This window comes from Sturnira hondurensis, unplaced genomic scaffold (assembly GCF_014824575.4).
Source record: "Sturnira hondurensis isolate 20B ecotype Veracruz unplaced genomic scaffold, ASM1482457v3 Scaffold0024230, whole genome shotgun sequence".
Taxonomy (NCBI): Eukaryota; Metazoa; Chordata; class Mammalia; order Chiroptera; family Phyllostomidae; genus Sturnira; species Sturnira hondurensis.
In genome coordinates this window covers 25,262-169,440 of record NW_028096861.1, presented here as the reverse complement: position 1 = coordinate 169,440, position 144,179 = coordinate 25,262, and the positions used below count along the sequence as shown (strand labels likewise).

At 35.7% G+C, this 144,179-nt stretch overlaps 1 protein-coding gene across 1 annotated transcript; it reads left to right on the top strand.

Moving 5' to 3' along the window:
* Positions 1-36,165: 36,165 nt before the first annotated feature.
* HDX (highly divergent homeobox) lies at positions 36,166-134,241 on the top strand. The gene is made up of 10 exons (XM_037038337.1): positions 36,166-36,317; positions 56,497-56,643; positions 62,117-63,226; positions 79,444-79,497; positions 100,508-100,654; positions 117,145-117,352; positions 121,167-121,246; positions 124,472-124,555; positions 129,590-129,712; positions 133,975-134,241. Exons 2-10 carry the CDS (start codon positions 56,497-56,499, stop codon positions 134,098-134,100), a joined length of 2,079 nt encoding a protein of 692 aa, XP_036894232.1. The 5' UTR covers positions 36,166-36,317; the 3' UTR covers positions 134,101-134,241.
* The last annotated feature ends 9,938 nt before the right edge of the window (positions 134,242-144,179 follow it).

Genomic DNA, 144,179 nt, shown 5'->3' with positions numbered 1-144,179 from the left:
AGCTGAGGAATCTCTGGGACAACTTTAAGCTCTCCATCTGAATCATAGGGGTGCCATAAGAAGAAGAGGACAAGCAAGAAATGGAAAACTTATTTGAACAAATAATGAAGGAGAATTTCCCCAGTCTGGCAAAGGAAATAGACTTCCAAGAAGTCCAAGAACCTCGGAGAGTTCCAAGAAAGTTGGACCCAAGGAAGCACACACCAAGGCACATCATAATTTCATTACCCAAGATTAAAGGTAAGGAGAGAATCTTAAAAGCAGCAAGATGAGAGGAGAGAGTTACCTACAAAGGAGTGCCCATAAGACTATCAGCTGAATCTCACAAGAAACCTTGCAGGCAAGTAGGGACTGGAAAGAAGTATTCAAAGTCATGAAAGGCAAGGACCTACATCCAAGATTACTCTATTCAGCAGAGCTATCATTTAAAATGGAAGGGCAGATAAAGTGCTTCCCAGATAAGATCAAGTTGAAGGAGTTCATCATCACGAAGCCCTTATTATATGAAATGTTAAAGGGACTCACCTAAGGAAAAGAAGATCAAAACTATGAAAAGTAAAATGACAACAAACACAACTATCAACAACTGAACCTTAAAAAAAAAAAAGAAAACTAAGCAAACAGCTAGAATAGAATCACAGAAATTGAGATCACAGGGAAGGTTATCAGTAGGGAGGGTGAGCAGGGAGAATGGGGGAAAAGGTACAGGGAATAAAAAGCATAATTGGCAGGTTAAAATAGATAAAGGGAGATTAAGAATAGTTTTGGAAATAGAGAAGTCAAAGAACTTATATGTACAATCCATGACATGAACAAAGTGGGGGGATGCTGAAGGGTAGGGAGTGCATGGTTGTGGAGAGGGGATAAGAGGGAGACAAAAACTGGGACAACTGTAATAGCATAATCAATAAAATATACTTAAAAAGGAATTTTACTGTAGTATTATAAAGTTGAGAATAGGAACTTGTCTAGGGTTATAAATCAAACATTTTTATTGTTGCTCTGCCATTAATCATCCTTGTGATCTTGGAAAAGCATAGTTTCTCTGAGCCGAAAATTTCCTCATCTGCAAAATATGAATAAGTACATTCTAACTTTTTTCTGTTCTTCCATCATTTTTTTCTTTTATGATTATGGGACAACTCTATTTGAATAAAAAATTTAAATTTTTTTAGGAATTACTGATTACATTCAATATTAATTTGTATTGGTTTCAAGTACCTAGCACAGTGATTACACAATCAAATATTTTACAAAGCGAATTGAGAAGTATACATTGGTAATTACAAAATAGTCATGGGATATAAAATACAGCATAAAGAATTTAGTCAATATATTGTAATAACTATGTATGGTGCCAGTTGGGTACTGAAAATATTAGGGAAAGCATTCTACTAGTTTATAAAATGTTGCAAGGAGCACAGAAAATATATGTAAAAGGTCCTATGATATATAATATGTGCTCATAACTAAATTAAGTTCTCTATTGAATCTGAATATATGTGGAAGTGCTTTATAACTAGCAAAAACCTCTGTAATGTAATGATAATACTGAAGATTATTACTACTGAATAACGATATTGTACACACAGCCATATGAAATGATTTGAAGAGACATAATTATAGTATTTCAAGGTATTTAGTGTCAGTCTCCAAGCTTAAGCAATAGGCACAATTGCCAAGAAAAGTCTACACTTAACATCCAGGAAGACCTTGGCAATTCCTATGAACATTGTGCATGTGTCTGAGAATTTTCTATTAATGCTTGAGGAATTCCAATCTAGTCTTTCTACTCAGTTTTGTTTGATATACCCTCTTTTTCTTGGCACTTGATCCTTTGTAAATATAAGAATATTTTGTGTTGCTTCATGGACAGCTATTATAAACAGATTTTATGTGTCTGGCAGAGTTGGACAGGTTATTGTGTCATGTTTTAGTAAAGAATACTCAGTGTTTATTTATTTATTGTTCAAGTACAGTTTTTTGTTTTTAATGCCTAAACAAATGGTAATTCAACACAGTAAACCCTTCTTGTTTTATTGATTTTAGAGGGAGAGAGACAAAGACAACGACAAAGAGATAGAGAGACATTGATTTGTTGTTGCACTTATTCATGCATGAATTGGTTGTAAATGCTTGTTCTTTTATATAACTTAACCTCTTCCTCTTTTCCTTATATTCCCAACACCACTTTGAATGAAATGAGGATAACTGGGCATTGTAATGTTTCAGAGGTATATCTTCAGTTTCTTTCTTCTTCCCTACCTCTTTCCCCTCATCTTTTATACCAAACATGCCCATATATACACATTTCTACCACTAGCAGCACCACATTTAACAACAAAAAGAAAAATGATTTGTATTGTTCTCTGTTTTTTTTGTATATGTATGTTTTTAGTTCAGCCAGAACTTGCTGTTACATACTATATGCAAACTCCTATGTTAGGCTTTATAGGTAATGCACACACACATATATGCACACACATGTGAACTAGAATTGATGAATATCTATTATGTGCTAGACACTCTGCTAGTCATGTTACTAACAAGAGCTCTGTGATATAAATACATTAACTTCATTTTACTGATGAGTAGCCTGAGATCCATGGAAGATAAAAATCTTTCCAAAGTCCCTGCTCTAAAGACATCAGTTGTGTTGGGCTGACAAAGTCTATAAATATAAAAGAGTTTACAAATATGATATACTGTTATGAAGTATTCTGTGATTCTGATTTTAGGAATTCAGAGCCATCAAAGACCCTTTTGAGCATTAATAACAGGAAATGCTTCAAAGAGGAGTTAAAACCTGAGTTGAGTGTTGAAAAAACAGTAGAATTTGTATAGTCATAATAGTAAGAGAATGTATTATAAATGGTGAGAAACTAGTTGTTAATCACACAGTGACACCTCCCACAAGAAAAACAATATAACTAGAGCAGAAGCATCTTCTTAGAAGGGGACACAGTTTGGATTGCTTTAACCTTCTGCTGACAATGGGGAGGGCAGTCAAGGTAGATTTTAATCAGTGGCTTTTGAATACATGTCTCTTGCTTTAGCCTTGTAATCAGGATTGTACAGCAACTGCAGCAACATTTTGCAGTTATGCTCATTTATTCCTGATCCTTACCCCCTTCTCTCTACTTTGCACATTAGTTCAAGAGCACAAATAAGAACATTACATTCACATTCACATATCAGTTTCCTTTTTTAAAGTACCTCTACCAAGTGTCCATGCATAATTGACAACTTAGATTACAACCCACTCTACCTTTTTCATGTGTTTTGGTAACTAGGGTACATCATATACGCGGTAAGGCAAAATGCCATCTGTTGAACAATTATTGTTAATAGCAATCAAGCACCATGCATTTATTGTCCATAATGAAGAAATTAAATTTTCTAGTGTTTACAGGAATATAGTCCTGAGAGCTCATCATGAAAAATAATGTCTTACTTTACTTCTTAGAGAGGCAGCTACATTGTATAGTAGAAGGTAGCTCTGGTACTGAGTTTAGAGATATGAAACCCATATCCTAATCTGCTATTAAAAAGGTATATGGTCTTGGAAAAGACTCTTTTGTACTCAGGAGACAAGTTCTATTATTCCTTCCAGCTATGTTACTTTACAATTTCATGAAAATTATTTCCAAATACTACTTTCAGTTCACTGTGATATATTTGTCTATTTGAGAAGAAAAGACCTTTCTGTGCCACACCCATTAGAGTAGATTTCCATCATTTCTACTATGGCTGCTTTCAAATTTTGGTCCATATGTGCACATAGAATGCTTCTCACTTAATTTCACCAAGTGGGTCACCTAGTTTAATGATTTACCATTCTATTTAATAAGACAGAATTAGGGTGGGGACAGGACCCAGTGGTTTTTTATATACCTATCTTCTACTTGTATGTGAGAACACACTGTTACGTAACAACATGACAACCTTCACAGAAAAACCATTTGTTTGTGACTGGGACCCTTTTTTTCTTTGATATTATATAAAGGTCTGCTAATGGATTTGAAATGACTACTTTTTTTTTGCTTTAAATCTTTTTTTATTGTTGTTCAAGTACACTTGTCCCCATTCCCCCCACCCACCCATTAGTACTTTTAATTCCCCTTGTAAAATCTGTCATTTGGGAAAGAAAAAAGAATAAAATCATTGTAATATGGCAATTTTGTACTTTTGTGGATATAGTATAGCCTCAGTAATATGGAAAACTGATGAATGGTAGTGTGGATGGCAACCTGTTTTCTCAATGCATATTAGTAGTTTATTGCTCAACTTAATATTTAATTCATATTATATGAACCAAATCAGAATGTATTTATAAAAGACGAAGCATTGGGATGATTTTTACATGTTCTGGAGTTCTCAGTAATTATCAACCCTTGATAATTAAAATAATGCTATTGTGCTGAGAAAAGTCCAGCAATCAAAAGACTTCATGGAAAGTGTCAGTGTTTCTTTCCATAGCCCTATGTTTCATTTATTCATGTCCATTCAATAAATATTAACTGAATATATACTGGGGATACGACAGTGGACTAAAAAGACTTAGGAAAATCTCTGCCCTCATGGTATGTACATTGTAAGAGGGAGAAACAGACAATAATAAAATGAGCAAAATTTAAATATAGGTCAAATGATGTTTTACTGCTTTGGATAAAAGTGGTTGTCAAGAAACATTTATAAAGGATCCATGGACAAAACCAAAGGTGAGTAGGATCCAGGGTGGAAGGCAGAGATGGATGGGAGTGGGGGGAGGAATGGAGATAACTGTACTTGAACAACAATAAAAAAATTCATTTAAAAATGTTGGCACACAATGAGATACAAAACGATGTGCCATACAATCCTGTACTTGAAACCTATAACCTTATTAACCATTGTCAGCCCAATAAATTTAATTTTAAAATAAAAAATAAATTACACAGGAATGGAGGACAAAGAATGTTGGAGCTGGGAGGTTATAATTTTAAATAGAGTACTCAAGAAACACCACACTAAAAAAAGTGAATTTGACAAAGCATTGTGAAAATTTGAAGAAAGAACATTCCCTTCGGAGAAAATAGTACTGTACTTTTCAGACCATAAGACACACCTAGATTTTAGAGGAGGAAAATAGGAAAAAAAATTTCGAAGCAAAAAAATGTGGTACAATATTTAATAACATAAATAACACAATATTTCACCAACGTAAATGTAAACAGAACTCAACAGCAGCATTAACAACCATTATTCCTCCTAAATTGGGGGGAAGAGTGTGTCTTATAGTCCAAAAATACAATGATTTAAAAACTTATAATAGGCAGTATTATTCTGGCTGCTATGGTAAGAATTGTGGCCTCTTTGATCTTCCTCAATCTGCTAAGCATTCTTTTTTCATCGGGGATTTTAAGCTTATTTCTTCTCAGGAGTTGTAGATGAAATCACAGAAGAAACAAAAAGCCACATCATATACAACAATGCAGTGGAAGTAATGAGAAGGTTCTAAATTCTGGTTAAATGTTGAATATAGAGCCAGTAGTATTTTCTGACTGATTGGATGTGTGGTATGAGAGAAATAAGAGTTAAAGATGACTCTAAGATTTCTGGCCTAAAAACTAGAAGGTTGGAGTTATCTTTAACTGAAATAAGGAAGCCTGGAGGTGAAGTATGTTAGCAGTGCATTAGGAAAACCTGCGTTTCAGTTTGGGACACATGTTTTCAATATCTATTATACATCATGTTTTACATTTATATATTTAAAAAAGAGGCAGTTCACAACCATCATTGCCCTTTCTCTCCCTTCCCCAGAGCCAAGCCAATTTATTACAGAAGAGAAAACAGCCAATAACAGAAAATTGGCTAGATTTTCTAACCAAAAAATCTAGATTTATAAAAAAATCTATAATCTTTTTTTTCACTAGATTTTCAAACTTTTATTTCTGTAGCTCACTGTTATAAGTAGATGGAGTCTATACATATATTGATGTTAGAAGTGTTCTGCTTTCCTTGTGCTTCATTGTAAGCCTGTCTAAGTCAAAGCAAATGACCCAGCAATTCACTTATCAATACTGGTGTTTTTAAAAAGAGACGGCATGAATTGAAAAGGGAAGTTTGTGAAGACTGGAGCATGAAGTAGAAAAAGTGTGCTGGACTTGGTGTCAGATGACAAGGAAATTAATAGAGTTAAATAAATTTTAATGGAAACAAAGCTAGCGTCAGTTTCCTTATCTATGAAATATTGCTTCATTCTGAAAATCATATTAAAAATTAGGAAGCACCTTGTTACCTAGAAATAATATATGAGATAACATTATTTCTCTATTCGTTTTGGAAAATGAGGGAATACTGATATAGCATCTTTTTGTTTTTCATACAGAAAATTTTAAGTCCTGGTACTTTAAAATTTTTCCTGTTTGGCCATATATTTCTGAACATTTTGTTATTTTATTTTTTAATATTTTTAATTATTTTTGTTTAATTATTAGGTTTAAAAAGCTGTTCCCAACATTTAAAGCACATTCTTTCTTAATCAACCCCATTATTTTAAACATTACTTAATCATAATAAGTGATTCTTATAAGCAAGTTCAAAGCATAGTCTAACCTAGTAATAATTATTGTATGCTGCAAACTCATCCCTGCCAATAGAAATACAGATTAACTTTAAAATTTCTGTTGAGTTTTATGTTTATGGTGACACTTTCACCACAGTAATTATGATAAAAATTGATGTCCATGTAAGATGAGGAAAGCACTGAAATGTATGACATCAGGCAAATTACTGTGGCACCAAACCCACAAGCAGATTTTTCAAGAGGCCAGGACCCTATAGTACAAAAGAGCTGCAGTTAAAAATAGCCTGACAAAAAGGCTACCTATTTCCTGGTGACTAAGAAAGAAAGACAAATGCTCCCTATGACATTAGTTGAGATGAAGATTATATCTACTTTCTTAAAATATCTTCGAGTTAGTACATGTGTTTTTATCTTCATATTACTTTTTCTGTGTACTGGAAATCTCTTTGAGGAACTTATGCAGCTGCTTCTAAGTGCTAAAGAGGTGGCTGTGGGCAACGAAGTATTGCTTATAGAAAGCATCTGTGTTAACATACAACTTAGTGTTTCACTAGGTAATTCTATCTGAGTCAGCCTTTACAATGGTTTGTGAGCTAAGTGGAGGAGATTGTGGGTGGGTAGGTAAGTTTGATGTCAATGTATCAAGCAGCAGAATTCTGAGATAAGCGAGTCAGAAACCAGGAGGTAATCAGACTACATCAAATCCAAAAGCTTCTACACAGCAAAAGAAATCATCAACAAAATGAAAAGGGAACCCACTGCATGGGAGAACGTATTTGCCAATGATACATCTGATAAGAGGTTAATGTCCAAAACATATAAAGAACTTACACAACTCAACACCTGGAAGACAAACAATCCAATTAAATGGCCAAAGAATCTCAATACGCACTTCAAAGAGGACATATGGAAGGCCCATAGACATATGAAAAGATGCTCAAAATCACAAATCATCAGAAAGATGCAAATAAAAACCACAATGAGATATCACTTCACACATGTCAGAATGGTTATCATCCATAAATCAACAAAACAACAAATGCTGGCAACCTGTGGAGAAAAGGGAACCCTAGTGCACTGTTGGTGGGAATGCAGACTGATACAGCTACTGTGGAAAATACCATGGGGTTTCCTCAGAAAACTAAAAATTGAACTGCCTTTTGACCCAGGGATTCCACTTGTGGGAATATATCCTAAGAAACCTGAAACACCAATTCAAATGAGTATATGTATCCCTATGTTCACTGCAGCATTATTTACAATAATGGGCACTTAGGCTGCTTCCATATTTTGTAAATAATTATTTACAAAATATGGAAGCAGCCTAAGTGCCCATCAGTAGATGAGTGAATATAAAAGCTGTGGTTCATTTATATAATGAAATACTACATGGTCATAAAAAAATAAAAAAATCTTACCTTTGCAACAACATGGATGGGCCTGGAGATTATTATGCTAAGTGAAATAATTCAGTTGGTGAAACACAAGTACCATATAATCCCACTTATGTGTGGAATCTAATGAATAAAATAAACTGACAAACAATAGAGAAATAGATGAATGGATACTTCGAACAGACTGACAGCTGTCAGAGGGGAGAGTAGAGGGGGACTGGACCAAAGAAGTTAAATGGATTAGACAAAGTGCATTCATATACGTTTAAGGGAAACAAAGATAGTCTCAGTCTTTATCTATGAAATATTAGACACAGACAACAGTGTGGTGATGGCCAGAGGAAAGAGATGGTGGTGGATGGGTGGAGGCAGGTAAGGGGGGCATGAGTGGAGACATCTGTGATAGTGTCAACAATAAATAATAATTTTTCAAAAGAGTAAGACTTGATAGATGTCTTCTACATATACCTTTCTAGGTGATTGCACATAGTCCCATTGCTTTAAACCATTTATATTCTGATGACTACCAAGTTAATATATCTAGTCTCTATATCTCTTGTGGTCTTCAAAGTCATATCCAACTGTCAGATTTGTATCTCCTCTTGATATATAATAGATATCCAAACTTAACATGGCCAAAATGAAACTCTTAATTTCTTCCTCTCTATCCTGCCCTTTCCTCAATCTTCCCCATCTCAATAAATTGTATCACCACCCACTGTTTTTTATCTGCTTTGAACTTGTCAACCTTATATCATGACTCCATGAAGTTATCTGTTCCCAGTTTTTCATGTGATTGGTACCATGCCAGTGGTGTTTCAGCTGAAACAAAACATTCTCAGAGAGGTCTTCCCTTTCCATCTGCTCTATAGTAGTCCTGTTACTGAACAGCACTTAGGGTCCTGCTGCCTGCTGCCACCCTGTAGGCAAAACTCTGGACACAAAGGCCTGGTGAGAAAGGAAAGGAGTCTTTATTTAAAAGCTTCAAAATTTTGGAATAACAGCTTTCCACACGCATTAGTCACTTAAGCCTATTAAGTAAGACTAAACGCTAACTCTTTAGCTACAGCTTTAATCACTTAAACCTATCAAGGTTAAACTCTTTAACACCTGAGATCTATAATTCCCCCTGTTAGTTTTGAATTATCTTATTTCTTTAGGGTTAGTTTACAAGCTAAAACAACATAAGATACAAAATCTACACAATTTTGGAAGAACAGCAGACTTGTGCCTCAGGGTCCATCCCCTCTAGCACACCCAAAGAAGAATAACCCTGCCACCCTCTTCCAGGCCAGCCTGACCCTGGCTGTGCCCAGAGTTTCTTCCCATCCAAAATACCTTTCCTTCCATTGGAAAATGCACACAGCTGCAACTTCCTCATCCAGGCATCCCCTAGGAAGAGCAGCGAGCCAATGACTCAGTGAAACCAAGCCCAAGAGCCAGTCACTCTCAGACACTCAAGGGCTCTTCTTTTATTTCATATCTTCTGGCCCATAATTCCATGTGCTCTGGAGGCATTCAACTTCTCAGCCAATCCCATCATAGACTGTCTACCATTGCCTCAGGTAACCTCCTCCTATGCTTCTCCTTACTCCTCCCCAGTAATTTGATCAGAGCACTCAGTATCAATTCCCTCCAGTTGCTGTGCAGTATCTAACATTTTTGTCTCTTTTACAATTCCATTCACAACACTTAATCATTTAGCAAAATTATTTTATTCATGTGTTTGCTTGCTCACTTGTGTCTGCATCTACTTGAATGTAATCTCCATAAGCATAGGAATGCTATCTTTCTTATATATCACTATTTCTTTAACACTTAGAATAGTACCTGTCACATAACAGGTAGTCAATAACTAATTATTGACTGATCAATGAAAGAATAAATGTATGAACTAGGAAAATTTGCTATCTCAGCCCTAGGAGCCCCTATTTCTTCCTGTTGCATCTGCTGAAAATCTTCAACAGATACCAAATTAGAGGGCATTTTTCTCATAATGAGATGATGAAGATACCACAATAATTATCTATTCAGAATTTTAGCGGGGTTATCAAGACCAGTGTGTCAAATCCAAAAAATCTTTGAAATCCATCAAGCAGCTACGTTAGCTTTCTGCCCATACCTCAGTTCCAAAATAGGAAGCATTGTGTGAGATTTGTGATCACATGAAGAGTAAATACCATTCCAGTTCCATTTTTAGTTTTTTGAGGAATCTTCATACTGTTTTCCACACTGGCTGTACCAGTATGGATTCCCACCAACAGTGCACCAGAGTTCTCTTTTCTCCATATCCTCACCAGCACTTGTTGTTTATTGGTATGTTAATGATGGCCATTCTGACATGTGTGAGGTGATAGCTCATTGTGGTTTTAATTTGCATGTCTCTGATGATTAGTGTCATTCAATGTCTTTTCATAAGTCTATTGGTGATCTGTATGTATAAAATTGCCTTATGATCAGCAATATATTACCAGAAATTTCACCTCTGGTAATATATCCTAAGAAATCCAAAACACTGATTCAAAAGGATATATGCACCTCTCTGTTCATAATAAGGTTGATTACAATCACCAAGATCTGGAAGCAACCCAAGTGCCCATCAGCAGATTAGTGGATAAAAAAGCTGTGGTACATTTACACAATAAAGTACTACCTGGCTGTAAAAAAAGGAGGAAATTTTACCCTTTGCAATAGCATGGATGGGCCTGGAGATTTTATGCTAAGTGAAATAAGCCAGTCAGAGAAAAACAAGTACCATATATTCTCACTCATATATGGAATCTAATGAGCAAAATAATTTAACAAACAAAACAGAAACAGACTTATAAATAAAGAATAGAGTGACAGCTGTCAGAGGGGAGTGAGTTGCAGGGTCGAGTGAAAAAGGAAGAGGTTAGGCAAAAAAAATAAAATAAAAACTCATAGACACAGACAACAGTGTGGCAATTACCAGAGGGAAAGAGGGTGGGAGCAGATAGAAGAGGGTAAAGGGGGATAAATGGTCAGGAAAGAATACTTGACTTGGGGTGAGGAGCACACAGTGCAATATACAGATGTGTATTATACAATTGTTCAGTTAAACCTATATAATTTTATTAACCAATAAAACCCCAATGAATTCAATAAAAACATTTTACAAAATAAGTCCCATTCTATAATATTTAGGCTAAAAGTCTGAACCTTTCTCTAATGAATTTAGGGTTATAGAAAACATAGAATTTAGAGAGTATTGGTCCAAAAGTCCAGATTTTCTCCATATTTTATAACAGCTATGTTTTGTGATTTTGCTGCACGACTTCAGTTGGGATAAATATAGAAATAACAATTTACTAATTGGTTTTCCTAAGGCTCTAAGGATGAATTAGAGGAAGAATCCGCTGTTACAAAAGTTATAATGGGGGAGTTTACTCAAATCACAGTAAATTGCCATTCTTGTTAAAATCCCGTGAAGTTAAAATATCTGAAAATGTAGAAGAAAATGGATTGTTCTACTGTGATGTTAGGGCAGGAATTGATGTTGAGGACTTTTAAGTAATTTTTTAGGTTATCTTGCTTTATTCGTAAAACAAAAAGTGGTGCTATGATCTCACCTATAAGTGGAATCTAATCAACAAAACAAACGAGCAAGTAAAATAGAACCAGAGACATGGAAATAAAGAACAAACTGACAGTGACCAAAGGGGAAGGAGGAGAGGGATAATGGAGGAAAATAGGGGAAGGGTTGTCAAGGAACATGTATAAAAGACCTATGGACAAAGTCAAAGGGGGTAGATTCAAGGATGGGAGCTGGAAATTGGTGGGGAGGGGTGGAGGAGTGATGGGGGTGGGGAAGGAGACAACTGTACTTCAGAAAAACAATTTTAAAAAGAGGGGATATAAATTTTGTGCCTATTAAATAATGTGCTAAAACTGCTCCTATGACTACAGCCACTTCTTTTTTCTCACTTTTTATTCTTCACAGAAATATTTTAATATATATTTCACTCTTTCTAATTATGGTCAGCATTAACATCGTATATATGATATTACAAAGTAAAAAGGAAGTGGGAGAGTTTGAGGTTTTTTTAAGATGCTGAAAAAAACATTTGACTTTACTAAAATTCATATATATTTGTAATTTTTTATATGTTTGAGCTTATTAATTATTTTCTTGCTTGGTTGCAAGCACTTTTCTTACTTTTAAGAGGTTTTAAAGTTAGCACCCCAGTCTAAGAACTTCAACCCTAAAGCTATTATAATTTATGACTGCTTGATTTCTCCTAGCTTAGTAAAAGGACAGTGGGCCATCAAAAGGTATTATCATTTGGAAATTCTTGAGATTTAGGGAATCTAATTAACATGAAAGTTCTGGCTAAAATCTAAAGATAATTTTATTGATTATGCTAAAGTATCTTTTTATATTGACCAATTTTTTCACACCAATTGACTAGCATATTAATTTCAGGATACAAAATGATAGCAATATTACCTCTAATTGTTTTATTACTTTGAAACTATTTTCAAAATTTCTTTTTTGTTGTGTTACCTTGAAAGAACTATTTATTTTGATACTGGGTGGAAATGAGAAATGTTAACGTTTTTCTCTTTAAAATGGCTATACTGTTTACTCCACTTATTAACAAAGTCTATCGCGATACAATCCATTAGTGCCCTAACCCTGTATAGAAGAGTTAAAACTTTGAAAAGAAAAATAATGTGTCAGATAAATCATTTTGATGGCTCTACCTTTGGGGAATTCTGAATCATTACACTCTACACGAGCCACTTATTTTAAAAGAGCTAAATTTGGAATAGACATAACTTTATGATGGCAGTTAAAGGTTTTTATGCTGTGCACCATTTTTTTAAACCTCCATTTAAGTAGGCCAAATACCAAAAATGAATTCCCCTAGTACCAAATTGTTATATGGACTTTATTAAAACCAAATTAGAAAAACAGATATTCTAAAATTTCAAGACACAGTACCCCACAAATTTGTTTTCAACATCCACACAAATTATTCTATAAAAATTATTTGCCCGTCAGTAAATGAATGGATCAAAAAACTATGGTACATATATACAATGGAATTTTATGCTGCAGAAAGAAAGAAGGAGCTCCTACCTTTTGCAACAACATGGATGGAACTGGAAAGCGTTATGCTGAGTGAAATAAGCCAGGTGTTGAAGGACAAATACCATATGATCTCACCTCTAACAGGAAGCTAAACAACAAAACAAACAAGCAAGCAAAATATAACCAAAGACACTGAAATAGAGAACAGGCTGACAGTGACCAGAGGGGAGAGGGGAGGGAATTTCAGGGGAAATAAGGGAGGGATTTAGAGGAACCTATATAAAAGATACATGGACAACAACTGAGAAGGGTGGAAAAGGGAGGGAGGGGGGAGGATGGGGGGTGGGAAGGGATGGGAGTAATAGACAGAAAACTGTACTTGAAAAATAATTAAATAAAAAAATTGGGAAAAAATTATTTACCATATTCATACTCTAAACACATCAATCATACTATGTTTGCTTTAGTAATTTATGTCTTCAACAAGTAAGCCAAAGGTAGGGCTAATTGTGCAAAACTCCTCTAATGTGATCAACATTTCAAAGGCATTGTTTTATCTCCAATCATCCCTTTTGTACTCTGAGTTTTACTACTAAATCAAGTTATTCTGAAATTATTGAAAGTCCCCACAAGTTTGCAGAGATGTTGTTTACATTGTTTTCTATACTTAGGGAGCATAAACTAGCCATTTCCCATCTTGTCTATAGTCAAAGAATCTCAGTAGAACAATGGCTGTCACATCTCTCCCAAACATTACAGACACATTAATAACTTGTTCATATGGGTCCTTAATAAATGTGTTTTAAAAAGCTTCATTCTAGAATAAACACTTATTGCACATCTATTCAAAATGGGATTGACACTGCTCTAAAGCTACTTTTTCATTATATATATATATATATATATATATATATATATATGCATATGCAGTGGCAAAAGTAGGTTTACAGTTGACAGTATACAAATCAGTTTATTCTTATGTTATTATTTATTAATTATTGTATTATTTCCCATCAAGGATATTACAGTATTTTTATACAAAGAGAGACACTGGAGAAAAATTAAAATACAAAACTATACAGAAGGTATCATTAAGCAGCAAATGAGCAGTATTCCAAATGAGGGCTGCAGCAGCTTATTGGAGGAAGTAATCAATGTAGCTTGAGGTCAGAGAAGACTTTTTGGAGTAAACTAAGACTTCCTGTGTACATTGTGTAGGTGACAAATATGACTTATTTTTCATCAGCCTTAAACAATTTCGTGGCCCTGACTGGTGTAGCTCAGTGGATTGAGCATGGGCTGCAAGCCCCAAAGGGTTGCTGGTTTGATTCCCAGTCAGGGCACATGCCTGGGTTGCATGCCAGGTCCCCAGTAGGGGGCAACTGAGAGGCAACCACACATTGATGTTTCTCTCCCTCTCTTTCTCCCTTCCTTCGCCTGTCTCTAAAAATAAATAAATAAAATCTTTTTAAAAAGAAGGTAAACTAGATTTTTTAGACTGCTAGTACAATACATAGCCTATTTAAAAAAACAATTTTGACTTCAGGCCAAGATGGAAGCGTAGGTAGACACACTGTGCCTCCTTGCACAACCAAAAGAAGAACAACAACAATTGAAAAGCAGAAAAACAACCAATACTGACAGAAAATTGAACTGTATGGAACTCCGATAATGAAGGAGTAAAGAAGAAACATTCATCCAGACCAGTAGGAGGGGCTGAGTCTGGTGGCCGGGTGGAGAAGACTTGCAGCAAAGTGGTGGCTAGCAGCAGCAGGAGAACCCAACAAGGCAGCAGATTGTGAAGGGGTTCAGTGCACAAGGTGGCTGGTGGACAGGGCGGTCCCACAATTGCGCACAGATAAACCAAGCAAAACAGGGGAGGGAGACAGACCGCACAACCCAGGGTTTCAGTGCAGGGAAATAAATCCTCAAAACATTGGTTGAAAACACCTGTGGGGGTTTAGGTGCTGGGAGAAACACCCAGCCTCACAGAAGAATTTGTTGGAGAGTCCCACGGGGTCCTAGAATGTACACAAACCCACCCACCTGGGAATCAGCACTGGAAGGGCCCAGTTTGTTTGGGGGAAGCAGCGGAAGTGACTGAAATCCAGCAGAGAGTGGAGCAAGCACCATTGTTCCCTCTCTGACCACAGTTCCACATACAGTATCACAACCCAGTGACTGGGTTGCCCCACCCTGATGAACACCTAAGGCTCCACCCCTCATATGTAACAGGCAGGACAAAACAAAAAAAAATGGCCAAAAAGGAAGAACAGATCAAAGCTCCTGAAAAAATACAATTAAGTGACCAAGAGCTAGCCAACCTATCAGATGCACAATTCAAAACACTGGTAATCAGGATGCTCACAGAATTGGTTGAATTTAGTCGCAAATTACATGAAAAAATGAAGGCTACACTAAGTGAAATAAAGGAAAATGTACAGGAAACCAATAATGATTGGAAGGTAACTGGGACTCAAATCAATGAAGTGGACCAGAAGGAAGGAAGAAAAACAACCAACCAGAAAAGAAGGAAGAAGCAAGAATTCAAAAAATGAGGAGAGCCTTAGGAACCTCCAGGATATCTTTAAATGTTCCGATATCTGAATTGTAGGGGTACCAGAAGGGGAAGAGGAACAGCCACAAGTGGAAAACTTGTTTGAACAAATAATAAAGAAGAACTTCCCCAATATGGCAAAGAAAATACACTTCCAGGAAGCCCAGGAAGCTCAGAGTCCCAAAGAAGTTGGACCCAAGGAGGAACACACCAATATTACATTACCCAAGATTAAAGATAAGGAGACAATCTTAAGAGCAGCAAGATGAGAGGAGAGAGTTACCTACAAAGGAGTTCCCATAAAGCTATCAGCTGATTTCTCATAAGAGACCTTACAGGCAAGAAGGGGCTGGAAAGAAGTATTCCAAGTCATGAAAGGCAAGGACCTACATTCAAGATGACTCCATCCAGCAAAGCTTTCATTGAGAATGGAAGGGCAGATAAAGTGCTTCTCAGATAAGATCAAATTCAAGGAGTTCTTCATCACCAAGCCATATTATATGAAATGTTAAAGGAACTTATCTAAGAAAAAGAAGATGAAAAATATGAACAGTGAAAGGACAGCAAACTCACAGTTATTAACAACCATACCTAAAACAAAAGCAAACCAAGAGGACAGCTAGATCGCGAGCAGAACCACAGAAATGGAGATCACATGGAGGGTTAGCAACAGGGGAGTGGGAGGAGGAGAAGTGGGGAGAAGGTACAGAGACTAAGTAGCATAGATGGTAGGTAGAAAATAGACAGGGGGAGGGCAAGAATAGTATGGGAAATGTAGAAGCTAAAGAACTTATAAGTATGACACATGAACATCAACTAAAGGATGGGAATGTGGTTGGGAGAGGGTGTGCAGGGTAGAGGGGAGTGAAGGGGTAAAATGGGACAACTGTAATAGCATAATAAATAAAATATGTTAAAAAACAATTTTGTGAGTGTCGCCCTGGCTGGTGTGGCTCAGTGGATTGAGCGAGGGCCTGCAAACCACACGACCACGGTTTGATTCCCAGTCGGGGCACATGCCTGGGTTGCAGGCTGGTTCCCAGCAGGGGACTCACAAGGGGTAACCATACATTGATGTTTCTCTCCTTTCTTTCCCTTCCCCTCTAAAGATAAATAAATAAAATCTTTTTTTAAAAAAGTAAAGGTTTAAAAAAAGGGGGGAAGAATTTCAAAAAAAAACAATTTTGTGAGTATAAACTCAGATTTCATAACCACTATTCTATTTTGCTCAGCTGTTTTAAAAATATAACTCTTGGGGGAGTGGTGGGGGGAAAATGGAGAACATTGTGCTTGAACAACAATAAAAAATGTGAAAAGAATAAAAATACAACTCTTAGGATTTTTTTCAAACTGCTTGTATACCTTTACTCAATATAATTCCTGAAAATTGATGCATTCAATATTACATTGTTTTCCCTTTTTGGTAGATTCCTTCACAGATGTTTTCACATTTCATGTATGTGGTTTGTTATCCAGATGCACCTTCACCCTGAACCAAGACTATAAAATTTCAGTAGTAAGATTTGCTAAACTAGTATCTCTGATTCTTTTTTCTTCCCCTCAACACCAGGTAAGCTTTACAAAAAAAAAAAAAAAAGAATTATATCATGAAAAGTGACATTTTAACTGTGGCTGGTAAATTACACAAAATATGATTTGGAGTGCAATTTTTATTCATATGTGAATCTAAGTTAATTGTATGCATGTCTTGCCCCAGTATATAGCAATTTCCTTGAAATTACAACCATATTTAATTCATGCTTGTATAATCTCTTCCCTGCTATACACATTTTGCATGATGACCACTCAATAAATATTTATTGAACAGATTCCAATGTTAATGGTATCGATATGGGAGAAAGTAATGGCAACATATTTAAGAAATTAACAAATAAGCAATTTTAAATCAGTATCCTATTTGGAAATACTTTTGTCTGCTGGAAGTATTTAGACAATAAATATTCAATATGCTGATCACATTTTTTATTATATCTCCATTTGTATTCTTACTATCTAGTCAGATGATTTGTCATTATATATATATATATATATATATATATATTTGTTACTGTTGTTCAAGTACAGTTGTCTCCATTTTTCCCTCACCACTACCCCCACCCCACGTTTGATCCTACCCCCCTTTGGCCTTGTTCATGTGTCCTTTATATATGTTCCTTGATGACCTTTTTCTGCCATTATCCTCCTTCCCCCACCCCTATGATTACTGTCAGTTTGTTCTTTGTTTCAATGTCTCTGGTTATATTTTGCTTGCTTGTTTGTTTTGTTGATTAAGCTCCACTTATAGGTGAGATCATATGGTATTTGTCTTTCACCACCTGGCTTATTTCACTTAGCATAATATTCTCCAGTTCCATCCATGCTGTCATGAAGGGTAGGAGTTCCTTCTTTCTTTCTGCTGTGTAGTACCCCATTGTGTAAATGTACCACAGTTTTTTGATCCCTCATTTAGTGATGGTCACTTAGGTTGTATACAGCACTTGGCTATTGTAAATTGTGCTGCTGTGAACATTGGTCTGTTAAGGTTCTTTTGAATTGGTGTTTCAGGGTTCTTAGGGTATAATCCCAGCAGTGGAATTGCCTCATAATACCTGATATCAAACTATACTACAAGGCCACTGTAATCAAAACAGTCTGGTACTGGCATAAGAATAGACACATAGACCAATGGAACAGAATAGAGAGCCCAGAAATAAATCCATGACTCTATGGTCAATTAATATTTGACAAAGGGAGAAGAAGTGTAAAACAGATTAAAATAGGCTCTTCAACAAATGGTGTTGGGAGATCTGGACAGCTACAAGCCAAACAATGAAAATTGACCACCCACTTATACCATACATCAAAATAACCTCAAGATGACATTTTTATTATTTTTTAGTATTTTTAATATATTTATTTATTCATTTAAGCTTATTTATTTCTTTTTATTTTATTTTTTATTAAATTTATTGGGTGACATTGGCTAATAAGATTATATAGGTTTTAAGTGTACATTTCTATAACACATGATCTGTATATTGCATTCTGTGCCCACCACCCAAAGTAAAATCATCTTTCATCACCATATATTTGGTCCCTTCACCCTTTCCCTCTGATAACCACCAAATTGTTTTTGTTATGAGTTTCAGTTTTATATCCCACATACGAGTGAAATCATATAGTTCTTAGCTTTTTCTGATCGACCCATTTCTCTTAGCATAATATTCTCAAGTTCCATCCATGTTGTTTCAAATGGCAGTATTTAATCCTTCTCTATGACTGAGTAGTATTCCATAGTATATGTGTACCACATCTTCTGTATCCAGTCATCTGTTGAAGGACACTATGGTTGTTTTCATGTTTTGGCCACCATGAGTATTGCAATGAATATAGGGGTGCTTATATCTTTATAAAACATTTTTTATATTTTCAAGTAGATACCCAGACGAGGGATTGCTTAGTCATATGGTAACTCTATTCCTAATTTTTGAGGAACTGGAGGTGATATTTGCAAACAAGCGCTCCAACAATGGGTTAATGTCCAAAATATATAAAGAACTCATACAACTCAACACCAAACTAGCAAACTATCTAATTAGAAATTGGGCAGAAGTCCTGAACAGACACCTTTCCCAAGAAAACAAACAAATAGCCAACAGATATATAAAATGATGTTCAACTTCATGAGCTAGTAGGGAAATGCAAATCAAAACTATAATGCAATACCTGCTCACACCTGATAGAATGGCTATTATCAACAAAACAAGCAATGACAAGTGTTGGAGAGTGTGTGGAAGAAAGTGTAACATTTTAAATTGTTTATGAAAAATGTGTATCTATACATATATACAATAATAGGACTTTTTAAAAATATATTTGCTTTTCTAATGTTTGCTTATTAGCAACTAAAAGGCTAATTAAAATAGAAATAAATTCTATTTCTCATCATCTTTACTATATTACCTTAGTGAGATGATGCACAAAGAAACTTATTTTTAGAACTTGTCAATGCCTAGTTGCATGAAGGTTCCAAATACTATAGATTTCACTTACTCATTGTATGTGTCCTCTAATATCAGAGTAAATAATAACTTTATTTTCATAGATAATTGTGCAAAAAATCTTTTCTTTGCTGAGTCTCTTCAGTCTGAGATTAATATAACCTTGAACAAACAAAAGTGAAGGAAGAGCTCATAAGAACTTCTAATGTAAATTAATTTCAGGGAAGGTCTAAATACCTCTGCCCTACAATACATAAAGATTTTTAAAAGATACCATTATTATATAAAATCTGCAAGTTAATAAAAAATCAATTTGGGACTTCAAATATACTGCTGGATAGAATAGACCCACATATTCTAGGCTACCATCTGGGTAACATAGGTTGCATGTTTTACAACTCTTATGATCCAAATCTGCTCAAATTCATTTTGGATACCAACATCAATTTTAATACTGATAGTATGAATTCACATAGATTTCATTATTTTATACACCATGCTAGTTATAATTGAGAGGCCAGAATCATGTAGAGGTAAGACTATGTTGTACACCTGGAACTGATATAATATTTATGTAACCATAATTGAAATTAAAAACGTAAAAACTATAAATGAATTTTAGGATAAAAAAATGTTTGTTCAAGTTCAAAGGTGATTTTGGTATGAGTCTACTAATTAGATGACATTTCTTTCCAAATAGTAAAAATAAACTTGCTCATCTCGGTATCTCCAGTCTGTAAAAGAGAAAATAGTTGCACACAGAATGTGATCTTTGACCAATGGCATTCTTCTAAAAGTTGACTGTAATAAAATTTTAAAATAAAATTATAAATGTTTTATAAGTATGTTTATTATTTTATTATTTCAGTACCTTTTCATTATTTGTTGTTTTGGTTTGGCTTGGTTTTGTTTTGTTTTGTTTTTTTTGTAGTAAACTAATGTAGATTGGATCTGATGCCATGTCAATTTTTTTTAGGTCAGTTTTGTAATATAGTTGTTTTTTATTTAATTAAGTATAGTTGGTATACAATATTATATTCCTTTTAGTTATAAAATATAGTGATTCAACATTTATATACCTTATGATGTTATTACCACACTAAGTTTAGTAATCATGTGTCACCATGAGAAGATGACACAATATTATTGACTATGTTCTCTTTTACTTGTTTCAGCCATTTTTCCATCTCCCTTACCTTTGGCAATCATCAGTTTGATCTTTGTTTCTATAACATTATTTTGTTTTGCTTCTTTTGTTTTAAATTCCACATATAATTGAAACCATACAGAATTTGTGTTTCTCTGTCTGACTTAATTTACTCAGCTTAATACCCTCTAAGTCTATCCATGTTGTTGCAAATGGAAATAGAAAAAAATAATTATTTTTTAATTGCTGAATAATAGTCTATTTTATATATGTATAAAATAGTCACCTAGGTTGCTTCTTTTGGCTATTGTAAATAATGTTGCTATGAACATAGGGGTGCACTTATCTTTTCAAATTAGTGTATTGGTTTTGTTTGGATAAGTGCCCAAAAGTGGGATTTCTGGGGTTTTGTGCTATTTTTAGTTTTTTTGAAGAACCTCCATACTGTTTTCCACAGTGGCTATACCAATTTGCAATCCCACCATCAGTGCATGAAGGTTTCCTTTTGTCCCCAACCTCACCAACATATGCTATTTGTTAATTTTTTTGATAATAGCCATTGTGACTGCTGTGATGTGTTAACTAAGTGTTGTTTTGATTTATATTCCCCTGATGATAAGTGACATTGAACATCTTTTCATGTGTTTGTTGGCCCATGTATGTTTTCTTTGGAGAAATGTTTCTTCATGTCCTCTTTGTAATTTTTTATCAGATTCTTTATTTTTTGTTAGTGAGTTCTATTTGTAAATGTATTCTTTAATGTCATACCACAGTTGTTATTAAATCTATGATATGAGATTTAAATATAAAACTCTTGGAATATATATTTGCAGTCTCCTAAATTTCTGGAAAAGCTACCAATTATGCCATCTTTGCTTTGGTGTCCTATTCATAGCAAGGTAAGACATTGAATATAATCTTACCTTCTATCACATATGGAGTAACTTTTTGAAGACTGAGAATTATATTTAGTCACTTGGAATATAGATTTAGAAAATTTTAAAATAATTGCTTACACTCCTTCAATCAATCAAGAACTTTATTGCCCAGTTTGTGTCTTCTAGAAAGGCCATTTCTTCTTTCTCCACCTTGTACTCTTCTACTTACCATTCAGGGCTCAACTCAAATCTCACAACATTCATTCATCCAGTCATTCAATAAATATTTCTTAGATTTCTACTATGTTCCAGGTACTCAGTGCATGGTGATGAAAATTAGAAATAGTCTCTGAAATCATAGAGTTTAAAATTTATCAGAGGAGACAATTAAATTACTACTCATAAAATATAAAATAACTATGGTTAATGCTATTTAAGAAAGTAACATGCCACTATGAGAGCATGGAAATAAGTTAGACTCTTGAGAATTTTGCCTTATTACTTCATAGACAGTATTAGCCAGTACCTTCTCTGTGCTCCACTCACTTTCTTGTTTTTCCATAGTATTTCACATATATTCTATTATAACAGTCATTACATCATAAGCATTCATCATGTGGTTATGTCTTTTATAAAACTGTCAGCCCAGGTTTTGGAGATAGACAGACATGAGTTCAAATTCTGTTTCTACCATTTGGAAACTGTGACCTTTGGAAAATTACTTAAACTTTCTAAACTTCAGTTTACTTTTCTGTAAAATGGGAGAGATGATACCTTCCTTGAAGCATAAAATGAAGTCATATCATGTAAAGCAGCTCGCAGAGTGCTGGGAATAAATTATTTTCCTTAAAGGTCAGGGATATTTTTTTGCATCCATTGTTCCCCTTAAATAATGCCAAATCCATTATAGCTCTCCAATACATGTTGCTGAATGAGTTTTTAGTACAGAAAAGAACATCCTCACTTTAAGGCAAATTACAAACCATACTAAGGCATATTGTAAAGTTCACGCTTCATATGAAATATATCTTGATATTCTACAGCTTCTAACTAACTCTGTTTTAACATTAGAAGATACTGTTGAATGCATAGTAAATTTGTTATTAGAGGCTGACCTTTCTTGAGCAGCCCCAAATAAGAATAAGAATAGTGAAATAAAAATAGTGAGAATAGAATAGTGAAATAAGAATAAGAATAAGAATAGTGAAAACACTGAAAAGGAAGAAAACTATTGGCTATAGTTATTAATCAACAATTATCCAATTTTGTGCCTTGGAAGATAAATGTAAGACATTATTTCTGCAGTTTAAGGAGCTTACAATCTACTTGAGAAAACTGAGTCATGAAACTATTATAACAATTAAGTGCAAAATTGTGTGGTGCTGGTTCTCAGTGTTGTACGAGTCCAGGAAAGAGAGAGAAATCAGCATGAGTTGCAGAATGTCAGGAAAGGCTATTATTAAGGGTTCAGATGAAAGGTGATTTTTTCAGTCTTGGGAATAGCGGAGTGCAGAAATAGAGACATTATTTTTAAGGTTTCGATTGTACCACTGTGTTTTGCTTTACAACCCCATACTTCAAAAAAGAATTTGACTAGTACTTCACACATTTCAACCAAGCCATTTCCTTTTGTAGTTGACATAAAATGCTTCTTCACATGAGGTCCCCTATAAAACATTGCTAATTCATAATATAAAGAAAAATAGTATTATGTGTAATATATAATAAAAATATTCCCTATATGTGTTTCACTACTGCATGGTATTATGAAATTGATATTGGTTACAAGTTTTAAAATCTACTTTCATCCCTGGCTGGTGTGGCTTGGTGGATTGAGCACTGGCCTTCAAACCTAAGGGTCATCAGTTCGATATCCGGTCAGGGAAAATGGCTGGGTTGCAAGCCAGGTCCCCAGTAGGGGGCACACAAGAGAATGTTTCTCTTCCTCTCTTTGTCCTCCCCCTCTCTCTAAAAATAAATAAATAACATATTTTAAAAAAGTAAAAATAAGATCTACCTTCAACTATGATTATGAGATAAACTCCAATCATAACTATTTATGATAAAATAGATGCACATTAAAAATATGAAATTGTACTACCAATTCTGGTTTTATTTTAAGAAAAAAGATTATTTTTATTATAAATCAAACTTTTATTTATGTTTAATTTCTATCATATTCTCACATTTTTCTTAAAACTTTTCTACTTTAACTTTCATCAGTATATTTAAATGGAAACAATAAGCATAGAATGGCCTAAGGATAAATAATTTTTAGAATATTGGTGCTTCCAGTGTATGGCTGTGTATGTATTCATGTGGACAAGAATGAAATGAGCTTAGAGTATGACTAGTTTGTTATTGTTAGAATATTTAGAAGCAACAACTATAATGTTACCAATAATTCTATCATAAGAGACTATGAACATACATCATCTTTCTCCTATTATAAGCCAATAGTCTTTATTATGAGGTTCTCTTTAATATAAAAAAGAGCAAAACAACACACCCACCATACATTGTCTAGAACAGGTAAGAAAAATATTGACACACTTTAGAAAACAGTCATGGAATAAAGAGGAATAGAATATGAATTCCTCCTAAAACTTTGAACTTAATAAAAATTTCAATTGCAAATGAGTAGAGTTACTGTATAAAGCAATAAGAAGATCAAACTATGGATAAATGCTCCAAATCCTTTGGTTTTGTATTAACTTGGATAATGAGAGGGAATGTATTAATGAGCAATACAAAGCACCAAATGATCTAGGCAGCTTTCCAGTTTGGATTAACACCATATTTCTTGTGTTCGCTTCTTTATTGAGTAGATGGGTTATTCAAACATTGATTATGAATACATTCATATTTGTGAAATAATCTGATATTATTTACATTTAATAAGTATTAACTGAATTACTTTCCAAACTAAAAACATTGTTTTTCATAATTCAAGGGGACACAGTTATAAAACAACTTTAAAAAATTTTTATTGTTTACAGTGCCAGGGATGTCCAACCTTTTGGTGTCTCTGGGCCACACTGGAAGAAGAGTTATCATGGGCCAGACATTAAATACACAAACACTAACAAAAACTAAGGAGCAAAAAAAAAGGTTTTAATTCAATGTACAATTTTGTATTGGGCTGTATTCATAGCTATCCTGAGCTGCACATGGCCTACAGGCTGCAGGTTGGACAACCCTGGTTCTTACACTATTAAAGATGTCCCTATTTCCCCCACCTTTCCCTACATCCTTTCTGCCCCCCTTCCCTTTGGCCATCAACACACTGTTGCCTGTATCTATGGATAATACTGTACAATATGAAGAATAATATGGTATCTGATAACATGAAGATACAGTCCCTTCCTAACAGTTTATAAGTTAGTAAAAATAATACATATTCACAAACTATCATACTACCAAGATGTTAACAAGTGCTGTATTTCAGAATGTAAAACCTTTTCATATTTTCTTCTTATACCAGACCCACAATAAAATATTCAAGGTAGTTCTGTAAGGACATTTTAAAGAAATTTTACTACTTTTGTCTGGAAAATTAGCTATTGGGGGTGCTACCTTAGCATAAGAATGTAGTTTATAAATCCTGAAAGACTGAATCTCTAATGTGTCCTTTAGATTATGACAAATATCAAAAGTCTCAAGCAGGATTTAACAGAGACTAGACCGTGATTAATTGTGTCAGTGATCAAAAAGAACTTCTTAAATTACCAAATACCTTTTCAAAAGTATTGTACAATGTGCTATGAGAGCACAAAAAGGAAAGAAACAAAATGTAAGGCAGAGCTTCTGTGATAAAGAAGAGTTTGGGTAAGGCTTCACAAAGAATATGCTATTTGGTTTGGCGTAGGCTATGATGTAGCTTGACTGTAAGATATGTGGCATGTTAGAGAAGAGAACACAGACAAGGGAAACTAGAAGTTAGTTTAGGCAGAAATTATGGAGGACTTTCAGCACGGTTGTATGGACTTTGAACTTTATCTTCTAGGTAATAAAGAACCTTAGATATCAGTGTAATAAAAAATAGAACTACATTTTTAGATATTTTTTAACGCAGGATACGTGAACACTATATTAAAGTGAAAAGAAATTAATGGTATGAAAAATAGTTGTGGCCATTATAATAGTCCAGGTGAAAGATTGTCAGGGCCTAGACTATGATAATATTAGAACTCATTTAAGGAAAGGGAGAGATACAAAAGAAAATTTTTTGACTTCCAGTGAAGACGGGGGCATAGGTAGATATACTTTTCCTCCTCACACAACTAAAAGAAGGACAACAACAAATTTAAAAACAAAAAATAAGCAGACTTGCCAGAAAATTGAACTGTATGGAAGTCCAACAACCAAGGGGTTAAAGAAGAAACATTCAAAGGGGGATTTCTGGCCAAGATGGAGGCGTAGGTAGACACACTGTGCCTCCTCACACAATCAAAAGAAGGACAACAACAATGGAAGAAAACAGAACTGACAGAAAACTGAACTGTATGGAAGTCCAACAACCAAAGAGTTAAAGAAGACACATTCAAATGACTGGATCAAAAAGCTATGGTACATTTACACAATGGAATTCTATGCTGCAGAAAGGAAGAAGGAGCCCCTACCCTTTGCAACATCATGGATGGAACTGGAAAGCATTATGCTGAGTAAAATAAGCCAGGGGGTGAAAGACAAATACCATATGATATCACCATTAACAGGAATCTAAACAACAAAACAAACAAGCAAGCCAAATATGACCAATAACACTCAAATATGGAACAGGCTGACAGGGTCCAGAGGGGATAGGGGAGAGAATCATAGGGGAAAAGTGGATGGACTAACATGAACAAGTATAAAGGGCACATGGACAATAACTAAGGTGGGAGGTGGAAATGGGAGGGAGGTGGGAGCAATGGGGGGACGGGCAGGGCTGGGAATATAAGACAGACAAATGTACTTGAACAAGAATTAAATAAAAATTAAAATTTAAAAAAATGAAAATAGGAGAAAACAATGTATTAACAATAGAAACACATTTATAAATGCATACAACTAAATGTATTAACATAGATGCCCATCGGTCAATGACTGGATCAAAAAACTATGGTACATTTACACAATGGAATTCTATGCTGCAGAAAGGAAGAAGGAACTACTACCCTTTGCAACATCATGGATGGAACTGGAAAGCATTATGCTGAGTGAAATAAGCCAGGCGGTGAAAGACAAATACCATATGATATCACCGTTAACAGGGATCTAAACAAAACAAACAAGCAAGCAAAATATGACCAAAGACACTGAAATAGGGAACAGGCTGACAGGGTCCAGAGGGGAGAGGGGAGAGAATCATAGGGGAAAAGGGGATGGACTCACATGAACAAGTATAAAGGCCACATGGACAATAACTAAGGGTGGGGGGTGGAAATGGGAGGGAGGCGGGGAGCATGGGGCGGGGAGCAGGCAGGGTTGGGAATATAAGACAGAAAGCTGTATTTTAACAAGAATTAAATAAAAAATATTTAAAATTTTTTAAAAAATTAAAAAAATAAATGTATTAATAAATTACTTACATTTATTATATTATTAAACTTATGGATAAATGAAATGAAATACAAATTAGAATCACAAAAAAAGAAGACACATTCATCTAGACCGGTAGGAGGGTCAGAGTAGGGCCAGGGAGAGAGGACTTGCTGCAAGGTGGTGGAGGGAGGACTGGGGTGGGTGAGGTGGCAGCTGGCGGACCCAGTGAGGCAGCAGATAGTGAAGTGGGGTGCACAAGGCTGCAGCTGGCCAGCAAGGCGGCAGTGGGAGGACTGGCCAGGTGGCAGATTGCAGACCAGGTGGTCCCACATTTGCATGGAGATAAACCCGGAGAAACAACTGGGGAGTGAAACAGACTGTGCAACCTAGGGCTATTGCACAGGGAAATAGAGCTTCAAACCACTGATTGAGAACACCTGTGGGGGGTGAGGTGTCAGGAAAAACTCCCAGCCTCATAGGAGAGTTCATTGGAGAGAAGCACAGGGTCCTAGAATGTCCACAAGCCAACCCTCCCAGGGAACCAGCACCACAAAGGCCCACTTTGCTTGTGGGCAGCAGGAAAAATTACTGAAATCCAGCAGAGAGTGGAGCAAGCACCACTGTTCCCTCTTGACTCCTTCCCCACATACAATGTCACAAAGCAGCAACATGGGTTACCCCACCCCAGTGAACACCTAAAGCTATGCCCCTTACCTATACAGAGCAGGCACACCAAGACAAAAAAAAAGGCCCAAATGAGAGAACAGATCAAAGCTCTTGAAAAAATACAACTAAGCGACGAAGAGATAGCCAACCTATCAGATGCACAGTTCAAAAGACTGGTAACCAGCATGCTTACAGAAATGGTTCAACATGGTCGGAAAATAGAGTAAAAGTGAATTCTATAAAAGTGAAATAAAGGAAAATGCACATGGAACCAACAGTGATGGGAAGGAAATCAGGACTCAAATCAATGGTTTGGAGCAGAAGGAAGAAACATTCAACCAGAACAGAATGAAGATAAAAGAATTTTTAAAAAATGAGGAGAGGCTTAGGAACCTCTGGGATGACTTTAAATGTTCCAACATCTGAATTATAGGGATGCTAGAAGAAGAGGAAGATCAAGAAATGAAAAACTTATTTGAAAAAATAATGAAGGAGAATTTCCCCAATCTGACAAAGGAAATAGACTTCTAAGAAGTCTAGGAAGCTCAGAGAGTCCCAAAGAAATTGGATCCAAGGAGGAACACACCAAAGCACATCATTATTACATTACCCAAGATTAAAGATAAGGAGAGAATCTTAAGAGCATCAAGATGAGAGGAGAGAGTTACCTACAAAAAAGTTCCCATAAAGCTATCAGCTGAATTCTCAAAAGGGACCTTACAGGAAAGAATGGGCTGGAAAGAAGTATTCCAAGTCATGAAAGGCAAGGACCTACATCCAAGATGACTATCCAGAAAAGCTATTATTTAGAATGAAAGAGCAGATAAAGTGCTTCCCAGATAAGGTCAACTTAAAGGAGTTCATCATCACCAAGTCCTTATTATATAAAATGTTAAGGGGACTTATGTAAGAAAAAGAAGATGATCAAAAATATGAAGAATAAAATGACAACAAACTCATGACTATCAACAACCAAACCTAAAAAAATGAAAACCAAGCAAACAACTAGAACAGGAACAGAATCACAGAAATTGAGATCACATGGAGGGTTATCAGTGACAAGGAGGAGCAGGGAGAATGGGGCGAAAAGGTACAGGGAATAAGAATCATAAATGGTAGGTACAAAATAGATAGGAGGATGTTAGGAGTAGTATTAGAAAGTAGAAACCAAAGAACTTATACGTAGGACACATGGGCATAAACTAAGTAGGGGGGAATGCAGGTGGGGGGGTGCAGGGCAAAGGGGAATAAAGGGGGAAAATGGGACAACTGTAATAGCATAATCACAAAATATATTCTTTAAAAAGAAAATTTTCAAAGCAAAATCAAGTTGACAATTATTTAGATGTGAGGAAGGAAGTGAATCAAGAGTATATGATGACTAGATTTTTATGAAGATGGCATTGCCTCTAATAGAGTTTGGGTGAAAGAAACAAGACTTTTGATCAATTATTACCAAAAATAATTATAATTAGAGATTATTATTTTTAAAAATGACACTTTCCTCAGTGGACATTACCTTTAGAGTAAGTCTAGGAGACTGAAGGAGAGTAGGGCTAATTGTATTTAGTAACATTATTGCCTCTGTGCTGCTGAAGTAAAGTACACTATTTCTAAGATAGCTTTAGGCTTTTATACTATTCATCAGTCGTCAGTCATGTATGAAGAACAAAATATTTGTAATACTATAAGCAATTATCTAATTCTAGCTTTAAGCCATGGCGTTCATCTAAACTGAAATTGCAAGTGTCCAGCGTTAAAATGGAACCCTTGGAGAGAGCTTAATTTTAAATTGCTGGCAGAATTATGCTGGTGGTAGTGGGTGTAATGAAACACTTCTTTGGCTTTTGAGGGAGTAGAGGAATTAGTAAAGAAAGGTGTGAGTAACTGAGAAAAACTTTGGTCTCTTTTATATAGGAGGTTAAGTCTGAATCTGTTGCCTCCATGTACAAGTGAGAACATAAGAAAAAGTGTCATGCTGCTATGAGGACAGGAAGAAATTGCAAATTGAATTTTCTTTTGCAGACCTTTGCTCTGCAATGACTAGTGCAATAAGTTCTCTGATGATAGAAATCTTATTATGACCTAGCCCAGAAAAATCATTACTGCAAAGTTGGGGCTACATGATCTCAGACCCCTTCTCTAGGCATCTAAGTAAAAAAAATGTAATTTCCCAGAATTAATAATGTTTTGTTTGAAGACCCAGTTTTTATGAACTGTGCATTATATATAAAGTCCAAAACTACAAAATGACTAAGAGTAATTTCAGATGACGTTGGGCTACATAATATAGAATCAAGTGATAGCTTTTTCTAGCATAATCTAAAAAGCAGAGGTTATTTAAATGTGTAAATATGAGAGATTGGAAAGCATGCTGGTAGATGGCATATCACTTCATTACATATACAATAAAAGTACTTAGTACTTTTCTAAAAGGCAAAATTGGGAAAAAGTTCTGAAGTTAAAAACATACCTTTAAAACTGAGAGTTCTATGTTAAGATTGTGTGATATTTTGTTAGTATATACTGAGCCAACTAAAAATAAAAAATGAAATCTGTACAAGTTAGGTTTGATTTGAATAAAATCTATTGCAGTGACATTGGTTAATAAGATTATAGAGATTTTAAGTGTACAATTCTAGGATATGTAATCTGTGTATTGAATATTATGAGCTAAGATCATAATTAAGCATTTCAGAAAAGAACAATTTTCTAAAGTATAGTAATCTAAGACATGCAAGATAAAATGAAGTGTCTTTTTTCTCTTATAAACTTGGCAATTTATGTTAATAATATCCAGAGTCAGTCAGAAGGCCTACTGCTGGTGATACTGTAATTTGGTAAAAATCTTTCTGAAGAGATATTTGGCAATATGGACTCAAAGCCTTAAAAATATGCATGAAATATGACCCAGCAATTTGAAGAATTTATGCATAAAGGTACACATTGCAGAATTGCAATAGCACAAAATTGAAGACAACCAGCATATTCAGTAATGAGGTTTGATTAAATCATTGTAGGCTGTAAAATTTAAGAAAGTCATAGTGTAAGAACGGCTGGGAATATAAGACAGAAAACTGTACTTGAACGAGAATTAAATTAAAATAAATAAATAAATAAATAAATTCTATGAAGCTCAAAAAAAAGAAAAGGTTTACTTTATATTGAGTGACAAATTATAAAATAGAGTTTCAATATAATTCAAATTTGGTTATATGCAAATAAGCAGAGAATTGAATCAGTGGTTTGGAAGACAAGGTAGGAAAAAATACCCATGCAGAGCAGCAAAAAAAGAAAAAAGAAAAAAGAATTGAAAAGAATGAGGAGAGTTTAAGAAACCTTTAGGACAACACGAAGTATAACAACATCTGCATTAAGGGAATGCCAGGAAAAGAAGAGAGTAAGCAAGAGATCGAAAACCTATTTGAAGAAATATTCACCGAGCTCTGGCTGGCATGACTCAGTGAAATGAGTACCAGCCTTCGAACCAAAGGGTCACCAGTTCAATTCCCAGTTGGGGTACATGCCTGGGTTGTGAGCCAGGTCCCCAGTAGGGGGCACTTGAGAGGCAACCACACATTGGTGTTTCTCTTCCCCTCTTTCTCCCTCCCTTCCCCTCTCTAAGAATGAGTCAATAAAACCTTAAAAAATAAATTATAAAAAAAATAATGACCGAAAGCTTCCATAGTCTGGTGAAAGAAAAAGACACACAAATCCAGGAAGCACAGAGAATCCCAAACAAGATGGACCCAAACAGGCCTATACCAAAACACATTATAATTAAAATGGCAAAAATTAAAGACAAGGAGAGAATCCTAAAAGCCACAAGAGAAAAGCAGGTAGTTACCTACAAGTGAGCACCAACTAGACTGACATCTGATTACTCATCAGAAACATTTAAGGCCAGAAGGAAATGGCATGAAATATTCAAGGTGTCAAAAAGCAAGGACATAAAACTGAGACTGATGTACCCAGCAAGGCTATCATTTAAAACTGAAGGAGAAACAAAAGCTTCCCAGAGAAGAAAAATTTTAAAGACTATGTTAATGAGAAATCAGTACTGCAGTAAATGTTAGAGAGCTTGCTTTGAAGAAGCAGAGGAGAAGGAGGAGGGGGAGGGGGAGGAGGAGGAGGGAAGAAGAAGAAGAAGAAGAAGAAGAAGAGGAGGAGGAGGAAGAAAGAAGAAGAAGAAGAAATAGTTTAAAAATAAAATGCCCTGGCTGGCATAGCTCAGTGGATTGAGCATGGGCCTGGGAACCTGAGGATCTCGGTTCGATTCCCAGTCAGGGCACATGCCTGGGTTGCAGGCAAGTTCTTCCCTTCCCCTCTAAAGATAAATAAATAAAATCTTTTAAAAAATCAGTTACTTTAAAATAAAACAAAATAAAATGACAATAAATATGCATCTATCAGAAATACCTTAAATGTAAATGGCTTAAATGCTACAACCAAAAGACATAGGGTAGCTGAATGCATCAGAAAACAAAATCTATATATATATGGTGTGTCTGGAAAAAGTCCAGCCTTTGTGAATATAGCAAGGATGGTTTGCACAACATTAATGTAACCTGGCAGCCAAGAATAGTAGACTGGTTTTGCATACATGAATGAAGACAGCTTCACTGTACTAGTCAGTGGGGGTGGTAGACACCATTGAGTGAGCATGTGTACTGTGTGGTTGATACTTTCAAAATGAGAGAGTAGAGCAATGAATCTGCATCCAATTTCGCATTAAGCTTGAACATTCCTCCCTGGAAAATATTTGGGTGCTTCAAAAGGCCACAGTATGGGCAAATGGTGATTGGCAGCTTCATCATGACAATGCACCCACTCATGCATCACATGTCACGAAGAGACTTTTGTGAAACATCAAATCACCCGGGTTACTCAGCCCCCCTACAACCTGGATTTGGTGCCCTTGCAACCTGTGGCTTTTCCCAAAATTAAAATCACCTTTGAAAGGAAAGAGACTTCATACCATTGATGAGATTCAGGAAAATGTGATGGGGCATCTGATGGTGTTTGGGAGAACTATGTAAGGTTCCAAGATGCCTGCTTTGAAAAGGACTAAGGTGTCATTGTCCTATGGACAATGTTCCCTGTATCTTATATCTTCTTCAGTAAATGTCTCTATTTTTCATAGTACATGGCTGGATACTTTCTGAACAGGTCTTGCATGCTATCTTCAAAATACCCAACTCAGAATCAAAAGATACACACAGACTAAAACTAAAGGATGGAAAAGGATATTTCATGCAAATAGAAGAGAAAAAGAGCTTGGGTAGCAATACTTTTATCTGACAAAATAGACTAAAACCAAGACTATAGTAAGAGACACAGAAGGACACTACATAATGAAAAAGGAAACAATCCAACAAGAGGATATAGCCCTAGTAAACATGTATGCACCTAACACAGGAGCACCTAAATATGTAAAGCAAACTTTGATGGACATAAAAGGAGAGATCAACAGAAATACAGTGATAGTGGGGATTTCAACACCCCTTTACTTCATTGGGTAGATCTTTCAGACAGAAAAATCTAACAAGGAGACAGAGGACTTAAATGACACACTAGATCAAATGAATTTAATAGATATCTTCAGATAATTTCATGCCAAAGTAGCAGAATATAGATATATTTAATAGGCACATGGAATGTTTCCTAGGATAGACCACACGTTAGGACACAAAACAAGTCTCAATAAATTTAAAAAGATTGAAATGATATCAAGCATTTTCTCTGACCACAATGCTATGAAACTAGAAATCAATCACCAGACACTGAAAAATACGCAAAGACATGGAAGCTAAATAACATGTTATTAAACAATAAATGGGTCAACAATAAGATAAAGGATGGAAAAAGATGCCTCGAAACAAATGAAACTGAGAGCACAGTGATCCAAAATCTGTGGGATACAGGGAAACCAATCCTAAAAGGGAAATTCATACTATTACAGGCCTATTTAGAAAGAGAGAGAGACAGAGAGACAGAGAGAGAGAGAGAGAGAGAGAGAAAGGAAGGAAAAGAAGGAAGGGAGGAAGGAAGGGAGGAAGGAAGCGCTCAAATAAACAATCTAACTTTACACTTCAAGTAACTTGAAAAAGAACAACAAACAAAGCCTAAAGTGAGTAGAAGGAAGGAAATAATCAAGATCAGAGCAGGATTAAATGAAATAGAGAATAAAAGAACAATTCAAAGGATCAATAAATCCAGGAGCTTGTTCTTCAAAAAGATAAACAAAATTGACAAGCCATGAACCAGACTCATCAAGAAAAAAAGAGAGAGGACCCAAATAAATAATATCAAAAATGAAAGAGAAGAAATTACAATTGATGCCACAGAACTACAAAGGATTGTAAGAAATTTCTAAGAACAACTACATGCCAAGACATTTGAAAACTTGGATGAAATGGACAAATTTCCAGAAACATATAATCTTCCAAAACTAAGTCAAGAAGAAGCAGAAAGTCTGAATAGATTGATATCAGCTAGTGAAATTGAAATAAATAATCAAAAACTCCCAGCACACAAAAGCCCTGGACAGGATGGCTTCACAGGAGAATTTTACAAAACAATTAAGGAAGAGCTAACCCCTATCCTTCTCAGACTATTCCAAAAATCCAAGAAGAGGGAAGACTCCCAAACTCTTTTAACAAAGCCAGCTTATCCAAATTCCAAAACCAGATAAAGACACAACAAAGAAAGAAAACTACAGGCCAATATTGCTGATGAACACAGGCGCTAAAATCCTCAACAAAATACTGGCAAACTGCATCAGCAATGCATGAAAAAAGATCATACACCATGATCAAGTGAGGTTCACCCCAGGGATGCAAGGATGGTACAATATTTGCAAATCAATAAACATAAAATGGTTACTTTTAAAGAAGTTACATAACCTCTTTAAAATTAACATGTAAATGTTTTTAAATATAACAATTTTTAAAAGGTTATATTTGACCAGAAATTTGAGTCAAGTGTGAGAATTAGTCATTTGAAGACGGAGCAACAGTGAAAGGGCTCTGACGTGATCATGAGCTTAATTTGTTTGAGAAGTGGAGAGAAGACCAGTATAATTGATTGGAAAGTGAGTGAATGGTAGAAGGTGAGGCCAGAAAGATGGTAAAAGTCAGATCATTCAGGACCTTATGGCTATGGTAAGAAGTTTGCATTTTACAGTATATATGAGTGGAAGACACTAGATATTCTGGACCTGGGTATGATGTAACTTTTCATTTTAAAAAATCATGCAAACTGTTCTGATCATCTGACAATAGAGGGTTGAGGAACCCTGCTTTTAGGACCTTTGGCAATTTTTACTAACATCAAAGTTCCTTGCCTACTTTAAAGGCTTTTATTATCAACCTAGCGTATTCCCCACTAGTCCTCAACATATACCGTCTATCGGTCAGGCTGATTTCTTCATGGACCTCCTCACATCATACATATCTGTACTTTTTAATGTTTCCCTATTCCTTCCCCTTTATGACAATGTGTTTTTCATCCTCTCTTAACCACCGCTCAAGACCATTTCAAGTTTCAACTGTAGCATAGAATGCTTCTCCAGCTATCATCACCTCACTAATGTTTTCAGTCATTAAACGATGTAGCACTTGTCCGTGGTTCATGACTGAGCACATTATCATGTAGTTTATTTTATTGTTATGAATGTTTAATGTAGACTTATCTTTATCTGCCAAATGATGTAAGTTGTATAATAACAGAGGACCAATAATTTCTACATTTCTCATGGCATCCAACAAATTTTGGGAGTATACTAAGTGATTGTTAAATGATGTAACATATGGCTTGACGATTGTTCTGTAATTGTGTAATGCTGATCACTCAAGTAACTTCTGGAACAGAGATTGAGGTTAGATGACCAGAACCCATAATTTTAATTTCGTGCCTCAGTAGTCATCGCTAACAGGTCACATAAAACTGTACACTGTCTCTTATTGACAAATTCAAAGGCTCGCGATGAACACGTTCTTGACTTGAGTAACACTGTCAATTGAACACTGACCACACCAGACTGTATTTCTGTATGTGATCATTTGATTCTAGCAGCTTTCTACAATTCTGCGGAAAGTGAATCCCAAGTTGGAAGACAAGGCAACACCTGCTCATATGACTGGCGTATAATTACTACAGGGATGCTGAGCGTTTACAGCCATTCAAGAACAGAGAGATACGGAGAGGCCAGGCCTTGAACGCAGCTCAGACATGTGGGGAAGAGGCAGCCCCAATGCAGGCAGTTAACTCCCCTTCCCCTCCCCCTCCCTTACTCTTGTGTTCTGGGCTGAGGCCAGGGACTGTCCAGAGCTGATCTCGGGCTCCCATTGGCCGCTGTCTTTCGTGACGTCACGATCATGATGAGAATTGATGATCGGACACGCTGATTTCATTGTCTGAGGAGGCAGTGGAGACCCAGGAAAAATCTTGCTGAATTCGCCGGGCCCAACAGTGGCTTGATCTGGGATCCTCTGATCCCTCCCGTGACCTCGCCACACCCGAGGTAAGCACCCAGACAGGGTGGGTGTGAAGGGCGAAGGAAGGCGAGAAAGGGACCTAGTTAATGTTCTGCCCAGTGGGCACCCCGTAGCTTCAGAGGCCTAAAGAGGCTGCCAACAAACTGGTGCAGCTTTGGGGGAGCCAACTGCCTCTACCCCCGCGAAGGCTGGCAGCAGCCTGAGGTTAGAAATTAGCTGAGGATAGCGATACAGTGAGCATTGCCAGAAATCGAAGGACCTTGCTCTAAGATAAGGCGACTTTAGGGACGCGCTTCTGGCCCCGGAATAGGAGGAAGTGGCGCCTCTGCCTCCGAAGAAAGGAGTGCTGGGAGGGGGGGATGAATTCCACCACTTCTAGATTTCACTGGACAGTAGATTTCTCACAACCCTGCTCAAACGCACTGAGGGTGCTGCGCCTGCGCATTCATAACTTGGAGGGGGCAGTTCTTGGCCAGGAAAATAGGCGTGGAATATGCGCAGGCGCTTCTTCCATCTCGTTGGAGGGGGTGGGGTTGAGCTCTGTCTGGGAAGAATCTGGGAAGAATCTGGGAAGGGTTAAGGGTTTGCCCTGTGATGTTTCAAGTTCCAGTTGATGAGGAGTGATCTGTCAGTTCCTTTTGAATCTGACCTACTGAGCATATCCAGACCCAAAATGGGCCTGATGAGTTTAAGAAGGAAAATTCTTAATCGACAGATATCAGGTTTGGAATAATTAAAAGAACTCAAGAGAAGTATTTGTGGAATAGAAATTACTGAGATGAGAAACCATCTGGAAAACAAAAAGGCACTAATTTAAGTAAATCACACGTTTAGTCATCGAGGAACTCTGATGTGGGTTGCCAGTCACTGATTGTGAAACTTAAACTCTTTGGAGATACTCAGAGTGAGGTCCATTGTGGAGATCCAAAGTAAGACATTTTTTCTTGTCTTTTTTTTTTTCCTTTTTAGAACAGTCTTTTACAAAGCCTTGGTCTCTGTTTCAGGTTTGCTGCTAAGTCTCTCTTTCTTCTTCCTTTGTGTCTCTGGTAGAACCACAAAAATCAAATCCTATTTTGAGACACCTTCTCCAGCTCTCCTTCATTGAGAGGGGCTACAAAACTTACCAACTCTGAGAAACAACCTGCTTGTCATTGGTGTACAAATTGTATGGTAGTGTTATTAATTGTCCTCCACTGCCTGGTCATGAAGTCTTGACTATTTCACAGCAAAAACTGGATTTTTCTCCATTTCTCATCATAATTAAGGGCTTATCAAGTCCTGGTAGATTTTCCTTTGAAACCCCTCTCCTACCATTTTTCTCTCTTTTTTTAAAATAGTTTCTTAAAAAAGACTTTATGTATTTATTTTTAGAGAGGATTGGGGAGAGAGAATAGAGGGAAAGTGTGTTGCCTTTTGAGGGCCCCCTACTAGGGAACTTGCCTGCAACCCAGGCGTGTGCCTTGATGGGGAATCCAACCTGAGAGAGACCCTTTGGTTTGCAGGCCTACACTCAATCCACTGAGCCATATCAGCCAGGGCTTCCTTCTCTCACCATGTTTCTCTTATGCTGCAACTAAAATCTCATCACCACCCATCCAGTCACTCCACAAGCTTCTTAGTCCGCCTCCCTTTGTGCCCCAAATCCCTAATTCATCCTGTCAGGCTGATGATCCGTGAACACTGTTTTCATCAAGTCATTTTTCTTCACCAAAATATTCTTGGCTCTCTATAATCTATTGTTCCAAGTCCAGTTACACTTGGAGTGCAAATGGCTTCATAATCTGGTTTTATTGTACCAGAGGTTCTCTATTTTTCTTTATTCTTCACTGCATGACTGTTCTTAATGTCCCCTGAACAATCTATCTCCAGAACTCTGCTATTTACATCAATACCACTTCTCTCACCTAAGTTGTCCTCTCTTCTGCGTATTCGTATTTTACTCACCTTGGAAGCTTAACTCAAGTTACACCTTTCCATAAGTGCCTTCCAAGCCTAACCCAATCCTTGTTAAGCTCAACATTCCTAGAACTCTTACATCAGTTGTTATATTTCTCATTTTCTTATAGCTTGCCTTATATTGTTCTTATGTGCATGTTGGATGTGGTTTTTTAATTTAAATTATTTTACTGTTGTTCAATTACAGTTGTCTGTACTTTCTCCCCACCCTTCCCCCCAACCCCCTCCAAACCCCATAATGGTTTCATGAACACCATACTATTTCTACAGAAATCAGTCATTTTTAATCTTGACCAAATGTTGTATATTTACATTTCTTCTTAGGTATTTTATTAAAACACACTCTATCAGTCTTGGTTTAAAAAATGGCATGGGAAATTATATATACAAATGTGTTTTAAAATATTATTTAATAATGCTTTTAAAATAGTATTGTATTTCCAGAGGCAATTATATTTTTGTGTCATGTTACTCTCCAACAAGTTAAAAATATTTGAGTTGTTAATTTTGATTTTGCAGTGGAGCCATTTATCTAAATATGAAATCAAGTATGTGTTAATATACTTCCACTGAATACATTATATCTAGGCATACTGGTTTGGAAGTAAATAGGAGAAATTTTAGAGGGATATATTCTACGTAAGAAGGGAGTTGGTAAGGTTAAATAAATTCAGAAGCTGTCACTTACAACCTGAGATCTTTCCAAACTGAAACCTGTCTTTGCAAATAAATGCTGTCATCCTTATGCCAACTAGTAGCAAAACTGTCTGGATTAACCAGAGATCTAGGTACATGGCAAATGAATAAATAAGATTATACTGTATACTTCACATCTGTAAAGAAATCTACAAGAGCATCTGTCATACCTTCTTGGTCTCCTGTTGTTTTAGAACTATACTTATGTCAAATGGGTTGATCCTTAGAATCTTTAAACATATTATTTGTCAGAGAGGCAAAATTTTCAGAAAACATTTTCTTAATTTCATTTTCTTTGGAGTTGGGGGCAATTTTTTAAAGGTTTTTATCACCAGCCATGCAAACATATTACGTATATGACCTGGGCAGGCACTTTTCTCATGTAGACAACCATTTGTTCATGGTGCTTGCTCAAGGTCACACAAGCAGTGAGTGGCAGATGCAAGGCTTTAAAGCAGAGTTTGCACTCTTAACTATTAGGTTATAGGTTGTAGAGCTAGAATGAGGCCCCTCTGAATAGTCTTTAAAAAGTGTGTGTCTGTTTCTCCCTAACTTCTCTCTGAGTCTCTGATGCCTATGACATTTTCTTTTTTCTCTCAGTGAAGAGAAATTTTTAATAGAAAAGCTGTCATTTAGGAGAAAGGTATCATTGCATTTGACCTCCTCTGGCTTCACTGGCAGAAGGCATGCAGACAGACCCATACGCTATTCATTTCTATTGTCAAGTGTCAAGTAATGGTGGAAGTGTTTCTGGATGGTTTTGTGAACAAATAAATTATGAGATAAGTTTTCTACCACACTAATATATTGTTTTAATGTGTTTCTTTATATATTATACTATGTTTTCAGGATGAAATAGCTATGCCATTTGTGAAAGTAATTATCTGACACCTATTCTCCAAATAGCTTTGCCCTTCATAGACTAGGCATATGTTGTGTTGGAATCTCCTCACAGTTGATTCATCTCCACTATTCTAAGAAAACATGAATACTTCTTTTCAGCCCCTTCTTGCCTGTAAGGTCTCTTTTGAGAAATAAGCTGACAGTCTGATGGGCACTCCTTTGTAGGTAACTGTCTCCTTATCTCTTGCTGCTTCTAGGATTCTCTCCTTCATTTTTATTTTGGCTAATGTACTTATGATGTGCCTTGGTGAGTTCCTCCTTGGGTCCAACTTCTTTGGGACCCTCTGACATTCCTGGACTTTCTGGAAGTCTATTTCCTTTGCCAGACTGGGGAAGTTCTCCTTTATTATTTGTTCAAATAAGTTTTCCACTTGTTGCTCTTCCTCTTTCCCTTCTGGCACCTCTATTTGGATGTTGGAACATTTAAAGATGTCCTGGAAGTTCTAAAACCTCTCCTCATTTTAAAAAATTCTTGTTTCTTCATTCTGTTCTGGTCAAAAAACAAGGACCTACATCCAAGATTGCTCTATCCAGCAAAGCTTTCATTTAGAATGGAAGGACAGATAAAGTGCTTCTCAGATAAGGTCAAGTTCAAGAAGTTCATCATCACCAAGCCCTTATTATATGAAATGTTAAAGGGATTTATCTAATAAAAAGAAGATAAAGAACATGTATAGTAAAATGACAGCAAACTCACACTTATTAATGATCAAACCTAAAACAAAAACAAAGGAAACAACTAGAACAGGAACAGAACCACAGAAATGGAGATCACATGGAGGGTTAGCAATAGGGGAGTGGGAGGAGGAGAGAGGGGGGAAAGATACAGAGAATAAGTAGCATAGATGGTAGGTAGAAAATAGACAGGAGGGCAAGAATAGTATGTGAAATGTAGAAGCTAAAGAACTTAAGACACATGTACATGAAATAAAGGGGGGGAATGTGGGAGGAGAGGGTCTGCAGGGTGGAGAGGAATGAAGGGGGGAATGGAACAACTGTAATAGCATAATCAATAAAGTATACTTTTAAAAATTCCAATAATTAAAAAAAGAAAACATGAAGTTATTTAATATGTATGTAAATTAATAAACTTAATAGTCAAAAATTTTATTTAGAATCTATAGGCTCACTTTTATCATCAATGAATGCTTAAAAGATGCTAAATGTCAATTTGTTTTTTTTCTTTTCCAAGCTAGTACTACTTAATGTAAAGAAAAATGTTTTCTTTTTCTTTTTTCTCTATTGTTCAAGTAAACTTCTCTCCGTTTTTCCCCCACCACTCCCCCAACCTTCCCACCCCCACCCTCAATCCTACCCCTCTATAGCTTTGTCCATATGTCTTTTATACATGTTCCTGAAAACTCTTCCCCCTTTCCCCCCCATTATCCTTTCCCCCATCCCCTCTGGTCACTGAACCTCTTTGTTCTTTATTTCAAAGTCTCTGGTTCTATTTGCTTGCTGGTTTGTTTTGTTCATTAGGTTCACTTATAGGTGAGATCACATGGTATTTGTATTTTACCACCTGGCTTATTTCACTTAGCATAATGCTCTCAGTTCCATCCATGCTGTTGCAAAGTGTAGGAGCTCCTTCTTTCTTTCTGATGCATAGAATTCCATGTAAATGTACCACAGTTTTTTGATCCACTCATTTACTGATGGGCACTTAGGTTGCTTCCAGCAGCACTTAGCCATTGTAAATTGTGCTGCTGTGAACAATGGCATGGATAGAGTCTTTTGAATTGGTGCTTCAGGATTCTTAGGGTATAATCCCAGCGGTGAAATTACCAGATCAAAAGGCAGTTCCCTTTTTAGTTTTCTGAGGAAATTCCATACTGTTTTCCACAGTGGTTGCACTAGTCTGCATCCCCACCAACAGTGTACTAGGGTTTTCTTTTATCCACAACCTCTCCAGCACTTGTTGTTTGTTGATTTGTTTTTGATGGCCATTCTGACCGATGTGAAGTGGTATCTCATTGTGGTTTTAATTTTAATCTCTCTTGTGGCTAGTGACGCTGGGCATCCTTTCATATGTCTCTGGGCCCTCTGCCTGTCCTCCTTGAAGAAGTGTATGTTCAAGTCTTGCCCATTTTTTATTTGGATTGTCTTCCTGGAGTGGAGTCATATGAGTTCTTTATATATTTTGGAGATCAAACCTGTGTCTGAGGTATTATTGGCAAGTATTTTCCATACAGTTGGTTCCCTTTTCATTTTGCTGATGTTTTCTTTGGCCATGCAGAAGTTTTTTTTATTTTGATGAGTCCCATTGTTTATTTTTTCCGTTATGTCCTTTGCTGTAGGGACACATTGGTGAAAATATTGCTGTGTGGAATATCTGAGATTTCCTGCTGTGTTCTTCTTTAGGACTTCTATGATGTTGCAACTTATATTTAAGTTTTTAAAAAGATTGTATTTATTTATGTTTAGAGAGAGGGGAGAGGAGGGAGAAAGACAGGGAGAGAAACATCAATGTGTGGTTGCCTCTCACACACCCTACAGTGGGGACCTGGTCCTCAACCCAGACATGTGCCTTGACTATGAATTGAACCAGCAACCCTTTGTTTTGCAGGCTGGCACTCAATCCACTGAGCTATAGCACCCAGGGCTTTATTTAAGTCTTTTATCTATCTTGAGTTTATTTTTGTGTATAGTGTACACTGGTGGTCAAGTTTCATTGTTTTGCATTTAGCTGTCCAGATCTCTCAACACCATTTATTGAAGTGGCTACTTCTACTCCACTTTGTGCTTCTGCCCCCTTTTTTGAACTTAGCATTGATTATGTGTAAAGTACCAATTTAGTTTGACTCCTTGTACAACTTCAACTTTTAAGAGCTGGCAGTCAAAGAAAAGAACCTCTGAATTTCCTCTTGTCAATTTTTACATGTATAAAGAAGTAAGTAACAAAGTATTACATGGCTAATATATACCAGTGTTGCTCCATTCTGGAGTCAACATTATATAATTGATAGCTACAGCTATGTGATGAGGAAAATCATTAAAAGTGTGAGTGAATCCACTTATTTTGGTGATAGTAATTGCCTTACCATTAAAATTATATTTATTCTATTTCACTTGCCAACAGAGTCTTAAAGAAGAGCATATATGGATTGACCTCACTGTCACTAACATCTTTAAGAGGAGCTATATTAGTTTTCTATTTGTTGCTATAACAAATTAGCACAAACATAGTAGGTTGATACAATTCGTGTATTATCTTATAGTTCTGGTTGTTAGAGGTCTGAAATAGGTGTGATTGGGCTAAAATCAAAATGTCAGTAAGGCTTCCCTTTGTTGAAGCTCTAGGAAAGAATCTATTTCTTTACATTTTCCAGCATCTAGAAGCTATCCACATTCCTTGGCTTGCAGCTGCCTTCCACCTTCAAAGCTAGCAATGGCTGATCAAATATTTTCCACATCATACCCATTCTCACACTTAATCTTCTGCCTCTATCTTCCACATTTAAGGTTCCTAATGATAACATGGGTACACACTCAAATAATCTAGGATTATTTCTTTATTTCAAGGTTAACTAGTTAGCAACCTTAATTCCTCTTGCACACTTAATTCACTTTTTCCATGAAAACTAAAATATTTGCAGGTTCTGGGAATTAGAATATCATGGGGTGGGGAGTTTGGGAGAGGGAGCACAGGAACTGATGGCCTTTTTGCTAATAAAGTCAGTCTATAATCTTGTTACTGGAATAAGCAATTAGTCAGTGTTATGAGTTGAATTGTACTCCCCAAATTAATTTGTTGAAGTCCAAACCCCCAGTATCTTAGAAAGTAACCTTATTTTCAAATAGGGTCATTGTAGATGTCATTAGTTAAATTAAGATAGGTCATACTGGAGTAGAGTAGGCTCCTAATCCAATATGTCTAGTGTCTTATTAAAAGAGGAAATTTGGATACAGACACACATATAAGGATAATGCTATCTGACCATGAAGGTAGCCATTTACAAGCCAAGAAAAGAGGCCTAGAACAAATCTTTCCCTCACTGCCCTCAGAAAGAACCAACCCTATCAACCCTATCACCTTGAGTCCAGACTTCTTTAGAATTGTGAGAGAATAAATTTCTGTTTAAGCCATCCAGTTGGTACTTTGTTACAGCAGCCCATCAAAGGAATATAGTCAGGATTGTCCTTTACTTGATATCTAAATATCATCATTTTCCAAAGCACTTATTTAGTAAGTTTGTGTTCTATAATATATTAGGTGTTGGACAAAGTGAATTAGACATATAAGAGCTTACTGTATAAACATTAGACATTTTTCATAAAACAACTTCTGAAAGACTTCAGTTCTCTGGCCCACAGTTTATTCAACTGTGAAATAAGTGCACAATCTTTATAATTTCTAAGGATATGTTGACTTTAAAATTCTGATTCTATTTAAAATTTATAATAAGTTATTAAATCATTCATTAATAAAATGAGGGTCAATAGAGGTGAAAGGATTTAGAAGTACCAATTGGTAGTCACAAAATAGTCATGGGAATGTAGAGAACAGCATGGGGAATAAAGGAGATAATATTATAATGACTATGGATGGTGCCAGGTAGGTACTTGAAATATCAGGGATGGAGCACCAGTTTGTAAAGTGCATGATTGTTTAACCACTATGCTCTACACCTGAAACCAATACAAAATCATATTGAATGTGAACTTTAATTGAAAAATAAAAAGGTACTAAGTGCAAGTAAAGCTGTCAAAATTGTATTAAGCTCTTTTTCAAGAAGCTGTATCATAACTACTGTCCCTGCCATTCATTGTCCACTTTTTCACCTTTAATTTTAAAGCCAAGTCATAAAGATATTATTGAGAAACACCTTTGTTCTTTTGACTCTCTTTGACCCCTTTGAAACTGGTTTAAGACTTATGTTCAGAACATCGTGTATTAATGATGCTATGAATGTGATATATGCTTAATATATAAATTTAAATGAGTAAGTTGTCAAAATATCTGTGGTGATACATCTATGTATTGGCAGCTTTTGAAACCCATGACTTGGAAAGAAAAGGATTACTTAGCAAAATACTTTTCTCTGATTTCTCACTACTGTAAAGTATATTGGAGCAATATATGTTCTCACAATTCCCTGGTGAATCTGTAGCATCCCAGTAGCTTTGAGAATGTTTTTGCAAACGCTCATTAGGTTACTTGATTTAAACAGTAGCAGTAAAATAGTAACAGTTGCTGAATATGGCCATGATTAAACTCTGGATAATATACCCTGTGTGCTCAAATCTGGTTTGTTTAACACCAAGAAATGTTATTGTGATGAAATACTCAGGAACATGTTAGTTGACTAAGAATGTCTCCCTTTGTGTCTCATATCCACATGAGAAATATGAAAAGGCAGGAGAAATATAGTGATAATAAAAGCATTGGGTGTCAATATTAACCTGACTTTTCAAATAAACATGTATATGATTTGGCAATAACATGTGTTTTCTATGTTAATGTCATAAGCATAACATAACATAGGCCAGTGTCTCTAACACTGAGGTCTGCAGACCCCTAGGTTTCCAAAGACAGAGCTTTTCCAGAAGATATGAAGACAATACATCTCTCTCTTTAAAAAAAACTATTAAAGTATAGTTGGTTAAGGACATATTACGGAATTAACTGAGTACCCTAAGGCAGAGTTCATCAAACAGAGACCTAAAAAAAGTTTTATTGGTTGTATAGGAATGATTTTGTTTCTGGTTTCTTCCTTCAAGGGAAGAAAAAAGAAGGGGCTTTACTGTGGCTATCATATTTGGGTTGTGCTTGACTTTTAAGTCTTCACGGAGTTTCTTAGTCTGTTAAAAGTATTTATGGGGATAAATTTATGCTTCGACTACTTCATTTGTATATTGATTGTTTCAACACTAAATATGTGTGTACATTTGGATACTATTACCTACTTATCACTAGTGGTGTGCTTTGTGGAATCTTGCTCTAACCCCCAAAGAGTGGGATGTATACTTTTCCCCCTAAGTTTTGTAGGCTTTCGAAGTAACAGCAGGAGTGGAAAGAATAAAAGAAAGGAATATTCCACCTCTTTGCTTCTAGGTAAAACTACCCTTAAGTATAATATATACAATGTAAATCTGATATACAAAACACTAAAATAATATCTAGCCTAATTGAAGAAATAGGGTTTTAACTATTTTAGAATTAAAATTTTTGAAGTTAAGTTTATTGGGGTAAGATTGGTTAATAAGATTATATGTTGCAAGTGTACAATTCTGAAGTACATTATCTGTATATTGCATTGTGGGCTCAACACCCAAAGTTTAGTTTCTTTCCATCACTATATATATGATCCCTTCTACCTTCTTCAACCTCCCTGTACCCCATACACTTCCCCTTAGTGGCTATCATACTGTTAACAAAAAATTTAATTACCAATCAAAATTCTTGCTGGGAAGCAAAATATGACCAAAGACACTGAAATACGGAACAGGCTGACAGGGACCAGAGGGGAAAGGGGAGAGAATCACAGGGGAAAAGGGGAAGGACTCACATGAACAAGTATAAAGGACACATGGACAATAACTAAGGTAGGGGGCGGAAATGGGAGGGGGGTGGGGAGCACTGGGGGGCAGGGCTGGGAATATAAGACAGAAAACTGTACTTGAACAAGAATAAAATAAAATAAAAAAAATCTTGCTGGGAGTAGAGTGAGAGAAGATGTAGAATAGGGTAAAATGGAATTATGTGAATGATGAAAAAAGGTTAAGAGAACTAATAAGGATAAATTCACAGTACAGTGAAATCCGAGACATATAATTTTGATATAATGAATAACTTACTAACAATATCTTTCAGTGTGTGGCTATAATGAATTTTGCAGAGCTTTCTTCAATAGTAAATTAAAATGCAGCCTATATTTGAAAGGTATTAACTTAGGATATGAATTGCACAATGTTAGTGGTAAATGCTTGTGGCAATGGAAACATTTTCATTATCTTGTTAAAGGTAGAAGTAATTTACTGGCACAATTTGCTTAGGGCTAGAAACATTAAAAGCTACACAATTTATTCAACAGATGTGTACGGATCAAGGTACTATTTAGCTTATCAGGAGATGCTATGTGTCACTGGTCATTAGTTGTCACATATTCTGTATCCATGTATGAAAGAGCTAAGACAACAGGAACTCAATTATCCATTTGACAGTCTGTTTATGCTTCTATTGTTCAGCTGATTATCTGTTTGAAATTGATATTTAATAAATTTGTTATAACCTGAATCTTGGTATCTGAGTGTATGATAAGGTAGTTATAATTTAAAGGTATTGTATTATTTTAAAATATTACCACTTTGTGATAAAAGCATCAATAAAGTTAATAAATTATAGTTGAAGTAATTATAGATCTAGTATATTTACTTGATAATGCTCTTAATTTTTTAGAGTTGTTGATAATGCTTTTTTAAACACTGATCCTTTTTGAATTTATACATTAAACATGTAGTGGAGATATCATCCCTGTAGCTGTATATCTTTTCATATATTTACATGAAGAATGTATACATAAAATTGTCTTGCAGTTTTTGCCCATCTCACTATGAATATATACATATATGTAGCTTTTATGTGCTGGAAAATATTAATACTAATTGCATAGAATTTTAAGAGTTTTTTTATGAGGTCAGTGTACAATATCTTTGTGTCCTGAGAAACTCATATGATAGGTTGTCAAAATTTCTTGGTTCATATTTCCACCTAAGTGATAGAGGCATATTATATATCAAAAATGGAAGATAAGAGATGTAGGCAATGCATTTCAGTAATTATAGCCCAATAAATAAACAGTGAATATCTTTTCATAGTATTACAATAGACATTACGTCTGTTACTTGAACTTCATGTTTAGAGGATGCTAAAGTATATATTTTTTCAATATCAGCAAATGATGACAAGTTAATTATAAAAGAAGATAAATACAACTGTTTTATTAAAGATAATGTTAATTAAATGTAAATGACAGATTAAAGTGACAGCTACAGATTTACTGTAGCAATTCTTTCACACATGTTAAAATTTCATTAATTTCAAAGTGCCTGTTGCTTCACAAATTTGGCTGGACCTTTCCAGGTATAATCTGAAACTGCTCCTCTACTAATACACAGAAAGCAAGGAGAGACCAAAATAAGAAAAAAAGAGGCAGGCGATTTCAGATTGGAAGGTGGTAGGTTTAATAAACAAGGAACTTACTAGGCTTTTTTAGGGTGATTATAAGATGACTACATTTCTGCACCTGCCTTCCAGAATTTTAGGTTAATATATAGGAGGCCTTAAAAGACTTCACTCATGTACCCAGTTCAGATAGTCTCAATATCACATTTCCCTCTTAAGGCTGTATCCTGGAAGCAGCTTCTGGGAGCACAGTGGCAAGCAAAATGTACATTCCAAGGATAGAGGAATGGATTAGGATCCTCTAATTGCCAGGGTCCAATTCAAGAGTGGTGTCACTCACATTTTTGATGGCCTCCCCCAATGTTTGATCCCTTGTAACTAACTTACACATGCACCCCTCTTCTGCAATATGTCCTGTGGGATAAGCAAGAGGTTTTATTAGCATGGAAGTGGCTCAGATATTTGGTGAATATCTGGCTGCATTGGAAGAAGATACCATACTGACAATACAGGCACATACAGGAGAAAACACAGGTTAAAACAATAACTTCTGAAATCAGTGACAACTTTTCCCATTAAGGCCTCCATTATTTGAACCATTGACTTGCTAAGTTCCTTAAAATAGGAGTCAATCACTGACGGCATCTACTTGTATCTTTATGTGATTTCATGAAGATGACACATTAACAGACTCATCAGATATGAACATAAAACATTCAATAATGTCCAAGGCTATTCCATTTTTGTAAGATAGGCTTTTTATTAGAAACATTTTAGTGATGAGTAAGGATAGCTTTTGTTAGCTATCATTCAAGGCTTCATGGGTAAATTTAACAAGAATGTGCTATAATGTCCTCCAGGCCAGTGAAGGGAACAAAGACTAAAGCCAAAAGATCATAAAAATTGGAAGCAGAATGTACCTGCCTAGTTTTGAGGGATGAAGGTGGCTGGCAGCTTCAGGAGCTTGACCTGTTGTACATACCATACCTGTTGGCTGGGGGAGGCAGCACTGTCAGGCATAAGGCGATGGACTGGGGGTGGGCTATGTCAGACTAGAACCCTCACCTTCTCCTCTCTTTCAATAGTTCATGTTCCATTCCAGATATAGACAGTGCATTTCAATAGGACCAGCTTGCACTGGGACAATGGGATCCCAGTAGAGATTGCATAGTTCCCCCTTACCCAGGTATATGAAGTAATTCACCCAACCCAGTGGAATGTCTCATTGTAAATTGCAGTGGATAATTCCTTTCCCAGGTGTGATGGGGCTTGCGGTTCTCAGCAGCATAGCAGATTGATTCATGGTAACAGTTGTGGCACTGACTCTTTCTAGTAATTTCTATACCTTTATGACACTGGGTGGCTCAACAGTGGTTTCCTGTTTTGATACAAGGGGCCACAGGTCCTACTGGTTGATCATTCAAATACATTAAAATCTGGGACACTACCTTAGTCCACCCAGCCAATGTAGTTTTACTTGTTAGTAACTTAACCTGCTGCCTTCATATTCTTTGTTTCCTTTTTACCAACCTGGCTGCTTGTGAGTTACATGACAGATGAAATCTCCATTCAAAGTCATTTTTTTTGCCTGCTCTTGCATATATTACAACCTTTGAAATGTAGTCCCAAATCATTATCTATTTGAGGAGAGTATGCATACATGGTATTCAACTGCTCCAATCCCTTAATGGTGGTAGCTGGTTTGGGCATAGCAACAAGGGAAAGCTTAGGTTAGGCAAGACACAGTGTTCACACAAGCCAAGGCATATTTAGAACTGTCATTCACAGGGAGTGGGAACAATATAATAAATTAGGCAATCCTTCACCAGTTGAGAACTCTGGTGGACAGTCTCAGACTCCTTGGGCAGTAGCTTGGATATTGTTTAGAATAACATCATGGATGCTGTTACTACATAAATCAAGTTGTATGTTAAGAGGAAATTAGCATTCTTGGCAATATGAAATCCCATCCATACTGGTACTGGGGTGGACACTCTTTCTATGCACGCAATCTGCTATATCTGTTCAAAGGTTCATTGATACGGCTCATATCTGAACTGGGACATCAGCTTCCTTATTGCCAGGGGGTGTCATTGCCGTATAAGCCAGGACATGGACTACCTCACATTCTTGCAAAAGGACCCAAATGTCTTTCCACATATTCTGACCCAACAAAGCTCAGTCATGGTCATCCATCCCTGGGCTTGTCATCGTTCAAGTCATGGGTTAATCTATTTAGAACAGCCTACTCTCAGTGCAAAGGGATAAAGAACAGGGCTCATGAGTGATCACTAACCTAATAGCTCTGATTTTATCACATTGGCTGCTGTGGTTCATTCTGTTCTAAGACTCTCCCCCTGGAGGAGTGCTGTGTACACTGCTGGTACCTATTCCTCCATGGGAGGTGGGGGTATATTGGGTTTTTGCCCCCTTCCATAACTAGAGCCATAATTCATGGGGCATTTTCCCCTTCTTTTACCTCTGTAACAGCACCTGACCCATACCTTTTGGAATCTCAGACACATCTAACTCAAAGGGTAACCATGCTTGGGAGATGCTTAGACCTTTAATCTGCTTCACTAGTATTTTTACCTTCTCAAAGGTGGCTTGTTGCTCTGATCTCCAGTCCATATGTGCCCCTCACCTTTTTAATAAAGTGTCACAAAGGGACAAAGATACTATCAAGTTGGGAATAAGAATCTTCCACAACTCCAAATTCACTACAAAGTCTTACGGGTTAGGTAAGTTTGCACTTTATTCAACAGAATTTATGGGGAAACACATATAGTGCCTAATCAAGGGAATCCAAAAACTTCAGGGTGGTGCTTGGGCCTTGAATTTTTTGTGGATTCACCACCAAGTTTTTACCTCACAGATGTTCTAGCACAGCCTTCAGTGTCCTGCAGCAGAGACAAGTCTTCACAGTCTTTAAATTTTTTTAAAAATTTGTATTGTTCAAGTATTGTTGTCTCCATTTTTTACCCCTCCTTGGCCCCCCACTCCACCCATACCTAATAGCCCATACCTGCCTCCCACCCTCAAATCCACCCCCTTTATCTTTGTCCATGTGTCCTTTACACATGTTCCTTGATGGACCTTCCCCTATTTTCCCCGTTATCCCTCTCTCCCCTACTTTCTGGTCACATGTCAACATTATATAATCAATGTAATGGTCCAGTGTTACTAATACAGGGCAGGAGAACAAGGACACGTATGAGGGACTCTTCAGGGACTAAAAAAAACTTTTTAAAATACAAACTGCTGTCGCCAACACTGATATATAAAAGAGCCATATCTCATGACGTATTGGGCTGTGCAGTTAGTCTTGAGAAAAACTTGAAAGATTCATTATTGTCCCTTCCACATGAAGGTAAATTGATCTTAGTTATCAGAAATCTGTACTTGTCAGAGTCTTTCCATCAACCTCCTGCAAGTTGAAGCATCTTTGTAGGAACACTTTTTCTGAAAGCATCAATGTAAAATAATAACTGTCTGCAAATGACAAAAGACTTAAAAATCATCATGGTTAAATATCTGATGAGAGTTCACTTACACAAAAGAAAATGATGAAATTGATAAAGAAATCTGATTATGATTGGTAACTTTATATCAGGACATAACCATTTTTAAGGAATTTCATATAAATACACCCAATAGAAAACTTAAGACCACTTTTTATTTGATGTTGATTTCCACAAAATTTAACATATTCAAAGAGTTACATAGTTGTAAAAAAACTTAGCTCTTTTAACAGAGAACACTCAGTTTTCTTAAGTAATCGAAGACCTACTGGAGACAAAACACAGGCTCTTTGTTTTTAGCAGTTTTCATTAAAGATAAACTTTGTTTACAATTTCTTTTTAGGAGGAGACCAAAAATCTAAGAAATTCTTGTCTTTTTAACAGAGAGAAAACCCAATTCTTATTTTGTGTCAGTGTGCTTTTGATATCAAAGTTCACCTTTTTTATCTTTTTAACGAAAATGAACCCATTTTAATCTTAGCTTGACCTCACGTAAAATTCCGTTTTAAGAGACCCTTTCTACAAATTGTCTGCAACTTGTCAAATATAATAGGATATGTTCTATCTTTTTCTTTTCTCATTCTGGAACAATCTTTTTATTTTAAGACTAAATTGCTTTCTCTTTTTTCCTCCTGTGGAAATGCCTCTTCATTTCTCATATCTTCTTCTACCAAAAACACACATCCTACTTTTCATATACGGTCACTTTCTTTTAGCCTTATTATTTCTAATAGTTTTATAAAAACAAAAACAAACAAAAAACTTTAGCGCTTTTATATATCAGTGTTGGTCACAACAGTTTGTATTTTTATAAAGACTTTTTTCCCCATCAGTCTCTGTGGGCAATGTTTTGTCTGCTGGGGTGTTTACATTTTAAAAACATGATAAGATTTTCAGCTTCAAGGGACAGAATAATAATAAAAGTTTTGTTCTGAGCAGTTTGGGGGTAGTTGTTATTTAAAAACTTCCTTTGTATTAAGGATCTGATGACATGGGGTGGTTTATCCCTTTACTCATCAATCATTATACCATCCTCCTCTTCATCTTTATCACTTTCCCAGAGTTCCCCTCTCTTAGATTCTACCTCTTAATTCTAATCACGCTCTCTTCACAACTTTGTGTATCTTAATCTATAGCATTTTGTGTCCTCATACTTTTGTGAAACAGCACTTTAAGGTCTCAAACTTATTATCTTGCTTTCCCACCTTGTCTGCCAGCCCTGAAGCTAGCAGAGCAGTTGATAACTACATGTCCTCCAATCTCAGCTTTCAACTTTCTAAGTTGAGTTTTAGCTTCTAGATGATCTGAACTGTCCACAATAGAGGCTAGCCCACTGTGGCAAGCTTCGTTTTCCTTCTCTGCCGCAATGTTTGTTCCTCACATTTTTGAGGTGTCCCCATAGTGACACGGCAGTCCACAAGTATCTGATATCTTGGCCATCCCTCTCCACATAGAGAACAATAGCCAATGTGGGATACCCCTCCACAGATGCCTCTATCCCAAGCCCATGTCTTTGAGAGTCTATTTCTCCTGGCTGGCTCACCAATTATTCCTTCACGGACCTGGTTAGGATCTCCTCAGGTGTAATCTGTAACTGGCTCCTGTATGCAGATGGCCGGGAAGGCAGAAGAAAGAGGCAGACCCTATAGATTTGAAGGTAGCAGGCTTCACAAACAAAGGGATTTATTTACTAAGCAAGCAAAATGCACATTCCAGGGACATATTTGGAGATGAAGAGCCTCTTATTCCCCGGGGTCCAGTTCCCGGGTCAGCTGATAGCCATGCCTTCTGATGACTTCCCCTAATAGTGTTGGTTTACTACTCTATACTTAATCAACCTTGGATAAATAAAACTCTGTTAAATAACTTAATTTTTAATAGAAGAATTAATCTACTTTAACATGGAATTAAAAAGTTATGAGGAGGCATCTGCATACATGAACACAATACTCTTTGGTGTTGTGCCTAATTTTTGCACTCTCCAAAATCTTAAAGGATCAAACTCTTATCACATAGAAGGCAGTTATAGGATTAGTCTTTTTTCATGATAATATAATGTATATATTCTTCATTTGAGGGTATTCTTTATCATATTTTTCCCATTACTATTTAGTCCCCTTACACTCCCTCATCCCAGCAATCACCACACTGTTTTCTATGTCTGAGTCCTTTTCTTTTTTGCTCAATCCCTCCACCCCCTAACTTCCCCCATGCCAACAGCTGTTATCCTGGCCTTCATCTGTGAGACTGTATGTTTTGCTTGTTAGTTCAGTTTGTTCATTAGATTCCACATATGAGTGAGATCATATGGTATTTGTCTCTGACTGGCTTATTTCACTTAGCATAATGTTCTCCAGTTCCATCCACACTGTCACAAAGGATAAAATTTTCCTCTTTTTTTATAGATATGTAGTATTCCATTGTGACAAATATCTTGTTTATGAGTGTTTATCTTGTTATTGTGGTAAAGAATGAGCTTGGCATAATTTGCAAGAAAATTAGTAGATTTCTTGAGCAAAGTGCCCTCCCTTCTCTCTCTTTTTGTTGTTGTTCTATTACCATTGTCCCCATATTTCCCCCATTACTCTCCCCTGCCTTCCCCACCTCCCCCTCCCACATTCAATCCTCCCCCTTTTGTCTTTGTCCATGGGTCCTTTATACAGGTGCCTTGATAACCCTTCCTCCTCTTTCCCCTGTTATCCCCCTCTCCCCCACCCCAGTTACTGTCAGTTTGTTTCTACTGAATTTAAGGGTAGAGATGAAATGTTCACAGCACTGTTGACTCTAGAAATCTGTTTAGTACTCATTACCTATATTTGGCTATTGGTATCAGTGAGAAATGACCTTCAGTGGGGTTTGTCTGTTTGTTTTTGCAACCCCGCTTAAGGTTGATTTATTCACATTTTTCTATTGGAAAGGACTACAGCATGTAGTAATCATACAGAAGATCAGTTATTATTAAGTGAAAGACTGTTGACCTCTGATATTATTGGAGCCAAGTGGATTTAGTCCAGCTCTTTTAGGTATTTTGTTCTTTGGCTCATAGTAACTGGTGCTTTGTTCCAACACTTGTTAAGAGCAATTTTTTAAAATTCTTAATCTCTTCCTTTCAGATACCCAAATATTTTATCAGTCATTTGAATGTCGGCATAAACAGAATCCTCAATTGTTTGAATCTGTTACAGGGTACAGCTAACCCTCTTTCACAGATTACAATCTATCCTCCAACCAGTCAGTATGTGTGTGGGGACCCCCAATATATGGACCTGCTGTGTTTTTAAAGGTTCATATATTTGTATAGGTGTAATGGTTGTAGCCAGTCAATAATAAAACATTCCTGTATTAGTAGGGCAGGTATCATCACACTTGGGATCACCCATATCTTGCACCCTATGCTTTTTGTAGAGGTTACAGTCCTGCAGAAAAGGATCAGAGCCATTATCTTGACTATGCATTAGTGAATTAAAGTTTATTCCCCTCCTCAAAACTTATTCCAACATTCCTTGCTTCTAAAATCCATACCAGATGAAGTTTTTCAGGTATTTGATCATCATCTTTTGACTTATCTTGTGACTATAGCTAAACTGTTATTGAAAAGGAACCCCAAATTGCTCTGAAACCTGGTAGCCATAATACTAAATATTGCCATGATGGATACTGTCCTCTGGCCCCAACATCTTTCAAAACTGGTCAGATTGAAAATAAGAGCTTTATATTTGTACATCAGTGTACTTGAATGATATCCCCTTCAGAAAGTTAGGGGATTTACTTGTATCTGAAAGTTCCAGGAAGAAACTTTACTCTCATCCTTTTTGTGCCCTGTTCAGCACTTGATTTTCCTTAATCAGCTCTTTTAATATTAGATAAGATGATGTTTGTATGAGCAAGAAAGAAAATCAGGTGTATAAATGCAAATGATGGATCTATGACTTTTTAATTTCTTTATGAGAATGCTTGGTTATTTAAAGCAAATATTCAGTGAAAAGGAAATTAAATTTTATTTTTATATCATTGTACTTGGTTGTTATATACTAGAATGAATGATTTCTGTTTGGTTGGCTTATAGTGTTTTTTGTTCTTGCTCTTTTCCTAATTTTGAAGAGACACTTTCCTCTGGAAGGGCTTTTTCTTTCTGTCTGCCAACTTTTAGCAATAACACTTTCAGTGTGATAGCTTTTAACAAGGACCTGCAATTGTCTTAATCTAGTTATATTTTTACCTGCCTTTTATTTGTGAGATTAACAGTGTTGTTTTCCCTTAATATTGAACATGTTGCCTATTGATAGGAAGGATAAAGTGTTTTTTAAATTTGTCCTCCTCAATTATGATGGTGTTAATTTAATTACAAGGTTCATAGTTTTTTCCATGAGTTCTTTTTAGTCAAACATATATGATTTTGAATTTTGGTTTGTATACTTTAGTTATTAAAAGTAATTATTTTGGTTAGTATTGCTTAAAGCAATTTTCGCAGTCACTAAACCTTCTTGTTTATTTTTAAACTTTAAAAAGAGGTTTTGTTTTAATATATAAAAAGACCCCCTTATCCCAGAAAAAAAATAAATGCACCCTTTTGTTCCAGAGCACAGCTTCTGGCTATAAGACATATGCCAGATGCCTTGCTTGACAAAGAACAGTGAATGTCTCTGTTGATAATTGACCACTTATGGCTACCACCATCTCTGTCTTTACTAGCCATAAATATTTATTTCACTGAAAGAGCCTTTATTTTCCCCCGTGTACTGACACTACACAGATAAGGGCTTTCATTTTTTGCCTTTAAAGTTGTTACCTTTTCTGAGCAAATTCAATGTGTTTGCATTATGCACAATTTTCAGTAAGAACCTGTTTCCCTGTAGCACATAAATTATTGCCCATTACTGGGGATTAACTGATTTAAAAATAATCTTGCAGCTTTGAAGCACTGAAATTGTTTTTTAAAGCGTGCAAATTCTACACATACCCAATTTTTATTCCAATTTTCAGAGTATCTTCTTTTATTTTTAGATGAATCTACGTTCTGTATTTACTGTAGAGCAACAAAGGATTTTGCAGCGTTATTATGAAAATGGAATGACAAATCAAAGTAAAAATTGCTTTCAGCTCATATTACAGTGTGCACAGGAGACTAAGCTGGACTTCAGTGTAGTCAGGGTAAGTACTGAGGTCTTACACTCTCGAATTTATAGCTCTTCATTACAAGTAATAATTGCTTAACATGAGAAAAATTGTCAGGGCATGAAGTCACTAATTTTATAAACAGCTTTATTTCTCTAATATAAAAATATTAATTTTAAGTACATAGACCTAATTAACTAGTATATATTTACTTCTGTGAATACTTGGAAAAGGCTAAACATTTTTGCATTGTAAACATATCTTTAAACTCCCAGTCCTTTGAATTAATGAGTACCTTTAAAATGAGTTGTTGATCTTATGCTTTCTTTACACCTAGAATTAATATAGATACAACCCTACAAAATTATATCAATAAAACAGGCATTTACCAGGGGATTATTGTGTGTCTAGCATATTTTCTTGTTGTATTTGAATTTTTCATGTTATTATGACTTTAGTATTTTTGTTGCGTTTTTTTTTTAGGAAAATCTAGGCTTTCTTATGAATACTTCTTCTGCCTTTTAAATAAAATGCATGCATTTTAATGAGGTAGTGAATAATGGACAAGAAATCACCAGGGAGGAAATTTTCCTTTATGACTATCATAGTTATTCATCTGTAAAAATCAGAGCTGCCAAACGTTTGTGAAGGCAATGAGAAGGTGATAGAGAGGAGGCAAGAGATAATTTTAACAGAACTAGTCACAAATTTCACTGAGTGCATAGGTCCTTTCATGTTTGTCTGGACATGCTATCAATCCTCCTGGCATGAAACTTTAGGGGTTTAAATATTACCAACTTTCCTACCCTTGTCATTCATTAGATAATTTGGTAAAAAAAGAAAGAGTGTCTCTTTTTGAAGGGTTTTTTACCTTTTGGAGGAATTTTAAAAGGCCCTAAAGATTAAAAAACTTGATAAGTAGAATTGTTTGGGAAATCTATTTTCCTTTTTTTTTTTAAATTCTCAGTGGAGGATATGTTTACTGTTTTGAGAGAGAGAGAAAGGAAGTCAGGGGGGAGGGAGAGAGAGACAGAGACAGAGACAGATTGGTTGTCTCCTGTACACGTCCCACCAGGGATTGAACCCACAACCTAGGTATGTGCCTTGACCAAGAATCGAACCCACAACCTTTTGGTGCAGAGGACAATGCTCAACCAACTAAGCCACTGAGCCAGGGTAGAAACCTGTTTCTTAAAGACTAAATTATATATTCATTTTCTCATAGAGAATTGTGCCACTGATTCTAGGGGGGTGGGAATATCCATGATATATGTTGCTTATTGGCTGAGATGAACCATCATATTCAGGTTTATGTAAGAACTAAAAATAGTTTCTGTTGATAGCTTTAAATTTACTATTTGAAATATCTTTAGTAAAACTCAGAGAAAAATGTTTAGTTGCCTTGGGAAAAGTAATATAAAATGTGTGATATTTCAAGTTGATGTGATTTCATTTTATAAGTACAAACTCATTCCTCCCGTACCTATGATAACTTCTTTCTGTCTTTCTCCTTTTTTCATTTTATTTTACCATTACTTTAAAGTGAAATGCCTTCTTAGCTGCTTTGTAGACTGTGACCATTCATGTTTCTAAGTTGTTATTGCAATCTTCCCTAATAACTTACTTGATTGTTCTTGAATATTGAGACTATTGAAAGACACAGGTTTATATTTATGCTCCAACTGGTGTGAAATCTCAATGAGAATAAAAGAAATAAATTCATAGAATGTAAGTTTCCAATTAAAATGTTATGTAAATTTATAAGGGATTGTGTAAAACATTAATTCTCTGTTATAGGAGAAGTGTAAATTATAAAGAAATTTGGTCTTTCTAATCTGAATTCCAACACAGTTTTGGTGGCTTTTCTAGTCAGATGAGAAGGGAGTTGTTTATAAACTCATCATCATTCCACAATCTCCCGTGCCCCCAGTATTTTGTTTGGTCTGTATGTTCTATTTGAAAGAGACCTTTTATTGTTTTTAATATAATATCTATTGTATCGTACCTCAAAAAAACACTTAAATCTCTTTTACTAAACCTGATCCTAATGTAAACAGAACTTAAAGGGTTAAAATATCCATGCAAAAATAAATACAGTATTGTAATGGAACAGGACAACAAAAAGGAAGGTATAAAAAAGGAAAAGAAGTTTGGAGAAAATGGTTTTCTAAGAGAGAACTGAGCCTGGCTGGTGTAACTCAGTGGATTGAGTGTGGGCTGTGAACCAAAGGGTCACCAGTTTGATTCCCAGTCAGGACACATGCCTATGTTGTGGGCCAGGGTGAATGAGAGGCAACCACACACTGATGTTTCTGTCTCTCTTTCTCCCTCCCTTCCCCTCTATCTAAAAATAAAAATAAATAAAATCTTTTAAAAAAAGAGAGAGAACTGAAATGAATTTTATGGACACTGAGGATTGATGACTCAATATGCAGTATCACTTTGTTAATTCAAAACCTGAATTATCATATCAGTTTTATTTGACCCATTTTTCTCCTTTATCAATGAGGCATTTGTAAAGTGAAATCTTTTATATCCTATGAGCATTAGTAAATTTTGGATTCTGTAACTAAATGCCTTTTCAGAAAATTTTATTCACTTATTTGCTAACCTCAAACAATGAATTTTCTTTATTTTAGACATTTTAATTGGAAAATATTTCTCAGTACATACTTTACTACTTTACTTCAATAGAGAATATTTTAAATAATTAAACCCTTATGTTTTGACTCAGAGTTTTATTATGGAAATCAATTATTATATTGTGCTCACATAATAATACTTACAACATGATAAGGTATATGAGGTGATTTCATCCTTTACTAAAGAACACCGAACTAATTATTTCTTACATCAGTTCTCTTGTGTTTTTTTTCCTTTTCTTCTCTTATTTAGTGAGCAATATATATTTAGTAAACATTCTTAGTTTGGTGATAACAAGGTGCCTCCAAAAGCAATCTCAATCACCAAGGCCCCCTCATATTTGTTATTTCTAATTTGTTATAGATTAGGATACTGGCTTTGGTAAAATTATGCATAGAACAAAATAAAATGGGTTGTAAGGTCAGGGGTTGTGCTTTTAGTAAAACACATGATTCTTGTGACATCTGTATCGGCTGCCCTCTGTGGTTAGATGCTGTGTTTCCTATGCACATGATGTTGTACTAAATTTTACTTTGTGATGGGTACATAATATAAATACCTAGTGAATTATCTAAGTAAATATTTGCATTATAGAAGTAAGCCATCAATTAGCAATGTACTAAGATTACTCTTAAACTTCCTGTATTAAGGTAGGTATGCTGGTATTCTGATGAGAACATGATAGACTGGGGGGTTTTGTTTGTTTGCTTGTTTGTTAATTTGTTTAGAAATATTGCAAAGCTACCCTTGAGATACTGTAGCTCTTGAGTTCAAATTTTGCCAGTTCACTATGCTTTTCTATTTAAAGTTTTTAAATATAATGCTTATATATTTCTATAAAATTATGCCTAATTCCTTTGTAATTTTTCATATCTGAAAAGTGATATCAAAGTAACTTATTTGTAATGCGTGTAAATTTTACCTATTTGAACCATACATTGAAATTATATTTATCCAAAAGCATTTATTTTTACTCATTTCTCTTGAGTATATACTTTACAACATTTTAGATTTTCTCCCCTGCTTCCTTCTGTGACATTTATATTCACTTGTCTCTCTGCTTATAATTCTCACTTCTACTATTTAGTAAGATTAAATGAGAGTTAATTTAAACTTTCTATCTCCTCATGTGAAGCAAAATGGAGCCATCTCAGTTTCTGTAACATTTTCTTTATTACAGACATGTTAATATAAAATGGCCAACAGACATGACCATTTCAGAAACTTCTCACTATAGTGGAAGGAGAATATGCTTTGAGATCAAGGAAAATTGAGTTTGAATCCTTGTGGCAGGTATCCACAAGCCACTTAATATTTCTAAATCTCAGTTTCTTCACTTATTCAATTTGAAAAATAGCACCTAGCAAAGAAGCTGATATATATGTAAACATATAATGGATAAATCTACACATGATAGATTTTATTTATAGTATTACATCAACATTAATATTGTTTATAGTATAAGTAAACATTGAAAATTGGATAATTTTTGTGGTCTTCAAAAACATATTACATAAAAGTTAACCAAATACACCTTGCAGCATGTCTGCACAAAGCTAGTTCACTTAATATTTTTACTTATTTATTTTTAATAATTATTAATAGATTAACATGTTGATAGTTTATAATATGGTGTACATTTTAAAATAATTATAAAGTTTACTAATCACATTATGGAGTATAATATTTCTTATTGCACATTTTAAGAAGAATCATGGTACAACATAATAAGATTATTATAATATATTTTTTGTATAAAAGTACATATTTTGTAATCAAATCCTAAATGCTAACCACTGCTGTTATTTTTTACTAATAATATATTTTCTGTTTATAAAAGCAATACATATTCATGGCATAAAATTTGGTAAGGAAAGAAAAGTGTAAAGAAGAAAATAACTACCATAAATTAAAGACACTGGGAAAAATATTTCTAACTTATGACAAAGTGTTGCTATCTCTTGTAGAAAATTGCTCTTATAAATTAATTTAAAAAACAAATACCCAATATAAAAATGAGTAAAGGAAATGGATAAGCAGTTCCATCAAAGTAATATAGTAACCATAGACATTCTAATTAAAACAGCAATTATATATCCTTTATTAACTCTTTGGCTACAAGACTACAAAAATATAATGCAAAGTATTGGTAAGGGTATGGAGAAACCAAAACTCTTATACATACATTGCAAGGTACTTTGAAAATATAAAAAAATCACATCAATTTTCTTTGTAGAATTACATTCTAACAGACCAATAGCACAATGATTCATGTACAATGATGTATATCACAATATATTTTATAATAATGAATATTTCTAAAAATAATCTAAATATCTAGCAATATTAAATTAACCAAGTTATCAAATATTAATAGAACATTGTTAAACCTGAAGATTTTAAGTATATAAATATATTTATTTAACACTATTGTAAATATTTTTCAGTCATTAACTACCTTTAGTATGCTTCCAATTTTCACCATTAGATGGAAATATATGATGAACATTATTGCATATAAACTCTGTATATATCTATTATCATTTTTAGAATACATTCACAGAAGGAAATTCACTATATCAAAGGATAAAAACATTTTTAAGGTTCTTGCTACAGATTGGATGGGTTTTGAGGACAGGAGCAACAATACAATTCTTTTATGAAAGTTCCTAAATATTTATTAATTGCAAGTCTTTGATCATCTCTGATCTTGTACTTTAGTTATTTTTAACTTTATTATATCTTTTAAAAAATTTATATAGGCTTTGGTCCCCTGACAAATAATAATATAATTTATCACATAAAAATTGTTTTATCTGCTTTTTGTGTTAAGAAATTTTCCATAATCATTTTTTTATTCTTCCAGACGTGGGTTGGCAATAAGAGAAGAAAAATGAGCAGTAAAAGTTCTGAATCAGGAGCAGCAACAACAGGAACTGTTTCTAGTACCCCGTTGGCAGCTCCAGACATTACAGTAAGAAATGTGGTTAATATTGCTCGACCCTCAAGCCAACAGTCTTCCTGGTCATCTGCCAATAATGATGTCATTGTAACTGGAATATACAGTCCAACCAGTTCATTAAGTAAGCAAGGGACAACCAAACATACAAATACACAAATTACAGAAGCACATAAAATCCCCATCCAGAAAACAGCCAGTAAAAATGATGCTGAGTTTCAGCTGCACATTCCTGTTCAAAGACAAGTAGCACACTGTAAAAATGCCTCTCTGCTCTTAGGTGAAAAAACAATTATTTTGTCAAGACAGACAAGTGTTCTAAATGCTGGAAACTCAGTATACACCAAGAAAAACTATGGAAGCTCTTCAGTGCAAGGCCCTGAGATTACGGTACCTCAAAAGCCATCTGTGTGCCACCGACCTTGCAAAATTGAACCAGCTGGAATTCAAAGGCCATATAAGCCTGAACACACAAATCTAGCATCACATAACTTAAGTGGGCAAAAGCCACCTATTAGAGATCCTTACTGTAGAACGCAAAACTTGGAAATCCGTGAAGTATTTTCTTTGGCAGTCAGTGATTACCCCCAGAGAATTCTTGGAGGAAATACACCACAGAAGTCTAGTTCAGCAGAGGGAACTTGTTTGTCCATTGCAATGGAGACTGGAGATGCTGATGATGAGTATGCCAGAGAGGAAGAGTTGGCACTGATGGGAGCACAGGTACCAGGCTACTCAAGATTTTATGAAAGTTGCAGTTCCCTTCGAGGTGAGAACCAAAGTACAGCTTTGCCAGGACCAGGAAGAAACATGCCAAATTCACAAATGGTGAATATTAGAGACTTCTCAGACAATGTACTGTATCAAAACAGAGACTACCATTTGATACCACGGACCTCATTACATACAGCATCTACTACAATTTACAGTAATACAAATCCATCACGGAGTAATTTTTCTTCACATTTTGCATCATCAAACCAATTGAGGTTATCACAAAACCAAAATAATTATCAGGTAATGTGTAAGTTTATTTATAAAGTTTTTAAAATCATTGCTTGGTATAAAACATGGTGTTGGTATCCAGTTATACCTGGGACCTGGGTCTCTTAACTCATATTTTGAAGTCATTTGAGATTTTTTTTGCTCCAACATGGTGGTTTGGGGTCATTTCCTTGAAGAAGCTTATGCTTTGTTTGTTTGTTTTTTAATAGTGGCAAGTTTTTCTTTGTGGAAGATAATCATTTTTTATATGGCAGCTTTCTCCTGATATTTAACACAATTTTGATCAGGAAATAGTAGCCTATGGGAAGCAAAACATTTGCCACCACTGAAATAGAATTAAATTGGCTAGGTTTATCCCCTTGAACATAGATTATTCCTGTAATAATTTTTACTTGCCATGGGAAGAGATGTCACTAGATGAATGCTGTTTTCCCTGGGTACATTGCCAGGGAAGTCAATCATTTCTCTAGGTGATGATGGCTGAGAAGTCAGAGCACACAGTAACTCAGCCAACTCCTTTTTTATAAAAGGAAAAAGCTTACTATTAAAAAAAGGACATGTTTTGCTCAAACATTAAATAGAACAATTAGCCCTGGCTGGTGTAGCTCAGTGGATTGAGCATGGGCCTGTGAACCAGAGGATCACGGTTCGATTCCCAGTCAGGGCACATGCCTGGGTTGCAGGCCAGTTCCTAGCAGGGGACCAATGAGAGGCAACCATACATTGATATTTCTCTCCTTCTCTCCTTCCCTTCCCCTCTAAAAATACATAAACAAATTTAATAATAAATAGAACAATTAATCAAATAGTCTTTTTAAAAACGTGTGTAGGAAAAAGACACATTCAGAGTAAAAAAATTAAAGCAATTTCAAATCTGTGCAAAAATGTGTCATTTCTTTACTGTTTAACATATTCAATTATTTACATATGCTTCAAATATTCTCCAGAGTGATGCATAAGCCTACCTTAAGACATCTTTTAAGGTTATAGATCTTCCCTGAAAAATTTGATTCAGAAAATTTGAATAGCAGAGCATGGATATTCACCATTTTTCTTGCTGGACTCTTTAATTTGTTCAAACACAGTATTTAAGTTTTATCTGGGTTTAAGATGCTTGCAGGCTATTCTCAATTACAATAAGAAATAACCTTACCTTTACTCTTTCCATCTTATAACTCCTTACTTCAAAATGATAAGCAATAACAGATTATGGAAAGTAACCCTCTAGCACTTAGTCCTAACCAAAAAGGACTCCATCATCATAATTAGTATCATTTCTCATTGAGAGTCTAATGATTTTCATGTATTTGCTGTTTCCTAAAGCATGCTTAAACTAAAATGGAATCACAGCATAAATATCCTCCCAACACCCCTTTTCTTTTTTTTTAATATAATTTTTATTTAATTCTTGTTCAAGTACAGGTTTCTGTCTTATATTCCCAACCCTGCCCGCCCCCCACCCCATGCTCCCCGCCTCCCTCCCCTTTCCACCCCCCATCCTTAGTTATTGTCCATGTGTCTTTTATACTTGTTCATGTGAGTCCATTCCCTTTTCCCCTATGATTCTCTCCCCTCTCCCCTCTGGGCCCTGACAGCCTGTTCCATATTTGAGTGTCATTGGTTGTATTATGCTTGCTTGTTTGGTTTGTTTAGATTCCTGTTAATGGTGAGATCATATGATATTTGTCTTTCACCGCCTGGCTTATTTCGCTCAGCATAATGCTTTCCAGTTCCATCCATGATGTTGCAAAGGGTAGTAGTTCCTTCTTCCTTTCTGCAGCATAGAATTCCATTGTGTAAATGTACCATAGTTTTTTGATCCAGTCATTTACTGATGGGCATCTAGGCTGCTTCCAACTCTTGGCTATCGTAAATTGTGCTGCTATGAACATCGGGGTGCATAGGTTCTTTTGGATTGGTGTTTCAGGGTTCTTAGGATATACTCCCAAGAGTGGAATTGCTGGGTCAAAAGGTACGTTCATTTTTAGTTTTCTTAGAAAATTCCATACATTTTTCCATAGTGGTTGTACCAGTCTGCAATCCCACCAACAGTGAACTAGAGTCCCCTTTTCCCCACAACCTCTCCAGCACTTGTTGTTTGTTTCTTTGTTTATGATAGCCATTCTGACTGGTGTAAAGTGGTATCTCATTGCGGTTTTAATTTGCGTCTCTCTGATAGCTAGTGATATCGAGCATCTTTTCATGTGTCTCTGGATTCTCTGTATGTCCTCCTTGGAGAAATGTCTGTTCAAGTCCTCTGCCCAACACCCCTTTTCATTCCCTAGTTTTTTTGTATTTTTATGCCTGCAGTGTTGTTTTAAATAATAGTAATAACAATCACATTTAGCATTTGTTGAAGGTTTTACACATACCAGGTACCACCAGTCACTTTCTATACCTGATCTCACTTAATTTCCATATGATCTAGACATACAGGCATTTAATCCATGTTTCAATAACTTGTTCAGAAGGCTCACATAGGCAGTATGTGGCAGAACCAAGATGCAACTCAGAAACATTGTTTCGCCTTTACCATACACCCTAAAAATGTCAACTGTATTAAAGTATTTGGAGGTCTGAGCGTGTAACATTTAATTTTTAATTTTTCAGAAGCTGACTGCTCCTCTAAGGATAATTTAACCTAAAGTTATGCCTTTTTATAGTCTCCATATTTTCCTGACAGAACTTTTAAAGGGACTCAAGTTGTTTTATATAAAAGAACTTTTTAAATGGAATAAAATTTAGCAAGGTTTTTTTGAATGGTAATCATTTTAAAGAAAGAAAGTTTGACATAACAATTTAGAGCATGGGCTTATTTAATCTAGACTCTGCCACTTTCTACTTATGTGATCTCAAGCAAGTGATGTAACCTCTCTGTGTGACAGTTTTCTCATTTGCATAATATAGTTAATGATACCTACTTTTCAGAAATACTATATGATGAAATGGCACAATCTGTGTGAGGCTCCTTGTATGTTCCCTGGTATATAAATTTTCTTGTACTTACATTCTCTTGGTTATAAACTTAATAAAATTATGCTAGTCTAGGTCTTCTTTACATTCCATTTCAAGTAAAATATCTTAGAGCCTACAATATCACAGGGTAGTTGAGGAAAAATTCCTTTATATTATACCAGACCTCCAGCAACTTCACTTGAGACAATATGGTAGAGATTGTTTGCAGAGAACCCTTGGGGCATCATTTGCCCTTTCTTTCAATTAATCTTTGAAGAAAGCAAGGCAGCCCAGGGAACTGTACTCCATGAGGATTAGCATCTTAGTGTATTTGGGTTACTATAACAAAAATACCATAGACTGAGTAGCTTAAACAACAAACATTATTTCTCGCAGTTATGGAGGCTGAGAAGTTTGAGATCAAGGGGCTGGCAGATTGTGTCTGGTGAGATTCTGCTTCCTAATGCACAGAAGGCCATCTTTTCACTGTGTCCTTATATGGCAGGAGTAAGGGGGCCTCTCTTACAATAGCACCAATCCCATTCATGAAGGCTCTGTTCTTATGACATAAGCATCTCCTACAAGTCCAACCTCAAAATACCATCACATTGGGGATTAGCTTTCAATATATGAATATGGCTGGGATACAAGCATTCAGTTTATGTTAGTTATCCTCCAAGATTTTAATGACACTCATTACCAAGTTGTATAACTGTAACATCAGAACTTAAAAAAATGGAACCTATGGTCGTCTTGGGAGCTTTCTAGCTCTGAAACTGGAAGCAAACAAGCAATTCTATTTAGTTTCTGACCCTGGGACTATGTAACACAGATATCTGCCTCTTCGTTCTGTTACACCTGGTAACTTCAAACTATTCCTGGAGGAGAGTCTAGTTTCAAGCTAAGTGAATGAGTCCAAACTCAGGGAATCCTAAGGGATACTAAAAGGTTGAAATCAGCTCTGTTTTGCAGCCACTTGGGAATATAATGTTGTAATAAGGGTTATTATTACTGCTGTAATGAAACTGTCAGGAGGCGACTATCAAAATACCATAGCTCAGTTCTTTTTCAAAAACTCCAGGCTAACCTCACTCCTTTGAGGGTAAATTGCAACCATATTGGTCTCCAAAGTGCTGTTCCACTCTTCATAACGTTGGTGTCAGTGCACTATCATAGTGTTTTCATGATTAAAGATAATGATGATAATCATCTATGTGAAGATATAAGAATACTTTAAAGATAAGTGCTGCAAGATTTTTTTGTTGCAGTTATTATGTGGCTTAAAAATTAATTGCATTCCCATCTTTCATGAACGTCATAGAGATTTAGGAGTTAATAAAAACAGAGCACTTTGAGCTTTCTTTAAAAGATACTTTATAACTACAATGTGTGTATCTCTATTAGTGAAAGTGCTTTGGTAGTGCCTTCCAACTTCCATCAGTATTTGTGAAAGTTTAAGATGTATAGAAACTTATCTGCCTCGCAGCCGGCACTTTGCGAACTCCTTGCCTGCCCCCAGTGGCCACAGCTCCACACTCTCCCAGCCCCAGTGCTTCCGTGGGGCAGCAGGGTACCACAATGCACAGTGATGGAGGTGTGCAGACGCCAGGGGTGACTGCAGGCGGAGGTGGGAGCTGAGGCAGAGCCAGGAGGTGAGACAGAGCCACGCCGGCCTGTTCCAGCCATCAGCTGAACTCCTTGCTGCACGCAGGGACTGAACCTACTGTGCAGCCATGGCCGCCCCACCACCACCTCCAACGCTGCCATGCTTCCTGCTCACTTGAGGCCCCACTGGCCACCAGGCGGGGAGGCAAGTCGGCCTAGTACTTGCAAGAGCTGAACCAGATCCTCGCAGTACAGCAAGAGCTGCTGGCTCGCTGGGGGCAGCGTATCCAGGAGCTGGAGCTCCAGTGGCCCAGCTGAGCCATGAGAGCGGTAGCCTTCTAGAGCTGCACCTGGGGCACCTGGGCGCGTGCACCCTGCTCCCTTACCGGAACCCGGGTCCTCAGCCTCTCAGCACCAGCCCAGAGGTCAGTGGGCTCCGCCACAAGCAACTTTAGCTAAGGATTTACCTGTTTAAGAAAATAATTTTGCCAAGACCTCCGGCCAAGATGGAGGTGTAGGTGGAAATACTGTACCTTCTTGGACAACCAAATTTAAGGACAACAAAGATTTAGGAACAAAAACACATCCAGAACAGACAGAAAATTGAATTGTACCAAAGTCCAACGACAACCAACCATTCATCCCGACTGGTAAGAGGGGCAGGGTCAGAGGCCGGTAGAGAGGGGTCCTGGCAGGAAAAGGTAGTGGTTAGTGGACACGGGCGGGCATGGGACAAAATGAGCAAACCCAGAAAGGTGCACAAGGTGGCTGGCTGACCACAGACACACATTTTTGCGCCAATAAGCCAGGCAAAAAAAAAAAAAAGGGCAGTGAGACAGACCGTGCAACCCAGGGCCCCAACACAGGGAAATGAAGCCTAAAAGCACTGATTGGAAAAACTTTCCAGGGTTGAGGTGCTGGGAGAGGGTCCCAGCCACCCAGGAGAGCTCACTGGAGGGACCCACAGGGTCCTAGAATGTACACAAGCCCACCCACCTGGGAACCAGCACCAGAAGGGCCCAGTTTGCTTGGGGGAAGTGGCAGAGGGGACCGAAATCCGAGAGCGGAACAAATGCCAACAATCCTTCTCTGACCCCATCCCCAGTTGCAACCCAGCGACTGGGTTGCCCCACCCTGGTGAACACCTAAGCCTCCACCCCTCATATGTAACAGGCGCAACCAGACCAAAACATTATGGCTGAAGCAGAAGAACAGCTCAAAGCCCCAGAGCCAGTACTTCTAAGTGACAAAGAGATAGCCAACCTATCAGAGGCAAAGTTCAAAACACTGGTGATCAGGATGCTCATAGAACTCATTGATGTTAGTCACAAATTAGATGAAAAAAAATGAAGGCTTCACTAAGTGAAATGAAGCAAAATGCACAGGGAACCAATAGTGATGGAAATGAATCTGGGACTCAAATCAATGGAGTGGACCAGAAGGAAGAAAGAAACATCCAACCAGAAAAGAAGGAAGAAGCAAGAATTCAAAAAAATGAAGAGAGGCTTACAAACCTCCAGGACATCTTTATATGTTCCGACATCTGAATTGTAGGGGTACTGGAAGGAGAAGAGGAAGAACAACAAGTGGAAAACTTATTTGAACAAGTAATAACGAAGAACTTCCCCAATCTGGCAAAGGAAATAGACTTCCAGGAAGTCCAGGAAGCTCAGAGTCCCAAAGAAGTTGGATCCAAGGAGGAACACACCATAAGGCACATCATATCTACATACCTGAGATTAAAAATGCAGGAGAGAATTCTAGAAGAAGCAAGAGATAAGGGGACAGTCACCTACAAAGGAGTTCCCATCAGACTGTCAGCTGATTTCTCCAAAGAGACCTTACAGGCAAGAAGGGGCTGGAAAGAAGTATTCCAAGTCATGAAATCCAAAGACCTACATCCAACATTGCTCTATCCAGCAAAGCTTTCATTTAGAGTGGAAGGGCAGCTAAAGAGCTTCTCAGATAAGGTCAAGTTCAAGGAGCTCATCATCACCAAGCCCTTATTATGTGAAATGTTAAAGGGACTTATCTAAGAAAAAGAAGGTAAAAATATGAACAGTGAAAGGACAGCAAAGTTACAGTCATTAACAACCACACCTAAAACAAAAGCAAACTAGCTAGATCAGGAGGGAAGCCACAGAAATGGTGATCGCATGGAAGGTTAGCAATAGGGGAGTGTGAGGAGGAGAAGGGAGGAGAAGGTACAGAGAATAGGTAGCATAGACAGTAGGTAGAATATAGACGGGGAGGACAAGAGTAGTATGGGAAATGTAGAAGCTAAAGAACTTGTGTCACATGGACATGAACTAAAGGGGGCGAATATGGAGGAAGGGGGTGTGCAGGGTGGAGGGGAATGAAGGGGGGAAATGTGGCAACTGTAATGGCATTATCAATAAAATATATTTAAAAAAGATTTATAGAAACTTTAAACATCATGGCATTCTAAACTAATACAAATGCTATTTTGATTTGAGGAAAGTGAGGGTCAGTAACATTCAATAACTCTCAGGCAAAAATTAAACTTCAAAAAAGTTAACAGTAATCTCTGTTGAATGGCTTTAGTTAGCAGAGATGATTTTTACACAACTTTATTGAGATATAATTCACATAGTACAGAATTCACATATTAGAAGTGTATAATTAGTTTTTTTAAATACATCCACAGAGTTGTTCAAACAGCACCAACCTAATTTTAGAACAATCATCTCAAAAATGCACTACATACCCATTAGCACACCAAAGGCCCATCCCAGCACTAGACAACCACTAATATGTTTTCTATTTCTGTGGATGTACCTATTTTAGATATTATTATAAATGGAATTGTATATATAAAATATGGTCTTTTGTAACCAGCTTATTTCAATTAGCATAATGTTTCCAAGATTTGTCCAGGATGTGGTAAGTGTCAGCATTTCATTTTATGGCTCTTTGATGTTACTTTTTATGTATATACTGTATTTTGTCATGTTTAATGCACACTTTTTGCTCAAATTTTTGAGGAAAAATTAAGAATGCTCATTATACATGGGTAACATTATTACATAGCATGGGTATAATAATCCCAGGTGTAATGCACACAAAAACTATGGATGTGCATTATATACAGCAAAATACAGTAGCTATTCATTAGTTGCTGGATATTTGAGTTGTTTCTACATTTGTCTATTGTGAATAATGCTGTAAACATTCATATACAAATTTCTGTAGGGGCATATGTTTTCAAATCTTTGGGGTATATATCTAGTTCATACTGTAAGTCCGTGCTTAAAATTTTGAGGAACTGCCAGAATTTTTCCTAAAGTGATTATATCACTCTCTCTCCCACCTCAATGTATAAGGGAACCAGTTCTTTCATATCCTTACAAGCACTTGTTATGCCAGTTAATTTGATTATGGATTCTGTCCAGGATGTGAAATATTTCACCCATGAGATATTCCAAGAGGAATATCTGAGGGTTTGATTTGAATTCTCCTGATAGCTAACAGTGTTAACCCTCTTTTCATGTGCTTATCAGCCATATAAATATCTTATTTGGAGAAGTGTTTATTCACATAATTTGTCCATTTTTTAAATTAGTTGTTTTTTCCTCTTTGAGTTTTAAGTGTTCAACTCTCTATACTAGTCCTCATTATATATATATATCCAAATATTATCTCCCATTTCATATGCTGTCTTTTCACTTCCTTGAGGTTACTGCTTATACAAAAATGTTTTTAATTTTGATGAAGTACAATTTACCTTTTTTCTATTGTCATATGCCATTGGTATTGTATCTAAGACAAAGTAGTGAAGACAGACTTTCATGTCACCTTCTAAAAATTTTATACTTGTATATCTAACATATAGGCTTTTCATCTGTTTTGAGATATTTTTGATGTATGGTATGAGGTAGACATTCACTTTGACTCTTTTGCACATGTATATTCAGTTGTCACAATATTATTTGATGAAATAGTATATATTCCCATTGAATGTTCTTTTGATCATATGTAACAGTTTATTTCTGGACTCTCAATTCCATTATATATATATACACACATACATACATATATACCGCATTTACATATATTTATATATGTCTATTTTATGCTAATACCACATTTCTTCAATTAGTATAACTTTGTTGTAAGTTTTGAAATTGAGAAGTGAGTCTTCTAGCTGAATTCCTTTTCAAATTTATTTTGTCTATTTTGGGTACCATGCATTTGCATATTAATTTTGGATCACCTTGTTAATCTCTACAAAAAACACCTGGACTATTGGTAAAGGCTGTGTTTCATTATAGATCAATTTGTGAATATTAACATATTAATAATATTGTGTCTTCTGATTCATGTATGCCTTTCTATTTATTACATCTTCTTTAACTTTTTAATAATGTGTTTTAATTTTATGTAGGTAATTCTTGCATTCATTTTTCAAAACTTATTCCAAAGTATGTAACTATTTTGGATGTTATTTTAGATGAAATTTGTCTTAATTTAACTGTTGGGTTGTTCATTGATTTTTGTATATCAAACTTGTATTCTCAAAACAAGTACATTACTTACAGTAGTAACTAGTGGATTCCATACACAAGTGCAGATAAGAAAACACTCAGTCACTCACAATTAAATATGATGTTACCTGTTAGTTTTTGTGTATGCCTTTTGTCAGGATAAGGAGGTTCTCTTTTATTCCTGACTCGTTTAGTGATTTAATCATGAAAAGTTATTTATTTTTGTCAAATTGCTATTTATGTATCTAATGAGAAATTCATGTGCAGTTTTATTCTATTAATATGAAGTATTATATATTTTTGTCTTTATTTTTTCAGTAACCATTTTTATATATTTTTCAACTTCATTAAGATAAAACTGACATATAGTACTACATAACTTTAAGTTGTACAGCATAAATAATCTCAGTTACTTATATTGTAGAATTGCCACAGTATGTTTAGTTAACATCCATCATCATATACACAAAACAAAAAGAAAAAGAAAAGGAAAGGAAAACAGTGTTTTTCTCTTTGTGATGAAAACTCTTGGGGGCTACTCTCTTAACAACTTTGAAATATATCATACAGCAGTGTTAACTATTGTTACTGTATTATATATTACATTCCTAGTACTTATTTATCTTATAATTGAAAGTTTGTATGTTTTAGACACCTTCATCCAGTCCCCCTCAACCTCTGGTAACCGCAAATCTGATCTGTTTTTTATGAGTTTTTTTTACATTCCATGTATATGTAAGTTCATACAGTATTTACCTTTCTCTGTATGATATGTTTTAATTAGCATAATGGCCCCATGACCCATCCATCTTGTCACCTATGGCATGATTTCCTTGTTTTTACATCTGAATATTTTCCCTAGCTATATACACATATGTCGTTTTTCCTATACATATATAATCATAGTAGCATTATTTACAATAGGCAATATATGGAATAGCCTGTATGCATTTAACTGTCAATTGACACAAGCTATTTCCATATATTGGCTATTGTAATTAATGCTGCAATGATCATGGGAGCAGATACATCTCTTTGATAGAGTGCCTTCACTGAATTTGAACACATTTCTAAAAGTGGAATTGCTGGATCATGTAATGGTTCTATTTTTAATGTTTTGAGAAACTTATCCATAGTGGCTGCACCACTTTACAGTCCCTTCAGCAATGCACAAGGATTGCTTTTATTCACATTCTTGCCAGCAGTTTTTATCTCTATTTTTTTAAAGATGTTATTTATTTATTTATCTTTAGAGGGGAAGGAGAGAAGGAGAGAAACGTCAATGTATGGTTGCCTTTCGTGCGTCCCCTCCTGGGAATTGGCCTTCAGGGAACTGGCCTGCAACCCAGGCATGTGCCCTGACTGGGAATCAAACTGCGATCCTCTGGTTCGCAGGTCTGTGCTCAATCCACTGAGCTACACCAGCCAGGGCTCTATTTCTTTTTTTTTATGAGAGCTATCATAACAGGCCTAAGGTGATGTCGTATGTGGTTTTGCCTTGTATTTTCCTTTTAATTTGTGATATTCAGCACTTTTTCAAGTACTTGTTAGCTATTCCTACATTTTCTTTGGTAAAATGTCTACTGAGTTTCTTTGTCCAATTATTAATTGACTTATTAGATATTGAGTTGAATGAGTCCTTTATGTATTTTGGATATTAAGCCCTTATCAGAGATATGACTTGCAAATATTTTCTCATTCCTTAGATTGTCTTTATATTTTGTTGATTGTTCTTTTGATGTGCAGAATTTTTTAGTTTGATATAGCCCCATATGTTTATTTATTGATTCATTTATTTTTTGCTTTGTTGCTTGTACTGTAGGTATCACATACGAAAAAAATATTTGCCAAAACTCATGTCAAGGAGATTTTTCCTATGATTTATTTAAGAAGTTTTATGGTTTTTGGCTTTATATTTAAGTCTGTACTCTATTTTGAGTTAATTTTTTTGAATAGTGCAAATATTTATGATTGTTATATCTTCTTGGTAAATTGACCCCCTTATCATTACATAATGTTTTTTTCTTACTATTTTTAGGTTAAAATCTATTTTCTCTAATGTAAGTATAGTTACTCCTGCTTTTTTGGTCACCATCAACAACAAAAAAAGTCTTTTACCTTATGTCATATGTAAAATTAGCCCAAATGGAACAAAAGCCTAAACATGAAGGTTAAAACTATAAAATTATTTTTAAATGACAGAAAAATAGCTTCATGAAATTGGATTTGTCAATGATTTCTAAAATATGACACCAAAAGCATAGCATGAAGGAAAAATATATAAAATACATCGAAATTAAAAACTTTTGTGCATTAAAAGATACTATCAGTGGAATAAAAAGCAACTCATGGAAAGGCAGAAAAATTGTGTTATAAATTGTATATCTAATAAGGGGCTAATATACGTTAAAATAATTGCTGATAGTGAAGTATTTACTATTGCCATTATGTTGTTACTTTTTGTATGCCTTCTGTTTTTGTGCTTCATTTCCTCCATTAATACCTTCCTTTCTGTTTGATTTCTTTTAAATGGCTGCCTGTGTTTTGGTTAAACAAGGAGCCATGTGCAAAATAAAGGCATGAAACCGTAATTCATGTTAAGAGCACAAGTCCAGCTCAGCAAGGATCATAGCTTGACAAGAGCAATAAATCTTTTGCTATTTAGGGAGCTGATCTCTGAATACACATGTAATAAAACATTTCACTTCAGTTGTATACTTAGAACTTTAACTGTTGACGATTTATTTTCTAAAGTTAGTAAATAATTTGTATATGTCTTCGAATGTCTGTCTTTTTTACACGGGTAGAATTAAGGTAATATTTCATGTTAAAACTATAATTTCAGGAAATCCAGATTTGTATTTGTATACCTAGGGTCTTTGGGTCAGAACGTAATCATATTATGTATTAGCTTATATTATTTTACTTATGTGTTTCTATGTTTTTAACAGCTAGAATTTTTAGTATCAATATGGTGAAATCAGGTTTGTTATGTTGAGTACTTTCTATAATTTGCTTGAAACATCTTGGAATTCCAGTTTTTCTAATCTTAAATCTCTTGTGTTTTGCAAAATTTTAATTACTAAAATCATGTAGGAAAAACTTTCAATTAGCATTTTGTTATAAACTACAAGAACTTTTAAGGCTACTAAAATGTTCTAAACTCTGGTTTCATATTACTTAACAGAAGAAAATTCATGTGCTTAAAAAATGTTAGATGTTTGGCAAAAAGTTGTGTTATTGAATTTTCAACTTATAAGGCTTATGTAACTTCTGAAAGCCTTTTCAGACTTGGTAGAGAAAAGAAGAAGGGAATATTTTTAAATAAGCCACTACATCTCTTCTACTTTGCTCCTGAACACATTGTTTTCAACCTGAAGCAACTTACTCCCCTCCTCCTACTGCATACTCCATGTAATTATCTCTTGTATATTTGCACTCTTGGCCTTTTGTTAAATTTCAGCAAGTGAAGCTGGTACATAATGAAGGCCCAAGTGAATTCAATCAATCAATCAGCCTATATTTATTGATTGTCTACCACATGCCTAGCAGTGTCCTCTTTAAGCTATACCTCGTAATTGAAAAACATCTAGGAAACACTGCTTACTAAAACAGAATAATTGATAGGTTTGAATACTCAACTGATACTGAAACAGCTGATGGAAAGCTAGAACACTGATTTACAAATTTCTTACTGCTGAACTTTGCTGAAGGACATAGTTATTGTCTGACTGTTTCAGTTAATCAAATTTCAAGTAATGACATGCTAATTAATAATACACTGTATTTTTCTGACTCACATAAAATATATTTCACATAGTAACTTTACTAAACCCATAAACTGTTCTGAAATTTTTTTAATAGAATAGCCCACATATGTGTAGAATTTTCCTTGTAACAGATTTTTGAAATCAAATAAATGCATTCTTGTGTATATTCCATATGTCCATATAAAAGTAATTATACTAATTGTTTTAAGCACAATAGCTTGCTATTAATAAGCTCACAGCCTACCAGAAATACTACAGCAGAATTATATTTAGGGCTTAATGATATAAAATGAAATATAGTAAAAACTTATTTAAAATTTATGAAATCATCAAAGTGACATGTATATAATATATAATTGATATTCTGACATATGGTATCTATTTTAAGTATAACTTATGCTTTTCCATGAGAAATATAAGCATATAATAGTTGGATTCACAAACCTTAACTATCCACATGATGTGACTCTAGTTTACATGCAACTAATGTATCTGTTCTTAGTAAAGAGCAGCAGATCTTCGACATTAGTCACTTCCTGGTATTTATTATTTTCTTCACCTGAGGATATATTTATTAATTTAAGAGAAAGAAGGCAGGGGGAGAGAGAGAGAGAGAGAGAAACAAACATGGGTGGATTGGTTGCCTCCCATATCTGTCGCTACCGGGGATCGAACCCACAAGTCAGACATGTGCCCCAACTGGGCATCAAACCCACAACACTTTGGTGTACTGGACAATGCTCCAGCCAGCTGAGACACTTGGCCATGGAAGCACTTCCTTGCATTTACATTCAAAGTTCTGATTCTCCACCTCTCCATTAGTTTGAGCCTGACAACCATGGGTAGAGCCACTCCAATAATCTCCACACTGTCTAGTTCTCTTCTATCTCATGCACAAGACTTTTCCTCAGAAATAACTATGTTTTATATTTCTCTTCTCAATTCCCACCTCCCCTAATGTAGTTCCAAGTCTGGATTACTACCTCTTGACAAAACTATTATTAAAGTTTTTATACTTATTCAATTCATTATAAACCTTTAGTCAAAGTAATCATACAAATGGATAAAAACACAATTGTGACCTTACAACCCATTTGCTTAAAAACCTGTGACAGCTCCCCATTTTGTACAGAATTAGATACAAATATACCTTGTCACTCATGACCTCCACAAAGTGACCTCAATTTCCTTTCTAGTTCTAGTCGAATTGACAATTCCCAATGATACTCTACCCATTTACTCCACTGTGCTCATGCCACTCTTTTCCCCCAAAATGCTCTTTTTTATTTCTGTCTATCAAAATTCTGCTCATCTTTTAAGGTTTGGCTGAGATATCAATCCTCAAATTTGGTGTAATTTTGGCATATCTTGAATTCCTATAGCACTTCATTTATTGCACTGCCCTTATAACACTATCGTAAGCTTTCTTCATATTAAAGTCATTTATGTACCTGTCTTATCTGTCCCTCTCAGATCATAGTTCTTGCCCTTTTTTATTTCTTCTAGAACCTAAAACAGCACCTCATATAGAAAAGATGCCTGATAAATATTTGAAGAGAATTCAAATAAGCTACCTCGGAAAGTTATCTATACTTATTTTAATAATGTTCAATTTGTCAGAAAGTTTTTGAAGTCCTTTACAATTGTTTCAAGGGCCCGTAGGATTCTTTTAAAGGCTTTCAGGGATGACAAATCTTTGTCATTTGAGGGTATATTTGATAAATGGAATTTATTCTTAGTCATACTTAGTGAATAATATGGATGTTCAATCTGGGCTGCTATATTTTCAGTTATTGTAAAAGTAATGTGAGATAATGAGACAGAATTTCTGGGTGAGTCATGAACTGACAACTCCAAAAGAAAAGTTCCCAAAAATGCTTTCAACAATGGCAATATCAGTGTAATAACTTTACAACTTCCTAAGTTTTCTACTTGGAAACATGCAGCACTCGTTTAGATGTGTAAATTCTAATGTTTGTTGAATCAGTCTTGGCTCCTTGTAGATTCATTTTGCAGTTTTCCAAGTCACAGTATTGAAAAATGTGTTTGGAATTTAAATATTCTTTAAACAAGAAGTATATTACCTTGCTGATTTGAAATACTACATTTCATAGTTTCTGGTGGGGAAGACACTTTGTCATCGTTATTGCACCAAAAAATTTTTCCAAATTGGAGGGAAATATATTTATAAAGTACTATGATTCAACAAAGCCTACAATGCCTGGCTGTTCTGAGTTTTACCAGACACAGGGAACTGAAAAATAGATTTAAAGCAACTAAACAATGATGGGTAATTGAATATAGCATCACATTGGGAACATTTTACCATAGTGGAATTTTAACTTGAGTAAATATATTTTTACAACTTTTTCTTAAAAGTATTATTTGCAGTTTATATCAGTTGTAGCCTGTCCTTAGCATATTGATTTAGTGAACTCAAAGTAAAATGGTAGGTCTAATGGCCAGGGACAGTAATAATCTACCTGGATTTTGAATATTTTCAAAGTATTTTGACTATATTACTTTATAATTTACATTGATTAATCATCATGCCTTGTTAATAGGCATAATAGTAATTCATAGGCCATGCTTGAATATGATATATCAAATACAATAAATGCTTAATTGAATACCACATTCCCACCACCACCACTTAGCAAAACTGATTTGCCTTATCAGTCTCTGAGGAGGTATGTGTTTGGGAGGGAAAGAGAGGACAAGATTTTGGAGTACTCCGAATCTTTATATGTGTCCCCAGAAAAAGTATGGTGAATTACAGGCTGACTCACAACTCAGAGGACCACCTTGGTCTCTATAGACACTCCCCAGAAACCAACTGGAATAGCATTTATGTCCTTGTGTGGTAATGCTGATGTAATAAGCCATTGCTGGCTATTTGTCTTAGTAGTTTCTACTTAAAAAGAAGCTTATAGTTATGTATGATGAATAAGTCTCAAGAGCTAATATACAGCATAATGACTATAGTTAATAATTTAATTATTGTTACTCCACAAAGCACTGCATTTTTATTTTTTTAATTTATTTATTTAATTTTTGTTCAAGTACAGTTTTCTGTTTTTTACTCCCATCCCAGCACTGCATTTTTATTATGAAAAAATTTTCCCATAGATTTCTAAACTCTGCTTCCAGGCCCCAGAAAGTCCTAGAATTTTTCTTGAATTTCCAGGGGAACTTTACACCACTTCTGAAATTTCCCACTAAGGAAGGCCCTTTTAATTGATTGTGTTCAGTAAGGAAAGTGGATTGTCTATGGGGGGAATGTGCTTTGAGTGGAAACCTATCTTGAAGTCTTATATGAATTTTTTGGTGTTGATCAGCATTCCAAGTAGTGCTAATGTATACCTTACTGGGATTCCATTTGTTGTTTCCACAGATTTCAGGAAACCTTACTGTGCCTTGGATTACAGGGTGTTCTAGAAAAAGAGCAGTAAGTAATCTTTCATTTGAAGTAGCAAATGGGTTTTCCCTGGCTTTGTTAGTAGGAATGCGTTTGAGAAAACTGTAATGATATTTGTAAAGTTGGCAAAACCGAACCTCAGTAAGCCTGCATTATCTCAAACGATATATTTTATGATCATATTAATTAAATATACAACAAAAGTAACCTTAAATAAGATGCAGTAATAAGCACTCTGAATAATCTTTGAGAAGGTATTTGCAGTTTTAAAAAGCATTCAGAGATTAAAAAATGTACTTTTTCTACATCTAATTAACCCAGTTAATTTGATCATATAATTGAATCATTATTGATATAAACATGGCAGTCAAAGTTAAATAATTTACATTAGTATTAGAACATTTTGGTATTTAGCAATGATGAATAACTAATATTTTAATAATATTATTTTGTTTTTATGCTAAAACTGTTGTGATGTTTATAATGTTAATATAACAGAACTTCATTAAAATTACGCTCTCTCAACAAATCCCATTCAGTTGGTCTGTGTAGAACCCATATATCTGCATTTTAACAAGTATCTCAGTAGATTTTGATATAACTGGTCCATAGATAGGAAAAGGATTTTAATCATAAAAGGGACTAGTACAGTTTGGGGAATGTAACTCAAGTTACTGTATGTTAGATAGGTTTGAGGTTAATAAAACAGAAGCTAGGACTGTAGTACTAGATAGGATTATGTAGACTGCTTTTTCTTTCTTTTCCCCACAAACTAAAACTATATACTGTGAAGGTCATATAGGAGGCCACCAAAGGAGAACTCTGAAGGATGGAAAGAAAGCAACTGGTTAGAGACTCCAAGACTTGGAGGAACTACATGGTATTTTGCCCCCACGGAACAGCAGAAGGTGACACAAGTTAGGCATCCCATAACCCCCAATCTAACATGAGAAGACAACTGGTGTAGGCTCATTCCTCCCATTAATGAGATTGAAGTCCCACAGACATGAAGTAAGCTTGGTTACTTCAGCCCAAGGAGATCAACTGGAAACCTCAGTGGCAATAAGTGACCAGGAGAAGAACTTTTTTTTCCATGCTGGGTCTGAACTTCTCCTCACTTACTTGGAGACACCGGGGAGCAACCAACAAAATGCACCCTGGCTTGGGAAGCTTCTTTGGTTCTGTAGGTCAGAGAATTCCCTTTCCTACTCATATAATCAGGTGGCTTAATTAGTACTAGCAATAGTGATCAGGACACCATAACTGCTCAGCCCAGGAAGTGTGTTATTCATCCCTGAAGGATGAAGAATCTAATGGAGAATTTATTTTTCCACTTAGAAACACTGATCTGTAGGGTGACAACAATAAGCAGTATCTCTCCACAATAACCCTTGGGCTGGGAAAGGTCCTCTTTCTCTTCAGATTGTAGCACTATGGATCATTGGAAGCCCAAGTGGCACCATATATACCAAACAAGTTAAAATACCACAAATGTTCAGAAAATAAAAATATCATTTGAACCATTGACAGTAAAAAAGAAAGAAATCTTACTCTTTTGGACAGCATGACTGGACCTAGAGAGCATTATGCTAAGTGAAATAAACCAGTCAGAGAAAGACAAATACCATATGATTTTATTCATATGGGTAATCTAATGAACAAGCTGAACTAACAAGAAAAATTCGGACAGACTTATAGATGGAGAGCAGGATTATGGCTAGTGGGGGGATGGCTGGGGAAAGGAGGAATCAAGCAAAGAAGAAAAAGGACTCATGGACATGGACAACAGTGTAGTGATTGCAGGATGGGAGGGGGATGGGTGGAAGTGGAAAAGGGTATAGGGAGGATACATGGAGATAGAAAATAAAACAAAAAGTAGGTCACAACCTTTGTGCTAAACACAACTACTGGGTGATTGCCTGATAAAACAAAAAGATTTAAATGAGAACAAAAATCTTCTGCAATGGCTCAAATGCTGAAGATATCATTGAAAGTCACCCATAACAGCAAGAACTAGGAAAAGCACAGCTTGAATAATGAAAGAAAACCAACAGTAATAAACATTAAGGTGAAGTAGGTAATGGAATTATCTGACAAGGAAAAGGATTTTAGAGCATCCATTATAAAAATGCTTCAACAAGCAATTACAAGTTATTTTTAAACAAAAATCTCGAAAGAGCAATCGAAGTTATAAAAGAACCAAATTAGAATTATAGAACTGAAAAATACAATAACTGATTTTTGTTTTAAATGTCTATATTGCTCAATATTTGAGTAGTGATAAAAAATCAATGAACTTGAGGACAGATTGATAGAATTGACCCAATTGGGACATCATAGAGAAAATACTGCAAAATAATAAACAGGAACTCAGAATCCTGCGTGGCAATAAGATATCATCTAATATTCGCATTTGCATCATTGGAGCCCCATAAAAAGAAAAGACAGGGAATGGGACTCAAAAATATTTAAAGAAATATTTAAATATTTAAAGAAATAATGGCTAAATATATCAAGTTTGGGGGGAAATAACATAAACCTATGATTCAGGAACCTTAGTGAAATCTAAGCAAGATAAATGCAAATAAATCCACACCCAGACACACCATAATTAAATTCCTGAAAACTAAAGACAAGGAAATATCTTTAAACAAGCCAGAGAGAAATGATGTATTAACTATAGGAAAATGCCAATTTAAATATCAGTAATGGGTTTTTCATCTGAAATGTTGGAGGGAAAAAGGCCAATATTTTTCACATGTTTAAAGAAAACAACTTTCAACCAATAATTCTGGTTGTCAAAACTATCCTTCAAGAATCGAGGAAAAATAAAGATATTGCTAAATGGAAGAAAACTAAAAGAAAGATCAGGAACAAGACAAGGTTGTCCACTTTCACCGCTTCTATTCAATATAGTATTGGAAGTTCTAGCCACAGCAATCAGACAAGAAAAGGAAATAAAAGGCATCCAAATCAGAAAGGAGGAAGCAAAACTGTCATTGTTTGCAGATGACATGATAGTGTACCTGGAAAATCCTATAGCCTCTACCAAAAAACTGCTTGAACTAATAGATGAATTTGGCAAAACATCAGGATACAAAGTCAATATCCAGAAATCAAAGGCATTTTTGTATACCAACAATCAAACAGCAGAAGCAGAAATCAAGAAAAAAATCCCATTCGATATAGCAAAAACAAAAATAAAATATCTTGGAATAAACCTAACCAAGGAGGTAAAAGACATGTATGCAGAAAACTACACAACACTGAAGACAGAAATCAAGGAAGACACAAACAAATGGAAACATATACCGTGCTCATGGATTGGAAGAATTAACATCATCAAAATGTCCATACTACTTAAAGCAATGTACAGATTCAATGCAATACCTATTAAACTGCCAATGGCATATTTCACAGACATAGAACAAACACTTCAAAAATTTATTTGGAACCATAAAAGACCCCGAATAGCAGCCGCAATTTTGAGAAAGAAGAACAAAGTAGGAGGGATCACAATACCTGATATCAAACTGTATTATAAGGCCACGGTAATCAAAATAGCCTGGTACTGGCATAAAAACAGGCACATAGACCAATGGAATAGAACAGAGAGCCCAGAAATAAATCCAACTCTCTACAGGCAATTAATATTCGACAAAGGGGGCAGTAACATAAAATGGAGTAAAGATAGCCTCTTCAACAAATTGTGTTGGGAGAACTAGACAGCTACATGCAAAAAAAATGAAACTTGAGCATCAACTTACACCATACACCAAAATAAATTCAAGGTGGATAAAAGACTTAAATATAAGCCCGGAAACCATTAAAGCCCTAGAGGAGAGCACTGGCAGGAAAATCTCAGATATTCCATGCAGCAATATTTTTACTGATACATCCCCCAGAGCAAGGGACATAAAGGAAAGAATACACAAATGGGATCTCATCAAACTTAAAAGCTTCTGCATGGCCAAGGAAAACAGTATCAAGATAAAAAGAGAAGCAACAGTTTGGGAAAACATATTCGCCAATGACACTTCAGACAAAGGTTTAATCTCCAAAATATACAAAGAACCCACACGACTCCACTCAAAGAAGACGAGCAACACAATTAAAAAATGGGCAAAGGACTTGAACAGACACTTCTCTAAGGAGGACATACAGAGGACCCAGAGACACATGAAAAGATGCTTGATATCACTAGCTATCAGAGAGATGCAAATCAAAACCACAATGAGATACCATTTAACACCAGTCATAATGGCTACCATAAACAAAGAAACAAACAAGTGTTAGAGAGGCTGTGGGGAAAAGGGGACCCTAGTTCACTGTTGGTGGGATTGCAGACTGGTACAACCATTATGGAAAACACTATGAAATTTTCTAAGAAAACTAAAAATGGACGTGCCTTTTGACCCAGCAATTCCACTGTTAGGAGTATATCCTAAGAACCCTGAAGCACCAGTCCAAAAGAACCTATGCACCCCAATGTTGATAGCAGCACAATTTACGATAGCCAAGAGTTGGAAGCAACCTAGATGCCCATCAGTCAATGACTGGATCAAAAAAGTATGGTACATTTACACAATGGAATTCTATGCTGCAGAAAGGACGAAGGAGCTCCTACCCTTTGAAACATCATGGATGGAACTGGAAAGCATTATGCTGAGCGAAATAAGCCAGGCAGTGAAAGACAAATACCATATGATATCACCTTTAACAGGATTCTAAACAACAAAACAAACAAGCAAGCAAAATGTAACCAAAGACACTGTAATACAGAAGGTGCTGACAGGGCGCAGAGGGGAGAGGGAAGAGAATCACAGAGGAAAAGGGGAAGGACTCACAGAGACAAGTATAAAGGACACACAGACAATAACTAAGGTGGGGGGCAGAGATGGGAGGGAGGTGGGGAGCACTGGGGGGGGGCCAGGGCTGGGAATACAAGAAAGAAAACTGTACTTAAACAAGAGTTAAATAAAAATTTTTTTAAAAAGCCCTGGCTGGTGTAGCTCAGTGGATTGAGGGCGGGCCTGTGAAGCAAAGGGTCGCCGGTTCATTCCCAGTCAGGGCACATGCCTGGGTTGCAGGCCAGGTCCCCAGTGGGGGACCCATGAGAGTAAACCACACATTGATGTTTCTCTCCCACTGTTTCTCCTTCCTATCCCCTCTCTCTAAAAGCAAATAAATAAAATATTTAAAAGAAAAGAAAACTAAAAGAATTTGTTGATAACTGAACTACTGTATATCAGGCATCTGTATTAGCTATCGATTACTGCTTAACACATCATCATAATTTTAGCAGCTTAAGATAACACCCATTTATTATCTCATAGTTTATCTGGGTCAGGAATCCAGGCATGGTTTAGCTGGATTTCCTGCTTAGGGTCTCACAATAATGCAGTCAGGGTGTTAGCTGGGCTACATTCACATATGGAATGTTGAATGAGGATGAATATGCTTATAAACTAACTCAGGTTGTTGGAACAATTTATTTCCTGTGGCTGTAAGACTGAGGCCCTGTCTTCTCATTTGCTGTTAGCTGACTCATCTCTTAGAAGAGGCTGCCCACAGTTCTAGGGTCTAGAGGTCCTGTTTAATTTCTAGAAGCCACCCACAAGTTCCAGATGCCTCCCACAATTTATTGTCATATAGGCTCTTTAAAAAATAGCCACTTTTTGAAGCCACTGGGAGCATCTCTAAACTGACTCTACTAGCAAGAAAAGTCTTTTATAGGAGTTCTGGCCAAGATGGGGGCATAGGGAGAAACCCTTCACTTCTTCACACAACCAAAAGGAAGATAACAACCAATCTAAAATCAATAAACAACCCAAAGTGTCAGAGAATCAAACTGCATGGAACTCCAACAACCACAGAATTAAAGAAACAGTCAAACAGAACAACCGGACCAGTAAGGCCGCAGACAGAGAAACTGCAGTGAGGTGGCAGACCACGGGGGTGGGGCTGGCTGTGGTGAGGTGGCAGGTTGTGCAGAGGAGGGGGGCTGACTTAAAGGGAAACTGAGAATCAGAGGTAGCTGTGGACCAAGGTGGTTGCTGCAGTGGGAGAAACTCTCAGTCTCCCACAAGAGTTCGATGAAAAGTGCGCTAGAGATGGCAGGTGAACTGCATTGTTCCTTCTCTGGCCCCATCCCCACAGGCAGCAAGGAGGATTGCTCTGCCCTTCTGAATACCTAAGGCCCCACCCCCTTACAACTTAACAGGGACCCCGAACAAAGAAACAGGGCCAAAATGAAAGAACAGAGCAAAACCTCAGAAAAAGAGCGAAGTGATGAGCATATAGCCAACTTATCTGATGGAGAATTTAAAGCCATGGTAATCAAAATTCTCACAGAACTGATTGAGCTTGGTCAAAAAATGAAAGGAGAAATTAAAGATACCCCAAATGAAATAAAGCAAAATATTCAGGGAACCAGCAGTGACAGGGGGGAAACCAGGACTCAAATCACTGATTTGGAACAAAAAGAAGAAATAAACATACAACTATAACAGAATGAAGAAACAAGAATTCAAAAAAGTGAACAGAGTCTTACAAACCTCTGAGACACCCTGAAATGTTCCAATATCTGAATTTTGGGGGTTCCAGAAGAAGAAGAACAACAGCAAGAAGTTGCCAACTTATTTGAACAAATAATAAAGGAAAACTTCCCCAATCTGGTGAATGAAATAGACTTCCAGGAAGTCCAGGAAGCCCAGGGAATTCCAAAGAAGTTGGACCCAAACAGGATCACACCAAGGCACATCATCATTAAGTTACTCAAGACTAAGGACAAAGAGAGAATCTTAAAAGGAGCAAGAGGAAAGAAAAGAGTTACCTACAAAAGAGTGCCCATAAAGCTATCAGATGATTTCTCAAAACCAATCTTACAGGCAAGAAGGGGCACTTCTTTCCAAGAAGTATTTAAAGTCATGAAAAGCAAGGATCTAGATCTAAGAATACTCTATCCAGCAAAGCTATCATTAGAATTGAAGGGCAGATAAAAGTGCTTTCCAAATAAGGTCAAGTTAAAGGAGTTCATCATCACCAAGCCCTGATTATATGAAATGTTAAAGAAAAGGAAAATAAAAAATATGATCAGTAAAATGACAATGAACTCACAACTATCAACAAATGAATCTAAAAAAATAAAAGAAAGAAAAACAATGAAAGCAAAAACTAAACAAACAACTAGAACAGGAACAGAATAAAAAACATGGACATTATATGGACGGTTTTCAGACGGGAGGGGGAGGGAGAAATGGGGGGAAGGTACAGGGAAGAAGAAGCATAAATGGTAGGTATTAAATCGATGGGGAGAGGTAAAAATGGTATAGGAAACAGAGAGCACTAAGAACTTATATGTACAACCCATGGACATGAACTAAGGGGGGATGCTGGAGGGTTAGGGGGTACAGGGTGGAGGGGCAGTAAAAGGGAGAAAATTGGGAAAACTGTAGTAGCATAAAATATAATTTAAAAAAGAAAAGTCTTTTATAATGTAACATAATCACAAGGGTGACACCTCATCATTTTTGTTATATTCTATTGGTTAAAAGCAAGCCACACATCCCATCATACTCAGAAGAAAGGGATTATTTATATAAGAGCATGAAAGCCAGGTGGTGGGCTAATGAGTTTCCACCTCAGTGACTGTCTACTCCAGCAGTGGGTGACAGTGATGCTAGTACTGCCTTGAGGATGTTGTGAGACTATGGTGCAGAGAAAAGAAGCCCAGGTGGGGCCTGGAAATGTTCTTTGAGTTGAGGGAATGGAGCTAAGGGTCCAGGGAGAATAAGATAATTAGAGTTTGCAGGACAGCATATTGGAGAAGCAAGCACTATGCAGAAAAAGAACACAGGGAAGCTGCAAAAGGTTACCCTTGAAAGTCAATTGAGTATAGAGAACCCATGTATATGGGGAAACTATGCCTGGAAAAAGGACCATGTAAAAACAGTAGAAATAACAGTACTCATATGGACCAGTAATAGTGTTCTTCCAACCGAAAAGAAAGAAAAGATTTATAGTTTGTAGGTCATTGTGTAAAATACACAGAAAGCTTATTACAGACTAAATACTGCTCCTATCATGCCTAATAAATCCAAATCTTAAAAGCAAGTTCACAAAGGATCAATCAGTTCCTAAATAACCTATTGGGATCCCAGAACAAAGCTAAATCTTAATTGTAAGAACATATAACAAGGTAAAATTTATAGTATCTGTCATCCATCAAAAATTACTACAGCGTAAAGAAGCGGGAAAATATGACCAATGATATGGAGGAAAATCATTAAATGAAAATGACCAGAACTGACACATGGTAGTTTTAGCAGCAGAAGAAATTAAAACCATTATTATGACTGCATTTTATTTTATTTTAACACTTTATTTATTTGCGTTTAGAGAGAGGAAGAATTGGAGGAAAAGGAGAGAAACATCAATGTGTGGTTGCCTTTCATGTGCTCCCTACTGGGGACCTGGCCCACAACCCAGGCATGTGCCCTGACTGGGAATAGAACTGGTGACCCTTTGCTTTGCAGTCCAGCATTCAATGCATTGAGCCACACCAGTCAGGGTTTTGACTGTATTTTAAATGTTTTAAAACTTAAGTGGCAACATGGAAGATATAGAGACATAAACAACTTCTAGGAAACACAGTGCAAGATACTAATGGAATATTACTGTTGCAAAAGAATAGCGAACTTGAAGGCTTAGCAATATAATACATCCAAAGTGAAAAAAAAGAAAAAATAACACAAAAAGAAGAGCTGTGGAAGAATTTCAAGTGACCTAATATATATATAATTGAAGTATCTCAAAGCATTTGAGAGAGGACAAAAACTATTTGAATAAAAATAATGTATTAAGGGACTTCCACCAAGATGGAGGCATAGGTGGAAACACTGTGCCTTCTCCCACAACCAAGTTTGAATACAACTAAGGTTTGGAGAACAAAGACACAGCCAAAGGACAGAAAATTGAATTATACGGAAGTCCGAAAACATCTAACCTTTCAACGGGGACCATAAGAGGGGCAGAGCCAACAGCGAGCAGGGCCGGGCAGAACAGATCCCCCGACCTAGGCGCACAGGCAGCCCGGAACCAGTTGGGGTGCGGGGCAGACTGACCACGGTCACACATTCGCACACAGTGAGAGAGACCACACAGGCCCCAGGGGGCGAGGGCTGATGGCAGTGGCACACTCGCATGCAGTGGGATGAAACGCATGGGCACAGTGACCGTGGCAGCTGCAGCACCAGTGGGGGCCGCGGCGGCAGGTGGCAGACGGGACGCCATTGTTCCTCTTTGACCCCGCCCCCACATACAACGTCACAACCCAGTGACTGAGTTGCCCTGCTCTAGTGAACACCTAGAGCTCTGATCCTGCTACGGAACAGGCACGAACAGCCCAAAACATGGCACAAGAAGAACTCAAAGTCCCAGAGCCCATAACTCTCAGCGACTGAGAAATTGCCAGCCTCTCAGAAGCACAATTCAAGACACTATTTATCAGGATGCTAACAGAACTGGTTGATTATAGTCACAAATAAGAGGAACATATGAAGGCTAAACTAATTGAAATGAAGGGAGATGCACAGGAAACCAATACCAATGGAAAGGAAACTGGGACTCAAATCAATGGAATGGACCAGAAGGAAGAAAGAAACACCCAACCAGAAAGGAATGAAGAAATGAGAATTCAAAAAAATGAGGAGAGGCTTAGGAACCTCCAGGACATCTTTAAACATTCCAACATCCGGATTATAGGGGTACCAGAAGGGGGAAAGAAACAGCCACAAGTGGAAAACTTATTTGAACAGATAATAAAGGAGAACTTCCCCAGTCTGGCAAAGGAAATAGACTTCTAGGAAATCCAGGAAGCTCAGAGAGTGCCAAAGAAGTTGGACCCAAGAAGGAACACACCAAGGCACATCATCATTACATTAGCCAAGACCAAAATGAAGGAGAGAATCCTAGAAGCAGCAAGGGATAAGGGGACAGTCACCTACAAAGGAGTACCCATCAGACTGTCAGCGGATTTCTCAAAAGAGACCTTACAGGCAAGAAGGGGCTGGAAAGAAGTATTCCAAGTCATGAAATCCAAAGACCTACAGCCAAGATTGCTTTATCCAGCAAAACTTTCATTTAGAATGGAAGGACAGATAAAGGGCTTCTCAGATAAGGTCAAGTTCAAGGAGTTCATCATCACCAAGCCCTTATTATATGAAATGCTAAAGGGACTTATATAAGGAAAAGAAGATGAAAAATATGAACAGTGAAAGGACAGCAAACTCACAGTTATTAACAGCCACACCTAAAACAAAAGCAAACCAAGAGGACAGCTAGATCAGGAGTGGAACCATAGAAATGAAGAACACATGGAGGGTTAGAAACAGGGGGGTGGGAGGGGGAGAAGGGGGGAGAAGGCACAGAAAATAGCATAGATGGTAGGTAGAAAATAGATAGGGGGAGGGCGAGAATAGTGGGGGAAATATAGAATCTAAAGAACTTGAGACACATGGTTATAAACTAAGGAGGGGAGAATGGTGGGGGAGGGAGTGTGCGGGTGGAGGAGAATGAAGGGGGGAATAGAACAACTGTAATGGTATAATCAATAAAATATATTTTTAAAAAAGCAAAGTAAAAAAAAGTTATTCAAAATATGTTATTTGACCACAAAGGAAGTAAATTAGGAATCAACAGAAAATTTTCAAAAAAATCTAAGTAGTTGAAAAATAAAAAGCATTTCTTTTTTTTACATTTTATTTATTTATTTTTAGAACGAGGAGAAGGAAGAGAGAAAGAGAGAGAGAAATACCAATGTGTGGTTGTCTCTCACACACCCCCTACCGGGGATCTGGCACACAATGCAGGCATGTGCCCCGACTGGGAATCGAACTGGTGACCCTTTGGTTCACAGGCTGGCACTCAATCCAGTGAGCCACACCAGCCCCAGGACAGCACATTTCTAAGTAATCAATGAATAAATGAAAATAAAAGATAAATTAGAAACTATCATTAACTGAATAAAAATGAAAACAGACCATTTCAAAATTTTTTGAAAGTAATTATGGGGAACTATATAGCACTAAATGATCATATCAGAAAAAGAGTAATACAAAAGAAGTTTCTAATCAGTAACTTCAGCTTCAATTGCAAGTGAATGTATACAAAGCAAAACAACAGAGTGGTTATCAATGAAATAAAAAGCATAAATACATTAGAGCAAAATAGAAATCATAAGATGATTTTTAAAGAAAATCAACAAAATTTGTAAACTGGCACCTCAACCCCCACAAGTGTTTTCAATGGGTGCTTTCAGGCTTTATTTCCAGGCGCTAGGATCCTGGGTTGCACAATCTGTTTTGCTCACCAGTTACCTGTGTGAGAATGTGGGACCACTGCCCAGTCAGCCAGCCACCTTGAGCACGGTGCCCTGCTTCTCAATCGCCTCCTTGCTGGGTCTGCCCATTGCCACCCCATGGCCGGGTTCTGCCAGCCACTGGCTGGGCATGCAGGGTCTTCCCAGTGCTGTCTTGCGCGCCTGGGGTGCCCTGCGTTCCTGGTGTCACCGCTTCCTGTGCTGCAACCCCTCTTTGCTCCACCACCCGACTCCACCCTGCCTACCAGTCTGGATGAATGTGTCTATTTCAGCTCCTTGGCTGTCTGACTTCCGTACAGTTCAATTTTCTGTCAGTTCTGGCTGTTATTTTGTTTCTAAATTTTTGTTGTCCTTATTTTGGTTGTGTGAGGAGGCACAGTGTTGTCTACCTACTCCTCCATCTTGGCCAGCAGTCCTTAACATCATTTTTAATTGTGAAAGACTGAGTGCCTCCCCACCAGGTCAGGTATGACACATGGATGCCCCCTCTCACAAACATTGCATTGGAGGTTCTAGACAGTGCTGTGAGGCAAGAAAAAAAATGCTGCCCAAGTTGCAAATGAAAATATCTTTATTACCAGATATCATTTATATAGAAAATACAATATATTTCATGAAAAGAGCAATTAGAATGAGTAAGTGACTTTAGCAAGATTACAGGATACAAGATCAATATGCAAAAATTGATTTTATGTCTACATACTAGCAACAAATGATCACAAATTGAAAATTCAAAAATACCTTTAAAAGAATATGATAATATGAAATAGTGAGACACAAATCTGACAAAGTTATGTAAAACCTACACACTGCAGAGTACATACTAGCATATTCTTAGTGAGTTCTGGCTAAGGAGCATTGACACTGGGAAGATTTTCTTTGAAAGTGGGTGGAAAAAATTTGACAGACAGCAGTTATATTTCATTTTGTAGGTAGAGTGTGCTTCTAGAAGAAGCTAGTTAGTGACCAACATGGTCATTGATCACAATGGCATTTTATATTTGATTATGTGATTATTTCATTAATAATTATCTTCCTATTAAATCTAAAATGTTAGTTCCATGAAAGCAAGGAAAATATCTAAATACCTGTTTTTTTTACCACTGCATCCTTGAAATCAACCATAATGTGGACCAGTGTAGTACAATAAAAATATAATGTGAGCCACATATATAGACTGACATATTCTAGTAGCAACATTAGTAAAAAGCTGCAGGTAAAATTAATTTTAATGATATACATTAATTCAATATATCCAAAATCTATCATTTGAATGTGTAATTAGTACAAAAATTATTAAGATATTTTACATGTTCCCTTTTTACCATTACAACCTTTAAAATCAGTATTTCATACTTACAACACATGTCAATTTATCAATTTAAATGCTAAATTTTTATCACATAAACTTGATCTACATGTAAATTTCACAAGATTTACAATTGAAAAAGTAGATTTAAATACCCAGCTTTTCTTTTTACATTCTATAAGTAAATTTATTTTTAATTAAAGTATTGTAAATGTAAAATATGATAGTTTCAGGTATACGACATAGTGATTTGACATCTACATACCTTATAATGATCACCATGAGAAGTCTAATAACCATCTATCATTGTACAAAGTGATCGTGAAATTATTGAATGTATTCCCTATGGTGTACTTTACATCTTCATGATTTATGTTATAAATTTGTACCTCTTAATCTCCTTCACCAGTTTACCTGTCTCCCCACTGCTAAACTTTCTGGCATTTATCATTTGTTTTCTGTATCTAAGAGTCTGTTTAGATTTTTGGATTCCACATATAAGTAAAATCACATGTAATTTGTCTTTCTCTGACACATTTCAATTAGCATAATACCCTCAGGGTATATCCATGTTGTCACACATGACAAGATTTTATTCCTTTTTTGGCAGAGTAATATTTCATTATATATATATATAAATATATTGCTTCCATATACTAACTATTGCAAATAATGCTTCAGTGAACATAGTGCTGCATGTATCTTTTCAAATTAGTGTTTTGTTTTCAGATAAGTGCCCCAAAGTGGAATTGCTGGGTCCTTTTTTGTCTCTTGTTATAGCTTTGTTTGAAGTCTATTTTGTCCAGGCCCTTGCCCGGCAGCTCAGTTGGTTGCAGTGTCATCCACTATACCAAAATGTGGGTTTGATCCCCAGTCAGGGTGCATACAACAGTCAACCAATCAATGTTTTCCTCTCTCACATCAATGTCCCTCTCTCTTGCTCTCTCCCCCTCCCCCAACTTCTTCTCTCACTAAAATAAAAAAAAAAACATATCCTCAGATGAAGATTAAAATATAATAATAAAAGGCCCTGGCTGGTGTAGCTCAGTGGATTGAGCATGGGCCTGCGAATCAGATGATCGTGGTTCAATTCCCAGTCAGGGCACATGCCTGGGTTGCAGGCCAGTTCCCAGCAGGGGACTCACGAGAGGCAACCATACATTGATACTTCTCTCCTTCCCTTCCTCTCTAAAGATAAATAAATAAAATCTTTAAAAAATAATAAATAAAATAGAATAATAAAAATAAATTATATTTTCTCTGGTATAAGTATTGGTATCCTAGCATTTTGTTTTGTTTTTATTTTCATGAAATATTTTTTCCATCTCTTTCAGTCAAGATAGATATGGTACTCCTTTTTACCTGAAGGGGATAAGTTTGAAGATCTTCAGTGGATAGTACTGAAATTTCAACTTTTCACTTAATGGAAGCACTTTATGAATCCTCTTTGGCCTATCTGAGTTACCAGCATCACTATTCTTCTGTTTGGGGGTCATTATTAAGTAAAATAAGGGTTACTTGAGACAAGCAGTGCTATAGGCAATCTGATAACCAAGACAGCAAGTAAGTGAGTAACAGGTGGGTAGTGTATACAGCATGAGTATATAGCTAGAGAAAAAGGTGATTTACATCCACAATGGAGCACAACAGCACAATACTCTATCATGTAAGTCAAAACAGTACACAATTTAAAACTCATGAATCTTTTATTTCTGTAATTTTCTATTTAATATTTTCAGATCATGGTTGACCATGGATAACTGAAACTATGGAGAGTAAAACCACAAATAAGGAAAAGCTACTGTGTTAATTTTTACTAAAGTAGCAGAAATTACAAAGTTCAGCTAGCACTGATATAGATATAGGAAAATAGGGACTAACATATATTTCAGCCTTGAAAATGATTAAAAAATCCAATCACATACTCCTGTAGGATAAAGGGATTTTACCAACCTCAGGAGTTACACCACAGCCTCTGTTTATTCATTCTGTTTCCAAGTGAAATCCGTATGTCACCCTGTGTGTCATCCAGTGTTTTCCTCTTCCTGGCTGTGAGTATAAGAAAATAATACACTGAGTTGATTGCATCTGTCTGGTGTTGGGACTAATTTGTTCTGCCATTCTCATAACTGTAGAGTAGGAATCTCTTCTCCATCAACTGGAAACAATAGAGGTGATCAAAACACATGGTTAAGAATTTTTCATTACATATAATTGTAAATATAAGGTAAGGTATATCTATGAAAATGGCCACTTCCACATTGTTTTTAATAGCAATAACCTGACACCACCTAAATATCCAATATTAGATAAATCTTTTAAGTAAATCAGAGATTATCCATATGATAGAATGCAATGTAGCAGTTAAAAGCACTGAAGTAAGAGATCCAAGATGGTGGCAGAGTAGGCAGAAGTTACACTCACCTCCTCTCAAGAACAAATGGCAATTACCTAGTTATAGAACAATCAACCTGAATAACCAACTGAAGACTACCTGAACAAGAAGACTCATAACCGAGGACTTACAGAAGAATCCACATCAAGACTGGTAGGAGTGATCAGAGACGTGAAAAGGGCTGGTCCAAAACCTGTGTGCAGCAGTTGACAATCTAGAAAGATATATCAGTTGCAATGGTGCCCCTGAGGAACACGGGGGGTCTCAGCTTCATGCCAGGCTTTCCAGCCCAGAGCACCATTGCTGGGAAAAAGGAACTCACATAACATCTGGCTGTGAAAACAGTAGGGATTCCATTCACCAGGGAGAGTGCTAGAAACCTAGGCACCCTCTTCAAGGGCCACTTACCCTGAGCTCCGGTGGAGGGACAGCAGCTCAGAGAAGACTAGAGTCCTACATGCAGAGACTGGGTTATATGGTTTTGTCCCTATGCTTAGTCCCTTTGACAGACTACCCACAGATATAATTTCCCTGGGTCAAGAGCTCCCTGCCACAGGGCATCAGACTGGGTAGATACACTAGCCCCTCCCTCCCAACTCCTCATGAGCCCACTCTGCAAAGATCAAACACTGCTGAGGAATCAGCTAGCTGCAGCCAGCATGGACCCATGGCACAATCTTTTTTGGAAATCCATCAAAGATGTCTGGGAAGACTCAGGGGATATCAGAAATGCACAAGGAAAAACTGAATTGTGTGACTCTGGGGTGTGGGATATTTTTCCCTGGGTAAACTGATCAGGCCACCATTCCTGTACAAATTCCCCCCTCTACTTGGCCAAATCTTTATCTGCTTTAGTCTGATTGACTCTACTGACCTTACCCTTATAACTCTTGGGCATTTTGCTGACCTTCCCAAAACTTGGTACTGGTAGGAGCCAACTCTGGCGGTCCCTCCCATGAGCACCCAAGCCCAGCAGAGCCACCTACCAACTGGATCACTTTGTAATTCCTAACATGTAGCTCAGGGCTGGTTACAGGCAGGGTCTGACATTGACCTGCCCCAGAATCCCTCCCAAGAGGACCAGAATCAATATACCTGGTAGTGGACTTTGGACCACAGTAGAATACAACCTAAATACCTCCATAAGTGGCACACCAAAATGGATATCTTGGCAAGCATTAGACCCCACTGGAACAAATTCTACTTAGTGGAATGAGCCCCCACACAGCACCTTGTACATTTTAGTCAGGGTTAATCTTCAATCAGCTAGCCTGAGGGTTAACCCCAACCATGAATAAGCTAATAGTAACTAAGACTCAACTACAACAAAAGAGTTTACATAACCCACACAAGGAACATTTCTGGAGCACCTACATCTGGCAATCATGTAGATTGTACTACTGAGCCTCACAGGACACTGACTACATAAGGCTACCACACCAAGACTGGGAGACACAGGTCAATCTAATACACAGAAAGAAATACATAGAGGCAGCCAAAAGGAGGATACAAAGAAACATCCAAAATTAAAGAACAGAGACTTCCGCCAAATGGAGGTGTAGGTGGAAACACTGTGCCTTCTCCCACAACCAAGTTTGAATACGACAAAGGTTTAGTAAACAAAGATTCAGCCAAATAACAGAAAATTGAACTATACGGAAGTCCAACAACAACGAACCATTCAAACCAGGACTGGTAAGAGGGGCGGAGCCAGCAAGGGAGCAGGATCTGGCAGGAAAGATCCCCCGACCCAGGCGCGCAGGCAGCTGGGGTAGCAGCACAGACCCAGTGAGGGTGCAGGGCAGGCTGACCATGGTCACACATTCACGTGCAGATAAAGCAGCAGAGGAGTGAGCAGTGGGATGGACCACGCAGCCCCGTCAGCAGGAGGCGGCAGAGGGGACCACCATTGCCCCTCTTTGACCCGGCCCCCACATACACTGTCACAACCCAGAGACTGAGTTGCCCCACACTGGTGAAAACCTAGGGCTCCGCTCCTCATAGTAACAGGCACGAACAGTTCAAAATATGGCTCAAGAAGAACTCAAAGACCCAGAGCTGATAACTCTAAGCGAAAAAGAAATAGCGAACCTCTCAGATGCACAATTTAAAACACTGGTGATCAGAATGCTCACAGAACTGGTTGATTACAATGGAGAAAAGGGAAACCTCATGCAGTGTTGTTGGGAATGCAGACTGGTACAACCAGTGTGGAGAAGAGTATGGAGCTTCCTCAAAAAAATTAAAAATGAAAATGCCTTATGCCCCAGCCATTCCACTTTTGAATATTGGAATAACTCCCCCAAGTTCATAAGAATATAGGCACCCCTTTGTTCATGGCAGTGTTATTTACATTAACAAAGATATGGAAGCAACAAAGTGCCCATTGATAGATGAATGGATAAGTGGTGGTACATATATACAATGGGATACTACTTGGTCATAAAATAGAATGAAATATTACCATTAATGATAGCATGGATGGGTGTAGAGGGTATTATGCTAACTGAAATAAGTCAGAGAAAGACAAATATCACATAATTTCACTTAAATGAGGAACCCAAAAGAACAAAATAAGCAAACAATAGAAACAGACTCATAGATACAGAGAACAGACTGATGTTGCCATAAGGGAGGGTGGAGGGCTGGATGAAAAGGTGAAGAGATTAGAGAGTACAGAATGGTAGTTTGAAAATAGTCGCAGGTAATTTACAATAGTCAATAGTAAAGTACAGCACAGGGAATATAGTCAATAATATTGTATTAACTATGTATGGGGTCAAATCACCCTAGACTTACTAGGGTGATCACTTCGTAAGGTATATTAATGTCTAATCACTACGTTGTACACCTGACACTAATATAATATTGTATGTCATCTGTAATTGAAAAATAAAATTTTGATAGTTCTCATTTTGAAGGGTTTTCCTGAGTCCAAATATATAGTTGAGTTCTATCTACATTTAACTGAAGTACATAATTGAAACAGGAAACTCTGCTCTCCAATACCAGAATTTTGTTACCTTGTTTTTTATTTTTTTTTAATCCTCACGTGAGGATGTTTATTGATTTTAGACAAGAGGAAGGGGGAGGGAGAGAGACAGTGAGAGAAACATTGATGTAAAAGAGAAACATTGGTCAGTTGCCTCCCATACACACCTCATCTGGTGTTTGAATCTGCATCGTAGGTACCTCATCTGGTGTTTGAATCTGCATCGTAGGTATGTGCCCTGACTAGGGATTGAACCCACAACATTTTGGTTCACAGGACAATGCTCCAACCAACTAAACCACCCAGCCAGAGCTCACCTTGTGTTACTTTTAAAAAAGAAGCAAAGAACTTAATTCCTGGAAATGTCCTTGAGGTTGGTGAAGAAGTCAAAATATTCCTATTGTGCTGCAATATAATCTAAGTGAAATTAACACAATTATCTGGTCACTTGGGCCAAGCCTCAGGTTTTACCTTGAATTTCAGGGTTACTGGAATGTCACTCCTTTCACAAAATCTACTTGCCAAATATGCCTCCCTCACTTGAGCCAATATTAAGGTTGTGGCATGTCCTGTAACTTGAAAGTGGCTTTAAAGTTCAATAGGAAAACAAAACTAATCTCCCCTTCAGATTTCCTCAGGGAAGAAACCACCTTTTCTTTTAAGTGTCCACTTTTTTTTTCCCTAGCAAATGGGTATTCAGTTTTAATGCTAATTGATTTTTATTACTTCATTTATTCTATTATTTAAAATATGCTCTTAGAAGCTTTAAAAATATCTGCTCTTCCCTCATAAGCTTCTACTTAATAGGTATTACCATAATAGGTCGCCCTATTAACAATCTGAGACCCCAGCACATTTCTAAGAATTAAATAAGGTTTTATTTAGTTCATTTTAAGAGATGAATCAGCTTTAGATGTCCTCTAAATGAATTAGAAATTAATTGGCTGCATGTGTTTCAGTTTTCTGTACATTATTTCTTCCTTTTTGTCAGTAATTTAAACTAGCTTGCACTGAAGAATTTGATGCAACAGCAATGGAAAAATATGGGCAATTTATGATGGCTGTTATGATGGACTTAGAACCTTATTACCATTAATTTTGCTCTGAGTTTTATATTGAACATTTTAGCTCCACAGCTATTGAACAATCAATATAGGATGGGCACCTAATGAGATTTTTATGTTGTAAATAATTTAAGGGTTGTTCCATTTCATTAGAAAGCTTGAATGGCATGATTTGATTTATTCATTTGGAACATGTAATCTGTACTAGTAAGTGAAATAAACGCTACCTATCAGGGTTTTTTAAGAAGTAGAGAACAAATGTAGCAATCAGAAAATTAACACACACACAAAGTATACTGCATTTTTTTATGAAGAGACACACATAAGTATACAATGTAACTTCACTATCATAGTACAAAACTAAGAATTCATTTATTGATTTACCTCCTGATAGCTCCAAATCCTTTTTGAAAGGATGTAGTTTTAAAACAAATTTGCTCCTATTGTTTAGTATTAATGTCAGTTTTAGGTATGATAACTCTTTTAAGTAATGCTATATATACATTATTTTCCATTGTTACCCAAATCCAACTTGGGAAAGTGTTTTATTTTAAACTTTTGTTAGAAAGGAGATGATGAAAGCAGTATATGTCTAGAAAGGACTTGAAGTCTAGTCCTCATGTGGGACCAGACCATATCTTCTTAGGCAAAGCAACAGAACCTTATGCTTCGTGTCATAATTTGCAACATTTGCCCTCAACTCATTCATTTTCACAGGCTTTCTCTCACTCTTTCTGTCACTTTCACTTTCACCACAAACACATACATACACACATAGGGCTCCACAGGACATATTTTTAATTAAAGTTCATTTTTAGGTTTTTTTACCACCTTTTGAGATAGCTGGAAACATCATAGGTATAAAGCTAGTAGGAAAAAAAATCAGATGTATCTCTATTTCCACCTCTGCCACAAGTTCTCTGTGTCCTGTTAAATGTGTCCTCTGACTCTTCTCTTCCTGATTCCTTATCAGTAAAATAGAGGTTATTATTCTCTCATGCTTCTAATTTACATCCTAGGGATGCCAACAGGATTCACTGCATTAAAGTAATATATAAAGTTTCTAATCTATTGGTTTAAAAACCTAAGAAGAAAAAGAATAGGAAACTTGTTATGAAACTTCTTTAAGCCATAAATATGATTGATTTCTTAGGGCTACATTATCTTCATACTTTTTATCTATCTTTTTTAAACAATTGTAAATTTAGTAGGAGACCTATATGTATGGAAATCTAGGCTATCAAAAGGCAGCACAGTGATGTAATCCTGACCCTGTTATATTTTTAATATATGTAGTGTAAATATGAATGTGTGTATCATAGAAAAAAGGTGGAAAGAATATACATTACAATGTGAACAAGTGTTATTTACAGGAGTGTGGTTAATTGAAATTCTGTTCATTTTTAAAATTATCTGTATTTTTTAATAATTACATGAATTATTTGTGTGATTATAACCATTGAAGAGCAATATTGCTTAACTACTATCAGCTAAAATGTTTTGCCTATTTTATTCTAGTACACTTTTGTGTTATAAAAATAAATATGAAAATACCCATTTCAAAATTGGGGGGAACACAGTAAGAATTGTGAAATTAATGTAGCTACTGTTTTGCGTTGAAAATAACCTACCACGTCTCACCATGATGATACGCTCTATACTTTTAAATTTTTATTTATTGATGAGAAAGGTGGGGGAGAGAGAGAGAGAAGAGAGAGAGAGAGAGTTTTATTGTCCCACTTATGGACACATTTATTGGTTGCCTCTTGTGTGTGCCTTGACCAGGGATCGAGCCTGCAACCTTGGTGTATCCTGGTGCTCTAACCAACTGAGCTATCTGGCCAGGGCATTATAATATTTTTTCTTTCAGTTATTCTAATTTTTAAAATTTGTTCTACAGCTACAAGACCGCACTCAGTTCAGTGACAGAGACTTAGCCACCCTTAAGAAATACTGGGACAACGGCATGACCAGCCTTGGCTCAATCTGTAGAGAGAAAATTGAAGCAGTTGCAACTGAATTAAATGTTGACTGTGAAATAGTTCGGGTAAGACATTTTCAATAATTTTTATGGTGTGGTTGATGAGTGTCATAAATAAAAGCTTTAAAAATATATGATGTGATGGAAATAATACCATCACTATAGTGAAAAAGATAACACAAATAATGGGAGGAAATATGTTCAAATCATATATCTGATAAGCAACTTACATCCACAATATGTAAAGACTCCTACATCTCAATAATAAAATACAAATAATGCAATTTTTAAAAAATGGGCAAAATTTTTTTCAAAGATTTTATTTATTTATCTTTAGAGGGGAAGGGAAGGAGAGAAATATCAATGTATGGTTGCCTCTTGTGAGTCCCCTGCTGGGAACTGGCCTGCAACCCAGGCATGTGCCCTGACTGGGAATTGAACCACGATCATCTGATTCACAGGCCCATGCTCAATCCACTGAGCTACACCAGCCAGGGCTAAAAAATGGGCAAAATTTTTGAATAAGCATTTATCCGAAGAAGATATACAAATGGCCAATAAACACATAAAAAGTTGTTCAACATGATTTATAATTATGGAAATTAAAATAACAATGTGATATCACTCAGCAACTACTATGATGGCTAAAATAAAAAAGACAGGTAACCACTGTTAGCTAGGATGTGGAGAAATTAGAACCATTATACACTTCTGGTAAAAATGTAAAATGTTTTAGCCTCTTTGGAAAATACTTCTCTAAATTAGCAGATTTATTATATGACCCAAAAATCCCACTTTTAGATATACACCCAAAAGAAATGAATCATATGTCCACTCGAAAACTTATACGTGGATGTTCTTAACTGCATTATTCATAATACCAAAAAGTAGAAAAACTCAAATGTCCATCAAGTAAATGGGTAAACACAATATGTCATATGCATATAATGAGCTGTTGTAGGGCTATGTCAAGGAATTAAATACTGAAACATGTGACAAAATAGATGCATCTTGAAAACAGTATACTAAGTGAAAGATCAAGTTACAAAAGACCACATATTATATGAATCCATTTATATGAAATGTCCAGAATTGACACACTTACAGAGACAGATTAGTGCATGCCTTAAGCTGGGTGTAAGGATGAATGGGGAGTCACTGCTAAAGGGTATAGGTTTTCCTTTTTCGTGATAGAAATATTCCAGAATTAGGTAGTGGTGATTGTTGCACAACTCTGTGATTATATTAAAAAACATTTTTGTTGTACATATTAAGTGAGTAAATTATATGCTATTTTCAATGTTTATGTTCCATTGTTTAAAAATTTACATGAGGTGATCTGAAATACATGTCACATATTTTTTAAAATATTTTATTTATTTATTTTTAGAGAGAGGGGACAGGAAGGAGAAAGAGTGGGAGAGAAACATCAATGTGTGGTTGCCTCTCATGTGTCCCCTACTGGGGACCTGGCCCACAACCCAGGCATGTGCCCTGACTGGGAATCGAACCGCAATCCTTTGCTTCACAGGCCCACACTCAATCCACTGAGCTACACCAGCCAGGGAACATATTTTTTAATGAATGATGGATTGGAATTTATATTGATCAATCTAGGTAACAGCATTTTTCATTCCATTTGAAAGATGTCATCAAGGAACATGTATAAAGGACCCATAGACAAAGACTATGGGGGGGGGGCAAAGATTGAATGTGGGAGGTGGGGTAGGTAGGGCAGAGGAGAGTAATCGGGGAAATGGGGACAATTTTAATTGAATAACAATAAAAATTTTTAAAAGAAAGATATCCAACTGTACTTGAACAATAATTAAATTAAAATTAAAAAATTGGGGGGAAAAGGGAAGATGTCAATATAAGATTTAGATAGTGGCATTGTGTACTGCTAAATATTTAACAATCAAACCTTTAAGGAAAATATTTGTTAATTTCTATGATATGAAGATTCCCACTGTGGTTGATTCCATGGTTCTTTCAGTGTAGAGTTCAGAAGAAATGGCAAGAGTTGGCTTTTGTGAGCAAGTATGACTAAGCTGCAGCTCACACTAAAGATTTGTTCCAAAATATAAGACAGAAGTACTATTAAAGACGTGGCAAAATACAGAACTCTTCTATAGGAAGAAATATTTTCTCATATATACATGGAAATAGATGGAAAATTATGGGGAGAAGTCATAGAGCACAGAGTTATCAAAATAAATACTAGTCTCAAAATACTGTCCTGCTGAGAGCCTTTCTTTTTATTTTGTTAGAATCCAGATGGGAAATAAAAAATAAATCTTGTATTTACTGAACATGCTGGGTGTTACATATACTAACAAGTAATTGGAAAAACATTAGACACTTTTCCTATTTTTAAGACACTTGGAGTCTAACTAAAGGGATGACATGAGAATACAAATGACTGAAGAAAAATTAAACTGGAATTATGGTATGAGGATCCTAAGCAAAAGCTAAGAATAGGAAAATGTAGAGATGTGTTTTTGTTGTACCTGCCATTTTTTATCTTTTAAATCTGAGTTATGCGTGCACAACACTTAAGGAATCAAGTTCTACACAACTCAATACAAAACACTTTTCACTCCTTCTCTCCTACCATTTTCTAGTTGCCAAAGTCAAGTACTTCCCACTCTTTTAGACAATTCCTTTGGTATTTACCTCCATCTATGAATAATGTCCTGTATTAATCAGAAGTAGCTCTGGTTGTAAGTAACAGAAAGACTCAAAATATCAGTGGTTTACACAAGATATCTCAATTTCATGTAGAAATCCAAGGGTATACAATTTAGAATTGGCATACAAATTCTGCACTATGAAGTCCTCAAAGACATCAGTGCATTACACCTTACATTCTGCCATCCCTACAATGTATCCCTTGTCCTCAAAGGTATGGCATTTATGTTCCAGGCGGCATGACAGATATGGGAAGAAAGGAGGAGCAATGGTTGTATACGAGCTGTCTTTCAAAGGGGATTTCCAGGAACTGTCAAAAGACATATTCACTTATACAATACTGGCTAATGATTAGTCTCTTAGCCATACCTAATTGAAAAGAAGCTGCAAATGTAGTTATATTGTGAGAATCCAATATAATTTCTATTATTCTGGAAGAGAGAGAAGAAATATTGGAGAACAATTAGAAGTCTCTCTCAAATCTGTTTTTATTACTACTTTTTTATTTTTCAGTGCTCAGCATTCTTGACCAATATTCTAATAAGAAATGCGAGGCTTTTAAAAACTTTCTTTCAAGACCCCTTCATTAATTCTTTCACCTACATATATACTTCTCTTCTTATTTTCCCAGTATAGTTTTTATATAATTTGTGTTAGTTTGATATTTTATATGCTTTTCACGTTTGAATTATGCTGTATAATATTATTATTTTCCTTTTCTGCATAACATTATTTTGTTCCTTTAGAGTTCATTACTTAATTAGTTTTTGGTTTTTGTATATTTGCTTGCTTACTTTTCTAGGTACCTGCTACTAATTTATCTACAAACCCTTCCCAGTTGTATATATCTCTTCTCAATACATTTATGTGCATTTGGTAATGTAATAGTTTTATCATCCTGAAGAATCTTATCCTGGAATCTTATAACCTGCTCCAATCTTGATTGGTTATTCTACACCTGGAGCACAGCAGTTACCCTGAGATTTCCATTTTCAATCTTTTTGTCTATTTGCTATACTTTCAGTAAGATGTCCTCAATTTTATCTTCCAAGTTTTCCACTGTTTTTTTCACTTTTGTTTGCATTCAATTTGCCACTCATACTAATAAATATCATGTGCTATTACGGAAGCTTTTAAGCTCCATTGACTGCTACAGGGTCTCCTTGAGACCCTAAACCACAGGAGAGAGAAGATACACAACAGGATATTCCTAAAAACATACTTTTTCAAAATGAAAGAAAAGGGATGTACAGGGTTTCTAGCTGTGATTCTCTTCAATACCAACAGATTTTAGTCACAATTGCTGTAAAAAAATGGCCAAAGCATTCACTGAGCCGTTGCTATGTACAGAGTGCTTAATCCATGTAGAAAGTCCTAACATACATTAAAAAAGAAAAGAAGAAGTTTTACCATTATATTCTTGTTTAAGGCTAATTAAAACTTTTACTAGAGGAAATGATAGAGGACAGATTAGTATCCTTTGTTTCTAGTTATTTCTACAAAATGCCAGCCTGCCCACAGCAGACAGAAAATTTGAAGAGTTGATATGTTGTACCCTCTTCTGTAATATTTGGTAGATTAATTCTAAAGAAGAATATATTAACCACATAAATATATTCCTGGGATTTAGGAAAATTTATGTAAGTATTTTTAAGTCTAATAGACCTTGTACTTATTAATCACCAGGATGAACTTTATCTCAGGATGTCTAGTTAACCATTACTTGTCAGTCATATAATTTGGAAATTTCAGATGCATGTTTTCTCCTGATATCTTATGCTTTTAAAAAGGCTAGGGAGTGGACTTGACATATTTTTATTTTAACTATATTGAGTGTTATTATGTGCACATATTTCTTTAGCATGGAATGTTATTACCAGGTTAATGTCTATTATTTATTGACTTTCTCATACATCAATGGTAAATTGAACACCTACTGGATACCCCAAACCTTCTAAGTGCCATGGAAAAATGCAACTCTCCTAAGAACTTAAAGTTTAGCATGGTAAAAGTTTTATAATGTACTTCAGTTAACAGGAAATAGAGATAGTGGAGGAGTATTTTGAGTTAATATATGTGGCTAACAAGTGTAAAGCACCATAAGTTCTTAAAAATACTTTCTTCCCCTATCATTCTACAATTTAGTTTAATGCCGATTCTTTCCATCTGTGTTTGGTTATAGTGGACATATGTCAAAATGTACTCATATGTAGTCAAATTTCTGTATAAACAACATATGTTTGAATGTTTAAAATACATTTGAAAGACTTAAATAAATTTCACAGGAAACAGATGTATGTTTCTACATTTTACATTATGTTTATTTTCCAAGAAGCATGGTTACATTTAAAATGTCTTTAAATAGAAGAATGGTTTTAAATTATATTGTTTTTACTTTTATTTTTGCATTATATATAACCTTTCACCCCTAATGTATGTGTAAAAATAATAATAAACTCTGTATTGTCTAACATAGACATTGACTCAAAGCTGGTGGGCACCTTGAGATTGAATTGCATGCTTTTATTTCATGTAAGGAAAATCAGGATAGATGTGGGAATGACTTGCCAGTAAATGACTACAGGCCAGATCTCTCTATTGTCAGTCTAACATTATTTCCATTTCTGCTTCACCATTGTATGCTTCATTATAGAATTATCTTACACAATTCGTAAAATACAGATCACCCCACCCCAGACCTACTAAATCATGATTTGCAAGGAAAGGCCTGAGAATCTGTATGTTTTTTTGTAATAATCCTCATGATCAGGTAAATTTGGAAGAGACCACTTCATCACACTATGTTATTGTGGCTGAATATTATATCTGTTTTTTCCATTTATAATACTTGGTTAAAGTTTGTAATCTATATTTTATTTTCTATTTGCTTATTTTCTATACCTCTACTAAACTGTAAGTTTAACTTTCATGAAAATATATCATGCCTGCTTTTTAACTACTGTATTAACAGAAAGGTACACCTGCTATGTACAGCATACACAGATTGCAAATATGTGATAATATACCTATAAAATAAGAGCAGTTTGAAATATTATTCATGACATCTTAATAGAAATATACTTAGAAGCTTAAAGGGCCTAAAGGTCCAAATTTTTAATAGCCACTATATTTGTATTGTTAATGGGGGAGAAGGGGGAAGGGTTGTCAAGGAACATGTATAAAGGACCCATGAACAAACCAAAGTGGGCAGAATTGAGAGTGGGAGGTGGGGATGGGTTGGGAGGGGGGAATGGTGGTGGGAAAATGGAGACATCTTTACCTGAACAACAATATTTAAAAAAAAAACAGAAAAAGGAAAACATCCAGTGTTATTCTACAGATTTATGAGTATCTTGAAGGGACAAAGATTATCCAGTAGACTAACAATTTGGAAACCAGTTCCCTAAGTTTGCAGTTTCCTCAGATGAAGAATCTGAGGACCTACATGATAAAATAATTTGTCTCTGGGTTATATTCAATGGAATATGAAAGAGGATATTTATTCACAAAGATATATGCACCCCTATGTTCTTTGCAACATTATTTGTGGTGGCCAAGACATAGAAATAATCATAGTGTATTTTGATTGGTGATTGGATAAAGATGTGGTACATAGATACTATGGAATGCTACTCAGCTATAAAAATGATAAGTCTGTCATTTGTGACAACATGGATGAATCTTGAGAATATTATGCCAAGCACAGAAAGTCAGTCAGAAAAAAAGCTAACAATCATATGATCTCACTCATGTGGGGGATATAAAACTGAAACTCATAGACACAGACAACAGTGTGGTGGTTACCAGAGGGAAGTGGGGGCAGTAAAGGATAAAGGAGGCCAAATATTTGGTGACAGAAGATTTGACTTTGGATGGTGAGGAAACAATGCAATATATAGATCATGTATGAAAGAATTTTACATTTCAAACCTATATTATTTAATTAACCAAGGTCACCCCAACAAGTTTAATTAAAATACAATATGCCAGAATGTTCTGTTTTTCTCAACAAAGCCTGCACTGAAAGACAACTATATTACCAGAGTCTAACTTATTGGAGATTTGCCAGAGCCTAGCTGAACCGAATGAGTGAAATAACAAACTTCAGCTCCCTTTAGACATTTGGTCCCATTTAAATGGGGCTGAGAAGCACTTGTAATTGAAATTCATAGGCTAAGCTACATATTCAAAGATGAAAAATAGAAAAATCCAATGAAAAAATAAGTGAGTCCATTGAAAACATTGGTGACATTAACAAACATCTTATCAAAATGTGCAAATTAAAAAATGAGAGAAGAAACAAAGTACTAGTATCTGTAAGTAGCCAGGGATACCATTATAGACATTAAAAACATTAAGAAGATAATGAAAAATGCTACAAAGAACTCTACACACACAAATTTGAGTTCACAGGAAATGGAGCAGTACTTGAAGAGTGAACAGTACCACACTTATCTAATATGAAATATATTAGGTGGATTCATCATTAAAAACCTCCTCCATAGGTGGCAGGGTTAGGCAGTGGATGGGTCTAACAAAAACAAAACAGGACTCATGGACATGGATAACAGGGTGGTGATTGTGGAGTGGAGTGGTGTATAAGGGGGATAAATGCTAATGGAAAAATACAATTAAGACAAGTTTTTAAAAAGACATCCTCCAAAAAGAAATGTACAAGCACTCAAAACCTACAGCTAACATTTTAATTAATGATGAAAAATTAGAATGCAAGGAGATTAAGATGTCGAAAGAGTAGCACGGAGGGAACCCAGCTCCCATGCACCTGATAGAAAATCCAGGCGGATCTACTGAAGAGCAGCATAATCAACCAACAATTCCCCAACATTTATGAAAATAAGAGACCAGAGCCTGTGACAGAGGAACCAGACAGCTGCAGGTTGGCGAGGACTCCAGAAGGCGAGTGAGGACAAAAGTGGCTGTGCCCGCGGCCTCCTCAGCGGTGGGCTGCACCCATGGCGGGCGACCTCTGGCCGAAAGGAGTAGGCGAAACCAGAGAACATGAAGATACCTGCAGCCGACTGCACCACTGAATTTCACAGGTATCCTACCACAGAAGTTCACACCATAAACCCAGGGAACCAGAACAGATCAATGTAAGAAGCTGAGGCTGACAGGAAGAGTATCACAAACAATGGGAAGACAAAGAAACAATCCCCAAATGACAGAAAAGGAGGAAGTCTCAGAAAGAATGTTAGATGAAATAGAGGCAAGTCAACGATCAGATATTGAATTCAAAGCACTGGTTATCAGGAAATTCAAAGAGCGTACAACGAGCTACCAGAAACTACAGGGGAGGTACAATGAACTCTCTGCAAACTATATCAACATGAAAAAAGAAATAGAAACCATCAGTAAAGGCCAAGAGGAAATGAAGAATACAATTTCTGAACTGAAGAACACAGTACAAGGTATGAAGGGTAGAATCGATGAGGCGGAAGACCACATCAGTGACCTAGAAGACAGAGTAGAAAGAATCTCCCAGAGGGACCAAGTAATGGAAAAGAGAATCAAAAAGAATGAGGAGGGTTTAAGAGAAATGCAAGACAATGTGAAACATAATAATATCCGAATAATAGGAATACCAGAAGGAGAAGAAGAACAAGGGATAGAAAATCTACTTGAAAGAGTAATAATGGAAAATTTTCCTCATTTGATGAGAGATAAAGTCACACAAATCCAGGAATTGCAGAGTCCCAATCAAGTGGAACCCAAAGAGGCCTACTGCAAGACACATCATCATTAAAATGGCAAAACTCCAAGACAAAGAAAGAATCGTAAAGGCAGCAAGGGAGAAAAAGGAAGTAACATACAAGAGATTCCCAATAAGGTTGGCTACTGACTTCTCAATGGAAACATTCCAAGCAAGAAGAGAATGGCAAGAAATATTCCAGTAATGAGAACCAGAGCCCTACAACCAAGGCTACTTTACCCAGAGAGGCTCTTAACCAAGATAGAAGGCCAAATAAAGAGCTTCCAAGACAAAAGAAGTCTAAAAGAATACGCCTCCACCAAACCAGGTCTACAAGAAATACTAAAAGGAAAGGAAGGAAAAGAGAGAGATGGAGAGGAACACAGGTACATAAATGGCAATGAATAAGTACCTTTCAATATAACCTTAAATGTAAATGGATTAAATGCACCAATTAAAAGACATAGAATAGCTGAATGGATAAGAAAGCATGACCCACACATATGCTGCCTACAGGAGACCCCCCTCAGGACAAAAGACCATCACAGACTAAAAGTGAAAGGAAGGAAAAAAAATTTTCCAAGCAAATGGTCAAGAAAAAACAAAAAGCTGGGGTAGCAATTCTCATACCATACAAAATAGACCTAAAAAAAGGGGGCCATAAAGAGAAACCCAGAAGGTCACTTCATATTACTCAAGGGAAGAATCCACCAAGAAGACATTTACATCATAAATATATATGCACCCAACATAGGAGCACCCAAATATATAAAGAAAATCCTAGAGGACCTCAAGAAAGATATTGACAGCAACACAATTATAGTAGGAGATTTTAACACCCCACTATCAAAAAAGGACAGATCTTCCAAACAAAATATCAACAAAGATATTGCAGCATTAAACAACACCCTAGATGAAATGGACCTAATTGATATATATAAGCCCTCCATCCCAAAGAAGCTAAATACACATTCTTTTCAAATGCACATGGAATATTTTCAAAGACAGACCACATGATAAGACACAAAACGAGTCTCAACAAATTCAGAGAAATAGAAATCGTACCAAGCATTTTCTCTAATCACAAGGAACTGAAATTAGAAACCAACCCCACAGGAAAAAAAACCCCAAACACCCAAAATCATGGAGACTGAATGGTATGCTATTAAATAACAAATGGGTCAAGATAGAAATCAGGAAACAAATAAAAAAGTTTCTGGAAACAAATGAAAATGAACTCACAACAATCCAAAACTTATGGGACACAGTGAAGGCAGTCATGAGAGGGAAGTTCATAGTGATACAGGCTTACCTAAAGAAGATAGAAACATTTCAAACAAACAACCTAACCCGACGCCTGCAAGAACTCAAAGAACAACAACAAAGACAGCCCAGAACAAGTACAAGGAAGGAAATAACGAAGATCAGAGCAGAATTAAATGGAATAGAGACTAAAAGCACAATTCTAAGGATCAATGAATCCAGGAGTTGTTTTTTGAAAAGATAAAAAAATAGACAAGCCTGTAAGTAGGCTCATCAAGAAAAAAAGAGAGAGGACCCAAATAAACACAATCAGAAATGAAAGAGGAGAGATTAAAACTGATACCACAGAAATAGAAAGGATTGTAAAAAATTACTATGCAGAACTGTATGCCAAGAAATTTGAAAACCTGGGTGAAAGGTACACATTTCTAGAAAAATATAATCTTCCAAAACTCAATGAAAAAGAAGAAGAAAACCTGAACAGGCCAATAACAGCAAATGAAATTGAAGCAATAATCAAAAAACTCTCATCACACAAAAGCCCTGGACCAGATGGTTTCACAGGAGAATTGTACAAAGCTTTTAAGGAAGAGCTAACCCCTATTCTTCATAGATTATTACAAAAAATCCAAAAGGAAGGAAAACTCCCCAACTCCTTTTATGAAGCCAGCATCATCCTAATTCCAAAATCAGATAGAGACACAACAAAGAAAGAAAACTTCAGGCCAATATTGCTGATGAACATAGATGCTAAAATCCTCAATAAAATATTGGCAAATCACATCCACCAATACATGAAAAAGATCATACACCACGACCAAGTGGGATTCATCCCAGGGATGTAGGGATGGTTCAATATTCATAAATCAGTAAATGTAATACATCACATAAACAAGAGCAAAGACAAAAACCACATGATCATGTCAATAGACTTGGAAAAAGCTTTTGATAAAGTAAAACACCCGTTTATGATAAAGGTACTCAGAAAAATAGGAATACAGGGAGCATTCCTCAATATAATAAAGGCCATATAGGAAAGGCCTACAGCCAACATCATACTCAATGGGCAAAAAACTAAAAGCTTTTCCACTAAGATCAGGAACAAGACAAGGTTGCTGACTTTTACCACTTCTATTCAATATAGTATTGGAAGTTCTGGCCACAGCGATCAGACTAGAAAAGGAAATAAAAGGCATCCAAATCGGAAAGGAGGAAACAAAATGGTCATTGTTTTCAGATGACATGATAGTGTACATGGAAAATCCTATAGCCTCTACCAAAAAACTGCTCAAACTAATAAATTAATTTGGCAAAACATCGGGATACAAAGTCAATATCCAGAAATCAAAGGCATTTTTTTTTTAAATATTTTATTTATTTATCTTTAGAGGGGAAGGGAAGGAGAGAGGGAGAGAAACATCAATGTATGGTTGCCTTTCGTGCGTCCCCTGCTGGGAGTTGGCCTGCAGGGAACTGGCCTACAACCCAGACATGTGCCCTGACTGGGAATCGAACCGCGATCGTCTGGTTCGCAGGCCCGCACTCAATCCACTGAGCTACACCAGCCAGGGCTTCAAAGGCATTTTTGTATACCAACAATGAAACAACAGAAGGAGAAATAAAAAAAATTCCATTCAATATAACAAAAACAAAAATAAAATATCTGGGAATAAACCTAACCAAGGAGGTAAAAGACATGTATGCAGAAAACTATACAACACTGAACAAAGAAATCAAGGAAGACACAAACAAATTGAAACATATACCGTGGTCATGGATTGGAAGAATTAACATCATCAAAATGTCCATACTACTTAAAGCAATTTACAGATTCAATGCAATGCCTATTAAAGTACCAATGGCATATTTCACAGACATAGAACAAACACTTCAAAAATTTATATGGAACCATAAAAGACCCCGAATAGCAGCTGCAATTTTGAGAAAGAAGAACAAAGTAGGAGGGATCACAATACCTGATATCAAACTGTATTACAAGGCCACAGTAATCAAAATAGCCTGGTACTGGCATAAAAACAGGCACATATACCAATGGAATAGAACAGAGAGCCCAGAAATAAACCCAAATCTCTACAGTCAATTAATATTTGACAAAGGGGGCAATAACATAAAATGGAGTAAAGACAGCCTTTTCAACAAATGGTGTTGGGAGAACTGGACAGCTACATGTAAAAAAATGAAACTTTAGCAACAACTTACACCATACACCAAAGTTAATTCAAGGTGGATAAAAGACTTAAATATAAGCTGCGACACCATTAAAACCCTAGAGGAGAGCCCTGGCAGGAAAATCTCAGATATTCCATGCAGCAATATTTTTACTGATATGTCCCCCAGAGCAAGAGACATAAAGGAAAGAATAAACAAATGGGATCTCATCAAACTTAAAAGCTTCTGCATGGCTAAGGAAAACAGTATCAAGATAAAAAGAGAAGCAACTGTTTGGGAAAACGTATTTGCCAATGATACCTCGGACAAAGGTTTAATCTCCAAAATATACAAAGAACCCACACGACTCCACTCAAAGAAGATGAGCAACCCAATTTAAAAAATGGGCAAAGGACTTGAACAGACACTTCACCAAGGAGGACATACAGAGGATCCAGAGACGCATGAAAAGATGCTCGATATCACTAGCTATCAGAGAGATGCAAATCAAAACCACAATGAGATACCAGTTTACACCAGTCAGAATGGCTATCATAAACAGAGAAACAAACAACAAGTGCTGGAGAGGTTGTGGGGAAAAGGGGACCCTAGTTCACTGTTGGTGGGATTGCAGACTGGTACAACCACTATGGAAAACAGTACGGAATTTTCTAAAAAAACTAAAAATGAACGTGCCTTTTCACCCAGCAATTCCACTGTTAGGAGTATATCCTAAGAACACTGAAGCACCAATCCAAAAGAACCTATGTACCCCGATATTCATAGCAGCACAATTTAGGATAGCCAAGAGTTGGAAGCAACCTAGATGCCCATCGGTCAATGACTGGATCAAAAAGCTATGGTACATTTACACTATGGAATTCTATGCTGCAGAAAGGAAGAAGGAGCTCCTACCTTTTGCAACATCATGGACAGAACTGGAAAGCATTTTGCTGAGCGAAATAAGCCACGCAGTGAAAGACAAATACCATATGATATCACCTTTAACAGGAATCTAAACAACAAAACAAACAAGCAAGCAAAATGTAACCAAAGACAATGAAATACAGAATGTGCTGACAGGGTCCAGAGGGGAGAGGGGAGAGAATCACAGGGGAAAAGGGGAAGGACTCATATGAACAAGTATAAAGGACACATGGACAATAACTAAGGTGGGGGGCGGAGATGGGAGGGAGGTGGGGAGCACTGGGTGGGGCAGGGCTGGGAATACAAGACAGAAAACTGTACTTGAAGAAGAATTAAATTTTTTTAAAAAAGGAAAAATTAGAATGCTTTTTTCCAGAGATCAAAAAGAAAACAGGGTGTCCACTCTTACCACCTTTACTGAGTACAGTACTGGAAATTCTGGCCAGCAAAACAATAATGTAATAAAATAAATTAAAAAATGTACATGTTGCCCTGGCTGGTGTAGTTCAATGGATTGAGTGAGGGCCTGCGAACCAGACGATCGTGGTTTGATTCCCAGTCAGGGCACATGCCTGGGTTGCAGGCCAGTTCCCCTCAGGGGTCAGTTCCCCGCAGGGGCCAGTTCCCTGCAGGGGATGCACAAGAAGCAACCATACATTGATGTTTCCTTCCTCTCTCCTTCACTTCCCCTCTAAAGATAAATAAATAAAATATTTTTTAAAAATGTAGATGGTTGGCTATGTAAAAAATAACCCAAGTAATCCACCAAAAAAAAAAAAAAAACCACTCTACAGCAAATAACTGAATTCAACAAGGTCTCTGTGCACAAGATCAATATATAAAAATCAACTCTTATACAGTACAAGTGAACACATTGAAACTGAAATTAAAGATACACTGTTTACAAAATACTGAGAAAGCAAATACTTAAGTGTAAATCTTAACAATACATATACAAGACTTATATGCTGAAAATTATAAAATACTGTTGAAAGAAATCTCGGAAGTTCTAAATAATGGATAAACATTTCTGTGATCATGGACTGTAAAGACTCAACATAAAAAAACTGTAAATTCTTCCAAAATTGATACACAGGTTTAACATAATTCCTATAAAAGTCCCAGCAAGATTTCTTGTTGATGTACATAAGATAATTCTAAAACTCATATTGAAAGGCAATATGCTAGAATAACTGAAACAATTTGGGTAAAATAAAGTAAAATAAATCCACCTACCCAATTTCAAGACCCATTTTACAGCTACAGTAATCAAGATGGTGTGGTCAGTGGTACAGAATACAGAACCCAGAAATAGTCCAACACAAATATGGCCAGCTTAATTTGATTTTTTATTGTTATTCTATTACAGTTGTCCTAATTTTCCTACTTTACCCTCCTTCACCCAGCCTACCCCAGACTCCCACAGTCAATCCCCACACTGTTGATTTTTGACAAAGGTGAAAAAGCAGTTCAATGAAGGAAGTCTTTTTAAGTAAGTGCAGGAAAAATTCTATATCTGTAGGAAAACAAATGAAACTTGACCTAAATATCACACCTTAAGCAAAAATTCAAAATGAATCACAGATTTAAAAGCAAAAACTTGAACTATTAAACTTTGAGAAGATAACAGGGGAAATTCTTTGGGACATAGGGATTGATGAAGAATTTTTAGAAATGGCACTAAAAGCACACTTTGTTTAAGAACAAAGCAAAAACTTGATAATTATAACAATTAAAAATTTTTGTGTTGCACAGTACATGATAAAAATGCATGCTAAACACTGGGAAAAAATATTTGCAAATGACATATTTGACAAATAAATCATATATAGACTATATAAAGTACTCCCAAAACTCAACATCAGAGAAAACAACTCAATTAGACAAATGGAAAAAGACATAAAGAAACACTTCATTAAAGAGGATATATGGATGGTAAATAATCACATGAAAAGATTTTCACTATCACTAGTGATTGGAGAAATCAAATTAAGAACTCCATCATTGATCAGTACGTGCTCTAATGAAAACAGTTAAAATGATAATAAAAAGATACTGATTATCCAAATGCTGGCAAGAATGCCAAGAAACTGGATCTCTCATACATTGTTGGTAAGAATGTAAAATGGTACAACCGCTCTGGAAACAATTTGACAATTTAGTTTATGTAAACTAAACATACAATTACCATATGACCCAGCAATTGCATTCTTGGTCACTTATCCTAGAGAAATAAAAAACATAACTGCATAAAATCCTGTACGTGACTATTCATAGAAGCTTAATATGTAATAGACAAAATTTATAACAATTTGTCTATTGTCTATAACAATAGACAAAAATTCAAATTTCCTCCATAGAGTGAATGGTTAAACAATCATTGAGTGAAAAAATCAGGAAAAATGGTATGTAAGTTTCATGGAAATATTTGTTTGTTTGTTTGTTTGTTTGTTTTTAGAGAGAGGGGAAGGAAAGGAGAAAGAGTGGGAGAGAAACACCAATGTGTGGTTGCCTCTCATGTGCCCCTACTGGGGACCTGGCCTGCAACCCAGGCATGTGTCCTGACTGGGAATCAAACTGGTGACCCCTTGCTTCACAGGCCCATGCTCAATCCACTGAGCTACACCACCCAGGGCATTTCATGAAATTTTTTTATCGCTAAGTAGTTAGCAATTCTAGGAATGGACTATTCATACATGCATCCTAAATAAATCCAGAAAATCATACTGAGTGGAAAAAAGTTTCAAAAACTCTTATGCTACATGACTCCATTTATGTAGCATACTTGAAATTACGCAGATTAGTGGTTGCCAGTTGTTGGAAGTGGTGGGAAGGAGAGGAAGAAGAATGATGTGCTAAAAGAACATGGAAGTGTATACACATATTTTATGTTTCCAGTTGTTATGTGCTATAATCATGTAAAATATTAATTGGAGATGACTGAATTGAGACTTATCTTTGCAACTTCCTGTGGCTTTAAAATTATTTTAATATAAAAAGTCCAAAGAACTTGAGACACGTGGTTATAAACTAAGGGGGGGGAGAATGGTGGGGGGTGGAGGGTGCGGGTGGAGGGGATTGAAGGGGGGGGGATAGAACAACTGTAATGGTATAATCAATAAAATATATTAAAAAAAGAAAGAAACTGACTAAAATAAAAGTTCTCAGAATTGCTTCAAGGAATTTGCCCCTTTGTTCGCTAATATTTCTTTCACATTCAGACACATCGGCCTGTCAATCAACTGTTATTAATAAAAGCAAAGCCATTTTAAACCTGAAAAAAAAAGTTTAAAAATGGTTCTAAATCTAATAAAATGAAATTTTAGAATACACAAAATAACCAGGTAACCGTTGTGAAGCCAAATGAGGTTAATGGAAGGCACATTTTCACCTAAGAAGAACAAGGTGCAAAATAGGAGATGAATTATAATTATAGCTGTGTGACCATCCCTTTAGAAAAAGAACCAATTACTGTTCTTTTTTGAAAGATTTGGTGAATTATTTTCTCCAAAATAAATAAATAAATAAACAAATAAATAAGCATTCTACAATGGACTACATGTTTCTTAAAACTCTGAATATTTAAATAAATACTATCTTTCTGCTAATAACATATCTAAAAGCAAAAACAATTATTTTATTTTAATTTATTGAGTAATAATAAAATTTTATTATTCTAGGTACCTATTTATTATTTTTAATCATATTTTATGCAGCACTCAGTCATTATTTTAATGGCCAGAACTGCTAAGGTTTCTATGTTTACAAAGCTTCCTCTTATATTTCTCTTATAAAGACTTGGATTGGGAATCGAAGGAGGAAATATCGTTTAATGGGGATTGAAGTTCCACCTCCAAGGGGAGGACCTGCTGATTTTTCTGAGCAGCTAGAGTCTGGTTCTTTGTCTGCACTCACAACAGGAGAGGAAGCTGGTCCTGAAGTAGAAGAGGATAATGACAGAAATGATGAAGTATCCATCTGCTTGTCTGAAGGAAGCTCTCAAGGTATTTCATATGCTGTGCCTCCTAATAATACTTTTTGTCAACTTAATGCAGTTTCACTTTATTTTCATCTTACTGGACTACAAATCTAAAGTCCCCAAAACATTTGATCAAACATTTTTAAAGAAATGGATTTATTTGTATTCATAGGTATTTTAATTTTTGAAAGCTTTGGAAAGTATTTTGAGGTTCCCATTTCAGAAGAAAAATACCATTTAACTTCAAATAAAATCATTTCCTGTTGTGAGGCAATAATCTGATAAAAGGAAATTACAAAACCCCCTACGGAGAATTTCATTCCCCAACTCCCACTTCCCCACCTGAGACATAATTTTAAAAAATAAGGAGTTAATGGAGAAAAGTGAATAAATTTTAAGGTTGCTAATGGACCACTGCTTCTACACTGGAATCCTTTGTCATTTAACAGAGTATTCTCTAGACAGCTGACATAATAATCAAGATTTAATGAGAAAAATAAGAGAGAATTTAATGCCTGAATCAAAATATACTTGATGGGAAGTGAGTGTCTAGAATTCCTCTCACTGGCTTATTTTTCACAGCTGCATGGTAAGCTTTTCATTCTCATCCAAAAGTGCACCAGAAGAACACTAAAGAATTATCAACTACTGAAAAGAGCCTTTTTTGTTATGTTTTATACTAATTCTGTCCTATTCGCTTCCTTATTTCGCTGGTGGAGAATAGTAATCTGAGTGATTTAACTGTGTGATCTTTTTGTAATGATTAAGTAAATTATGTCATCTGGCCTAGATGAATATCATACCTTTAAAATACACTAACCATATTCTCTTCTAGTTATGGAAATATAGTTATATGTAAGTTTACTTTGAGATTTCCATTAATTACATGACTTATTAGAGACAGAATAATAAGTATCTGACCATACTACTTCAAAAACCTAATAACTCGAAATTCAGGGTCCTTTATAATATAGCTGTTGATTCAACAGGATTAGTCTTCCAAATATTTAAGGAAAAAATGCCTTTAAATCAGGTCTTACATTTTACATGTTAAAATCAACTGAAAAGTTGATTAAAATCACATTAAAAGTTCCTAGAAAAAAATTCTACAAGCAAAAACAAGAATCATTTTTAAAACATAGTAAAAGGCAGATTTAGCCAAAGTCACTAAAAAGTGCTGTTGATCTTTCAGCAGTTTCAATTCCATTTTTTTGCTTCTTAGAAAATAGGCACTTCCCTGATACAGAGCTTCTGACTTAACTCTAACTTCTACCACCCACCTTCATTTCTCCCCTTTCCTTTTCCTTTCCCTGTATAGAGTAAAAGAGGTTGTTATTGATTTTTTTTTAAAAAGCTACCCAGCTGGACCCGTCATTTAACTGAAAACTCTAGCAGAAGTAGTAGATGACTCAGCTCCTTAATTTCAAGTTCTATGTCTGCCAAATATACTTACCATTGAGCAATTTTAAAGATTCCTCCTACTCTGAGAAGCAAACTGCTTAATGTATAGGAACAATTACTATATATATATATATATATATATATATATATATATACTTTAAATTTGATAACAAAGTCTTATTTTAGCTGTATCTATTATGTGGATGTGTGCGTGAAAGATAAGTCTACATACCGTTATTATGACCACCACATTAAGTGCCCTCTAGAGTTTTTACTCATTAATAATTCCACTCATTTGTTTAATTTCCAATTAACAAGGCTGCTTTTCTTGAGGAATAACCAGGCACATTAACAGTATTTAGCTTTCAAACTTTCAGTAATGTGGAAGCTATCTGTAAGCAGCAACAAAAAAATTGCCTTATTCAGCTGTGTGACTCCATAACTTTCTATTTTAGAAAGCCTCAAAACAATTTTATTTACATTTTATAAAACAATTAACCATGTATAAATATGTTTGGGTAAAGCAGAACTGTGTACAAAGTCATGAACAAGTGAGAATAGAAATATAAGGCAAACCAATGAAGAATGATTCCAGTAATGATCTTGTCAATGAACAATATAACCCCTATTCTGAGGGCACCAGTACTAATACCAGCTCTGAGCTAAACTTGATGACAATTTTTCCTCCCTTTATTTCATTTAGTTTCTGATTACATAGAACTTGAAATGCCTGTGATTTGAAATGTTTAAATAACAAAAAGATAATAGTTTCCTCTGTCTAGGGATCATTCTTTTATTTAAAAAATTAAATTGAACTTTGCATTAAAACTCTGGTAAAATTTGCCTGGATACTTAAGCTGTAATTTTCTAGTCAAATATGAGTTCTTGGATCAGCCATGTTTTCCTCCTAATCATCCCCATGTTCATGCAGAACATACCTATATGTCTTTCTATGAAAAGGAATGGACTCGAAAAATCTTAGGAGGCTGGTATATTTTGTTATGCTTTATATGGTGAAATAAAAGGTCAGTTACCTAGGGGCTGAAAAGATCCACTAGTATTTATATAAATAATCTTTATGATATTGTTACAGAACAAAGGACCTGGCCCTGAGTTGGGGCTGCCTAGGGCCAGGTGTAGTGTGTGGGTGCTTCACTTCATGTAGGAAGGACTTCACAACATGCGTCCATGTGACCATGAGGACACATTTATGAAAGCTGGGGACAGTGACACAAGGAAAGGCTTACATAGAGGAAGCAACAGGAGAGTCTAGGCAGGGCTGCGTTAGCTAACTGGGACGTCAAAGAAAAGGAGGCCTTAGAGAAATGATCGTGGGTGGGGGTGGTTACCCTGGGACAACTACTGTTGCCCATTGCTCCCCTAGTTGCATGTCTTAGGGTCCCTTAGAGTTTAGGAGATACATGCCTGTGGGGGAAGAAGAGCAGAAAGGGAATGGTGTGCTGCTCCCCAGACAAAGAGCAGCCTGCTCAGGGCCTTTGTCTTGTGGCTTTCATAAGCTCTCTTGCAGGAGGGAACCCTAGGGGAGGACTCAGGGGACGGTTTTAGCAGAATATTCATCAGTTCTCCAGGTGTGCCCTTTCAGGGTCATAGTCTCCACTGATTGGACAGTGATTGGGCCGGGGGTCCTTAGTCATCATAACTGATCCTAAGTAATCCCATGACTCTGCTGCTTTTCTGGGCCCAGAGCTGAAAAATACAACTGATTCCTAGATGTCATCTCTAGGGAGGTGGCCTTCTGATCTGGCTGTAAATTGCTCAGCCATTGGTTCAACTGTCTGTCTCAATTTCCCTGTTCTACTTGCCCAGGAACTTTCATGGCTTTTTACTTATCTGCCTCAAAATGGCACTGCAGAAAGAACAGGGAGAAATGTTGCTGCCCTGTTTCCCTAAGAAATGGAGATAATGTAAAATTGGTGGTTATATAGTACACACCTGATGCCGTGAACTAGCCACTTCCCCTAGCTCAGCACAGAGAGCTTTTTAGTGGACTGGTTTCTCCGAATTAATTTTTTCTTTTATTTTTTTTATTTCTCATTTTCAGAATACAATATTTTGATCATAAAAGGAATATATGTTCATTACAGGAAATACATCTTGAATATTTTATTATCCACTATTCTTTTACTTCATTTTTAGTAGCTTCACAATTTATTGTAGGGATAGGTCGTAAATGACTTATGTTGCTTCCTTTTTGTTTTATAGTTATAAACAATGCAGTAGTGACCATCCTTGTAGTTTTACCAATCCACATTTATTTCCTTAGAACACATTTCAGAAGTAGAATTGCTTATCAAAGCATATATAGAGTGAATTTGCCATTTGTGCTTTTTAAAAATAAATTATTTTATTGTTCTTGAAGGAAGCATTCTTAATAGGTTTTGAGGAATGAAAAATTAAGTCATGCCTTTTTTCTATAGAAGAATCCAATGAAGTTGTTCCTAGTGAAAGAAGGGCTGGTAAGGAGGAGGACCACCAGGCAGTATCTGAAGATAATGTGGTATGTAGAGTTTGAAGTTATTTCCTCATTACATGATGAATTTCAGGGATATGTCTTGAGTTGATGACATCAGTATTGTCAGAATAAAGCCTTGCTCCATTTTGCAAACTAAAACAAAACTGTTAGCAATGAAATTATAAATCTTTGGGGGTTTAACAAATGAAATTTAAAGCACTGTCAATTCAACCTCATATTTTTATTTAGGAGATTTGCAAATATAAAAACCTTATGCTTACTACACACTGGATGTTTTACACATAACAAGTTATTTTTCTTCAATGCATTTAGCAAGGAGCAAATTTTTTCTCATTTGACAGATGGCTGAATTAAAACAGACTAGCCTGATATTATCAAAGAAACTTTTGTTAGTTCTGAGACTTGTATTCAAATATTCCTTAGTCTAGGGTCTCTCTTTAGACCATATTTATATATTATGTTTGGGACCTTTTCTTCTTTCTAGTTAATTGAACTCTATTAGTTATCATAAAAATTGTAGAAATGGAGGAAAGAGCATTAAGCAACTGAATGGCAGGCAGAGACAGGTTATGTGTGGAATAAAATCAGTTTTGTAAAAATCTAAACAGTATTGTTATACAGATGGAATTGTCCTTTAAGCAGCTGTTTTAGCAGTACCTGTTTATATTATGACTCTAAAATAATATAGATACTGAGATATTATTAAAGTCAGACATAGAGGAGAATGTTATTGTGCTTTGTTTTTGCCTTTAAACAGCATTTTATGTTTAATTGTAACCTTTAAAAATGGTCCCTATAATGGATTTTTCTGCCACAAAATGGCAATAACTTCAAGACTTACCCTTGCTTTCATTACAAACATTGTTTATCTGGCACTATAACCCTACCACATCTCCTTAATAAAAGTTAAGCACATAAAATACAGTTTTGTTCTTTTTTTATAAACATCAACAATATATAACAGTGTCTTCCACCACATGCAGAATATAGTTTAGGGTTGCATTTTATTGATTTTAATCCTGATTTAATTTGATATTTGACCTTTCTAACACTAAATTCAATGAGCACATAGGAAAATAAGCCTTTATTTTGAGGCAAAGTCATCTTTTCACTATATAGCTCATAATAATAGTTTTCCACAATTCTTTTTTTAATATTTTTATTTATTTATTTTTAGAGGGGAAGGGAAGGAGAGAAGGAGAGAAATATCAATGTATGGTTGCCTCTTGTGAGTCCCCTGCTGGGAACTGGCCTGCAACCCAGGCTTGTGCCCTGACTGGGAATCAAACCGAGACCGAGATCGTGTGGTTCGCAGGCCCGCGCTCAATCCACTGAACTACACCAGCCAGGGTTCTCTACAATTCTTAACTGTGCTCATATTCTTATATCCCACCAAGTAATAATATTCTCTGCTGTAGATTTGAAATACATTATACAAGTTATGTATGGTTACTTAAAAATTAGAACCTTTTTCCCCCTAGAGACATGCTCATTTTAGCCTGAATTTCTCTGAACTGGATCTCCTTTGCTTCAGGCATTCGAAGATAATGAATGAAGTCATGGCATGGGATGACTCACAGTCACTTAGGCACTTAATTTCTCAAGAACGATTGATTTTCAGAGACAAAAGTCCAAACTTTCAAAGGTTGATCTCCTCTGCCTGTAACTTTTGAATGTCCCCAATTATTCATGGATAACAAATCACAAAGACATATAAGACCCATTTATATGCACAAATCTATACAGTGGCCTTTGGTGCCATCCTCCTTGATTACTTAGCTACTTTTTCCCAGAACCTATACAAATATATTGAGAGTCTAAAAACAGCATCAAAAAGTATCAAATCTGAGGTCTGGTAAGAGCTGACATGATTAAGCCCTAAGTTTTTAGTGATTATAATTGAAAACAAAACATTAGATTTATCTCCAGGCAGCGGTAGAAAGCAATTTCATTGCAGCTGTCCTCCTGACTCAGAAGCCTTCAGGTCACAAACCCTGTTACGTTACTGTACTCTCATAGAGAATATGTCAAATGTGATCATTCCAAGATTGTTTGCAACTTTTAATCACCATATATATTGCTGGGTAGGAAGCTTGATTTTAGATTCTGCCCACGACATGTTGCTATTAATGTGCTTGTTCCTAAAATACTGCCTAGTGACTAGCTCTAGCTTAGCTTTTCTCTTTTTAAAAATTTCTTTTGTGTTGGCAGGGTTTAAATGTTTAAAAGTGTTTTTCCTTAACTGTGTTTTTCATACATAAAAGTAAAAATTATTTTTTAACGAGATATTAGAGTTGATTTTATCTTTGGGTTTTTTTTATCCTTACCCAAAGACATGCTCATTGATTTTAGAGAGAAGGGGAAGGAAGGAGAGAGGGAGGGAGATAAACATCGATGTGAGAGAAAAACACCAATCAGTTAGTTGCTCCTGTACACATCCCAGCTGCGGACCAAACCCTAGATATGACCCACAACCTTTCAGTTTACAGGACAATGCTCCAACCAACTGAGCCACGCCAGTCAGGGCTTAGTTTTGGTTTTCAAAAAAAATGTTCCATTATCAGAGAACTTACCTTGCCCCCATGATTGGAGCAGATTGGTTATTCTTTTCATCAGTGCTAAGTTGTTTTGTTTATTCTTTTGGCAGGTATTTAATTTGTACCTTGTATGTTCAAGATACTGTACAAACTATGCTGTACCTTGACTCAAAAGCTAAGGGCAGTTTAGAATCTCTCTCACTCTTCCTTCTTACTGTCCAGAGAAGGAAATAAATAGCCATGCTATTTTGATCATTATATCATACATATCATACATGTCTGCTTTCAATTATCTAGCTAATGGCGTGAAGTAAATAAGTGATTTTTTAAAAAATGTATTTAATGGGACTAAGTGTCATATGTTGGCATTTTACATTAGAAATTGCAAAGAAATGTGTGGGGACTTAAAAAGAAAATCTTTAAACCAATTAAGTATGGTTAGCATTACACTACCATTATAGGAAGCAAGTTCCCTGTCACTGGAGGGCACTATTTAAGCAAGATTTGAATGTCTTTTTTTCAGGTGTTACCATGAAAGATTTTTTTTTTCTATTTTAAAGTATAATCAGTAAGTTATCGAAGTTTATTCTGGATATTCTTGACTAGATAATCACATAACTAAAACTGAACTTTGAATGTATATGCTCAATGTGTTGTTGAGTGTAGTGATGATGAGCAAATCTATATTCATCAAAATTGTTCTGTGTTACAGAAAATAGAAATTATTGATGATGAAGAAAGTGATATGATGAGTAATTCTGAAGTAGAACAAGTGAATTCTTTCTTGGATTATAAGGTAAAAGTAATTTCAAATTGTGAACTCACTAAGAGAAGGTGTTCAATGAGGCAGGCTGTTACAGTACTTTTGTACTGGTTTATTTCACTCCCATTTGATAAGTTTGTTAAACTTAGAGCCTGGGGCTCTACATTGACTCTCTTAGACAACTTGGATCTCAGTCTAGGTTCCAGGCATTTTAATTAATACTGGCTGGTTCAGTGGTTATAGTTATAAACACAGAGTTTGCTTGGTAGGAGTAGGTATTGATGGTGTATGACAAGGTGATGCAGTACATAATGGTGGTTAATGCGAAATTTATGGCAATACTTTTTAAACCCAATGTTAATTTTTATAAGATGGTAAAGGGGAAATTTTTTCCAGATTTTTCCTTTGTTAATTTTATCTCGAATTGCAGCTTCCGAAGGCCATTTGTTAAAATATAATAGTATACCTGTTGTAGAAGTTGAAAACCAATCCCTAAAGCAAATACTTAATGACTCTGAATAGAAATTACCTTTTCTTAATGTCACTTGTTACTAAACTGAAAGGCTTACTTTGACAGCATACCATACACATTTTTTATTAAATTTTGACATAAGCTATCTGTCCATATGTTAATATATTTTCTGCATATACATAGAATTGCTTTCTTTTTGTTAATCAGTATCATAACTACAAGGTAACTTTGGGGCCTTCTGAAATTTTGGCCACAGAATCATTCTTTCCATACACAAAAGCCCTTCTTTTAGAATATCATAAGAGGTCAAAGCAGAGACTGGTATTTAGATTTTAACAGAGAATAATATAACATCTAATCAGAAAAAAACAACAGCTGTCATTTTTTCAAATTTTTTAAGTTTTACTATAATTGAAAGTTATGTCATTCAACAGATTGTTTAGATTGTTCTCCAAATGTTCATAACATGTCAGACTTTAAAATATTTAATATTGCAAACAAAAGGAAATTATCCATCAAAATTTATTTCACAATGCTCAACGAGCACAATACAATCTTGTATTTAAACTGTATTTCCATATAACAACATAAAGTTGTTGGTTCTAAAGTACAAGAGATCATTATCATCTCTGCCACAAGATCACATATTTCTAAATACCCAGTTCAGGATTAAAATGGCTCTGCTTGGCACAGGCTATGGAAACTACAGACAAGAGGACTGGATTGCACAGCTGTTAAGTGTGCTCCACTTAACACTCTCAAGCAGTTCCGATAGGGCTGGGCCCAGAACTCTGAGGATTCTTTCTAGGACCTTTCCCCTCTGGTGTTCCAGCAAACTTGAGAAGTCTTGGAGCTAAAAGCCAGGGCAGGGCAGAGTGTTCAGTCTAAAAATGTTAATTAACATTTTCATTGAACTCTAAAGAACATTCAGTGATTCAGTGTTTTCCATTGTGGTAAATGCTTTGGGAACAAGGGGTCTTTCACTACCCTATTAAGGATGTCTTTTATAACACATTGCCATCCTATATAAACTTGTTTAACTCTAAAAAAATTCAGACCTATATAGAAATATTTTTAATAATCATTATTTAAAATATTTTGGTCCACTTCATCTGTGAATTTTCTCAAAGTAAGGGCAAGTGAAACCTCATGTAACAGTTCTCATTGCTGATTTCAGGATGTTGATTTAAAACATCCTTATCAATTTAGAAATTTAATCTTTCTTCAGAGAACATTGCTACTTTATTTGCATACATGTTAGTTTTGGGGGGATCAAAATTACTTTGTCAGTTTCTTAATTACATTCATCATAAGATTCTTGAAGGTAGAGAGTTATTTACCTATGTGTTATCTGGTCTAGTGCTTAAGTCATAGATATCCAGTAACTAATTCCTGAGTGAATACATTAAAGTCCTTGGAATCAATTAAGACAGAAAGCTTGATAATGATAACTTTTCCATTTGCTAAATTAAACAAGTCCCCCATTATTCTTGAAATTCACTGTGGCAAAATGAAAGAATATTTCTAATATACATTTGATAATTGTTACTGTGCAACCAGCAGTGCTCGGTTTCATCATATCGGATTCAGATATGTTCCTAAAAATATTTCTAGGAGTTCTAACTCACCCAAAATGTTTATGAGACAAGTTGGTGATCTCAGTCTCTGAGGCATAAGTACTATATCATAAAATAACACTTTCAATGTTTCCTACAGTCATCTTGGAGAAGAATTGACAGAACTTACTTCAATGTAGGGAAGATTTTAATATGAGAAATGGACTAGATCTTGCATTCTGAAAGTCAGTGGCTAATGTTACCTTACTAGTTCCTCACAAACATTCTATTTACTTAGGCAAGTCTCTAAAGTACAGGTAAATTATTGCCTGTAATCTTGGAAGTATTTTATAGGCTTGCAAAAAGCAGCTCTGAAGAGAAATGTCCATAATTTTAAATGATCTCAAAGCCATTTGTGTTTTTAAAACATTGCATAAATACTGAGGAGGAGGAGGAACATTCACATGAGAAATTAAAGATCTGCATACCAACAATGCTTCATGACTTTTGCAAATGTGAATTAATGTTTTTAAAAAATTTTAATGGATTGTGAGTGCAGCTCAAAAGGACAATGCATTCAAAGGAAACACTAAGATAATGATGGTTATTATTTGAAAAGACTTCCTGGTCAGCACTTCACTAATGCTATTAATTCCGACAATAAGCACCAAAAGTACCTATATATTTAGAACTAGTCAAATGTATTATGGCAGGAGCATGTTGAAATTTATTATAATGCTGTCTTGTAAAGAAGATTGCTATAGAGTGTCTCTGGATGAGGAATTTAGCTTGAATCATCATTTGCAGATGATTCACTTGATATGAAATAGCCTGAAAAAGAAGTTTTATTAGGTAAAATAGGTCCTAAACTGAGCTGATAAAATAGTTGATGTAATAAACATGTTCATAGATTTAGTGTGACTAATGCAACTACATCCTTTCATCTCAAACAACAAAAAAATTAACTAATTTTAATGTCTTTCATGAAACTTTTTGAAAAAATGCTGTTAAAGGTCCTGCTGTGCACTTTGAGACCAATTCTCCAGCTGCAGACACTATTCATAGATTGTTTTTTGGAGGGGGGGGTAGCAAAAGGGCCAGCTAAAATAATTTATTTTTCATTTTTAGTCTGGTTTTTGACCTATAATTTCTTTGAAATTATATGAAATTCACCTCCTTATACAGTTAGATGAGTTTTTACAAGAGGACACTATTGTCTGTCCATGACTACAGTATGTTTATTCATCTACTGATGATCACTTGTGTTGTTTCTAGTGTTTGGCTATTGTGAATAAAGCTTCCAGGAATATTTATACATGTGTTTCTATGGACATATATTTCCCTTGGGTAAATACTTGAGTAGAATTGCTCAGTCAGATGGTAGGAAAGACAAGGTTTAATTTTATAAGAAACTGCAAATTATTTTTCAAAGTAGATATACTCTTTTACACTTCCATTAACAATGTATGAGACTCCAAACTGGTCCACATTCCTATCAGCATTTGCTATTGCCTGTTTCTTTAACTTTAACCATTGTAGTATGTTGGTAGTCTCATTTCCTTGTAGTTTTAATTTGCATTTCTTTAATGACAAATTATATTAAACATTTTAATGTATTCACTGCTCACTCACCCATCTTCTTTGATAAAGTATGGGTTCAAATACCTTGCCTGCTTTTTCTTTGTTTCTGATCTCATAATTATGTTGTAACAGTTCCCTCTGTGTTCTGAATGCAAGTACTTATCAGATATTTGACTTACTAACATTTTCTCCCAATATGTAGCTTGTATTTTTATTTTCTTAAGTGTCTTTTGAAAGCCAAACATTTTTACAAAGTTGTTTTTTTTTTTTTACATTTCATGCTTTTTGTGTCCCCCTTGAGAAATCTTTGTCTAACACAAGGACACAAAGATTTTCTCATCTGTTTTTCTCTAGAAGTTTTACAGTTTTAGGATTTACCTTTAGGTATATGATCCATTTCTTATTAAATTTTGTATATGATGTGAGGTAAGAGTTGATATCATTTTTAGATATACATTTATAATTATTCAATCACTGTTCTTTGAAAAATTATCCTTTCTTTGTCCATTGAATAACTTCAGCACCTTTTTTTGAAAATCAACCAGATAAACATATGTGACCATTTTTAGCACACATATTTCTGGACTTTCTGTTCTGTTCCTCTGACCTATATGTCCAATCTTTTGCCAATACTACTTATTCTTGATTTCTTGACTACTGTAGCTTTGATAGTAAATTTACTCAAACCACTTTTAAGGCCACTCTTTTGTAAGAACCTTATAACCCTGAAAACTAGAATCACCAAAGATTACTAGTATTATATTCATTTCACTGATTAGTAAACAAAGTAACAGAGAAGTTAACTGGTTCCACATTTATACAATCATTAGTAGTCTTGGCACTAAAATCCTCCAAAATCCTAGTTTACTCCTTTTTTCCTACACAACAAAGATAGTGAAGAGATAATTGGTCTCAAATTAGTGCTATAGAGTGATTTGGAAATATTTTCTGAGTAACAGACTCCTACATAAAGGCAGGGGTGCTCAGCAAACCACTTAAAACAGTTTTAGTAATAAATTTAGTCTCTGCTTGGAAAAATTATAACCTTTTTAGCTCTCAGTATTTGGCTTTGTGTATTATACATTCAACATTAATGCATCTGCAATTCCTTTTTACTTGGGGTTAATTGAGCTCTGTCTATTCTTAATCTTAATTCAAATGCTAACTAGATTTAATATAGGAGAAATCTTTCCAAGGAGAGAGCTGTTTCTTGATTTTTTTCTTACTGAAATTAATTTCATTGGATTTTTAGCAAATTGTTTTTTGTTAGTGATTTGCTTAAAATATAGCCTTTGAGTAAAAGGACAGTTTCCTTCTGTGTTTTATATTCCTTTATGCTGAAAATTTATCTTCTTTACTCTCTATCTCTAATTTTATTACTTTTTTAGAATTTTATTGTGCAACAGCTATGTATACTCTTATGTTTGCATACGGTAATTATAGTGTTTTCTCCTTCAGAATAAAGAAGTCAGATTCATTGAACATGAGCTAGAGATTCAAAAGCAAAAGTACTTTAAACTTCAGAAGTTTGTCAGAAGCTTGATACTAGCTATGAAAGCTGAAGATAAGGAACAACAACAGGTAGGTTCCAGAAGTGAATAGTAAGCTGTAATATATCATGTTGAATAATGGCATGTCACACTTGGGTTTTTCATATATATATATATATATATATATATATATATATATATATATATATANATATATATATATATATATATATTTGTACTTCATCCCTGCTTTCCATCAAGGAAAGATTTGTTACTTAGAACCTTTTCAGCACAGAATTTTTGATATTACATACTCAGAAGTGTGTGTGCTGCTTTAGTGGAAAATGAAAATAACTGATTAATATATTTTAATTCCAAGTTAATCTTAAATAAAATTTAAAAGATTGTATTTATTTTTAGAGAGAGGGGAAGGGAGGGAGAAAGAGAGGGAGAGAAACATCAATGTGTGGTTGCCTCTCACATGGTCCCCACTGGGGACCTGGCCTGCAACCCAGGCAGATGCCCTGACTGGGAATTGAACCAGGGAACTTTTGGTGTGTGAGACAATGCCCAACCCACCGAGTCACAACAGTCAGGGCTAAATAGGGATTGAAATCTGATAATTTTAAAGAAATTCTCAAAATGTAAAGACCACTACCTTAACTAAAGAGGCACATATTTGGGAATCTTTGTGAATAAAATTTTATACCAATTTATTATGCTTGCTAAAAAGAATTATAGAACTCTAGTGGTCTATTTAATACTTGAATGGTACCAAATTTGCCTCTGAATTGTATACTCTCCTGTTGATTCCTTGTTAGAATAGTTCAATATGAGTAGTATATCACAAAGGTAACCATTAATTAAGAAGCAGTCTAAGAAGCTTTTATTCATCGAAGAACCTCAAGAGTACAAAAACGTATCCCTTATATCCTAACAAGACTGAACATATCACCCCAGACATCTCCAGAGGGAAAATAGTCTTAGTATCTCACAATTCTCCCTTTTTAAAAAAAAGAAAAAGTCTTTATTTTTCACGGAAGTACAGAACAACAAAATTTAAACTAATATGATTTAGTGATGAGGTTCAAACTAGCACACACATTATGTTTCCAGTTTCATGGATTTTGCTCTCCCTGTGGCACACACAGAGACATCCCAAGACATTAATCTTTTGTTACCTTTGCCAGATTTTTAAAGAAAATTGCTTTATTATGTGATCTATGCATATCCCATGAGATACTTTCTGAAAATGTGTTTGTTTTTATGAACCTAAGCTAAAGATTTTCAGAATAAGTTGATGGTCTTGAACATGGTCCCATTGGTACTATAACTTTTAAATAACTGGAAGAATACTAGGTCCAACCAGAGGAATAATTTAGAGTATGGTCCTAATCCCCAAAGTCATAGTCTGGCTTTGAATTCAGAGTTAGACAGCCAGCTAAATGGCAGGTGTCTATGTCTCTTGATATCTAAAAATAACATACAAATTACATTTTCTTTGCTAATTCTAACCTCATGTTAATAGGTTGCTTCTGTTCCCTAAAATCACTAACAAATAAGAAGAGTAACTACTTTACATTTTACTTTTCTCCTTCTCTTATACTTTTCTTCTGATAAAAACTAATGAACTAAGATATGGACAAAATGTTGGGGGAGAAACAGAGAATGTTATACAAAAACCATACTAAAAGTCATAGCTTACAAATTAAGCACTCAAATAGAAACTACTGATGTTCATAGTTGATATCAGGTATAATGGATCTCAAAATATGATCTCAAAATACAGCAGACACTAATTTAATTATCCCATAAAAGTTATTCAGATGATGTCTTAAATTACTGATTTAACACTATGAAATTCTTAGAGGTTTATTTCTAGAAGGAATGTGTTTCATTGGATTCCCATTTTTAAAAAAATCTTAAGTGTTTTTCCATTCATCTTGATATAGGTCAGTTGAGTGAGATAAGTGGCACACAGAATATTTTGCCCCAATGAAGCAAACCCAGTGTCAAAAATATATAATACAGTCTGACTGAAATATTATACTACTTAAAGGTTTTTTGTAATCAATGGCCATTTTAAAATAAATATAATATTGCCAACCCTGTTCTATCATTAGTTATGGTCTTTCTTCCCCTGATAATTCAGTATGTGATCCTAGCCAGGTCAATTGCCTTTCTTCAACTTCAATTTCTCCACTTTGCAAGTAAGATGAGAATGATTAACATAATGGAACTTGGCATTCACTCCCTAGGGCCCAGAATAAGTGTTAGAGAGACTGATGTTATATTTGGGAAGTGCTGTAATCTTTTGGGAAGAGTGCCAGTCAGTCAAACTGAAGATAGATTGATGAAGAACCTGTAGTAAGAAAAGTTAATCATGTTAGTACCTAAGAAAAAGGCAATTCCAGCAATTGACATGTTCTAAAGATTTGTTCAGTGTACCAATGTTGCAGTCTAGTAAGATACTGAAAAAAATTTTGAAGCCATCTTTATGTATTAGTAGTTCCCTATATTGACTCAAATAATAAAGTTTTTCTATTTCATACTATATTCATTTTGTTGGACAACTATGTGAAATTTAAAGAGAAAGAAATAAATAATTGTGTTTCTTTGATTTTAAGGTCTCCCATCTAGAATTTAGATTGTCACTAATCTGCTCATCCACTTGACTTTCCAATTACTCTAAGCACTTTGCCCTCTCTAATATAGCTTCTTCACAATTACAAAATGAACTAAATCCCGTGATATATTCCTTATAAACCATGATCAGCCAATGTCAGCAAAAGTTTTGTTTCACCTAAACTGGGTTAGTGGTAAACAACTGTTACAGAAGAAAATGGCATTGTGCCTTATTTTTATGGTGCGACCTAGCACCTTAAAAAGCATGTAGTACTTATAGGTGACTGCTTTCTAAATACTCTCAATTTCAGCAGGATATTCAAGAACTACTTAATAATATAAAATAAATTCATTTTTTCAGACATGAGTTAGTCTTTCCTTATGCAGCTTCAGAAAAAGGAGAAAGTTTCTAATCTTGCCTCTCTGCTATTTGAGACAAAAAGTATAGGATTTTGGCCCTGGCTGGTATAGCTCAGTGGACTGAGCATGAGCCTGTGAACCAAAGGATTGAGGTTCAATTCCCCGTCAGGGCATATGCCTGGGTTGCAGGCCAGTTCCCAGCAGGAGACACACCAGAGGCAACCATACATTGATATTTCTCCCCTTCTCTTCCCCTCTAAAGATAAATAAATAAAATCTTTTTTAATAGTATAGGATTTTAGTTTTCATTTGTTTTAATAAAAGAATATGACAATACTGTCTTATTTCAACAGTGGGCTTCATATGTTCTTCAACATGCCCTGTCTTTCTATTCCTTAATCAGGTAGTAAGAAACTTGCATTTGTTTCTGTTCCCTTGGTCTTTCCTTACCTCTGTATACAAAGTCCACATTACAAGTAATGCTATCTAAAAACTGCCCAGATATGCTTACATTATTTTTAGTGTTGGGAGTAGCAAATCAGTAATTTACTCCACAATTTCTTATAGACAAGTAGGTATCAACACTGTCAGCCATGTAAAACTTGATTAATCATTTATTTCTCTAGAGTGGATGCATGTTTTGCAACTCTAGGTGAAACAATTACACCATGGCAAAACTTAGTTCTTGTCTCTTGACTTATCCTAATTACTCCAGCAGAGAAATGACCAGTCCTCTAGATACATCATTACACAGCTAAATTCACTGGTTCAGCTTTTACCCTCATGGGTGCTTGGCCATCTGTAGATATATGGGCATAGCCTAAGAAAAGAAAAAAATATCGCTTAGTCTTTTCAAGTTGTTAAAGTTCAGTCTAAAGTAAAATAGTTGAACTTATCTCTTAATGGCTAAGTTCTTTCCCCAACTGAAGTATAAAATAGCCTTTTGTGAAATGCGTTTTTCTCTGAAAGACAGCATAACTAGGCAGGGATATTTTAATGAGGAATATAATTTTAAAGCCCTTTAGCAGTGATCAGTGAACACTCAAAACTAGTACAGAAATCATTTATCTCAAACACTTCAAAGCACTTGTTACAGAATAGTTGTTCATCTCATTCCTGATTTCCCTTTTGTCCAAGGTTCTACTTTATATAATCCACACTCTCGAGATCTAGTACATTGTTACTTCCTTAATAGTGTATTATTTTTTTTCTTTTAGGTGAGATATCATATAAGGCCCTGAAAGATAAACGCTCCTTTTTAAAATCCATGAGAAAAAAATCAACATGAGAGGACTGTAACTATTAACATAAAGTTTGGGGAAAATCTGTCCACATACTAATTCAAAAATATTGATTTTTCTGTCTCAGGCACTGCTGTCAGATTTACCTCCTGAATTAGAAGAGATGGATTTCAATCATGCCTCACCAGAGCCTGACGATACCTCATTCAGTGTGTCTTCTTTATCAGAGAAAAATGCCTCAGACAGTGTGTGATTTAAGGGGGCTGGTGTATGATGCAGCCATTAGGCTGCCTAATAGGTGTGCTTTTCAAGATAACTGCATTCTGTTTCCCTGATATTCTTCAGTTGCAAAAATATATCATTGAAACCATTGTATTGTGAAGAATGGCAAGATACAATGTGTGAAATTTAAAAATTGTTTGACACTTTTTCTCAAAGTGATAGAAATCTGAACAAATAACTTTAATTTTGAGCAAATTAACTATGAAATGCATAATGTCTCATTTTTTATTTCTTTTTTAGTTTTATAGAAGAATCTTAGTTTTAATAATAGTTTTGGACAGAGACACAAAAGTTTTTCAACATGGCTTATCAAGTTGCTTACTGAAGCTTGGTTATTGTTTTTGTCACCATCATATCTTTTTTCTTTCTCTCTCTTTTTCCTAACATACACTTTTACTCAGGAAAGTGGACTGAAAATTGAAACAAAACTTTGAAAGTGATTTAACCTGGCAGAGTCTTTGAATTTATTTTTCAAACTCTACAAAAATTTGACTTAAGCTAATGATTGAAAATGGAAGTGATTACTAGTATATAATTGTAAATTATTGGTAGTCTTCATTAACTGACCCAAATATTTGGGGGGAGGGGGGTGAGCACTATGGAAAAATAATTCACCAACTTGAAGTTAAATGAACTAAGTGTACAGAAACAAAATGTTGAAAAGATTAGTCTTAATGGGAATTCTTCATTGCTGCAAATGACAATTATTGATAAAATTCACATTCTACTAGTAAAATTGTGTAACTGAGTTAGATGAAATGTTGCACAAATATTAGAAGTTTATCACCACCTTCTTAATATTTTTTTTTACTTTTTTTGTTTCATGAAATAACACGTATGGTAAGCCACTAAGATTTTTTTTTAAATCTAGTCATTCAGCTTTGTCACAAGTTTTACCTCATTTCCATGTGAGGCGTGTACAGAGCCATCAGCCAAGGATAATATCCAAAAAGAGTTATACAACTTTGGTTGTAAATCACAGTCCTCTGGATTTCCTGGTTACTATTGTATGGGCATGCTACCCAGTTATTCTATTAGCAGGTACCAGGTGGCAACACAATGTAGACAATTCTTTGCAGACTTTCCCTTCCCAGTACCAGATGGCATAACCAGGCCCATAAAAAGGAAAATGCCAGTTTCTCCCTGACCACACAGTATCATATATTTTGGGGTTGGGAGTGTGGAATCATGTTGTGTGGTTAAATTATTATCTATATATTTAAAAAGTTAATGAAGTATATTTTCCATAAAAACAACTGTAAACCTACTTTTGCCCCACCATGTATTGTAATAACTATGTATGGTGTCAGGTGGGTACTAGAATTATCAGGAGTATCACTTCTTAAGTTATACTTGTCTAACCATTATGTTGTATACCTGAAACTATTATAAAGTAATATTGAATGTTAACTGTAATTGAACCATAAAAAATAAATAAAAATTTCAACAATGTAAAAAATAGTTAATGAAGTAGCTTAGATCGCTCTTTTGGCCATCAAGTTTCTATGTCAGATATTTTTGTAATTTTTAAAGAGACCTATTTGCTTTTAGACACAGGGAAACAGAGGGAGAAAGAGAGGGAGAGAAACATCAGTGTATAGTTGCCTCTCACATGCCCCCTACTAGGGACCTGGTCCGAAACCCAGGGATGTGCCCTGACTGGGAATCAAACCAGTGACCCTTTTGTTCACAGGCCAGCACTCAATCCACTGAGCCACACAAACCAGGTCTATTTTTGTAATTTTTAAGAAAAACCAATTTTGATCTTGGAATTCAGATATGGATTTACCAATGCAGAAACACAGTTATGAATGTTTTTGATCTTGAAATGTCCCCTCACCACACATATACAAATAGGTAAAGTTGATAATCCTTCATTTTATCTGCTGTTTAATTTAATATTGCTGCCAGTGTACTGTGGTTCTTTTGTTAGTAGAAATGTATCAATGGTTAGGTATGCTTCCTTTTAACTAACAGCCATATGGTTCATTGCAAACAATGTTTAGTACTCTTTGCTGACAAGTCAGATTTCATTCAGAAAAAAAGAGTGCTGAGTAACAACAGAACGTTAGATATTAGGATTAAATTTATCTGTTTTGCCAATTGCTCCAGGAGATAAAGAGTCCCTACTACATACAGCAAATACGGAGACCATTCATTAATGTAGCAGGAACAAATTCCAGACCTTCAAGCCTTACTTAAGATCTCCTTCCTAGTCACTGAGTTTATCTTTAAACTCTATTTTTTTCTGCTTCAATTTAAGCCCCTCTTATTTGGTTCTTGTTACAAAGTAAGGATAGATGATTGTCTACATCTTTCAACTCTATGAATTTTATTTGTCACATCTCAGCATTTACTCACTAAACCAAATAACATTCATTGACCTCCTGCTATAAGGACATTGGATTTTGATTCCTCAGCAAGCCATAAACTTCAAAACAAATAATTTCTTTTACTTTTTTAGGGTTAGTAACAAAATTTATTTAATTAGAAAGTTTAATAGATTTAAGGATTCTGCTAGGTGTAATTCCTAGAAGGACTCGCATAGCTGTTTCTTTTGTCCCTGTTTAAAGTTCCATTAATATAGAAACTGCATCAATTATACCAGCACACTTAGGGATCCCTTTGTTTTGTGCTTCAGCACCAGGATTATTTACTTTATTATCACTAGAATTAAAACATTTCTGAGATGAAATATGGTTTTTCTATAGCAAAACCAAAGGAAATAGCTGTATCGAGAAAGACAAATCATGATTGGCAGAATGAAAAACATGCCATGGTCAAGACTTAAAAATCTATTATGAAGAAAATATATATTTTCACACATATAGATTGGAATTGGTTTTGAGACATTTTACAGGAGAAAAATATCAGTTCATGAGTTTTTTGTGAACATCTTTATCGCTGAGGGGAGGGAAAAATAAACCACTAGTGTTTCTTTCTATAGGGCTTTGACACAATATTAAAACAGACCACACTATCTGAACCATCTCTCACAAAAACAGATGTCAGGTGAAAAATCTTTTTCTTTTACCTAACTTTGATGTTTGCTTTCAGCTTAGGATAACCAATCAGTTTCTAAGCAGGAAATGTGAGTCTAACAGAGAGTACTTACATTCCAAAATATGTATTAAAATACAAAACAAACAAAAACATTAATATACCTTCCTCATTTCAGCCAAACTAAAATTATTCACAAGAAAAAGAGAACTGCAGTTACCCTGGTGAATAGGAAAATTAACACACACAAGGAAACTTAAAAGAAAATTGGCCTTTTCATGGGACCTGGGAATGTTCTGTACGATCAGTTTTAACAGCAGAACTTTTTCTTATGTGGTAGAAATATTTGTTATTGTTGGAGAAGAATAGTCTGCGATCCAATCACATCTTGTGCTCTGTGTACCACCAAGACTTCAAACTATGTCCATTTTTGTCCATTTTTCTAAACACAGCAACACCTATTTGAAGGCAATCTGTAAATTTGTAGCATAAATCATAAGGTGTGTATTTAAAAGAATTCTAGACTCTAAGATTGACGTTGTTGCCTTTTTTGAGGAGAAGGGGCATTTCACCTATTTCTTAGGAATAGTTTCCTCATCTGAGCCTGATAGCTTATAATCATTTTTAAGAGACATTCTGAAAACTGGAACTGCAGTCCTTCCTCCACATTGCAATGATGGTATACCAGGAATACCATTTATTTTTAAAACTATATATATAGTTTTAAAAATGTAGATTTTCACTCAGATCCTAAAAATGTAAAATTCTAATAGATTAGCCTTTTAAGAGTTATAAGAACCATAGTGTCAAAGCTATGAGTAAATAGGCTTATCTTTGAAGTTGGTGTTATCCTTGGCAGACAGCACTGTATCACGCTCTTCACCAAGCTATGTTTTGGAGATGATATATGGAGGAACCTGTTAATTTGTGAGACTACAGTCAACATACCATTACTTAAAATAAACATTTACTAATACCAGATTTGCTAAGGGCTAAAAGAGAATAAAGTGATATTTTTCATGAAAATATAATTATCGTTGTTCCATTAAAGTGTATACTGAGTATATGGTGTTCCAGGTTGAAATTTTATTTTGCATTAACTTGTTAAGTAATTAATTTTAGAAATTTTGCATCCCATTTTACTGGTACTACCTCTGAAACATACTATCACCTTAAAAGTGTATCAGACTGTAATATGAACTTTTGTAGGGTTTTTATTTAAATTTTATAGAGGCAATAAATTATTTCCAAGTAATGGACATCTATTTCATTATTTAAATGTTTACTTCCCCAAGTTGTTGTGTTACAAGCACTGTATCCTTTTAGAAATAATTTTACCTCACAAAAATAAGGTTCTTGAAAAAGACCCCCCCCAAATGCAGAGAATAGTAAAGTACTGGGGGCCCAGAAAGGGAGAAAATGGAGTACACAAGTGAAAATTTGGTTGATTTCCAAGCTGACATGTACTTAACAAAGAATTACTCCAACACCAATAGAATAGAGTCAATATTCTGTAATAGAGGATAGATTTCTCCATGATCATACATTTAAATGATTAAATCGGCAAGTAAATCACCACAGTATAAACAAAGAATGCTGCTTTTACAACAGATTTTCTAAAGTGGTGGTATGGCATCTATCTTTTGGCTCTCTTTGACACCAGTTGAATATGCTTTTTTTAAAGGGGGGAGAGTACATCTAAGGTTTTAAGATTTTATTTATTTATTTTTAGAGAGCGGGGAAGGGAGGTTGAAACAGAGGGAGAGAAACATCAATCGGCTGCCTTCTGTACACACCCCCAACCAGGGACCTTTCAGTCTGCAGGATGATGCCCCACCCACTGAGCCATATCAGTCATGACTGAACATGCTTTTAATTTGGGTGAAGTATGTCCATGTCTTTCTTTTCAAAGTCTTACACCAATCAAAACTCTTCATATTACCTAACTAATGGGGGAGAGCAAGGGGTAAGTTTAAGCTTTGGGGTATGTGGGATAATGCTCTAACAAACTGAGCTACCCTACCAGGACTGGGGTGAGTTTCAAATAGCACATAGTACCAGCAGTTTTCCTTCCCAGATGATACATTTTTAAGAATGTTGCAAGGAGAATTCTCTCTCTCTCTCTCTCTCTCTCTCTCTCTCACACACTGGAATGGACCTATGCCTTTCCAGTCCCCCTGCTCTTTCCACCAGGCACGTTACCTTTACCCTTCCTTCTTGCTTCTAAGCTCCAAAGGCCCCTTTTTTTAGCTTCTGTAACTAAAGAATGTTGCAGGGAGAGACTCACATATAAACATACACTTCAAATGACCAAGTCTTTCTCAGATCTGTCAAAACATTGACAAAGTGATGAAATCCTTTGTTTTAAAAAATGAGTGGGAATCATTATAAATCTATTTAAAAGTCAAGTTGATGGATGGATAAGTATATACATAACTGAATGAAGTTTTCATATCCTTTGAGACTATTTTTGTATATTTCATGTTCATTGTAGACATTTTAGAAAATGCAGATAATATAAATAAAAGCAAAACCATTTGTAATCCTCCACCCAATAATAAGTGTTAACATCTTATTATATTACATTCTAGTCATTTCATGTGCATATTACATATATTCAGCAAAACTAGCATTATACTGAATATGCAGTTTTGTGTACAACTTTTTCTCTTAATGATGTATTGAGAGCATTTTCTCATGTAAGCATTTGTCACCAAGGGATTTTACTCCTAATCACATTTGGCCATAAAAGGGAATTTTTTAAAAGATTTTATTTATTTATGTATCTTTAGAGGGGAAGGAGAGAGGGAGAGAAACATCAATGTATGGTTGCCTTTTGTGCATCCCCTGCTGGGAGTTGGCCTGCAGGGAACCAGCCTGCAACCCAGGCATGTGCCCTGACTGGGAATCGAACCGCAATCCTCTGGTTCACAGGCCTGTGCTCAATCCACTGAGCTACACCAGCCAGGGCTTAAAAGGGAATTTTTTTAAATTGCAAGAAAAAGAAGTTTGTAATGATGAAAATACATTTGTTCTAGAGGATTAACAAGTAACTACTTTACATAAAAACTATATTTCTTACCCTAGATTTAAAACAAATGATGTTACCTATTTACCTTCAGAATAACAAAGTTCCTATATTTTATCTGCAAGTTACAAGGTAGCTCTCCTTAATACTTTTGTCCAAGTAGTGTTTTATTACCTATATCAGTAAACTGTTACAAACTTTAAAAATGAAACAAAAACATACAATTATAGTAGTAAACTTTTAAATAAGTCAGAACACAGTTTCTATTTTTCTCTAAAGAATAGGACTACTTTTTAATTATAGTGTTCTGTTTCAGCCAGTTTGGAAGTTTGGGAAAGTTTGCCAATTCTGAAATTTGCTGTGAAATAATAACATTTTATGCTGTAATATAATGTATACCAAGACTATTGTAATTGAGTAACTCTGTGATCTAAGCCACATGAAACTCTAATCTTTCCCAATACCTACATCCCTGTCTAGTGAAAAATTAGATCTTCAGGGAGGCTTATTAATATTTTTCTCAAGCTGTTAGGAGACTATTCAATGTACCATTTCAATAATGTTGGAAACTAGTATCAATAATGCTTGTTAGCTCAAATTGGATAGAGTGCACTTCTAAAACTCAGATCACAGGTTTGATCTCCATTCAGATCAGTTAATTGAAACAAGGGGAAAAACCTCTAGAACAGGACCAGCACGTACCTGTATTTGTTATCTTGTCTTGTAATCTATCATTAGTCACAGAGCACCAGGGGGAAGATGTGGATGGATATAGTAAACCTTATGGTTACTTAAATGGCATAAAATAATGGACTCTAGGAAGGCTGTCCTATCCATTTCCTCCAGCTCCCATACCTCTTTTAGAAGTTTATTAGTAGTAATTTAACAGAGATAGTTTGGTATGAATTGCAAACATTCCTAAAAAAGATAAGGGTGTTTATAAAGTATTCGTACCATAGTGACATTTGCTTAATCAGCTGCATCCTTTACATTATTTGGGTGAAGAACATTGAGAGCACAACAGTTAGCAGGGTAGGGCATTACAATTGGAGAAGGATAAATATGGGACCCGTGAAAGTCTTGAGGGAAGCATAACAATGGAAGGCACTAAAGTGACTGGTGAGCAAGGGAGGAAATTCTACACCCTAAAATCCAGAAGGTTAAATGTATGTGCAGTAGTAAAGTACAAGGGTTAGGGTAGAATATTGTAGGAGTTAAATTTCAGTATCAAATCTCAGTTTTAACACTGGCTGTATTATCTCGGACAACTTGTTTGAACTCTAAGTTTCTTTAAAAACTGTGATAATGACAGTAGTTATTTCAAGTTGTTACAAGAAATGTAATAATCTATCATCAAGTGCTCAGCATACAGTAAGTGCTCGGTAAATGTTATCCAGTGCTACCATTATTACTTACAGAAAAGGAGACTGAAAAGATTCGAAGACAATTCTTACCCACCAATTTTGTCCTGTGCAGAAATGCCTTAATGCAAATATCTTCAAAACACAACTCAATACAATTTCATCTACATTTCGTATATACTAGCAGGGTTATCACACTCAAACAGTAGCACAGTCTTATTGGTGGTGCCCTCAGTGATCTTTCTAATGCCTTAGAGAGTTAACAGTCATTCCTCTCTATCAAAGAGCTGCCATGAGATCTGAGATCAATCAAATTCATTATCTTGCACTGAAAAAATATTATGTTATAGAACATATTCTATTCACTTTTAGTGATGTGTTATCTGTATGTATACAGTTTTATAATTTTTATGAACCAAACCCATCGTGGAAAATAATACCTCTTTAAAAACTTATTTGACTGTGTATATATCAAATGCTGTCTCCAGCTTCATTCGTGTTGCATGCAGGTAAATTTATGAGAGATCTTTAAAATTATTTGTAGAAATTTTGTATTACTTGCTTCGTTTTGGCTTGCCTTTAGTTTTCAATCAAGGAACAAATTGCTGATACATGTAATAATTTGGATAGACCTCAAAGACATTAGGCTATGAGGAGAGAAGAGAAGAGACACGAAAAGGCTTTGTACTGTATCATTCTATTTATCTGAAGTTTTGGAAAAGGCAAAGCTCAAAAAACAGAAATCAGATCAGTAATTTCTAGGGATTGGGGTAGGGGCAAGGGATAGACTGTAAGCTGGCACAAGGGAACTTTTTAGAGCAATAGAAAAAGAAGTGAATTCTAGCCAATTACCACTGGTTCTAGACTACATAAACCTATATTGTTCAAGCATGTGTTATCACTTGAAACAGCATCATAGCTTTTCTAACTGCATGTTTCATATTTACCTGTGTTTTCCTTCCAGTCTCCTCATGGGCACATTTTACCTTCTGAGAGTTATTCTTTCTAATGATACACCATTTCAAAATACTTAGGTGATGCACACTGTGTCAGACCATAGGGCTGTTTACCTTATTTTTTTTAATTTTTATTTAACTCTTGTTCAAGTACAGTTTTCTTTCTTGAATTCCCAGCCCTGCCCCTCCCCAGTGCTCCCCACCTCCCTCCCATCTCCGCCCCCAACCTTAGTTATTGTCCATGTGTCCTTTATACTTGTTCATGTGAGTCCTTCCCCTTTTCCCCTGTGATTCTCTCCCCTCTCCCCTCTGGACCCTGTCAGCACGTTCTGTATTTCAGTGTCTTTGGCTATATTTTGCTTGCTTGTTTGTTTTGTTGTTTAGATTCCTGTTAATGGTGATATCATATGGTATTTGTCTTTCACCGCCTGGCTTATTTCGCTCAGCATAATGCTTTCCAGTTCTGTCCATGATGTTGCAAAGGGTAGGAGCTCCTTCGTCCTTTCTGCAGCATAGAATTCCATTGTATAAATGCACCATAGTTTTTTGATCCAGTCATTGACCGATGGGCATCTAGGTTGCTTCCTACTCTTGGCTATCATAAATTGTGCTGCTATGAACATTGGGGTGCATAGGTTCTTTTGGATTGGTGCTTCAGGGTCCTTAGGATATACTCCTAACAGTGGAATTGCTGGGTCAAAAGGCACGTTCATTTTTAGTTTTCTTAGAAAATTCCATACTGTTTTCCATAGTGGTTGTACCAGTCTGCAATCCCACCAACAGTGAACTAGGGTCCCCTTTTCCCCACAACCTCTCCAACACTTGTTGTTTGTTTCTTTGTTTATGGTAACCATTCTGACTGGTGTTAAGTGGTATCTCATTGTGGTTTTGATTTGCATCTCTCTGATAGCTAGTGATATCAAGCATCTTTTCATGTGTCTCTGGATCCTCTGCATGTCCTCCTTGGAGAAGTGTCTGTTCAAGTCCTTTGCCCATTTTTTAATTGGGTTGCTCGTCTTCTTTGAGTGGAGTTGTGTGAGTTCTTTGTATATTTTGGAGATTAAACCTTTGTCTGAAGTGTCATTGGCGAATATGTTTTCCCAAACTGTTGCTTCTCTTTTTATCTTGATACTGTTTTCCTTGGCCATGCAGAAGCTTTTAAGTTTGATGAGATTCCATTTGTTTATTCTTTCCTTTATGTCCCTTGCTCTAGGGGCTGTTTACTTTAGCTAAGGCTGCTTACTACATGCAAGGTTATTTTCCTTAATCCACTAATATAGATACTGGGTAAATTAAATAAAGATTTAAATTGATATATTTTCCTATATAACTGCATATATTTTTGTATTCATTTTTCATTTTCAAAAATTAGCATACACATTAAGTGGAATAACAGCAAAACAATAAAAAAAATTTAAGACATTACAAACAAAAGACATCATAATCTTGCAGATAAGTGACATTGAACTATTCAGATACATATGCTTACTGGAAACCACAAAGAAAAAAAAGAAAGGAGCTTAAGTACAAAAGTTTAGAAATCCTAAGAATGAAAACATTATCAAGGTAAAAAATATAATAAAATTACTTATCCAATAATTAATGTTCCTCCTCATCCTGATTGGAAACTCACAATATTCTAAGCTTCTATTCCTTTTTCTTTTGGCTTTTTCCAGTACAAACATTTTTATATGAAGGGTTTAAA

Bases quoted from the DNA above. Each gene is read 5' to 3' on its own strand.
- HDX (XM_037038337.1), top strand. From the start codon at position 56,497: ATGAATCTACGTTCTGTATTTACTGTAGAGCAACAAAGGATTTTGCAG. The intron at 79,498-100,507 runs GTAAGTAATCTT...TTTGTTCTACAG, and splicing joins GGTGTTCTAGAAAAAGAGCA to CTACAAGACCGCACTCAGTT. The intron at 100,655-117,144 runs GTAAGACATTTT...TCTCTTATAAAG, and splicing joins TTGACTGTGAAATAGTTCGG to ACTTGGATTGGGAATCGAAG.